The sequence below is a fragment of the Trachinotus anak genome, unplaced genomic scaffold, assembly GCF_046630095.1.
Source record: "Trachinotus anak isolate AG129_WGS33_773 ecotype Australia unplaced genomic scaffold, CSIRO_AGI_Tana_v1 ptg000013l, whole genome shotgun sequence".
Taxonomy (NCBI): Eukaryota; Metazoa; Chordata; class Actinopteri; order Carangiformes; family Carangidae; genus Trachinotus; species Trachinotus anak.
This window is the reverse complement of record NW_027273864.1, coordinates 20,478,459-20,590,596: the sequence shown is the minus strand read 5'-3', so window position 1 is coordinate 20,590,596 and position 112,138 is coordinate 20,478,459. Positions and strand designations below refer to the sequence as shown.

Genomic DNA, 112,138 nt, shown 5'->3' with positions numbered 1-112,138 from the left:
CAACAACAACAACAAAATAAAACCACGTTTCATCATGTTACATTGTCGTTGCGGGCTCTCCGCCCCGCTCCTGACACTTTCTGCCCTAATCCCAAACTCAGCACACACAAACTGTTTTCCATGCACGGTGCACCGTGCACGGCTCAACATGCACAGCCCCATAGCAACAGCGCCAAGTAGCGAATAGAAAGCTCAAATACTGTCTCTAGGACCCGGGTTAAAGCGCTGCAGGAAGCACCGCGAACACGTCACGACTTGAGTGGCTGTTGCTGAGTAGTTCAGCACACTTTCTCTACACCCCTCCCTCCCTCCCTCCCCCACCCCCCCACCCCTCTCCACCCCTGCCGTCTGTTTATTTTGTCAGTCCCGTCGTCTGTGTTGTATTCATTATAAAACACTGTTTACAATCCCGGATCTAGGTTGCCGCTTTATTAGGTTTTTCAGAATAGTGTAATGATGATGATGATGGTCCCTGTTTTCCAATTGATTGTCGTTTCAGTTGAGACCTTTTATAATGAAAAAAGTAAAAAAAAAAAAACAATTAAATTAAAAAAATATATATATATTTATAGATCGCATATACGTGTTGTTTGTCCTTTATTTTGTTATTAACCTGCTGTCTTGAGTTATTTTGGATGACACTTGCCAAGCTGACTTCAGAGTGTAAACAAGCCTCCAGACTGTGGACTGTGTGCTCATGTGGATCAGCTTTTAAGTGAGATTTAGTCATTACTAATGGTTGTATTTGGAGATTTAAGTTGCCATGGTGTTGCTGTAATGTTTTCCTTGCTTCTAGCCTGATCTCATGAAATACATTTTTGTCTGCCTAGTCATAAAAAACAAGAAAATTCTTTATTTAATTGATTTACAGACCTACACAATCACTACACAACTGTGTCATATATTACATCATATATTGATATCATGCAACCAAAACAAAACAAGAAACAGTCCAGTCCCGCCCACATAACTTTACCAGACTCTAATAACAGAACAATATCTTTATATCTACAGATACAGATATATAGATACATGATTTTTTTTTTAAAATAACACAATACACTCTTATGATGAGAATCACTATGAAAAATTAATTTTATTCTAAAATGGTATGTTCTTTATTGTGATGTTGAAATTTAACCAACAATCAACAATTGAAAAAAAAGAAAAAGGCTTGAGAGTGGTAATTATTAATGTTTTGAGTTATTATCCTCCCAAAATCAAATCTTGGCTGCTGTTTTCTTTTGTTTTTACAGACAGAAAGAGTCTGGGGAATTTCCAGCCACCACACCACACTCCCGTCTTTCTGTCCTGTGCCCTTGGTCAAGGCTCCACACCCAGCTCCCCCCGATACACACACACACACACACACCAGCTGTCGGAAATCTTTCCCTCTCTGAACTGAGACCAACTGATACAGCTGTTAACATGTAGTGGTGATACAGTAAATCCTTTTTTCTCTCTTGGCTTGTCTCCCTCATTGTGAGTTTCAGCCCTTTTTCTGGGTCTCTGACAAAGACCTCCTTACCTTTATCGGAAATTCTGGCCTATTGGTGAGATCTGGGAAAGAAATATTCTAAAACCTTTGAAATCTCTGGTTGTGTGTTTTAGGGGAAGTGTTATTTCAAAGTTCACAGTGGCAGTGATACGTGGATGAGATTTGTAGGCAATATAAATGGGGCTTTTTGCCAACAATTATGACAAACAGTACTTTGTCTTCAAGCTTTAGGTCCCTGTTGTTACTACATTCATCTCTTTTGCCAATGCCCATTGCAGCTGAGGCCAATATTGCAATTCTCTATTGTCTAATGATGCTCAAGAGGTTCCCCATCGATCATTTCCTTTACAATAACACACCCAGCATTCGGACAAAGCAGCAAACTATCTTAATGTCTGTGAAGTGAGAAATTATTTCAGGTTTATTTTTGAGAGTCAACAAGCTGTCTACTCATTCCCATCTCCTCCCCATCCTGATTTAACAGCCAAATGTCACATCCACTTGTTGAGATTTCTGTGTTTGGGGCTTTAGGACGTCTTTGCAGACAATCTTGTTACGTATGTTAAACCCCATTCACCTCTGAGTGTCACCTATCTTTACCCGATCATCTCCGTCTTCCTCTTTTGTCATTCGCTACGAGCCTCATTCTGCCCCACAACGGCATTCACCCTGTTTTACTCCGCTTGCCTCCACCCACTTCTCCTGTCCTCCTCTCTGCTTCACCACAGGCTCTTCACCTGTCCAGACTCATTCAGGAAAATCTGACAAACTGATGTAGAGGCCCTTATATGATTTGCTCTCTCTACCTTTGATTTCTGATGTCAGTTGTTCTTTTTCTGCCTCTAGTTTTCAGCCTTATTAGAAATGTTTCTATTGTTTGCTGAACTAGAGGTTATATTTGTGCTGTAAATGAAATTGGAACGTTGTTAAATGTTTAATCACATGACATTTTAATGACCGTTTCCCTCAAGTTATTTTCATGATTTGGTTACACTATCTTGTGTTATTATCATTATCTGAAATTCCTATCAGAGCCTTGATTTCTTTATTTTTTGGCAGCGACATGTGTCAAAGCAGTTAAAATGTAAGGGAAAAAAAGTAAAGGGAAAAAAAACAAAACAAGCCCAACAACGATTTGTAGGACATTACACATTAAAAGCCTTTTTGAACAGGTGGGTTTACTGGCAGCAAAAAAGACACACACCAGGCTCTTACTCCATCCTTCTCTTCCTCTCCCTTTAGTTTTCCAGAAACAGATTTTGGAGCAATTGGTGCTCCCTACAGCCTCGCTGTTCAGCTGCTCTGTGCTGCCTGAGGACTTAAATATTTACTTTGCCCAGTGGACTAAAGGTTGGTGGAAGCTGATGATTTGTATTTATATTACTAAAAGCCCTGTAAGAATTTTTTTTATATATATACCCAACTTTTATTTACACCCAACTGTTAAAATCAGCTTTTTTTCAATAGGACTAATGTCTTTCTTTCTCATTCATTCACTAACCTTTTATCCTCGTTCGTATTCAGGGCCACAGGAAGAGCGTCAGTCTGACATAAAATTGTAATACTTAACGCCATTGTTAACAACATTTTGAGCTGAACCCTGGTAAATCCTCAGTTGCTTACTGAAGGAATTGTGTCCTAACAGATGGGGCTGGGCTGACCCAATCTCATACACCCAAAATAGAAGGACAAATGCAGTACAACATGATATACAGTACACGGTATGTCTCTGTGCTCATCTGGGGCATTCCCTTCTAAGTTGGAGCTCTGGATCTAATTCCCTGTGAGCCACACTTGATATGTCCTATCTGAGCAGGCCAGTCTTCAGCTCTCCCACAAGAAACGGAAAATGGAAAGAAAGCTGGGGTCCATGCTCAGCCCTTGATCCCCTCTGAAATAAAAGAAAGATGCGATACAGGCAATAAGATGCAGCTACAGCACAATTCTTAGCTAAAGTGAAGGAGAAATCAATGGCAGCGGTTTATCATGTGTTATCTAATTCAGAGCTAAATTATCCTGTGGGAGACATGATCAAACATGTTTCTATCCAGCTAAAGGAGACATTGTCGTAATCCATGTTAACTATCATGAAGCCAATAGTATGACTGTGTGTTTCTTTTGGCAACTCTCTGCATCCCAGTAAACTATTAATCCACTGGTGGCGGAGAGGCAGTCACTTATCTCAGGAGCTGCTGTGTGTGGATGACTCATCAGAAGCACCTGATCCTTACCCTACTGTATGCTGTCTGTCGGCCTTTGACACTAATACCATCACCTGACATCAAACATCAGTCAGCTTTTTGTTTTAATGCTTTCCGTAAACCTACTAATCTCTGATGGATTTGAGGTTGACCTCACAGAGTAATTCACTGAGTTCCTTCTGTTAATTCACACTGAACGTCAGACTATATCCTGATACATTTAAAAAAAAACACCAATTTGATGTTTCTGACTTGGATGCTTTATTGTTTCCTCCACATTTTCTTTGTGTCTTGAATTCACTCTCCTGCATGTCTTCATTCAGAGTCAAGTACAACTGTGGGCGTGTTCACAGTAGGAATATAAGTCTTGCATTTCAGTTCTTTAGAGCAATGGTCCAATCAAGTTTTAAGAAACTTTTTGAAACAGATAATTATTAATGTGACATTTTTTAATCGCTTTATTAAAGAGCTGACAGTAGGGAGATAGGGAATCACATGCAACAAAGGTCCCTAGCCAGAAAAGATCTTGGGCATCTCAAGTTTTTAAATACCTTAAGTTGTTAAATGTAGTTTTCCGTGGCATCATATACACTAAAATTAACATTTTCTATCTACATCAACTGTCAAGTTGCTATTCTTTTAGAGATAATAACTGTAAATACAAACTGGATTGTTAGGAAATTAACATTTTAAGGGTTAGTTATTTCTACAGGGAGTTGGTGGGACATTAAATGTAAAGAAGTAGTTTGCATTAATATCTTTGAAAGCTGAATTAGTGTACATTGTGTTTGGCCTTTTTTATTGCATGCTGTGCTGCCACCTGTTGTTCATAAAGGGCATAACAGGTCTTTTATAATAAAGAAACCACATAGCACACAGGAGTCTAGTTTTTTAGGATTTTGAGCACTTGTTTGCGCAACAGACCAGAATTTAATGAAGTAAATATGATTTTCAAATTTGTAACTCTAAAGTGTTTTCCATGACAAAGGGTCACAGCTATATTTCACAATACCAACAGCTTATGAGTCATTATCAGGAATTTGTTTTTGTGCTCATACCTCCTCTCAAGAAGGTAGTATGTAACCTTGCATCAGCCCTACGTTGATCTGGTATTTTTCCAACTGTCGAGGCATTTGGCTGAAAATATGTCCACATGCTCTATAAAAGGGGAACAAAAGAACACACTAAATTGTTTAAGTACATTCAGCAAAGTTAAGACAATAATTATAGAATTTCAAGTTTTATACTTTCCATCCAGCTGATACAAGAATGGAGTCTGCAGTTATGCCTATGATTATGTGATTATTAAAAAAAACAAAAAAACAAGCCAAACTTATCGCACTTTGTTTTATTTATTGATCAGTTTTCATCACCACAGATGAACAATACAGTTGACTTGTAGGCAATGACAAAGCAGATTAAAAGTTTGTCTGTGGCGTCCGGTCTCAGTCATAATAATATAGTTACAAGCGACTGAGCGTGAAGAAACAATAAGGTACACAGGCATATTTACAAGCTTTCCTTCCGTCACTTGGCCCTGACACTCGCACAAACGTGCTCCTGCTACAACACTATGACAATAAATCTTGATTTTTAATTTTTCTTTACACAGCTGACATCTTAAATGTGTCATCTATCAACCCAACATTACTGTGATCCATTTCATTTGACCAAAGTATACAGTACAAATCTAGCAATAGTGTGAGGTTCCAAAGGAATGGAGGAATTTCTTATGTTTAATACTAATAATTATAAAAACAATCCAGTCTAAAACTTAACAAGCTCAACAGGGGACTGCAATCAGTGGCATGTATAGAGTGGAGAAAAGTGTTTTCAGTTGATATCAATTTGATGCAAGGAAAGGAGGAGGAGAGGAGGGTGGACAAGAACATTTGGTCTCCTTTTTTTTTTCTGTCATTCCATCTTTTCCAACTTTCTAACATTCCACTTTGTGAAAAAAAGGCAGAGGCAGGAGTAGAGAGCAAGAGAGGGATAGCCAGAAAGGAAAGCCTCAAATCCCATTCCCCTCTCTGTGCTCTCTAGCCAACTCTTATTTGTCCATGTTCTACACTCTCCTGGACCGGCCCGAACTCTGCCATCGTTTATTTAGAGAGCTTCTTCATCCGCTGGTCTAGTGCAGCAAAGTTCTCCTCTATAGCCACCAGGTTTTCCTTCATTGTCTGCTGGACCTGGGAAAAGAGGAGGGGGGGGGGGGGGAGTTAGGTACAAAGTGACAGAGATGACAAGAGAAGGAATCAGAGTTGGGAGGGAAAGGTGTATATAAAAGTGTGCAAGACATATCTATGAAGCAGAGGGGAGAGAAGTGGCAGGAAAAAAGCTGCGGTGGAGATAAGCAGTGATGATGAACAGGGGATGAGATTAGAGATGAAAAATTGGCTATCTATCAAAAAAATATTTAGCAGGTTAACTGATAATAAAAATAATCAATGGAAATATTTTACATAAGTCTTGCTTGCATATTCAAACTAAATTTCACAAGGAGTCGAAACACACAAATAATGAGTGAAATTGATATTCAAAGACATCATTATAACGCAGTGATGATCCAGGAGGCTACAAAAAAAACTGGGCTTGCTAAATAAGAAATGCTGTTTTCTGTGAGAGCATGTCAATGTCAGATTCAATAACTTTAAAGCTTTGGGCCATTTCAGAAAGTAAGATTATTAAAGTAAGAGCAGAACTTTTCTAACTTCAAAAGATTTTAAGTTTCAACAAACATCATCAAAAAAATAAAGGTTTTATTTGACAAGGCACGGCCCTGTCCGTCTAGCCAGAAACCCTCAACTGTAAAAGCACAGACTGATTATTGACTCCTGGGGAGGCTGTGAAGAGCCTCTGTCCTAATAGGTCACTGCACTTAGTTACTTTTGGCCTTGAAAACTGCCTGAAGTATAATGGAGGAAACCTCTGACACTAATTTATTCCAAATACAAAAACGGTTATTTCTGATTGGCTGAGATTTGTAACATATTCTTATGAATTCTTAACATTTTTTATCCTTTTATGAGAAACCTTCTGCAAACAAGAAGCAAGATCAAGGATCATCAAGATGTTCAGCATAAAAGACGGAGTTAAGACACTTAACTATATGTAAAGATTAGTTCCTGTAACATGAGAGCAGTAAATCCTGATTGTCAAAAACTGTTTGCTATTTTTTTCATGGACTATCAATGCCGCGGGTCTAATATGATAGTTATACTCAGTCAATGGTCCCATGGTTGTTGTAGCTCACACATGAGGTGAAGATATAAGTGGCCAAAATAAAGTTCCACACTCTAATAGCATTCTAAAATATTTATCTTGTCTCACTAGTTCAATAGAGCTTGAACTTCCCACCTGTGTTAGCAGGGTGTTATTGTCCTTCAGAGAGTTGTTGATCATCTGCTGAGTGGTGTCCAGGTGGGTCAGCAGCTGGCCAAACTGCATGGCTATGAGACAAGGGAGGGGTGGGGGGTGGGGAGAGTAAGTGAAATGAAAAGGTGGAAGAAGAGAGACAGGGAGAAAAATTTTAGAACCAACACTGTCTTACTCATTTTAACAATCTTAATTGTGGTTAAAAAAATGAAACTTTTTTTTTTCTCTCAGTCAAAGTGAAAGGGAGTAGAGACACGTGCAATTTTAATCTGAAACTGATGAGTGACTGCTTGAAAAATTAAAGCATTTGGTTTTGCTTGTTTGCATTCATCAGGAGAGAAAAAAGAAATCACTGCAGCTAAACCTTATTGAGCGAGGACGACTTCAGCTGCAGACTGTGACAGATCGGTGCAAAGAGAGGCTGGATGATAGATGACCTCTTTCAGCTCTCAGAAATGAATTATCAATATAATCTATTAATGCCAAGGTTCTGCTTTCATGTGCTAAATAATAAAAAGATGATAATGTGATATATAATATCATGCATCTCTTTCTCCCCAAGGGGGTGTTTAACAGTACTGCAAGATTTAGTCTAATTCTATTACCATTTTGAGTCTCCCTTTCAGTGATTTTTTGCCCTTTGTTATAATAGAATAGCATGGTTTAGGCTAATTCCATTATCCGTTTGAATCCCATTTGCGCTTAGTTTTCATCTTTTGTCTCACACACACAGACGTCCCCATTGCGGATGCAAATCTTCAGGCCAAGTATTACTTTCCAGCATGAATGCTGTTGGAAACATGATCCGGGTTCACACCCTGTTATGTTCAGTTTCTACATCCTACATATTTTGAATCTTTAATGCCACTCCCAACCCCCACTAACCTACATACATCCTCTCCTTGAACTCTCATGGGTGTCATTTCAAGGTTCTTCTCCCCTCACATAAAAGAGTACAACATAAATTATCCAAGTTTTCATTGTTATTATCCTTACTGGGGTGAAATCTGCCCCTGGAGCAATATTATTACAATATTTGTAATATGAACTAATTACTCAATACCAGTGCATTCATTTAATGTCATGGAGTGAAGTGATATGACAGTAAACTCCTCCACTTCCAAACACCTCAACAACTAATATTGTGTCAGGATTTAACCTCTACAACCTTATAAACCAGTTTCAGTTCCTGTGAGTTACCTTGCTCATGCAGCTCCTTGACAGCGACAAGCCTCTGCACCACCTGAGGTGTAGAAGTGGACATGGCATCCCACTTCTGCACCACGTCATAAAGCTGCGACACCTGAGAGGAAAAAGACACACACACACAGGCAATTCAATACCAAGAAAAAGGCATCCATCTAATTAGAACATATTCATTTTACAAAAGGCCACACACTTGCCATAGAGTACAGTGATATAATAATCAATGTACTGAAAAGATATAATGTACAGTGATGAATAAATTCATACAATCAGTATATAATCAATACAGTGTTACTGTGACAATTCTGCCATGTAGTCTATGTCTCAACATTGTTGTGACTGCCCACCTGCGTTTCTTATTATTATTAACATCAACGCCTACATACAAACCCGACTCCACGATGCTGAGGTACCGAATAGTAGAAATACTGCTCGTGCTACTCGAGGCCTGCCCTCATTAGAACTTTTTTCAGACCATCTGTTCACTCAGTTTACATACCAATACACTGGAAAGTGCTGATGTTCCAAACAGCCATCAAATTGTGGTTTGCCAATTCCACTTGTATTTAATGGCTTAAGACATGAGCCTGGTTACTGTGGGTTCAATGACATTATACTTAATCTCACATTACAGCATGTGTTTGTACTATTCTAAATCTTTTTAAAAGTAATGATATAGGTTACAACCTATTAGTAAATTGTAATTATAGTATTTTCTCAAAGCATATAACAACTACGTACAATAACCTTAGAATCTATTAAAATGAAACCACTTTATCATTCACAATAATGACGATAATAATAATAAAATTAACATGACCTGCCCTCTGCTGGCCTATTAAGGGTAAAACACTTTACAACAGTTAATGCCAAATAGACACACGAACACATTACCCTGGACATCATGCAGACTTCACTGATAGAAAAAAAAAAATCGGTATGGCTTGACTTTGTAAATTCTCAGTGGTGGTTTTCCAAATTAATACCATGCCACTAAAAGAGAGCTGGCAAAATTAATGGATATATTAAACAACTTCTGACAAAGAACATCTCATCTCTATGGAAGTTTTGAGTTTCCATTCACACATGCATCTGAGATGATAACAGCACTTAGTTTGCATGGATGTACAGGAATTACCAACCTTGTTTTGTGTCTCAGCATCCTCAATCGCTGCCTTGTGTTTTGCAATCTCGTTCATCTTACCAAGGACACTCTAATGGGAGAGGACCAAAAAAGTAATTTATTCCGATTTTGCAAAAAATGTCACTTATGGCATTGAGATAGATTTTTAAAAAAAAACAAAAAAAAATATTGATGAGGGAACTGTCAATACTGTGGTAAACTGACAGTGTTTCACAGCTGCACCACAGGAAACCCAATGGTGACGTGACATATTTAAAAGTTAAGAAATTTATCAGTATTTCTTTAAATCCCAAATAATTCAGTATTCCTTCAAAACAAAAGGCTTCTATGGTAGAGATACGGTACACATCAGAACGTAATCAAATTTTAATTGATCAGTTTTTTAACACCCAAAGCCTCCTTTCTCCCCCAACCCTGCTGCACACTGTCCACAAATGACTTACCTGCAGTCTTGCCTCCACTTGATCCAGAGTAGCAGAGTCCAGTGCGCTGACCCTCGCCTGCAGGAGCTCTATGGTGTCCTGAAAAAAAAAACAAGCACGCACACAAGTTACTATTGGCACAAGAACAATAAACAAACTTGCAGGAAGCTGGAACTGATGTCATCTTTGAAGTATGACCCAGTTCTCTGGCTGCACATCAGACATACAGATATGAATACAGACAAACTCCACACAGTGTGTTCCCAAGAAAGTGGTCAACTTCTTACCATCAAACTAGCTCCTTGTGCGCCAGCACTCAGAGGTCCCTGCAACAAAAAAACAAAGAGGAAAAGTACATTTTAACACAAGGCATTGAAGCTATAATTTACAAACACCAAGTGGAAGATTTTATTTCAATGTCACTTTGTCAATGGCTACACGGCAAAAGAAGCATGAAAATTCTGCTGGTGTGACAGTGAAAGAGAAAAGGAGGTAAACAGAATTAGTGTGAAGGAGACAGAAAAGCATTAAAGAGGACGTGTGTGTGGAAAGACTGTGTACCTGCTTGTCTGATCCTGAGCCAACAGCGATCTCCAGCTCAGCTAGACGCTTCTCCAATTCCGCCATCTACAGGGATGGAACAAGGCAACACATGGCTGGCAATGACAACAGCATCCCAAAAGACACACACAAACACGCACAAACACCCACACACGTACCTCTCTGCCTTTTGTCCTGTTTATTACCATCAAATATTCTCACATTGCTCTCATGAGAATGAAAACAAAAACACGTCGAGGAGATCATACCGCTCAAACACTTGTTCATTTTGTGAGTGCATTCATCCCAGACACTTGACTCTGCTGCCTCCATCTCCCTTTCCACTTTACCTTGGCAGACTCGTTGAATTTTTCCTGCTCTGGTCTGCTGTGTAGCTCATAGAGTACCACTCCATCTGGGCCCTTGGCTGATGCCGTCGGCTTGCTGTCTCCTGCAGAGCCAGCACGGCTGCCCTTGGCTGCCTCCAGCTGGGTGAGCAGACGCCTGCGGGACGGAAGGAAAGGGAGACACAAAAGGATTATATGTTCAATATTGTTATCAGCCCCATGTGCTGCTTTATCCATGTTCCTCCCCCGTCTCTTGCTTCCAGTCTTTACAGACTCCATAGTAAACGTCAAGGTCAATGTGAGCTTTGATCTTTTTAGAACAGTTTCCTTTCTTTCACTTGTGTCACAGCCCCTTTCCCTTTCTATCCTCAACTCCCCTCCCTCACGCTCAGTTGGGTGCCGACATGTCTCTATCCCTTCTCTCACTTAATCTTTCACCTTCTCTAGTTTTTATTTCCCAGTCCATCAGTTCTTGTGCTCCCCTGGTAGTGCTACACTGAGATTGGCAGGGTTAATGTGGACAGTTGATACCAGCTGTACTGCCTTTTCCTTATCGCTCTCTCTCTCCCTCCCTCCTTATATAAGGGTTATAGTCCATAGCTTGGTGAGATGAATTCCCCTGCTCCCCTCTCTCTCTCTCTCTGATGATCTCTTGCTGAATCCTTCTGTTTTGTCAGACTTCCCTTTTTCCTCTACCTCTCTCCATCCATTCCCTGCCTAGTAGCTCATCACTGTGTCAGGATCTGATAAGTTGTAGCATCAGATTTCATATTCCAGCTCACCTCGCCAGCGCTCCATCTGGATCGGCCAGGTTGATGTGTGCCTGTGGTCCCAGCAGCGAGTCGAGATGGGCAGAAACCAGCTGCTGTTTGAGCTGGGCTGCCTGCTGGGCAAGTACCACTGGGGTCAGGCGCTCCTCTGCATTGCTTTCCTTTGTGGCAGCCTGCAAGAAAAAGGACATCAAGGTAACTAGACAGCAGTGACAGTTGTATTTGTTTTTCTTTTATTTGGAACAGAAATGCAGTGGCTGATGAAAACAAGGACTAGAAATCTGTCTGGGTCAACCAGATAAGTTATTTACTGAGAACATATGTTCCATGCCAAATAAAAAAAAAAAAAAACGGAAAACGTAAACGCATTCTTGCACTAGTCATGTAAATAGCACCTTGTGACATTATGTTTCAGATGGAACAGAATTCAGTGGGAATTCCAGTATTTTTAACAAGGATCTGGATTAGCTATTGTAGCTAACTGCAAAAGGTCTACTTGCTGGCTAACCAAACATAATAACTAATCCAGCTAATTTCTCTGTTTACTTCTGTTTGGACTTGGAGACAAGCATTTGACTACAGATTACTCATGGATCAGAATGTCACCATGTTGACAGGTGTCACAGCTGATGTGATTTGGGAAGATGAGGATCTCTAGGTCTCTTAAAGTCTTAGTGAACAGGAATGATTGAGGGATACAGTGATCCATGGCTTAAAACGAATGTGAGCCAGGGGCACAAGGCGGGCGCCTGATGGCCCCTTCCATGCTTCCAGCCCCGTTGCCCAACTACACACCTGTAAAGTTTCCTGACTGTATCTCACACAGTTGTGGTGCTATCGCATTGACAAAAACCTGTCCACAGACATATAAATACCTGTCAAAGTATGCACAAGTTCCTGCTACAGTAGCTTTCCCAGAGACCACATTTTGGTATGAAGACGCAGAGACACACACAGACACACACAGACACACACACACACACACACACAGAATAATGAATTTACTGTATGTAGCAGTAGTGACAGTGCTACAGATCCTGCAGATGCACCTACTGATGCAGCTGACTGAAACAGCCTCCTGCATGAACAATCCACAGTCATAGCATTCCTTATGTTAGTTATAGGTGTGTAACTTAATTTAGCCCACAATCACATACAAATACATTCCTGCCTGCGACAAGAAAGAGAAATATATTTAACACTTTTGTAAATGCAATTTAAGACTTTTTAAGACCTTCTAAGGCCTTTTTGAGTAAACTGCATTCCATGCTTTGTAAAACATTTTGAGACCTGCAGATACCCCACATAAAAGCTTTAGGAGGTTTGCAGTGCTTTCCCCAGGAAGTGCAAGTGGCAAGTGCAAAGTTATTTTGACCAGTCAGAACAGCCACAATTACAAAGAATAACAACCATGTTGAAAAATGCCAGAACTTTCCTCTAACACTTGCAATGACAAAGCATATTTCATGAAGTAATGTTATACTGTTGTCAGACACAATGCTCAGATTTCTGGTGTGATGCCTGCATGAAAAGTTAACTGAAACTATGCCATTCCATCTAAGTCATGTTGCCTGTGTAAGCGAATTAAAGTATGTTCTCACCCAAGCCCGCAGTCTTTGACTCTTACATTTAAAACACATCACTTGGAGCATGTCAACTGCCACAAGGAGGTCTTTCATAAGTCTAAATTTAGAGACTGTGGCAGAAAAACAGCTTGTTCCCCAGTAAGGCTGCATATTCTGTCAGTATGACCTGCATGAGCTCTAAACCAACAGCTGCTGTCACTGAAACTGCCAATTCATGGGTTGAATTGGAATTTGGTGCTGGACTCATACGGCAACAGACCCAGCTCTGTGTGCATGCAAGTTAATGACACTCAAGCTTTAATTAGTGTCTGGGTTGTGGGGTCTTTGTAAGTCTGAAATGCAATTCCCTACACTGGTTTTAATCAAAACTCATTCTCAGGGTGAATTTAAAGCTTCAGTGAACGCACCATACTGAGCTTTGGATCCGTTTCTCAGTAAGAACTGTGCAACAGTAAGAACCAGACATAAATATTACACCTCTGAAATTGTTCTAACTAAGAGGCGCAGACAGCAAGACAAAGGCTGGATAATCAGTGTGCACCATCACTTGCCAAGTCTTACAGACAAAGGAGAAGTGTGCTTGAGTACGTGTGTGCGTCGTGCTGTCAGTTCACCTGGATGGCATCCACCTCCTGAGTGAGTTCCTGGATCTCGTTCACCAGGCGCTGGTACTTCTGCTGGGGCGTCTCCTTCACTCCACAGCCCTCTCCAAGCTTAACAAAGAGGAGAGTGGAAGAAAAAAAATGTATGAATATTACACGACAAGAAAATGGGTCTAGCAGAGAGAAAGTCAACACCATCTCAGAGTCTGATTTTATCATAAAACACATGTAGCGTGTGAAATAAAAATCATAATGGTGGTGTTATCCTCAAAATGAAATGCCTTCTAAAAGAATAAAAAGTGAAGTGATGCATTTCTGTTGAACAGAAGGTACTCACAATTTCAAACTCTCCTGACTCATAGCCCACTCTTCTGCTTCTACTGATTCTGTCTGAGAAGTCTGTGAAAAGGAAACAAATGAGTTGTAAGAAAAATCAAGACACAGACACAAAAAAGCAGACTGGAGTCAGTGTGAAGTTCAGACTCAGCCAGAACAAGATTTGGGGTTTTAAATCACCAAAGTTATGGACCAGTTTTGTTATAGCCAAAATGGAAGGGCAACATTTTGAAGCAATAGCAGCTGTTTGTGAGTCTTACATTTTGCAAAAGGGTACTGTGTGTAATGTTGAATGTTTTGTATTTACTTATAGTCACTTATAATTCTCTATATTTCTTTCTCCAGTAAGATTAAATACTGTATTTTGTAAAAAAATATATTATAAAAAGATGATAGTAATGTTGTTTTGTGTACTATTCCTTACTAACAGCAATGCTGCCATATAACTGCATAACTTCTGTATAAGGCTGGTGGTATGCTTTAGTTTTGTCTCCAGTTATTGTCAACAAATCCCATAAATAGACAAAAACCAACAGTATGTTTGTCTTGACTTCCTGTCTGTTGCTCTGAGCCCAATACCCTTTCTCCCTACTAAAGATGTAAATCTTTAATAACAGTATATACATTTTCATTTTTAACAACTATAAAACTCTTTAGCAATTGTTTCCTGTAGTTATTAGAAAATATTACTCAAAGAGGAGTAATTTGTGTGTTTGTTGGGGACTATTTTTCAGCTGCAGATTCAGCGCTTTGGTTTGTGGGGTCAACTCAAAATAAACCAGAGCGCCTATGTTCATCTTCATGGAGGACTGTCTCTCCCAGTGCAACAGTTTAGCTCATTGATGTGTTTTTAATAGTTAGTGTACAATAATGGAGGTTGATGGCACAGAGAAATAAGTTATATCAGGCTTTAGAGACACAGACAACACTTGTTAACATTCATAGATAAGTTCATAGATAAATTTGTTCATTCATTCATTCATTACAAACTGACCAAGTCCCTTGGTGCTGACATGCTTGTCTTTGAATTTGTCATAGGCTGCGTTGGGGTTGACCACAATCCTCTCTACGCTGTCACTGCAGAGCTCCTCCTGTCATTGGAAACACCAGGAAATAAAGTCAGATAAACATGAACAAAATCATAGAGTGCATGTAAGACTATAGAGAAAGCAAACACTTCAAATGAGCCTTGGTTTACTGAGTCAGTGAGCAAAAAGGCTCAAAGCCCAAGGCAGACGTGAAGCATGTTGGCAGGTTGGTAAGATCTGAGAGGAAATCCTACACTTGATCATTGCTCCAGAAATATGATTTCAAAGATACTGAATTATGTGTTTGAGCCCACGGGTGCACAATCACTCACCAAGGTCAGATACCCTAACAAATTGTAGCCATGAATCATGAAATTCTGCAGAAGCTTTGCAGCCATTACTTGGAGTTAACCAGATGATTTCAACATAATTTAGAATAGCAGGCAAGAGTCCATTGAACAATTAGATATCACAGCCATGTTGAGGCCTGATTGTGTCATCTGATGAGTAATACCTTCAAAAGATTTCTCATTGTAAAAATATATAACTCATCACAAAAATATATACCTAGTGTGACATAGATCTACTCAGTTAACATGGATGAAAAAGGCAAAACTAAAGCTAGAAGACACTACATTCACATTTCTAAATGATGGTTCTTTGATTAGTGATTTTACAAAAGACTGTCATTTGATCAACACCTCCTTGTGATCAATATTGATGAACTAGAGTTTATGAGTGGGATTAAAACACCACAGACACATACAGATAGATGACATGAGTCCGGGCTCACACACAGGTTCGGATAAAAAGACAGACCAACAAAACACACAGAACACAAGACAGTTACACAGATATCGGGAGGGAGGAGGAAGAGGAGGGCGTGGGGTAAGAGGAGGAGAGTTAGTCAGGCTCTTACCAGCTCCTTGGGTTTCCAAAGAGAGTTAGAGAAAGTAACGGAAGAACAGAGGGAGAGAAAAAAGTAGGGGGGAGAGAAAGAGAGAGAGAGAGACAACACAGATTAATATGGTTATCACATGCCATGCACACAACAGGAACAGTCGGCCAGGGTCGGGGAAAGATAAGAAAGAAAGCAGTGTTCTGAGAGTTGCTGCTAAAAACCCCGGAGACACTTTGTTCAGAGAGCTTGTGATGTCTCCAGTTCTTTCTCTTTTCCCCGAATCAGGGTGGTATGATGGTCCATTAAAACCACCAAGTTACTTTCTCTTTGAGATGCTATGTTGTACTTTATAATGCAGTGTGACCATATGCTCTCATGGAGGGCAATGTAGGTCTCACAACATTATGTTATGGATGTAAGGGAGTGGTGTTAAAAAAAAAAATTAAAAAAATCATGAGTCAGAATGAAGGGTAACTGGTGGTTTAAGGGTTCCTAAAATGAGTCAAGACATTTAAAAGGCATTGTGTTACAGAAATTGATATCTATCATAAATCATTCTTAATAACATAGTTATCCTAAATGAATCTGTCAGACTTAACTAAAGCAGTTAATGAAGTATATTGTTATACAATAGCTAAGGCCCCTGTACACAGTGTGATTTTGGGCTGTCCCAGACAAACGTAGTGATATCTTTGATCATCCTGGATCCTAAGTCACACAGAGAGACATGTCCATCAATCTGATTTAGAGCTTTGATGACCAAAGGATTCTTGTGTCAAAAGATCTGACAGTGTTAGAAATTTAGGACGAAATTTTCAACACCATTGCTGCTATGACCACCATTTACAAACCAATCATCAGAATATGGTATGAAAATAGGGACATACCAATCCAACTTCTTTTTCCTATAAAGTAACATGAGGGTAGGAATAGCTATGGCACTAGAAAGTGAGTCTGCAGCACACTGTGATTGAATGGACATAAGTTATAGCAGAAAAACAAAAATTTGGAACGACACAGAAACTGTCATCTCAACGTGGACTGATCACATCTGGCCAATACCTGATCCACTTAATAACATCAGTTCTGGTGCAGACACCTATCTGTACATCCCTACATAAAATGATGCAGTATACACTGAGTAATGCAACAATGTATACTGAAGGTTCAGTGCGTACTACATTTTTGAATAAAGTAATAATAGGCATAAAACAAAAATATAAATGAATTTGTGCCACTCAGGCAAAGAAGAAAATCTTGTGGGAAGTAGAAATACCATGACCAAGACCAAAGATGAATTTGCGTCTGATTGCATTTTCGAAATACGAAAGTGAAGTTGATGGCTTGCTTCTGCTTGCATTTTTTTTCCTATTTACATCATGACGCTATGATTTACCTGACATTCGTCAAACAATCTGACATGTCTCAAAATTAATAACTAACAGTCTAACTCAGGTAGTGACTCAGATTTTATTATGTATTATATCCATTTCTTATGTCCATCTGATATGCGATGAACCTCCATGATGTTATCACACAGTGTAAAGGGGCCTTTAACATGTCTAGTTAGTGAGAATAAAGTGGTTAGCCAGGAAGCAATTGTTAGAGCATGATGACAGGTTAACAAGGGAAATCTCTAAAACAAATAAACACTTCTCTTTCTCCTGTCAGAGCCTCACACTCACACAGACACACAGTCGAGCCTTCGCTGCTTTGTCAAAGCATGGCTGAGTGAAAGAGTGAATTTAGGTGCTACTGAAGGGCCATCAACATCATTATTACCTTGAAAAGTTTAAATGAGCAACACAAACAGGAGGAAAATAATCAATCTCTTGCACTTCAAAACAATCAAAAATTTATGAATTACAGAGGACAAAGGGGTCACTCCATTAATCTATTCCTCATTTCATCCCAATCAATAAAGGTAGGAAAAGTGGACATGAGATTTTAAAACAACGTGCATAAAAAGCATGGCATTAAACTCGCTGAGAGTAAAACGGAGCCAGTCTTACTTGTACAAACTAGGGTTCCAGGAAGGGTGGGGAAGAGTCAAAACAAGGGCAAGGGTATGGGAAGAACGAATGTGGACACATGGAAGGGAAAATGCCAATTAGGATTCACTCAACTGGTCAGTAAAAGCCCAAACATTTTAAAGCAAAGTCAATCCAGCAGCTCTTGACTGTTTTACAAAGCAAATCTCAACAGCACAGTTAAGGAAAACTGAACTATAGCAATGCCACCACTAAATTCAGATGACAGTTTAGTGTTAAAGTCCATGTGTAAACAAGCAGATTACTGACACGCATGACATATGGAAGATATGTTAAATAGTAATTTGAAAAGTGCTGCCTGGTATCTGCAATGATATACGAACTAAATATACTCCGAAATATTTTTTTGGAAACTTCAGCTTTTCTTAATTATTCATTCAGCATCATGAAGTCAAGCGTTGTTTATATGCTTACTTGTGGGTTTATAAGAAACACCCAGCTAAAACTAACAAAATTTAATACAATACTGAACATTAAAACCTTCATGAAGGTGGGACTGATTGAATGAATGCATGTATTTTAGCTGAGTGTACTTAATAAACTGTGTAACAATGAGTGTATAGCCACCTCTTGACTTCATGATGCTTACTGAATTAGTGTAGATGTCCTCTTACAACCTTTGATAGATGACAAAGAGCATTTTCAGATTTGTCCAACAGAGTTAGTAAAGGCAACATGAATGCAGACTAACTGTGACTGCTGAACTTAAATATAACTTATAACGACTCAGTAATTAACATTAGGTGACATCAGATTACTTGAATGTATTAATATAGTACTGCTGACCTACAATCAGTTTTTTTGCCATGTAGGCAGTGTAATAACAAGGCAGGTGATTACATGAGTAAGTATTTATTCGTGGTAGGCGTAATGCACATTGGAAAAAATGAAGAAATCGGTAGTTAGACAGGATATATTAAGTATTAACATTGGTTAGCTAGTTAGATTAGCTTACTGTGCAGCAAATTAGCCAAGTAACAGTCTGCAACCTGACAAATCCCGTCAATACAACACGTCCACTTACCGACTCAAACTGAGCCTGGTCATCTTCAGGAAGGTCGCCGGTCTCATAGACGTCTGGCTCGTTAAAGGCCTATTGAAACAAATAGGTAAACAATGTATGACACGAACAGATATCCCGTTTATTGTCGTTAGCCTGGCCAACGCCCCGGCCCATTCAACAACACGCATACAACAAGCCACCGTTGCTTTTGTATCGCACCACACCATGTTACCGGAAAATCTAGCAACTAAGGAATGTGCAGTTATTAGTTGTATAGTTACTGCAGACAATAAAAAGACAACTGAGTCAACAGCAGGCATGTTGGTGAAGTTGGCTGTCACAGCTAGGAGCTAGCGTTGACATATAGCAATATAGCTAATCTGTCTGCTAGTATTAGCCACTTACAATTCCCGGCAAGTTTGCGTATTTAGGATCAGCCATTGTCAGCGGGAAGGAGAGACGAGAGCAACAAATCACGACAGGATATGATTGCAGTTCTCAAAACGTGTAAATTATCGATGAACCGTGTCGAACTGCAACAAAAGCTAGCGACAGATGAGCCAGCAGTCTCTCAGCCGGCGGACGTTTCCAAGCTGATGTGGTCACTAGCTTGATTTGACAGCGTGTACGTTGGGTTTCTCGCAAGCTCAGGCGAGTGGGCGGTGCTATGTTCGCTTAAATCATTGTGGAAGAGTCGACGGCCTACCAATGGCAACAAAACGAACATCCCCAATAAAGTGGAGCGTCTTTTACGCATGCGTTCAATTTGACCAATACAATTCTTTGATTTCACAGACCTCTCGCTGTTGTGTAGCATCTTTTTATTTGTTTTTTTTCTTCCTATATAATATATGCTGTTGCACTCATGATATAGATAACAACTAATTGCCTCAACAACAAAAATTAGTTCGTGTTTATTTTCAACAGTTACATGGTTGAACTTTAACAAAGTCATCACATGGTGGCGCTAAAGGCCCGTGCAAACAGCCTTTTTATGTACAGTGTACGCAAACAACTCAATCAATGGACCAAAGATGGTCGATGAGAAGATCATTCACTCTGTTGGGAAAAAAATATCCACCTTTCCTAAAGTGGCTGTTAGGTATCACAAAGCACTGTTTTATGTTTCTTGTTTCACTTAGCTTATCATTTATGTTACAATGTTCGTCAATATTTTACCTACTTTCTATTTATTTCCATAACCTGGTTGCCACATTGGAGGAGAACCAGTAAATAATATATTAATAAAAAAAGATAATAATAATAATAATGTTTTACTATGCTATTTTAACCCCTATGCCTAGTTTCATGCCATTAAAACATATTTTATAGTAATATGAATTACATGTCTTAGATTCATTATTAAATTACTGCAAGCAAAATGCATGCACAGTGTAGGAATAATTTTCTTGTATGAACATATGTAAGATACTGCACATTACATTTTATTATGTCTAACATACATACAATGAAAGTAGCATCAGAAGTGTCATACATTAACTGCTAACTTGGTAGCAGTCTTTCATACGCTATTAGAAAACTTGTGTTTGACCAGCTGTCATAGATTTATGGACAAATGAAAATGTGTTTTGACAAAGATGTTCCTCTTCTTTCTATTGACAGCCAATGATTTTACTAGGGACTACAAGTCAGAATATCTTTGACTTAGATTTTTGTTATCTGTCTTGCAGGTTCCCTAATTTTATGGCAGTGCAGTGCTACATCAATAGAGACCTTTAAATCTCTGACCAAACATGATGGAGCCTTTGGTTCCCACATGACAATCCAGTCATGCAACACTGCATTACCATGGCGACCAGTCTGGTGCATAACTGAAAAGAAGAGATGCTCCCCTCAACTCTTACAACTAGTCTACTGTGCACAGGAAACATCTCACCAGATACCGGCAATAATTTCAGCTTTTGCGCAAGTTGCCGACATTTGGTTAAAACTAAGGGTCTCACAACTTCTACGTCGAAGCCAGTATAACTGTGGTAGCAGGAATAACAGACAGAGTTGGAGCTCTTCTCCCTGCTCCTCGGCCCCTCTGCTCAGTGATGCTGATGAGAGAGGATTTGAGTCGCTACTTTACCACGCCCCGCCCCCAGCGAGAGAGCAGGGATGACAGTGATGCAAGGCATGCTCCTGAGGAGCCTGCAGCCTCTCCAGACACTGCCGACCGGACCAGTGTGGACTGTACTCCCCATTCACAACTCTCCATTTGTTGCCCACAGCTCAACCGCACCTGAGTTTGGGGTTGAGGATATTTTGAACAAGAAACACTCTCAAAGTGGCTTTCTTTTCTTTTCGTTTTAGATTTCTTTAATGAATTTGGCTTTAGTCCTTCCCAAAACTCGTAGTAGTCCATTCTTCCATATGCCTCGCCTGCCAGCCTCGCTTTGCATGTGGGTATAGCCGATGGTTTCAGCCTGCGTCCAGGTGGTTTGCGGGAAAAGATTGCACAGGGATTTTATTTTTGAATAAGCTTTTATAAATTCCTCTTTCTCTTCTGGGAGCGCGTAGACGATTTTTATTTTTTTGCACAATGGCTGATGATGCAGAATGCAATATCAAGGTGTTGTGTCGATTTCGTCCACTGAACAAATCCGAAATTATCCGCGGAGATAAGTTCATCCCAATATTTCAGGGAGAGGACACAGTCATCCTCGGGGTAAGTTATTTCTAAAGATCCCTTCTTTTTATTTTGTCACCTCTCCGTGCAGCCCATGAACGCTAACGCTGGGGGTTACACTTTCCATCTCGCACACACATCAAATGCACTGGCCAGACAAGACTGGAGGCGTCAAGGCTTCTGACTGGCATCAAACTAAGTATAGCCCCTATCAATATTCTCATCAGCATGTTGCATCATTCAGGTGTGTGATGCTGCCACTAAAAGGCACCAAGCCCAAAATCTCTCATTTAGGGTAAGCCTTGCAGAAAATTCAGGGTAGATCAAAATGATGAGCAGACACTCATATCATGTTTTTGGATAATTTGCCAGCATCATCTATTTGTTTTTGAAATTCAGCCCAAGATCAATGAATTCCACAAGCCAACATGGTGATAAAATAAAAAAGAACTCTTAAGAATGCATCTTGACTCCACCTTTGTGATCCCACACTGTGCCTTATCATTTATTTCTTCTGGGGTATCGATCTGCTGGATTTTGGTGTGCTTCCTGCCTCAGATAATCATACAGGATTGACTGATGTTGCTGATAGTTCTTGAAGAAAACCTTTAATGCGCCAGTGAATTATCAGGTGCTGCAGATCTAATATGACAGATAATTATGCTCTGTGGGTTGTTTCTCACTAGTAAATGGATTTTGGCTTTGTCTCAGCGCAAACTAATGATTTGTGCTGATGATTACTGTCACTACAATGAATATGAACCAAACTATAAAATGTTTATCAGAGTGATGAATACATGCCAGAGGCTGAGGTTAACAGTGTGATTGTAATCCCCTCACCATTTACATTTTTAGCTAAATTAGTGGCCTGCAGGAGGAAGATTAGAGCAGTCTATGCAAATGTTCTCATTGTTTAGATGTAAAGCACACCAGGGCCAAGGCTAACACCTCCACACACACCCCTACATACACAAGCCTGCATACAGAAATATACATGCATGCATGTACAGAAACATGCACGTATGTGAGTTACACACACATAACAAACACACTCACTGACACACACACAGACAGACAGAGAGAGAGAGAGAGAAATCCACACCCATTTGGCCTGAGGGTTGACTTCAAGCGATGATGAAGACAGCAGAAAATCCCCATCAGCTTACTCTGTTGTCACACACCTGCATACACGCACTTACGCACGCACATTGAAATGCAAGACGCTGGGGCAGATGTCCCTGCGTGACTGCCGTGTATATCCTGGCTGTAGCAGCAGGATGTCTTCAACAAGCAGAACGGTGGCTCATTATCACATTATTTTGATGCTCTTTGAGGATGGCAGGGTGGTATTACAACAGCTTGAAATGATACATTCTTGCATCAATCTTGGCAACTGTGAAAATGTACTCTGGGTATTTTTAAAGACAGGAGTGTAAAGAAAAAAAAACATTTAAGTGGTGTTTTGAACTATTGCATCTTAGTTTATCTCAGAATATTTTGAATCACGTTCTTAAATCACTTGCTTAAATATTAAAATTTGATGCCATTGCTTCTGTTTCATTCGGGCTATAATGTGTCAGACAGGAAATGCATACTTCATATTATCTTACAGATGACGAGAGGCTGAAACTGTGGGTGCGGAAATGAACTGAAATTATATTACGCAGTTAAGGGAACTGTGATCTATCACTATGACAAAAAAAACATACACACTGCACTGTTATTGTTCCCTGCCAACATGTCTGTGTGGCAGCTGGAGCATTCAAAACTGATAATGTCTGGAAAACACATATTTCCAGTCATTTCATGCACTAACTGCCCCTCAATTTCCTTCCATTCAGATGACTTTAATCACAAAAGCATGTGCGCGGTTTCCATCTTTGTGAATGTAATTACTTTGGAGGCCTGTAGGATGAGAGCGGGTTTTAAGCATGCAAATGTCTTCAGAGTGTCTGTGTGTTTTGCTTCTCTTGTAGCTCTGGAACACTCTCAGATGAAGTTGAAAAAGAAAAAGATGTCTCCTGAGAGTTGAAATGCTGCAGCCGTCAGATTTGATCAGGATTTAAAATATCAGGCCGGCAGGCAAACAGGCATGCTGCAGCGACCCTGTAGAAGCAGCTAAGCACTCGCATTCTGACGGTTGATAAATACAATTCGTATCTGGGCAGCGCTGATGGCCCCACATTTGTCTGCTCGAAGAAGGCCCCTTCCAGAACTTGTTAACTGACAGAGGCAATGATTTGAGTTGTTGAGTGATGGCCTGGCTGCACCTGGGTGGCAGGCAGGAGGAAACTTGGAGAGATTAAAGATCAGGGAAGATGGCCTGTCGGTGTGCTCTGAATTCATGATCGAGCGTCTCTGGGGTCCCAAAACATTGTAAACAGGTGAAATCTGACTGGGAAAATATGTGTGCAGGCCAGACTCAAACACAGAAGACTTTAAATCAACTTGGCGGTGAGTTTTGCATTTGAAGCTGACACATCAACTTTAACATTAGCTATGCATCCTTGTAATTGTCAACTTAATTTTCAATATGAGCGTCTCCCAATATAAAGGCACCTTAGAAAACAAGTAAGATGATGTAACATTTGCTGAGGTGTGACCATTGTTGCCACAAATGGCAATGACAGGATAATGGGACTTCCCTTTATTTGCCAAGTTTATTCAGTCAGCAACTGAACAGATATTTTTGTTGTCAGGCTGAAACACAGTGTAACAGTAACACAAGTAAATAAGTAACATGAAGATAGCAAACAAGCAGCAGAAACACTGAATGTATAGAACAAGGTTGCATTATATATCTTAGGAATTCAACTTTTCATTTGTAAGAGAAAGCTTGTGTTATGTCTTCCTTCAAAAGTTACATGGCTTTGCTTAAAAAAACAGCATGAATTGATTTTTCCTTTGACATATCATAATTTTATAAAGTGGCTAGTCAGCAAACAGTTGCCAGTTTATATCGAGCAGACACAGAGAAACACTCTGCCTCCTTTAGGAGTTTCTTGCTACTTGGATGTTTTCCTCTTCATCCAACTCCTGTGGGAAATATCTATTTAGCTGCTGCTCCTTCACTGTGTTCACCAGCTAGTTACACAATTTGTCTGCCTACCCTTTGTAGCTGGGCCAGTAGCATGCAGTGGGTTTGTCAGAGCATTTTCTTAGCTGCCTGCTGTGGCAGGAAATGAGGCAGATGAGAGCATTGAGAATGAATCAAAACAATAAAGCAGTGGCCCATAGAACCACAACAATGAGCTGGAACATGCTAAACTGTCCATAGAGCCAAGGAGAGCTACAGAGTTGGCTGATAATTCTATGGGATCAATTGCTAATATGAAATTATTGATTAGTTTTCAAACTCAAGAACTCAACTCAATTTGACTTGATGTGACTTGAATGTGGGACTTACAGTTCATACTGGTGACTGAAGAATCGACTTCAACCTGAGGTTTGGTGACTTCGCTGCTGTAATAGAAGGAATCAATGCCATATCTGCAGCAGCAGTGCAACAGTAGTGCTACAAGCAAGCAGTAGCAGCAGCACTAACTCACCGAGTACTGAGCAGAATCACTCGATCAACCCCGAACCCTGTAATGCAGCAAAGGTTTCATCATCAGAGAAACGCATTTGTGTTGGCATAAAACACAGATAAACAGGAAATGCCTCTGCTCTACATCCACAAGTGAGACAGACTCCTTGAAGCACTTTGAGACGTTGACACAATATTTTTCCCGTGAGTAATTTTAATGGCAGCTGCAATATGTTATATCCTCTACCTGTGTGACACAAAAATGAATGTGTTTACTATTATTAGTTTCTTTCTCTTGTGCCTTTTCACGTCACATGCTAGGCCACCTGTGGAGCCCTGCAGCGTTCTGTGGTTATATGTGACAGCGATAACCATATTCACCCTGCACGGCCTCAAGGCGCAGCCTTTGTGTCTTCAGTATCAGCTGTCTCTAGTATTTCACTGTCTGGAATAACATCGCGTCACAGGGGCCAGATTGTCCCTCCAAATCTTCTGGCAGGCGAAAAAGACTGCCATGATGAATCACGCTTTGGATTCAGTTCTATGAATAAATAAATGGATCATGGCTGACTCAGAGGCAGCAAGAGATGGAATTTTTTCTTTCTTGCTTGCAGGCGATGACATATAGATGCCCGCGCAAGTGCCATATGAACTGTACACGGGCTAGGCTGATTAAAAATAGATTGTATGATTATATGCATCATACCTGTGGCAGCGTATGATGATGAGATATGAGTTAGGTGTCCTATGAATAAAAAAAAAAACCTGTGCTTTTGCCTCTATGATTGTAGCTGTTTTAAGCTGCAAAAGCCTCACTGGTGCTCCAGAGGATGAACAGCATCGTTTTTATTCCCTTTGTCCAAAATGAAATAATTTTATGCTTCATTTGGTTGCCATTGTTGTAAACCCTTGTGCGTATTTTTAGCTGCACGCTTGGGCTGAGTTTAACTTAAGGGGGTAAGGGAGTATGACACAACTTGTTAACAAAGATCCCACTGCATTTCTAAGCATAACTGTTTTTGAGTGAGCTGTAAATCTCCACAGTGGATTTGCTCCACAGTGTCTCTTAAACTATAGGTCATTGTGTCACTGAAACTGTGGGATCCTCTTATCATGGACCATTACTTTCCAGTATTAGAGGTACATTTTAATGAGCCTGCATCCCAGAGATTTAGTTTTTGTCCGAAAGATAAAAACAAAAAGTTTCTTCTTCATGTTTGTTACCCAAACTGTCAGCAATTATCCTGTCAGACTCAGCCTCAGGGTATGAGTGTGTGTATGTGTGTGTGTGTGTGTGTGTGTATGCTGAGTGGTTGTGTTGACTGTAGTTTGTAAAACTCATTACATCATGTCCTTAACCTCTACATTGACCTCCCTGCCATGGTCATATGGAACCTTCTTGATTTTTATTTGCTTTGGTTGACCGTGATAGATAGCAAGGAGGGTCAACTTGTTCCTGATGAAATGGGTCCCTCCACCGACATTAGTGTACTCAATTGAAATGTGCGCATTAGAGCACTATTGATTCTCTATTTTCTGCACACCATTTATAATTCTATGGATTTCTCCCTGGCTGCCGCTCCCTTGAGTGCTTACAAGTCTTCTATAGAAACTCTGTAGTGGTAAAGGCTGCTGTATTTACGGCTGTGAAACACATCCACCTTGTTTACTTTTGTGGAAAGAATAGAGGATTAGAACAGTCTTGTCAAAAGGTTCACAGAGATGGAGTATACACTGCCTGAAGCTCACAATTCTCATTTTGGCTTTGCTCTTTCTGCAAGATGGCGCTTAGTTTCTCATTCTGAGATTAATGAAAATGAACTAAGATCATAAGGTGTGCTACTCTTGCAGAAAATAGGTATGCAATATGATTAAGAATTAACCAATTATTCATCAGCAGCCACTAGATTTCAAAGCATTCTGATTTCCAATGGGGCTGCGGCTCTTCTCCCATCATGCACATTCTCTTTTCTTCTCTTATCCCTTCCTTGATTAGGCACCAAGGTAGAAAATAGGAGAAGAAAACAGCTGCTGCTGGAACAAGCTGTTGCCAGTCCATGTCAGGCGCAGTGTAGAGTCTACCTGTCTCGTACCGTTTGTTATTTATAGTTCTGCTGGAGATGTGTCTCCTCAAGAATATTTCTTTGCAACAGCTCTAACCGTCTGCAAACCAAACAGAATCAGAAATGGAGGTCCAAAGGGCTCCCCTGCTCCTCCACTTTACTGCTCTAATTCTATCACTGCAGTGCACACACCCTATCCAATTAGGCAGTGTAATGGGATTGCTGTGTAGGGTCAGGATCTGCACTCATTTCTCCCGTTGGCCACTTCCATCAGAACGGCTACCACTTGGGATCAGACCTCATCCTCTCTCTCTCTCTCTCTCTCTCTCTCTCTCTCTTTCTCTGCCTTTCTGCCTTTCTGCCTCTCTCTTCCTCAATACAAGCCTCACTATATTTTTCTCTGTCTGGCTGTATTTCATGGTGTAATGATTCCGCTGCTCATTTCCTCATGACTCAGCAGTAGTTTTGGGAAGATGTGAGAGGAGAAGTTCAGTGAAGGGGGGGGGGGGGGGGGGCTCCTGTCAATCAGGAATCTGAACATCAAGTGCCAAACTGCCCGTGAGAAGTGAGGGTCTACAAAATGAGAAACAGACTTGCTGAGATTAATTTTGCTTTCTTTCAAGAGCAAAATTGATATTCTAATCACCACTGCTTTAAGGCTAACTTGTCCTGCTTTAAACTGTGGAGAACCCAATCTAGCTACCAGCAACCCCATACCAATATGGGCAGCCAGCTCCCCCTCTCATCTTTTCCCTAATATTAATATTATACTGGCACCAATTTAGGCAGCAGCCACACTCAACAGGATATTAGCTGCCACTTCCTTCAGTTCATCTTCATTTTTACTCAGCGTGCACACGTGCCAGGGTTAGATAAGCTTCTGCCATTTCGTCAGTACCTTTCTTGCCCATTTCTTCCCCTTTCCGACCGAAGTGGGCTGTGACTACCAGGCTTTTAGCTCCAGGGAGCGTTAATGGAGCATCCTATCCTCATTAGGCACGGCCCTGCCCAGGATGCTGCCTGGTCCCCAAGTCTGCCGTCGGCGTCTGTGGGCAGCACATCATAACCAACCGCACATGCTCACACACGTGTGTGCATATGCCAAGACCCTGAGCAGTTGGTGCTATATTGGCCTGCTAATATAGCACAGGAAGGAAATCCCTAGGAGTGGAAAGGAGCTTCCCTGCCCTCTGCATGCCCAGGAACTATGCTTCCTTCAGTTAATCACAGTTCAGTTTATCGAAGTGACAGTTGAGAACATGACATCTACTCTAGGCCACTGCTTTTTTTTCTCCTTTCTCAGGGGAGTCATGCTTTAAAGCACATTTTCCTTTACTGTTTTTGATCTAGGTTAATCTAATTTGCCCTGATTTTAGGATTTTATTCAAACTACATTACATCAGAGAGACTTGAAAAATCTTGGCAAACATCAGTTTCAAGCTTATTTTAATCTTTCCATGGCCCAGGATTGGTCCCAACCCAGATTTAAAAAAAACACTTCTTTAGGCTACCGCGCCACGATGGCGTGTCTTTGTGGCTCCCAGTCGGCACATCGGTAATCACAACACACTGAATTTTTTTCCTCTTTTATTTCACCTTTTCCTCTCTTTCTCTCTCTGAGTTTCTAATTAATTCAGTTTTATGCAAAGTTTTTTTCCTTTGGCCTTTTATTATCCACACGGCTCTGTCATGAATTGCAGCTGAATTACAATGAGAATCTCAATAACCATGTTGTTGATTTTTACAGCAAATTTAAATCATTAGTTCTTGGATTGCTTCATTTTCCACCCTTCTATTCCCCTAGCTTCACTGGGTGTAATAATTGCTGGCAGCGTACAAAAGTTGATAGAAATGTATGCTATATTTCTACAGCTCCTTCCCTCCTGCACTTGTAAGGTCTAATTTATTATTCATTCTCTGCCACATGTGGTCATTAACAGGGCTCATACTAATGGTGCAACATTGCTCACTGGCAAAGATGGTGGACTACTGCATGTCTCTTCCTCTGGCACTTGCGCTTTTGAGGATCAGTCACAGTGTTGAGGCTCTGGATTCAGATTTAATTGAAACTGTGGACCAGCACCACAAAAAATCTCTATTTCAATTTGGCACAGAGCTTGAGATGTCTGCGGCTGTTGCATTATATGTTGCCTGCATTATCATTTCATCGCCGCATTACTTCTTGGCTAAATTCAGTCAGCGCAGTTGGCTCACGGGCTTATGCACTAATTGAATTATTGGTAGAGAGGAATTGATGGCTCGGTAAGGAGCTCTCTTTCTTAACATGGCCTCACTCTCAAAATGAGTGGGGGAACAGTATGCCTCCTTTGTTTAAATAAGAAAGCGTGTAGATAAAATTATACTTGTGATAAATTGATGCATTGCCTATTCTTCAAGTGTTAGTAAATGTTAAGTGGATTACTTTACACTTTCAGAGCTATATTAGCACGGTGTTTTGAGGTAAGCTTGCTGCCTGAAAAACAGTTGTGCAGGAGCAATGCAGACAGAGACAAAGCTGCTGTCACAAGTAATCTTGTGTCCTGTGTGAATTAATTTTGACTGGATTTGCTTACACACAGGTTGAACTGAAAGCAGATAGCTGTTGGCTGCAATGGAGATGGCAACTGCGAATCCCCAAGGCCTCAGATATCTCCTTTGACATCAAATATTCCCTTTGAGATAAAGGACAGCTAATAGCTGGGCTCTCAGACTGTCTCAGGTTCTGATCGAAGCCCTTTGCTCCAGGCTGAGGTCACTGATCCCAATTCATGTCAGACAACTCTGAGTCTCTCTCAAGGTGTGTTTCTGTTTTTTTCTTCTTTTTTGTGGGATTTCTATAAATCTATAACATAAATAACTGGAAGGCATGTGATGGCTGGAAGCGCCAATCAAATGTGACATTGCGGGCAAGCACTGGAACCTTCAAAGTGTCATTTGATGATGATGAGTCCCGTTTTTCTCGCTTCCTCTTGCTCTTTCACTGCCTCTCTTTTTTTTCCCCCTCTGTGTCTCTGCGGTGCATTACCAGTCTATTTGAACTGGGTATAACTTTCTGTGTGCTTTGCTGTTAGAGGATTTTCTGACCTCTCCTGGGAGAATATGTGTTTAACTCTTGTCTGTTCAAGGAAGACAGTAGAGCTGAATATTATTTGATACTTTGGGATCCTAGGGTCAAACCTAGTGTCAGTATGGTCTCAGTTTTGTTAAGAGCTTTCTTGCCAAGAGTTAGCTGAGAATACCAATACTACTCTCATGCATGTGGGATAAATATGAACCCAGCAGCTGGCTAGTGTAGCTTAGCACAAAGACTGGAAACAGGGACCTGCTAGTTTGGCAGACTCACGGTGACGACAAGACTCCAGGAGGTCACTGCTCTCGACCAAGAAAGAGTGAACCCTGGTAAAACCACAGTCCCTTGTTTCAACATAACGTGTTAAATGGTGAGCTTTGGCGGCGACTTTCTGCAGACAAAACCAGGCAAGCTGTTTTCTCTTGTTTCCAATTTTTGTGCTATGAAATTAGATAATTGTATCTCCCCATAATGTCAAGCTATTTATTTAAGGAAATGGGCCCTGAGGTGAGAGTGTTTGTCAGTCAGTAATTACCTGATACAAGATGAACAAAGTAAACAAGACAAGGCATTTAACAGCAGCTTTCAGTGGAAGATGGTTTCTGAATTTCACTACTACAAACACATTTCGAACTGTACAGAAGAAGCACTGAGGTTTAATACCGCGCCCTAAAAAAAAAGGCAGGTCGAGCTGCTGTGTCACTTCTGGAGTGGAGTCATTTTTCCAAATGCGCTTAAGAGACTAAGAATATTTTTCAGGATGTTTATTGTTTTCTCCATCTGTGTCTGTTATTTCTGTAATTCCCTGGCTGTCATCTCAGTTCATCTGTCATGATTTACGTTCAGTCACTGTCTTCTACTGTCTTCCACTGTCTCTCTCTTCGTTGTCCGCGTCGATGTGGCTCTGAAGCTCCATTTTTCTCACTCTCCTGTTGTCCGTAGGGAGGCTGGTGTTGGCTCCTATTTTCTGGTCGGAAACTCAGTGAACAAAACCCAATCTTCCCTACCCTCAGCTCTCCACTCCTCTGTTTCCCCTCCCCCCTCTCTCATACCCTGATGAATTATGCAGAGTATTTCACTTTGATGGGGGGACTAATTGCTCCATTTCTACATGTGGATCTATGATAAACAACTCGACGCAGGAAAATAAGTGAAATTATTAGCTCGGTGTTAACAATGTAATGTTGGGTGGTAAATTTAGACTTCCTAAGCTAGTGATTAAGCAAAATGGCTACAAAAATGGCTGTGCTAAGTACAAGATAGCTGCAAGACAACTTGAAAAATAAACCACCACCACTGGATCTCGGCATTCAATCTTCACTGCTGTATATCTGAGGCAGTGAGAGCCGCTTTGCCCTCGAGGCACTGTGCCAGTCCACTCTGCTTAGACTTGTCTGTGGAGTGAATTAGGAGATACAGTAACGTTTGGTAATATTGTGTGACTGGAGCTTTTGCAGTTGTGAGGGGCTTTCTGTTGTCGAGAGAACCGCTAATGATGCTGTTATCTGGGGCTTGAAGCCTGATTAGCTTGACGGATGGAGCAGACGTTGGCAGCCTGAACTCCTCTTTCCTGTCAGTCTCTCACTGTGCTCGTATGTGAAATTGTGTGAGTGAGGAGAGAGAGGAGAGTTGATGAGTTTGTGAGGGGGAGACAGACACAGAGGCTGACGCACACACTCACACTCTCACACACTAGACTCTGATAAGACAAAAATGGGACCCCTCCTCCTCTTCCTCCCTTGAATCAGTCGGGCTTACACACCAACACCAAACCGCTACAAACGAGCCATGGAGCAAAAAGTGAGCAGCCGCCTGCCTGCCTGCTTGACAGTCAGCCCACCAATGTGTAGGAGGAGGAGGAACACATGCCTAATCGTCTTATCTCCAGCTCTGCCTTTAACACATTTACAGTAGATATATGTCTCCTGGTTGGTGGGAGGGCCGCTTTGGTTTGAAACTAGATGGAGAGGAAGGATGTGACAAGCATTAAAATTCCCTGAATGGAAGCTAAATGTGCATGTGTATGTTTGTGTGTTGGAAAGTATTGTTCCCTCTCAGCAAGTATTGGCAGTCAACAAAAATTCACCATATGCAGAGGGTGTCCTCTCCGTTAGCATTTTCTTGCGGATATTGTTACAGCGCCTTTGAGATTGTCCTTTTCAAAAAATGAAGACATTGGTCAATTGCGCAGACACTTAAAACAAGCTATTCTTACAGTTTCCTGACAAGTGACCTTTTGTAGCCAGTGAATAATGCCTGTTTTCGGTCAGAAGCAGAGGTGGATGTAGCATGAGGTAATTATAGTGTTGTAGAACCTCACAGGGAGGAGGCTGTAAATAACGTGTGACTTTGGCATGGATGACCCCTGTCAGTGTTGGTTTTATAACCTTGACTGATTTGTTTTAGCCATAACTATGATCTCTCCTTAACCTTAGAGATGCCAAGGAAAGTTTTCTTGTAAACAAAAGATGATTAACTGTTTCTCAACAAAAGCATCATGTGCATCTTTGCTGTTCATGGTCCAAAAATAAATAAATACATAAACATTGCTCTGTAGCACTACTATGGGTCAAAAACTGAACAGGGTGCCTTTGAATAAGTTGTTTTAGTTGCCAAAACCTAACCAGACCTCAAGTGGCAAATGAGATATTGCTCATACTAATCATTTTTTAGCCATGCTAAAAGATGGCTGTATGTCAGTTATTCTGTCTAGCAACTACTTTTATGTATCCCAACAGCTATTGGATACAGTGGCGGGCCAGCAGCAGTAACTGTCCAGTTAGAGCTGAAAATAGACGATACCAAAGTAGAAGCTACATCTCTCCTTATATGTGATCAGCGCTCTATCCCATAAAGGATTTGACACCTGTTTGCATTCATCTTGTAATTTACTGCCTACCTGTGGTGGTGGCAGGTCTACCAACCGTTGGACCATTTCTATCATTTTCGTGGGTGTGATCATGTCCTGTTGACAAAGGCTTTTCAACACTCCACTCCTCCAAACAAAGAAGACAACAGTCTTCCCTGGAGGTTTGTGCATGTGCATTGAGGATAATCCTGGGCTCTTTGACGAGCGAGAAGCGATGGCCAATGTGTGCTACCCTTGACTCAGCTGCCGTTCTGAGATCAGTCATGATATTTCATGTGTTATGCGCAGATATGCGTGGAAATTAAACTTGCGCAGTAAGTGCTAAGAGCATGGATGTATTATGTATGTATATTATTTGAAAACATCCATGGCTAAGAGACAGCAGTAGCAAGTATACAAGCAATTTATACTGATTTATCATCTCTGTGTAAGATCTGCAGTAAGTTGGAGAAGTTTGAGAGCGAATACTGTTAAAGAAGTAGAGCAGCTCCTTTCAGGAATAGCTTCGCACATAGGTTGTGTTCCTAGCAGGTGAGAGAGAAAGAAAGAGAGAGGGAGAGAGAGAGAGCAGTGAGACTGGAGATAGGAGCAGAGAGTTAGCAACTTAGAAGTTAGCAGTATAGCTGTGAACCTACAGTGCAACATATGTGCACTTTAGGCTGTCTGTCAGCAAATATTCTGCAACTCCTCAAGACCTAAGTTCCCTGGTCTCCCCTGTGCTTCCCAACTACAGTCCAGATGATGAGCCAGGAAGATTTACAACACTGAGCCAGGTAAATATATTCACTGGAGTGTGGTAAATATGTCGAAGATTACCACAGAAGTGAGATTTTCCTCCATTCTGCACATTTGGTACGTCAACTGTCAGTTCAGAAAAATATCCTAAAACTTATTCAGACAGGAAAGTGAAAGGTGAAGGTGAAAGGAAATATGTGCAGGCAGAGAGGAGGAGATGCAGGAGAGAGACTTTGAGCACAGGAAAGGCAGGCAGCATAAAATCATGAGACAGACCGGGAAGTTATGAGAGATTTGCTACTGTCATGAAGTTAAGTTAAGTTTGGTCCATATGATTTTTGACTGACTTTTTCACTAGCACTGCCAGCAGGTTGACATTTTTGGTTTTTATACTTTTAACAATTCAAGGTTTGTCATCATGGTTTTGAGTGAAATGTCTTAAGAGCATATATATATATATATACACACACACACACACACACACACACACAGACACACACATTCATGTCCCCTGAACGATGAATTGAATCACTTTGGTGATCCCTTAACTCATCTAGATCCATCATCAGGCCAAATACCTGTAAAACTAATAACATCCCTGCTAGCACTGCTGTAGACTCCTGATCTTGTTTTACCATCATATGAATTTTGGACTGCACTGACAAACTAAATTGGCATTTAGCTCAAAAGACTTAGTTGGTGTCTTCATGGCAAGTTATTGTTTTCCTAAGGACATAAGTACAAGATTTAAATGTGTCTGTACACTGTATTTACCATGTGTCTGTGTGTCTCTCTCTGGTCTGAAACCCTACTTGCAGACTCCTATCTAAATTCAACAGCTGGTGCATCCCTTCATCTCGCTCTTTTTTTCCCCCCCTGCTCGTTAATTCATCATCAAAAGATCAATTTCCTTTGCCGGCACTCGACTGTCTCTCTTGTTATGTGTTGTCCACTTCCCTCACTTGTCATTCTTCAGTTTTGATTATATTTTGCTCTCTCTCTCTTCATTTTTGCTGCTGTTTATATAGACTATAGGTGAACTGACTCTCATCACTTCTCCTCACTGTTGTTCTTTGCTTGTATCAGTCTTGTTTTTCAGCTGTTCCTTCTCCACCGCCAATGATTCTCATGGTTTCTGTTTATTATTGCAGTTTTTAATTCTCTCTCTCTCTCTCTCCAACTGCCTATTTATCTCCTGGCAGACAGTAGCAGATTGCAGGCTGGACATGGGATGTGGGTGTTTGACATCGCACACAAAGCTGAGGGCCATGAACAATGTCTGCATGTACAAACATAATTGGTTATATTATTTGCACACATGCACAGATGTACATACACATACACACACACACACACACACACACACACACACACCACACAGACACACACACACACACACACACACTGTGCACACACTTTGCTTCCCATTTCAGCTATCTACATCAACGTGCATGCACATAATTGAAAAGACCTGCCTTAAATTATACAAACAGACAAACCACTAAGTGTTTCTGTACCTGGATGTACTGACAGGCCTGACAGAGATGGACATGTAGCTAGAGAGCTTACAGAATCTCTGATACATGTATGCTTTTATCATATTTATGCAGCACAAGAGCAGATTTGTACTTTAACGGTGGAGCCAGTGGACCAAATGATTGGCAAAGGGCTGTTTTTCATCCAGCTTACATAACTGACTCATTTTATTCATGTCGATCACAATTCCCCTCTTTATCTCTCTCTTATTTAGTGCATTTTGCATTTGCGCACTGTGTAGCATTACAAATGGCTCATTGGGAATAGAGTCAGCCCTAATCAGTTCTGATGGGAAACATGTTTGTACCTGCAGCTGTGATTACTGCACTTGAAAACAACAGCTAAACAGTTCAGTTTATTAAGAAATAGAGGAGACATACACAAAATTGAAGCTTGGGCTCTGCCAAACTGTCTCCACCCTCTGTCACAAACAAATTATTTTATGCAAAGCTGGAACAGTGAAGTGGGTGGTCACTGTGGAAATGTTCCCACTCGGTGATTTACTCTGCAGTGATACAACCTGATTTTCAGCTACAGCTCTTGGGAGTGGCACATAATTGCATTTTTCTTCCTCCTTAGTGGCGGCTTTTCTTTACAAAGTAGGTTCATATGGAAGCACTGAGTGGCAAGAGAAAAACATCTTGGTTCTCTTGGCTGACCAAGAAAAAACATGTCATACAAATATTATAAATATATCATCTTATTATATTGGTCTCAAAATATTTATATATGAAAGGGCAGACAAAACACCACAAGGTTGGACTTTTCTGTTCTGACAGTTCCTTAAACACTCTTTGTCTTGATGCGTGTGCTAGTGTACCAGGCAGCATCTTAAACCATGGCAACAGTGAAAGAGATCTCGAGCTGCTGTGTTTAACAGCAAATGTATCTTGTGTCCAACTTTAAAAAACAGTAAAAAATGCATAGAAATTGAAAAGTGACTTCAAAAATTGAATAAAAACAGTATGTTGCCGTATAGAGTATAGGGTATACAGCATACTTCAGTGTGCAGTATATTTGGTTAAAACCTGAATCAGACAACCAGTATTTGACATATGTTTTACAATTGTTATTTCATTACAATTTTTATATTTTTATTGTTTGTTATTTAATTGTACATTCTTTTTGGACTATCTGTTCATCAATTTCTTTTACATTCAGATCTCTTGAAAATCAGATTTAAATCTCAATGGGATTCATCTGAATAAATGAAATAAATGAAATAAAAATATGCCAAAGAAATGTGTAATTTTTGAAAAAACAACTTGTAAATATCCACTTCTGGCCTTAGCTAAAGCTAATTTAGCCCCTCTGTCATACCTGTTTTCTATAATTGAAAACACTATTTTGACAACATCTTAGTAACTGAGTCTGTTATACCACATAAACAAGACACAACCCCTGAATCTAATAACAGCAGAGAAAAACAGGTCACAGCAGATAAACAAGTCCTGCTAAATCTAACTAGCCTAGAAGAGCAGCAGGTTCAGCAGACTGGCAGTAAATCTACTCCAGTGGAATTTGTGTGATTTGGTGTGTCGAACTACGCATGAATCACATACAGCTCTTTGTCTATGTAAAATCTTGGTGCCTTTATAAAATTTAAGTTTTCATCATTCATTAGTTCCCATAAATGATTATTGATCATGCAAACAATAAAATCTGTTATGTGGCAATTGTGGAAACTCTTGTGCACAAATTGACAAATCAATGTAAATGTTAAATTGAATGTAACATGCAAACCAACATAATAAATGTGACTTCAACCTGAAAAGGAAACATGACAAATTGTGAATTATACCACAAAGTCATCCATCCTTGAAAGTGTGGCACATAATTTGTTATTCAAGCCAGTGACAAATATGTGTACTGAGGGATTTTGTGTCTAGCTTGTTGTTGACTGTGTCTTTTAAAAGGTTGAGAAGCAGGCTCCATATGTAATACTGTGAGGTGCGGGGGGAGGATTATTGGTGTATTTTATTCAAGACTGCTGGTGCAGAGATAATCACTGTTTAGAGCTAGCTCCCGTGTTGTATGGCTTTTATGTAAAGGACACAAACGTGTTGGCTAAAATGTCATTTTCTTTATGACTGATTATGTAACAATGAAAAGAAAACTAAGCATAGCAATTGGTAAGACCAATCAAAATTAATAACATGCAAGATAGTTTGCAGTGTGTGGCAGCTTTTTAGAGCAGCTCTCCCCTTCTCTCTGTTTTAATTCCTAAATTTGTTTTTTTTTCTTTAATCCCCTGAAGGATCAATAAAGTTTATTTTCAAACATTAATAATGTGTTACCCCCACTGGAAAGTTATCTTTTCTTTCCTTGCACAGGAACAGGAATAGAACAAGACACATGGAGCCAGTATGGATTCAATGCCTTGCTTATGTAACGTGGCTCTCCCACTTGCACTCACTATACAGCCCTCACGACAGTAAGGATAGGATATAAAGCTGTTGGTCTGTGTCCATTACACAGTTCATCCAGATTACATAAGAAACCTTTATTGTCAGCCATGAAATGTAATACCCTTCAGGCAGGCTGCAGCCTTTCTGCAGGCATAGCTGAGTCACTTTTCTATGATTAATGATGGTTCAAGACCCCAAAATGAGTCCCATGTCTAGTAGGTGTTAGTGTTATCTAGTGTTTGGTCCACACACCTTTAATAAATCTGAACAGTAATAATGTAATTTGATGCCATGCACATTACACACATTAAATAAATGAACTGGGGTGTGCAGGTGGTCGAGCAATTTAAGATAAGGATTCCTGGTTTGGAGTCCACCTGGAAATACTTGCGGCATGTCATTACCTAATCTCACCTTGTTTTGTGAATCAGAAAGACAAAAATGTGATAAAAAAAAAGAAAGAAAAGACTTAAATCCAGGTCACTAACACGCATGAAGAAGTTTAGAAATCTTGTGTGGAAATGTTATACCATCACACCACACACATACACATGTACGCACTGTGCATAACGAGAGGCCTATTAGCAGTGAAGCATGTTTCATTAAGGAAACTTGACTTGTCTCACTCACTATCTTCATCACAACAACTTGGCTGATGTCTGACTAAATATGTCTGTGTGGTTGACTGAGTATCCGAGTAAACTTGCTTCTCAGCTGAATGATGCTAGCTGGCTAATTAATTGGCTGACTGTCAACCCAAGCCTCTGTGTTAAATTAGCATATCTCTGGTTGGCTGTGTGACTTGTTTAATGGCTGATAGTCAGCTGGTTGGCTGACTTGTTTGGTCCCTCAATGACGAACAGGCTGTTTTTGCTGTCTGGCAGCCTGGATAACTGACATTCGACCGAGTTTCTTTATTCTCTTTCCTTCTCGACTTGTGTGGGTTTTTCTCTCTCATGCTGTCTTTCTCACATGCAGACATCGGTTTCAGGTCATCCACTTTCCTCTGCCCTCTTTGCATTTCCACTTCTCTGCTCTACTTCTCCACTCCATTTTTCTCTCCACTCCATCACATCAAGTCTTCAGGTCCTTGAATGCTGCCTCTAATGGCTTCACCTCAGATGTGATCTCTCTCTCCTGCTCTCTCTCTTTGGGTCACGCAGTCTTTTGCCCAAAGTTGCATGCTGCACTGCGCTCATTCAAAACACCCATTGCCTCTCAATAGCACAAAATGCAGGATGCGACTGTACTGCTCAAAAGGAGACAGATGGGCCTCTTAATGTGATATATGCACTGCTATTCTGGCCTAATACAAACAGATGGACACAGCGTCTATAAAGCATGTTCACTGTGCTTAAAGGAAATATTGATGTCGCACTTTTTTATAGGGGCAATATGGCTTTACATAATGTTTTAGTGATAAACCTGATGTGTGAGTGAAATCACACTCTCTCTCTCTCTCTCTCTCTCTCTCTCTCTCTCTCTGACACACACACACACACACACACACACACACATACAGTATAGACACCGCTGTGCTCCGCTTCCCAGGGCGGATTTTACATCAAGTCACAGGGGTGGCTGAGGTGTTGACAGTAATCTAAAGTACTCTCTAAAATATCTGTGCTGTGTAGCTGACTGTGTTTGTGTTGGCCTTCACAGGGGAGGTCGTATGTATTTGACCAGGTGTTCCCCACCAACACCACCCAGGAGCAGGTCTACAACACCTGTGCCAAGCAGATTGTCCGAGGTGAGTCACATCCAACAGCTTGCTTCGATTGTCAGAAAAGCCGAGCTGATTCAACTTGAATCACCATGTTCTTGGGATCTCCACATCAGCTTTGTCAGTTTACACTCCATTCATTAATCGCTCCTTACAGGCTGTGAAAAAAACAATTTCCATGGCGTGATGTAGTCACACGACCTACAGGTATGAGCATCAAAATGCGCTAATGCGTGCTTATATCATGGCACAGCACAGCAGGACTGAAGAATCCAGAAGGCCCTAGATCAAAGGAAACCAACCCCCTGGAGAGTCAAATCTTCTTTCCTTCGCCCCGCCCTCTGTCTGCATCCTTCTACACGTCTGCCTCTTTTTCTCCCCCTGTTAGGGTCTCATTTTTCTACCATCTTCAAAGTGCCAGTGGAACTCCATTGAACTAGTTCTAGATGGAACATGAAAAAGAGATTGATTTGGTGGGTGAAATAACTTATGGAGTGTGAGATTACAATGTAGGCTGAGGAAAGAAGCAATGAAAGGGCACGATCAATCGCACGGCGCAGGGCAGGAAAGATGCATGGTTAGGGATTTAAGAAAACGAAGGGATGAGATGAGAAGTGAGATTTGAAATGTGTCCTGAGAAAAGGGTAATGGAGAGGGCAAGCCCGGCTTGAGAAGGCTGGTTTAGAGAGACATATCCATATTTTTGCTTTCTTTCTTTTTTTTTTGTTGCTCTGGCTGTCTGCTTCTCTCTTTTTCACTGTCTCTTTCTTTTGCCTTCCTCTTGCACTCATGCTGTCTTTCTTCTCTGTCTCCTCTCCTCTGTTGTCTAGCGACCTCGTCTCCTGCTGTCCTTATTTCCTTTCAGAAACTCAGAGAATCTTTATTCATTGTTCGCTTATGTGTGGGCGTCTCACTATGACCAGCGTGAGGAAGCATAGGAGGACATGTTGCTGAGCGGAGGGCTGTTAGAGTAAGGGGGGGTGAGAGGGAAAGGGTGCTGCATGGCGTCAGCTGAAAGCCTTTGTGATTAGTTTGTGGTCAGCTAACCTGTGGCAGCCAGCCTTTCACGGCAATATGTTTTTCTTCATGCATGTTTGGCTTTTACCACAGGGGTTTATTAGACTGTGTCAGCAATATGACATTCAGCAGTGTGCTGCTTTATAACCCCAGCTGGTGAGGCGGCGTTGCTTTCACTGCAGCTCCTACCAGATGAATGGAGAGGCTAATATATCTTTACTGGGCTGGTCCTTCACTAAGTGACTTTAAGTCTGCAGGTGTGTGTTGTTTATCGTGTGCAGCCGCAAAGGTCAGGCAGCTTCTGACCAAGCTTAAACACCATGTACTCCTCAGTGCACACAGTCTTTGTGAAGCACAGTTTGATCTGTCTTTGGAGCAAAGGTCAGAGATATTTGTCTTTGTCTGGGTGCTCGTCTGCCTTCCTGTCTTATTGTTGATGCAGTTGTCTGGATAAAACCTGTAATTCTGTCACATCTTCTTCTTGAAGGGCACTCTCACTATTGTTTTCTTTGTTTAATTTCTGTCTTTATTTAACATGCTTTATATTTCTTCATTTCAGATGTACTGGGTGGATACAATGGGACTATCTTTGCCTATGGGCAGACTTCCTCTGGAAAGACACACACCATGGAGGTACAGTGTTGCTAAATAATTCAAAATCTTGCTGTGGCACACACACACACATAGACACACACACGCTCACACATTTTTCTTCTTTATTTTTTTATAGCATACCCCCCTCCTCGGCTCTCCCTGACATTACATCTCCCTCCATCACTGTCATTGCTCTCTATCTCACTCTTCCAGCCTTCTGTGGGAACTAACCTCCTTTACAACTCTCTCTGGGAAACACCCTTTTTTCCTTTTCAAGTCAAAGGCCGATCACTTCTCCTTTCTTTTACTATACTCTCTACTTAATTCATCCCATGTATCCCACTCTCACTTGCATGTTCTTATCTCGAGTCTTTCTTCTCGTAGGGGAACCTTCATGATCCCCAGGGAATGGGAATCATCCCCCGGATTGCTGAGGATATTTTCGAACATATATTTGCAATGGATGAGAACCTAGAATTCCATATAAAGGTTGGTGTGAATTTCAAATTGTGTCTGCTCATGCGTGCAGTTGTGTAGTTGTCACACACACAGGCATGTGCATGTTCAATTTCTTGCTCTTACACACTATGATACATTCAGTGGGAATTCGGCTTGAACCTCTGAGGTAATCCTCACATGGATGGGCTGAGTGGAATATGCCAAGCATCAATAAATGATGATATATAAACCATGATAATCCTGCAATATTTGTTGTGCTTTTTTCCCTTTTACATCACCATTTTATAATGGAGGATAATACCTCGCCAGGGACACAGGAGGAGAGAATACTGCAACATCATTTTGCATATTTATACAATGAGCATTCATCATATTCCCTTCATTTATCTGTATCAGTTTCTCCTTCCATCTCTTCCATGTTGTTTATATATATATATATATATATTTATTTTTTATTTTTATTTTTATTTTTTATGCAGGTATCCTACTTTGAGATCTACATGGATAAAATCCGGGACCTGCTGGATGGTGTGTCTATGCACTGACAATGTGAAAACACAACTCAAATCTGTTAATAATGTGCAGCTCTCTTGCAGTACACAGTTGGAAATTCAAACCCTTATAGCTACACCACGTATGTGCATAAGGATAAACTGTAATAATGTCATCTAGGGTCTTATATCTACTGAACATGGTTGGGTGAAGGGGGGGCAAGCCTCCCTCACAAAATCCTATTTTTACAACTTGAGAGGAAGCATGCAGACATAACTCCGGGCTGAAAAAAGAACTAAAACTGTGTCTGCATCTTTTTTGGGTAAAACAATCTATTTTATTTACAGCTAAGTCAATGCATGAAAGTAAGCTAGAGTTGAACATCCTTAAAAAGTAGATATATGAACTGCAGAGGTCTTTGTAGGAAAAACACTTAGTATTATGTCTCCATCAAGGTAACTAAACATGCTTTAAAGTAGCATGAGTGCATTAACAATAGTTAGGCTGTATAATGCCTTCCTTTATACCTTTGCTTATCTGCTTCAGACAATAAAACTTAGTGGTTTTTACGCATTGCACACACTGAAGCACCACAACATTGCAGTTCGTAGTCTTATCACTGAGATATATAACCAGTACAAAATGATGGAGAGGCCTGAACAGAGAGCTGTAGGCAGCATCCCAGTGATTACATCTTAAATGGAGCCAGAGACAGTGGTGAAAGCCCCCATCTGTATGCAGGGGAGCTCTCAGCGGCTGAGGAACATTTAAGCTATAGACCAAAAAAAAAAAAAGAGTCAACAGCAGGTGAGACGAATTGATGCAGCACAGAGAACAGCCTGTGTAGGTATTTGCAAAGAGAAAAAGTGACTGCAGAGTGATAAAACACGCAAACTAAGACACACACCTGCACACAAAAATGCACACAGTCTCCAAGGAGAAAACAGTGCCACAAATTGAAATTGAATTACCATCGACAAGATAGGACATTCAAATGTGAAATGACTAATGCCGGAATTTCGGCCAATAAAGTGGCTTTGCCAAAAATTTGTATTTTGTTCGTTGACACAAGCAGAGACTCATGCTTAACCTCTCTGTGACTTTGGCAAAAAAATAGTTCAGTTCCATTAAAAGCATGGAGCCTCAAATATTTTCTCACACCGCATTAGGTGAGTGTGACTCACAAACATGAGGGAACATAGTCAGGTCTGATTATAGTTGTGCTGAGTGTAAAAACACATTCACATGCCAGAGCTCATTTACACACACACGCACGCACGCACACACACACACACACACACACACACACACACACACACACACACACACACACACAATGCTTTGGGTAAAACAGTGACCTCTCTCCTTATTGTCCCTCACCCCCCAGTGACAAAAACCAACCTTTCAGTGCATGAAGACAAAAACAGAGTTCCTTATGTGAAGGTGAGTCATCTCGCTGTTCAGCAAAGATTCATTGTGTCAGCAAACGCTCATTCATCTCTATTATGTAGATGTTGTTTGTGTCATGGATGCACAGTGTATGTTAAAAGTGTATGTTAAAAGAATTGTTTCTAAAGCTCAGTAATTAACACATTATATCTTGTTTGTTTTGGGAGGTGTTTATAAGTTTTGCTATTGCTACATAGCCAGCATAAGTATTACCAGCTGTTTACTTACTAATCTAGAAGAAACGCTTCAAGTTCAGCATCGAACTTCATTCCTTTCCTTAAACATATAGGGAGTTAGGATAGGATATGCTGTAACCTTTCCCTGTTTCCAGTCCTCATGCTATGCCATACGTTGGCTTTATGGGTCTTCCCATTAAGCTACCAAGCTAATGTAACACTGGAGGGAAAATAAGCTTATTTCCCAAAATGTCAAAGTTTTGCTTTAAAGTTTGGAGATGCTGCAGTAAAGGGAAATGCAAACTTTTGTATTTGCACAGACTTAAATATATGTCTGCATTTCTATGTGCAGCTTAAAAATGAGTGCATGTATGGGAGCATTTATTTGCATTACGAACAATAGAGTATGTATGTGACAAAACATCTATGTTTGTTTGTGCATGTACTGTATGTGTAGATGTAGATGTTGTGTATGTTTTATTTCTCACTGCACAAATGAATGTGTGCATGTATGTTTCTTTCACTAAGGGCTGCACTGAGCGCTTTGTCACAAGTCCTGAGGAAGTGATGGATGTGATAGATGAAGGGAAGGCCAGCCGTCACGTTGCTGTCACCAGTGAGTCACGCTGTTGATCTTCCTGATGCTCTGACACTCGCACTGTCAGATGTGTCATGTCAGACATTTTTCACAGTTAAAGTAAAACCATAATAAGGTGCAAAGATGAGAAATGCATGATGTGCTGCAAAGAGAATATCTTGCTTAACAACTCTGTCTTTTAGAAAAAAAAAGAATGACATTTTAGATAAGGAGTCTGAATTAGTCTCACCTCTCCTCTCCTGTCCTGTCCTCTCCTCTCCTCTCCTCATCCTATCATTACTTTGTTCTTTAGACATGAATGAGCACAGTTCCCGCAGTCATAGCATCTTCCTGATAAACATCAAACAAGAAAACGTGGAGACGGAGCAGAAGCTGAGCGGGAAGCTGTACCTGGTCGACCTAGCTGGTAGTGAGAAGGTAGGGTGAAATGGGGAATTTTCTGTAAAATTAAGAGTAGGGCTTTGCAGTGCTATTAAATCACAATATTCACTGTCAGCAGGATTTTGTAACAAAGGGCACTGGATGTCTTTTCTCAGAAACAGGGTTTTCAAATATCAAAGAAGCAGATAAACAATGTATTAAAGCTCTGAAGTCCAACCTCAAAGCCTGGCACTGCACTGAATTTTTAGTAAATATCACATTATAACGAATCTGTCTCAGAGACTGTGGACTTGTTTGTATTTTGTCTTAGCTTAGTCTTTCGCTGATGCAATATCAGGGTCGGTGTTTACTCATTTTGAGGAATGTAATCGGTTCCACTGATAGAGACAAAAAAAATCATTTTCTCTTTCTCCTTTTTTCAGTATAGATAAGGTTTAAAGGAGGTTTCAGCCCAGAGAGAGGTCACATTGAAGGGAGGACCACAAACAATTAATTGTGTCCCCTGTCTCAAGGCCTTTAAGGTGAAATCTGAGTCAGCTCACCTCATCACACTTTTTAGAAAACAATTTATATCCAGGACATATGTTGCACTCTGGAAAACATATTAGACAGAAAATACATTAGAGACACAGCAGAACATAACCCTTGGCTCCTGGTGTTCATAGTATTGATGCCAAATATAGAATAGTGTGTGCTTAAAGTAGCAGATGGCCATGTAGTCTGGAGAGATGCTCATTTGTAGCTAATACGTGCTGATGCTGCATCTGCAAGTTGTCGTGGTCATCCCTGGGGGTGAAGGAAGAAAATGGTTCTGCTCCAGCAACTTTGTAGTCGTTGAAACAAAATATTATGACTGAACAGGAAGCTGGTGCATGCTCCATTAAAAGGCTTTGATGGGACAACTTGCTCTCCTCTATAATTAAGCTTGTCATTATCTCGCTGTAAATAATTGTATCCCATGACGATTATGACACAAAATGATGTGCCTTTCCTTCCGATGTAAATGCAGAAACCTTCTCAGACATCTGTTTGTAAAAACGTATGTTTTATTATTATATTTTATTTATTTAATTTTAAATTTCCTGGGAATAACAATGTTAATGGCACTTATTATCGGGGAACTAGAGTTTGTCTCTATACAAGTTCAACATTTTTGCACGTTCAACTGACCTACTGGCTGTGCGCTGATAAAAAGACTCTTGGTTAAGCTAGCAATTAATTAGCGTTGATTAATTAGATGTCTTCCAACTGAACACTGTCAGCATTTTCTCATATAATTAGAACAGAATTACACTTTCATTTCCAGGAGCCTTTTTTTTTTTTTTTTTTTTAATCAGTCCACTCCTAGGAAATTATAAGAAACCTGTAAAACAAAGCATCACAGGAAAATAAAAATTTTTACTTCTGACATTTTTTGAACTGAGCTTTACAGACTAATTTCTTCTGTGTGTGTGTGTGTGTGTATCTGTGTCAGGTCAGTAAGACGGGTGCAGAGGGAGCAGTGCTGGATGAGGCCAAGAACATCAACAAGTCTCTGTCTGCCCTGGGGAACGTCATCTCGGCCTTGGCTGAGGGAACGGTATGGTGCAGAAATCTCTGCAGTCTGTCTCCTCCATCAGGAGTTTGCATGCCTATGGCTCTTCCTTTCACTTGTTTGTTTTTGACAGTTACTAAATGCTTGTTGCCATAACAATGCGTTTTCCAAAATTGAGTCCAGGCTGCAGTGAATTAGCTGAAATAATTAGATTAGAACAACTTAAATGTCCTGAGTGAGGGGATTTGTTTCGTGCCTAATGACACCAATAGTCAGTCAAAGCCAAATCACAGAGTTCAGTGAACAAGCTCAGAATTATATCCATAATGCTAAACCCAACCCTACCTTAAAGGAATTGGTCATTTAGACATCTTGGTAAAATGTGATTTTTTGCTTTCCTACCAATATGAGGATGAGGATTGAAACCAGTCACATATCTATAAGGAAAATGTTGAGCTTCCACCTTAGTTTAGCATACAGAGTGGGAACAGGAGGAAATAGCAACTCTGGCTGGGGTAAGGTAAGGTAACAAAGTCAGTTGTCGCTGAACTAGATCTGGGGTTTTGCAGAATCCTCTCATATTGACATTTCTGTGTCGTGGCATTGGATGAATGCTACAGTGACATGTGAGCTAGTTTTCTGTCCCCTCATCCATAATCCCCAATGCTGCCAAAGCTGGTAACTTATTTCCATAAGTCACCAAATTCAACCAGCAAATTCACCCACCCGATGTATTCTACCCACTCTGTAGTCCGTCCATGCTTCATCATTGTAATTAACTCACCCTCTGTTATTATAGAACTCTTAAGGCTTAGAGAACTCTCCACAAACCTAATGGAAAGGCTCACAGACTGTAAATGCCTCACAAATCTTTCATGAATCTACTGGCATTCATTCTTTATTCATTGAGCAAGGACAGAGTCTTTTTGAAGACTTACCAAAGGTTAAAATGGTAAAACTGTGAATGATGCAGCGGATGGAGATAAACCTCTTCTTTCTTTTGTTCTCTGCTGATGCTCACAACACATTATTTTTAGTTAGAAGAAAAGGAAAGGATTACGCATGCTGGTGCAGCAATTCAGAATGTGCTCCACAGATTTTTTTTAATCTTTGCCTTTCTGTCTTTTTTATGCCTTTCTCACCATCTCTGATTCCCTTTCATCCTTCCTTTCTTTATCTCTTCATAGAAATCCCATGTGCCGTACCGTGACAGCAAAATGACTCGTATCCTACAGGACTCGCTGGGCGGGAACTGTCGCACCACCATGTTCATCTGTTGCTCTCCTTCTAGCTATAACGATGCAGAGACCAAATCCACCTTGATGTTTGGCCAACGGTAACATGCTTCCATGCTAAGTAGCCATGGGCTGCTGCACTGTGCAGCACAACACACATTGCTGTCTCGCTCAGCTGCAGCTGGTGGGATGTTTTTCTGCTCAAATGTGTTTTCAAGTCAGACATGCTGTTCACATATTACTGCCTCCAACTTTGCTTTTGACGGCCCACACATGGCTTTAGAGGCAGGGCATTTGGGTTTCTGATGGTGCTGGGACTGCATAAAGAGCATCTTTTCTAATCTTAAGGGTAAGCTGTAGTCATAGAGGCAGAGATTTGGCTTGTTTGCCAGATTTCCACTCCTATTGCTCACTGTCAAAAAAAAACAAACAAAAAAAAAACTCACAGATGGAAAAAAACGATTCTGAAAAAAAAAAAAAAAAAAAACTCCCTATCCATCTCCAGCCCTTTTCCTCTAATGATGAACTCCTTGAATAGAGATTGACACGATAGTGTTGGTTGAAATAAATAATGTATGACTGAACTAAGGGAGTGACAGACTCCACAGCAGGTATTAGAATTTTACTGAACAGAAAATTTGGTCTCTTATCTCCCTCTGTCAGCCTCAGCAGCTGTTGAACACCACAAATAATCTGTTGGGTTTTTTTTTTACTTTCACAGTATAATGTCAACAACACTTTGACACAATATTAAACACTGTCACACTTTATCTGGATAGTTCAGTGTCATCAACAAATCAAGTAACTATAACTTGACAATAAGTATACAGTGTTTCAGTTAATATTATTAATAGAGAATCTGTGGTTTGGCTCAGGGTTTGGTTTATAGTGTAAAGACATAGAACATAACAAAGCCGTTAACACTTGGTTCAACATTAACTTTTTGTCGCCTGATGTTTCATTATCAACATTTCATTATCCACATAAAGCATTAGTCGGATCCTGATGGGATGAGACCAAATTTAGGTAGGGCTGTGAGTCGCGCTAATATCAGGGAATAAATGAATAAGGACAACAGTGTTTTCTCACTGGAGTGTGAAATTATGTGAAAGCCACTGATGTGAATGTCACAATCAGGGCTGAGTGCTGTGGCTGTAACATCACAAATGTTTCAACTGTTGTGCCACTTATTTGAGTTATAATTGAGAAATAATTTATGGTCACATACATACTCTGAACTACATGAAAGCTGTATTTTTAAATGCGTGAATATATTTGAAAAGGTCTGAAGCATTTGCACATTTTACATTTTTGCATTCGTATACCTCCCTCTCCCTACATGCACCATCAAACACATTTGGTAGAAACACAATTTGCATAACAATTAATGAGATGCAAGCCAATTTTCATTGAGCAGCCAGAGCTGAAATACCCTTGTTGACAGTTCCTCTATTCTCTGCTGTTCACTCACACTTTTTTTTTCTCTCCTTTCTACATCTTTTACTCTCACCTTCCTATCCTCATACTGTTTCCTTCCTTTTCTGTCTTTCGGATTCACACTGCATCCATCAAATTAGAGCCAAGACCATTAGAAATACTGTGTCAGTCAACCTGGAGCTCACAGCAGAGCAGTGGAAGAGGAAGTATGAAAAGGAAAAGGAGAAGAACAGATCAATGAAGGAGACCATCCAGAGGCTTGAGGCTGAGCTGAACCACTGGAGGAAGGGTAATACTCTTACAGCTCACAAAAACACTCTTCTCTGGAAAAGCTGTGGAAATTGTTGCCCAGACACTTTGATGTTATCAGTACTTTCAGTACAGTATTTAATGGCAAAATAATGATAAATTTAGCCACAGAAGTGGTTGTTACTCGTTAGTTGGTCTACCATTTTAACTGACTGAAATTGTTAGTAGTGGACGATTTACCATGAAAGTTTGTACAGACATTCATGATCCTCAGAGAATGAATTGTACTGATTATGGTGATTCCCTGACTTTATGTCTAGCACCACCGTGAGGTTCACATATGTGTTTTTGAGTGCAATGTCTCAAGATTAGCCACACAAGTGTATAACTATCAGTATGATTGCAATGAAATTTGTTGCAGAGATTTCATATTCCCCTCAAGATGAATGCTATTGACATTGATAATCCTATGACTTTTCATTTAGGGTCATCATCAGGAACCACACACACACTATACACCACACATTCCTCCTGTCAGAACAAAGCATGCTTACATCACCTACAGTGCATCTCGACCCCCAACAGGTCAGTTGGAGGTTTGGGTTCGTTATGCTAGTTGCGGCTAATGTAGCCTGAAGCTGCAGAGAGCCCACAGAGCTACTCACATGGCTGTGACTAGTAGTCTTGACAAATTGTTGTTAAGCAAAACAGCTGTAAACCTTGGTGAAAAAGATCACCTGCTAATCTGCCACTGAAAAAGTAAGAGGAGGTTTTTGCTGAAAAGCGCAGGCAGTCAAGTCCAGAGAACACAGCCTCTAGACGGCCCCCTATAGAAAAATCACTTCACTTCATGTCACTCTCCCTTATAGTCTCTCTTCATGCATGGCAGAGTGCTCACTAACTGGACTGAAAATTTCACCAGCCTGCTAGCCTGCAGACATTAGTTTTCAGTCAACGTAAGTGCAGATTTAACCTCATTTGATATCTGAACATATGCCCTATGGAGATATAGGGGGAGAGCAGCCAGACTTTCTGGACCTGTGCCTAAAACACTTAAAAATCCCTTTCGGGCTGTTTCTACTTCATAATATTCAGACTTTTACACTTTGTAGAACTGTATTCCCCTCACATTGTGCTGGAGGGAAGAAACGCTTGGAGCTTTATGTTTTATGAATCCTTATGTATTAGTAATCCTCACAGCGACAAAGGTTAATCACATCTAAAGGAAAGTCATAACTTACACTTGTCCTCCTCCCACACATCCCTGTGTCAGTGCACGCATAAGAACATGGAGCACTACACACGCATATTCCCTCATAATTACACACGCGCATAAACACACACACACACACACACACTCACACACATCTCTCCTCTCCTGCTGGACTTCAGGTCGATTCAAATGTCAGTGCTCTCAATGGTCTTGATCGGTTGACATTTAAGCTGTGTAATGAATCCTCTCCGGTGTTTTCCTGAACATCATTCCCACCCCGCTTGACCTGAATTTTAAAAATGCTGTAACACATCTTTATTGAACAGCTATCATCGAAAATGATTCCTTTTATTGCCTCATCCCACTCAGCTTCTCTGATTCCCCCACCCCACATACACACACACACACACAATCTCCCCCTCGACTCTCCTCCTCTCTGTCTCTCTAACAGTTTAGCACTTTTAATTTCCTAATGGATCATTTTGACAACATCGTTGCCCCCATTCCCCCCTCACTGCTCCTTATATTGTTGCCCACCTCAGGCCAGGAACTCCCTGAGACGGATGCTGTTGACCTCCATCTTGCACCACATTAGCCGACTCTTTACTCAAGGGTGTCCCAAAGACAGGAAGAGCTGTCTCACACAGAAAATTCCATCCAGTATAGAGCGGGAATCTCCTTTGTTACACTTAACCTGGCAGGGGTTTCTACTGATTATCACACTTTCAACTAGACAGGAAGATCTAATCTGTGAAAGGTGTCACCTGCAGTAGGTGTATTGTCTTAAGTATGGATTACTTTGACCTTGTCTTGAAGGGGGAAAGTACTCAATTTCCACACGGATCCTCTTCTTTTCCAGTCACAGTAGATTAACTCAGTCAAATGAGTGACACTAAAACAGAGGTAGAAGTAGTTTCCAGACACAAAGAAAGACAGATGCAGAAAAGTGACAACACTTAATGTCCTAGTGTTGCACACAAATACAGGCACTGAAAGAAGCTTAGTCCCTTCAGGTAGCATTAAGCTGTTCATGCTGATGTGTCTTGAGAATTGCGGAAAAAGCAGAAGGTGATATGATAAATATGTCATGGCATAAGAATGTAAATACAACACATACGATTTTATAATCTTCTCATATAACGTATTTATTATCTTTAGTAAGGAAAAACATCCTGAAACACATCATTTTTTTGACCGGACTGCAACAGTGGGGCCAGCCCCATTATCCCAAATGTCCCTGACTGACTGACTGACTGACTGAGTGATCGTTGGTCAGCTGAATGCCACATGACTGCAAACAGTTTCTATTAGCGGGGCGTTTACAGCCTGCAGCGTTGCCAACATAGCACATTTGGAGCAAATGGTCCTTGTTCGGTTTGCTTCAAGTCCACATTGTGGTTCGCTTAACCACAGCATTGTGAACACAAAGTGCTCCAGGTTTGTTTCGCCTTTTGCTATTATATTTTATTCTTGCCATAGAAAGATGACATGCTATTGCACTGGGATGCTTGAAAGAACATAAAGATGGAGCCATGGCCGCTGATAATAGCAAATTGTTTATTTGTTAAATATGTCATTATCGGAGGGGATCATATACTCTTTACCATTTGTGTAAGAGTCCCACTTTTGTATTGTTCTGTGTTTGTGTTACAACATATTTCTCAGTGCACTTCATGGCTTTGCCGATTTCTAGAGACACATCAGCAGAAATCTCTTGATGCTGGCTGACGAAGAGCATCAAGCTTGAAATGCTTTACAATCCGGAGCAGCTGTCAGTCCAAGCTTTTGTCTGTGATTTTCATGCCATTAATTGCCTGTTGTTGTGTGGAAGCATATTGATTTTTTTTTCACTTTTCTGTATCCACTGGCTCCTCTCCTTTCGTTTTGTGAGGGCCTGCAAGAATCTCAGCCAAGGCCAGAGACAAGAAAATTCTAATATTTCATCCTTGAGTGCATGAAGAAACGCTCATTTATAGCACTGAAATACCTCATACCTGAGATATAAATGCATTCAGGAGTAAAGAATGGACATGTGTTTGAGATTAACCCACTAAGGCATTTAGGCATTAATCTGTGGGGGTAAGATTTGCCAAAGATTTAATTCACATTTACAAAAAAGCATCCTATATTCTTTGCCTTTTCTTCAGTTGAGGATGATGGTGTCCTGGGGCAGCGTGAAGGATCGGAGGAGGTTCCCCTTGTGGCTCCAAAATCTGAGGAGCCCGTTCTCGACATCTGCAGTCCCTGCAGCCCCTGCAGCCCCTGCTCCATTGCGTCTTCCATTGTGGTTCATATTTCTGAGGAGGAGCGGCAGAAGTATGAGGAGGAGATCCGCAAGCTGTACAAACAGCTGGACAATAAGGTGATGAATGGGTGCCACAAGAGGACAATTTGTGAGCATGAATGTAAAGCCGATTACACATTATGGCGGATTTTTGTAATGGTATGCACACATGAATATAAATAGTGTATCATACATGTATTATTCATGTTAATGAATTCAGGATCAGACACGTAGTAGTACCTAATATGGCAACTCTTAGGAATAGATGTCATTGGGGAAATGGTAATGTTCTACATTGAAAAGCATAAAGGCTTCAATGTATTCAACACATCCTATTGTCTATGCACATGTCTACTGTACTCCACAGCACTGTAATGTGTAATTTTGTGTGCGTGTGAATTTCATTACATTTGCAGAGCTAGTAGTGTGTCAGTTGTGTGGTTGCACATACTGTACAGGACAATCCACGGGGATGCATATGTTTTATTTTTTTTCTCTACGCTATGCATGTAGTACACTAGCTATAGCAGACCTGGACACATCTGGAAATTTTTTCCTATTGAATGCAGTGTTTCTGGTTGAAGGTAGTTTAGTTTACTAGAAGGATCTTGCATTTCCCACTGTAATTTGTATGATCTGTTCACCATAGACTAACAAATGAATGAATTTTGAACATTAATTAGACTTTTTCTTATTAATACCATTTCTTTTCTTTATGGTTAGACTGTATTATTTTTTTCTTGAATATCATTGAAACTAATGCATTTTTCTCATTTGTCCAGTTAAGTGCAAGCTAAAGGTGTAGTTGTGATTGGACATGGAACCCAAAGTATAAAAGATGGCAGTGTACAAAGTATCTGTATGGTGCCAGTATATATGATCCATAACAGTGTAAATGAAGTGTATCTATTCCACACGTGTCTTAACCACTAAAGGATGATGAGATCAACCACCAGAGCCAGATGGTGGAGAAGCTGAAGGAGCAGATGCTTGACCAGGAGGAGGTAAAAGACCATGGTTTTACATCCTTTCATCAGTTTGGTTAAATGGTCCACAGTAGGCTGCGCATCTTCAAATGTGGCAGAAATTGAATAGAATTCAGTCAGTGAGAGGTTCATTATCCTGTCCTTGAGATGGGTGAGAAAGAAAAAAACTCTTTCAGGTGCCAGAAAGCACTTGAAGAACACAAAGTGTCATTGTTTCATCATGAGTGTTATTTCTGTGTTGACAACAGCGTAAAATAGAAGATTGGATTTCAGTGGCTGCTCAGGCACAAGTTATTGAAGGAAGGATCAATAGAAAGATTGATTAAGGGATGATGCATGATGTGCAATTCATGTGGTATTTGTTCATTTTGGTACACATGTGAGAAGGGAAAGGCCCGTGTTGCCTGTTTTAGCTGAGATTGCTAGCATTGTGGCTGATAAACAAACAAGCAGACGCTTACTAAAGACCTGATATGTGATCTGATATGTTGTGGATGAGCAGGATTTTTGTGAATTTAGTGACTGTTTATAGCACAATATGATTCACATCCCTTTATCGTATAAGTTTGTGCAGTAAACAGACATGTCAGTCTGTATATGCTACTTGTGGGGGGAACAGCACTTAAAGTCTCCACTATAATGTAATTATAAACAGTATTTACAGCATGTATTCATAACAGTGGCTAAACCAGTGGGTTAATAAGCTGAAACAGGCTTTGGTGTATACTCCATAGCCAAGTCATTTGCAAAATTACTTCATTCATATTCCAAAATGGTCCTGCTGAGGGTTGAGCTGACATGATGGTAACTACCTAACCTTAGTCTGTGTACAGTGACGTGAATTTACATCCATTTGGCCAAACATAAGCTGTATGCTGCAGTTCAAACATGCAGGCACCCTGGGTAGAGCAATATCTACATTTAATGACATCCATTCAGTGAAATGGCCCACAGTGGGCTGCAGCAGAGTACAAGCAAACACCATACTGGCAAAATAATGTCAACTCAAGTGGTATTCTCAGATCAATATTTAAAATGTGTTTCATCTGTTGAATTACATCTGTATTGTGTAACAGGGTTTGTACACATGCTTATTTCCTGTTACCAAGAGATCAACATAAACCTCACAATTAATGTTTTATTAAAGCCAAGCTGCTCTGAAATGTGAATAATGACGCAGAAGCAGCCTGTGTATATAATGCTTATGTAACTTTGAATTTCTTTATGCATTTTTAAATTTGCTGTTTATATTTAACTGGTAAACTCTGTGGCCCTCAGCTTCTAGCGTCATCCAGGGGTGACAGTGAGAAGGTTCAGTCGGAGCTCGGCAGGCTGCAGACAGAGAATGAATCTGCTAAGGCGGAGGTGAAGGAGGTCCTCCAGGCCCTGGAGGAGCTGGCAGTCAACTACGACCAGAAGAGCCTAGAGGTGGAGGAGAAGAGCGTGCAGAACAAGCTCCTGGCTGAAGAGCTCGCAAAGAAAATGGTGGGTTTCTTGTTAATATTTCATACCAAAAAGATGGCTGAAAATGGTGGAAAGAAGGGAAAAGAGAAAAACGAAATGAAGAGAAAATTTAAATCAAAGAGGCAGAGACCACAGAGGATTTGGAAATGATTATCCTAGCTTTTATTGATTAAAGGAGGGATATACAATTGATGTGCTGTGGTATATATTGTGGAAAAGTACATTCAGGAAAGAAAACAGAGAAAAGAAACATTCAGGTATAAAATAATCGGTCCATATCTCAAATTAAGCCCCTATCTTACAAGAGTATGTACAACTAGTGGTTCAAAATGCAATTAGGGAGATAATGAGTAAAATTACAGAGCTACATGGAAAGAAAGATAAGAGAGAAAATTCTGATAATTGGGCAGCCTGCAGTGTTGAACAGATACATATAAGAAAGATAAGAACATATTAGGAAACATTCAAAATAGGATGGGAAAAATGAACAAGAATTAAAGCAACCAATCTTTTGGTTAAGGCATTGAATATAACCAAAGTGAAGGCCTGTTGTGTAACAATCACTCCAGATAATATTCAACAGCATGACACAAAGCCACAAGATTTCTGCAGTGCAGCAGAATATTTATTTGTGTTGAATATCAGATAGATCCTGGAAAAGTGTAAATCACACTGAATCTAAAAATATGTTAATTAATCTTGGCGTAGAGTTTCAGGTGTTTTTCAGCTGTGATGAAAGATGACAGTTTTGAAATAGTACAGTTCTGCTTACGTATCGATCATTTTAAGGGTTTGATGTGAGTGGACCTTTGTGCATTTTAGTAGATGGGAAAGTACTTAGTAAATAAGGAGAAAACGTTAAGAGATAGAGAGCGAGACAGAACTAAAAGAGAGGCTATTGGCAGAACTGGTCAGTTCTCCATAAGGTTATTGTGACTGGCTCAGTGGACTGAGTGGACCATTATTCACCTTCTTTAAACCTCTTTAATATTTCATGCACCGTTTTACAATCTACCACCACGTCCTCCCCTCCCTCTCTATCTTTCTCAGAAGCTGGTCCAGACATTGATGAACGGAGCTGACAATGTAGCTACTGAGTGCACATTTTAGTCTGCTAAATGCAGCTTAAACCCCTCTTTCTCCTCCATCATATCACTTAGCACGTCTCCTCTACAGCTTCTTCAGTCTGGTCTGCTCTGACCTCTCACCTGGCACAGCTCCCTCTCAGGGACCCCACCTTGCAGTCTGAGAGGATGTGAAACTGAGTACAGGAAACCATCTGAGGGAAATCCCATCCTCTCAAGGCTCTTCCCAGCGTCACCTCCACCACCCACCCACCCCTGACTTTTTAGGGACTCTGGGATGCAGAGATTGGCTCCCATAATGTGCAGTGTTGCAGGTTTTTGAATTTTTCCATATCTATAGTTGAAATGGGGCGGCACTGACCTAAAAGTTTTTTGCAATGGAGTACATTCATCACTGTCTTCTCACCCCACCGTCTCCTCAGCTGCCTGCTTTGCTGCTTTCAGTGGAAACTGCACTCTTCTTCTGCAGGAGGCCATACATCGCTCACTGTTACTGCCATTCATTTGCTCCTCTAAGCACCGTCTTTCATCCATCTGTCCACTTAAGCCCCTTTCTATCATCATGATTAACTCCATTCATCATTCACCCAACCAGCTCTTCTCTGTGATATCCATAGATGATATCACTTCATAAATCTTTCTTCAACTATACCGAATATTTTTCATTAACCTCTCTTCTCCTCTCCTTTTTACTTATTCACAAATGAATTGATTTCAGTTAATTATTTACCATCATTTATTCTATGTAAATGTTTTGACGCGGGAAGTGACCTGGAAAATGATCACAGGGCTTGAAGTTAATGAAGGAGATGAAGATGGAGAGGTTGATAAAGGAATTAACGTGACTGTATTTAAGAAGGTGGTTAATGGTGCTTTCAGTTGACTTAATGATTCATGGGGGCAATAACCTAAAATACGCTATTAAAAAAAGAGCTTAAGAACATTATTTCTCTGATAATAGATGATTCACTTATAAATTATTATTATTATTATAAAATGAAACACCTTCAATGCCTTTTGTCGACAAGAGTCAAAACTGTATATAATAATAGAAGTAAAATTTTCACTGGGGAATTTGGGCTCAGGGCTGCTAAAATTCTGGCTATGACCCTGACCGACAGCAAAAATTGTCTTGGTCTCATTCATTTTGTTAGACCTGTTGTGCATCGATTGATACCAAATTGTTTCATTGTGTTGAAGCCATTGGGGCGACACCATTGTTTAGAAGCTGCCCGCTGTACAAACTGGAGAGGGATAAAGTAAGCTCCATCATTCGCTCTCCCAGATCCTTTTATCCAGTGCTACTGCCATCAACACCTATCTCAAAGTTTATTGATTTGTAATTTAGCAGCCATTAGGTTTTGCTACTTGGGTTTCTTGGGTCAGGGCATTAGGTATTGTGTTGCTGTAATGCACTGGAATACTGGAGCAGTCTGCTGGTTCCCTGTGTTTTCACCACTACACCACCCCCTCCGTACTACCATCACAGCCCACCAACCATCAGTAGATACCACAGAGAGCTTCCTTATTTCCGTGTATTTCCATGACATTTTCTAACCAGTTAATTTGGAAGGGGAATAAAATAACTAGAGCTTTTCTTTAGGCAGCCCAAAAAAATAGTGTGACAACTAGAAAACAGTCATTGTCATTTTTTCCCCTACTCAGTATCTACAAAGAGCAAAATCAGGTAATGGATAGCAATCCAAAGATAGTGGCTGTTTGTTATGGCCATGATGATACAACTGACCAACAGACTGGAGGCCCCACATTAAGAATAATACCAACAATACCTTCAATTTTATCTCAGTCCAAGTTTATATTGTCTGATTTCCAAGAGCATCAGTCCCAATTTTATCCACTAGGCAGGTACTGAAGTAGTGCGAAATGCCCCACTACATACTGTAGAATATCACATTGTGGAATATCCAGTTTTTAATGACTGCCGATCCACAAGTAATGCATCCATAAAAAATAGCTGATCTAATCATTGCTCTATAAATCATCATCATTAACTCTCTGTCAGCCCACCAGTCAGAACCTGCCACACATCTAAGAACATTTATTTTTTTCAATCTTTAGTAAAACCTTCTCTATGAGTACTTCCCATATCATCTTTTTTCTAACCACATTCTGAAAAACTTAAAAGTTATTGACATCCCTCCCTCCCTCGCTTCCAGATCCCCATCTCCCATCATCTGCAAATAATGAGAGAACACGTTCTCTTCCCACTCTACTAAATATTCCATTGATTAAAATGTTAAAAAGGGAAGTGATAATAACACTGCCCTATGGGGTACCATTCTCCACCTCAAGTTACTCACATAGCTCACTTCCAACCCTCACCCGTATTGACCCTGTAAAATAAATTCTGCTTGAATATTAAGAGTTGCTAGTTCTCTGAAGAATTACAGGCTAGATGTAAGGAATCAAATCTCTATAATTCATGCCAAATGGAGAGAAGACCTTAGCGTGGCTGTTCTCTGAAAGCACTTTTGGAACATGTTGCTTTGAGTGCATTGTTTTGAAGGCCATGTAAAGAAAGTTGTTCAGTCATGTTGTTATCATGTTGTTATCAAATGCAGCTAAGGTTAAGTCTTTTATTTCAGCCATAGATCTGGAGAAACTCATCCATGCTTTTATTTCCTCCCACCTCAACTACTGCAGCTCCCTGTATACATGTACCAGGAGACAGAGCGTTAGCTGTCAGTGAAAAACTAAAAGTTTTCCTTCTTGTCTACAAGTTACTAAATGGTCTGGGCCATAAATATATTTCTGAAATGTTAGATATATATAAGCCCAATAGGTCTCTAAGATGTGCAGGAGCTGGTCAGCAAGTAGTGCCTGGAGTTAAAACTAATTAGGTTGAAATGGCTTTCAGCCATTCTCCTCTCCACTGCTGGAACCAGCTCCCACTGGAGATCAAATCTGCCCAAACTGTCACTTGTTTTAAAAAGAAGCTAAAAACTGAGCTGTTCTCCACTGTCTTCATTTAATCTTGAACTTTAACTGGATAGTACCTTTATATAATCTGGAGTCTTATACTGTTTTCATATCATGCTTTTTTACTTCTATTGTGCTTTTTATTTCTGTTAAGCACATTGAATGTGCTGTGTATGATATTAATGATGATGTCTGATGCTATACAGATAAATTTGCCTTAGCCAAATGAGTTGCAACATGATGAAGTCAGTCTAACATTTGATCGTGAGGTCAGTCATAGTTGACTGATGTATGTAAACCTGCCACCATAAGAACAGTGGCTAGATAAAATTTAAAAAAGGTGCGCTCTGGTACTTAAACAAATAGCACTACACCCCTGGACGGAGGTTAAAATGTGTCTTGCAGCTGTGTGTGCTCTCAGGTTAATGGACTCTGATTACCCTTTCCTCTCACTCCATCCCCACACAATATTCTCTCCCGTTATTATTCCCTCGTACCTTCCAATCTCTTCTGGGTTTTCTCTCTCCCTTGTTTGTTTCTCCCTTCTCACACCTCTGTCTCTGCTCCCTTGTCTCATTCCTCTCCTCTGACAGGGTCACCTGATGGCTTTAGAGGCGGAGCTGTCCCGTATCCAAGAAGTGAGCACCCACCAGAGGAAACGCATTGCTGAGATTCTCAACGGGCTCATGAGGGAGCTGAGTGAGTTCAGCACCATCGTTGGAAACAAGGACATCAAGCTGGTGAGTGGAGCCGAGGCTGCGGGTTTGGAGACCCTGTCTTCACTTAGCAAAGATGTTGCCAAGGAACAGTGCAAAAACAGGAAGCACTGAAATAAAATATTGATGTCTGCCACTGAGGATGAGAAATTTGATAACATGGATGCAGTTTTAAGTACCTTTCTGAATTTATTTTATTTTGAATTGGAATGCCTAGTATCAAAACAAACAAAAAAAAATTTAAATATTTGGGTCCAATTGATGCAATTTGCACAAAAAAGCGTAAAATCATATCAAAAAGGTACCCCTTTTGACCTCTGATCTTGCCTCATAATACTCAAATTTCAATCAAAAACATTTTCTTCTATTGATTCTCCAAAATGTAAATTATTAGGTGAAAACAAAATCAGGGTTAGTTTATAGCACACAGCTAACTTCTGAGCAACAGTCTAGGGTTCAAAAGTTCAGTACACTGTACAGCAATAGCATATTTATTAGTACTATATATTCTGTGCCTGCTTGTTCCAAAGCAGCACTAAAGCTGTATCACACTTACACTGAGTGAAATATAAAACCTGAGACACAGTGAAAAATTTTCAGTGTCTTGCACATCATTTTATATACATTTCTCTCTAATTTAGCTTGACATATCTAAATGGCCATACGTGAAACATTACAGTCAACATGCACCATGTATTGCCCTTAACCATGAAGTTTTCTGTTTAAGACCTGAGGACAGTTTATAGGCACATTCACTGTCATCTGTAATGTTCGGATTGATTTTGAAGTTCATTTCAGAGCCTCTGAATCACAGCACATGCTAAATGATGCCGTTAACCTAATGGATGTGCGTACGAAATGCCAGAAAGCCTTCCTCCCTCCCTCTTCAACCTTCCAGCTGCATTTAAATCATCTCTACTCAATCTTAACCAAACATCTCCACTTCTCTTTGAACTGTCTCCCCTCCTCTCCTCCCACCTCATTCATCTCCAGCCCATGGAGATCACCGGTGCGATCGAGGAGGAGTTCACTGTGGCTCGCCTCTACATCAGTAAGATAAAGTCGGAGGTGAAGTCCATGGTGAAGCGCTGCCGCCACCTGGAGAACCTTCAGATGGAGTGTCACCGCAAGATGGAGGAGACGGGGAGAGAGCTGTCCTCATGTCACCTCCTCATTTCACAGGTGAGGGACTGGTGGAAAAGAAAAATGTTCGTCTGTTACTCCAGAGGCAAATTTTTTCTGTTGACAAGGAAAAATCTGGATGCTGCAACTTACAACACTGCAAAATATTAATTATCACCACAAACAACTGAATGAAGTTTCCAGTTCACTCCTCTCATTCAATTAACAGTCTAATTAACATTGCACATTGCTACGTAGGCCTTTGTGTAACATTAATTACTCTGATGAAGAGCTGTGGGCTCAAAACATCACTCAACGGTTTGTGGAAACAGCAGATTTTTCGCATCAGAAGCTTTCAGTGTGCAAACTGTCCTGATTCTTAAAGCATTGTGTGTTTTCTGGTCTATGTGCTGGTGTGGTTGCCAGAAGCCATTATGGTGTAAATTTTACTATCTTTGGTATTTAAATTGAATTCCCTAATGAGAGAGAGAGATCATAAATATTCAGTGTAAACCATATTAATTCAACAATGAGTAAAAAGTACATTTTATCCTCGGTATCCCCTCTTGGATTAGAGGTTCTTTACTCATCAGTATACCGTGCTCCGACTTTCAGCATGGGGCAAAAATCCGCTCTCTAACGGAGTACATGCAGAATGTGGAGCTGAAGAAGAGACAGCTGGAGGACAGCTACGACTCTCTGAATGAGGAGCTGGCCAAACTCAAAGCTCAAGGTAGAGTAACACATATGGTCACTGTAAAAACAGAAGTACAATAGCAACTCCATCAATATGTGAATCCAGTCAAACACCACAACATACAGTACATGACCAGTGAACCGACTAAGACTGTGAGGCTGTACTCAAGCACAACGAAGCTTTGAAGTAAATGCTACATCATCAGGGAGCCATGAATTTCCGTACAATTTCTTTTTTTCTCAGTTGTTTAAATATTTCACAGAATAAGTGAAGCAAATACCTCAACTTGCGATTGGCACTCGAGGAAAAGTCAGAGGAGCATCATTACACCAACAGGTGGAAGGTCACTAGGATTCATCCTCTAGGCGCCATAAATGTCTTCAATATTTAATGACAATCCATCTAAAAGTCGTTAAGATATTTCCGAGTGGTGGACCACCACCACTTCACAGAACCATGCCACCACTGAGACTAAAAAGACAAAAAAGCAACGGATGTATAATCTCAGCGAACTACTTAAAAATGCACAGCCAGCACCTTTGCAAGTGAACATGAATCAAGGTTTTTGATGTGAAATCTAACCAAACCTGAAGTGCAAGGATCAATAGTGCACAAGCACAGTCAGTTCAGTACATATAAAATATGCAAGCTTAACCTCAGGATAAGGTTGAGATAATTTACCTGCAGACTACCAAACCAGGAGCAAGAGAGAAGACTCTACAGTGAAGGAGGAAAGTATCTATATGGTTGGATAAGCATAACGACATATTTATGGTTGATTAGTCAGGCAAAATACAAGGCTTCAGGAGGAAATCCAATCAAAATTAAAACAATCAGCAAAACAGGTCTTTGCTGAGTATAAAATCAAGTAAAGTAGAAGTTTGAAGAAGCAAATTCTTTCAACTGAACCACCTTCAGGACAATGTCATCTTAAAATGATGACATTGTGCTGAAGAGATTCAAATTACGATTGATAATCTGATAATCACTGTGACATTTTTACTCACTGCACAGTGAAGGACAATATTTAGACTGATGAATCTTGCTGAATTGCTTGACTTGAAATGCCAAAGTCAAATTCAAGGTTAATGTTCTGGCACAACGAAACAAAATCTCGCCTGTACAGATGTAGAAAGACAACAAACCTGTCACTGTGTCTCAGCTCCACCCAGCTGGAACTGGAGGGAACTTCCCCCCTGCTTAAAAACCACTTTACTGGCTTCAGTAGAGTGTTTTAACTTCTGCCAGAGGCCTCTCTATCCTGTCAAGAGAAAGAAAAACAAGGGTAAATGCTGATGAACAGCTTTGGCTCCAAAACATTTCACAGCACTAGATTAATGGTACATTTGAAATTTGTGCCATGTCCAGCTAAGTGCAGTTATTCCCTGGACACTGACACAATTCACAAATCAGGCCAAAGGCAATGTGTTTCTGAGGAGTCCCACAGAACTGCATTAAATAACTTCTGGATTTAAGGGCAGGTAAATCAATTTTGGCTACTCCACACCTGAGCCAGGCAACCCTGGAGTCATTACAGAAGTAGATAAATACAAAGTGCTGCAGGTCATGTTGATCACACAGCCTGGTGTGAGGTAGAGAGCTCCTAATTTCATCATCAGACATGAGGAACAGCAGTGAGTCAACAACAGATCAGATCAGTGTCACACAATAGCTGTCATTTGCAATAATAGATATTATCACACCTAAGGCATGACTCGGATCACACTGACCCCCGCTGTCAACATCATGTTTTGGTACCGCTGTGCTGTCAAAGTCAGGTCACTGTCACCTCTTTCATCTACAACAGCGTATTATCTGTAGTATTATCTGAGTGCTTTTCTCTTCCTCTTTTTCCTCCTTTTCTCTCTCTCTGTCTTGGTTTCTCTTACCATCAATCTCTCACTGTCTTTTCCTAAGTGTGTGTGCGTGTGTGTGTGTGTGTTTCAGAGAGCTTGTCACACATGACCATGGGGGAGAATCACACGTCTGCACAGGATTGCTGTGATATTAAGGTAGTCATGACTACAGTGAGAGCAACTAAATGTAATGACCTTTTATCACACCGCCTCAGCACTCAGCTTACTGCAGGTTTGCATGTGTGGATGTGATGTGGGTGTGTGTTTCTCTGCGACAGCATTCATTTTTCACATGTCAGTGTGCTGCGTCTGTGCTGGTACATGAGCCCATGAGTGTTTCTGCATGTAATCTACTGCAGGCCTGCAACGAACAGATAAATATTTTGACACTTTATTAAACTTAATCACTTTTTTCCCCCTATAGTAAGATCCATTCCACTCTCATGTCAGTGTGATGAATATGAAGCTACAGCCAGCAGCCAGTGGCGTGAAGCTTTTTCCCACACACAATCAATGGAAAAGGAGCAGCTGTAAAAGGGTGAATAAGAGAGTGTCACAACTTCATGAAAAGACTTTTTACTATAAGAATTTGATTCATTTGATCCAATAAAATTAGGAAAGTTTAAAAGAGCCATATAATTAAAGTACTTCATCCGATTCATGTGTGCGGGAACCAAAAGACACACCTCAACTGGAAAAGAACTCTACTATACTCTCTGGGTCCAAAAACGCTACAATTTTATGTGGGTTAAACAAACAAGTGTTAATTAATGAGCTTTAGAGCTTCTGGTAGGCAAATTTTGTTACCTTTGCACAGAGCCAGGCTAGCTGCTTCCAGTCTTTCTGTTAAGCGAAGCTAACTAGATGCTGGCTCCACCTACATATTTATCATACAGACACGAAAGTGGCATCAATCTGCAAGAGAACAAATAAGAATATTTCCAAAAAAAACTATTCCTTTAATGTCAGAAAATAGTGAATAGAGCTGAATGTGGTTTCTGCAATAGCGTACACTTAATGAACAAAAAACAGAGGTGTTCAGTTTACAATTAAAGGCAGAAAATCCTCACATTTAAGATGCTGGAAATGGAAAAAGTCTTTGGTGACTGTTGATTTTTGTCAGATTTTCTGTTGATTGACTTATCAGTTAAATGACAAATCATTTCAACACTGACATGCTCAGATTAACCTGTTTTTACTTGTCATTAATGCCTCTGTTTATGTTACTTCCAAGTTTGCATGACATACAGTGCACGCAGCACAGTATAGGCAGCAGCTTCATTATATTTTTTGCACAGAAATCCTGAAACCAACCAGTGTGCTGGAATACGGCCAGGCCTTAGGTTTTCTGTATGTCAGTCAGTTTGCAGTCATCTGGAGAAACAACTTTACTTCAGAAAATGCACCGTGCAAACATGATGTAACCTAAAGTAATAAAGGAAGTAGCTTTTGATGCAAGATCAAGCCCCTTTTACAGGCCGAGTCATCAGATTAAGTAATAATGCAGAACCCAGCTCATATTGTACCTTAAAGGTGCAAATTCCAAATGACCAAAAATCAAATGACACATAGTGAATCAAGGGTTTTGTTCTTAGGCCCCTAGAGGTCCCAAAGGTTGCCTGCTTTGCCTCATTGGTAATACATTATTAAAGTAAGCATGCAACACATGCAGTTTTCTGCTGCTAAACACTTCTGTACAGCTGGCAGTGTTTGTTGTTTTTCATTATCTGCTTGTATTTGTGCACATGTTCACAAGTGTGTTTTTTTTGCATGTCAGAGTGTGTGTATTTGGGTGTGGAACGCTCCAGTTTCATTAGCAGATGTCACTTCATTCGCAATGGCAGTGTTTGACACAGTCTATTGTGCTTGTGCGTGTGTGTGTGTGTGTGTGTGTTCAATGCCCATGTGGCAGTGCATGTCCACATGTGCACCGGTGTGTGTAATTTTCTCCTCTCTCCTCTAGTTATTTTGTTTTCCTTTTGTTCCCACCTCTGGGTACTCGCTCTCTTTCTCATTATATACCCTGTGTATGTCTCTCACCCCCTCTTGTTGCTCATACCTCAGAGGGCTCTGGAGCAGCAGATGGAGTCACACCGTGAGGTGCACAGCAAACAGCTTGGCCGCCTACGAGACGAGATCAATGAGAAGCAGAAGATCATCGACAATTTAACTGAGTCAGTACTTCACGATACAATTTCTTAACATGCATAGAAGGGTTAAATGAAACGTACAGGAGTATTTTAAAGCAGAGATGTCAAAGCATAAAAATCATAAAACATCATGGAAGAAGCATATGTACTTCCATATTTGAGACTAGACTCAGGCAATATCTAATGTAGCTCATACATGTTTCCAGAGGCAGACAACTTACCCATGCTGTCAGCTGCCTGTGGGCTCGAATCTGAAATTCAGTTCTACCCATAAGCAGTGTGAAAATGCCTAAATTAGGGATACATGGTGACAGTGGTGGAGTTCTCAAAAAGTATAAGCCCTGCTTTAGCTGCAAGAGGGGCTGAAATCAATATGTGTGGATGGTTTACATGATGAGGAAGCTGCAGTGTGGGAGGACCTTAACACCAGGCTGCTGCTGCTCAACCTCAGTGTGAGGAGCCACTGGGATGGCTTTGGATTTTTTGAAAAGAGGCCCCTTCAGGTGCCTTGTTTTGAATACATTCTGTACCAGGCATGACCATCTGGGAGGAGACTGCAGGGCATATCCTCTTGAGGGACTTAAGTACATTTCCCAGCTGGCCTGGGAGTGTCTGTAACAGCCAAGGAGCAGCTGCAGATCATTTCTGAAAGAAAAGCCATTTGGAGCTGCTCTGCTTGTCCTGCTAGCACAGCCTGATTTGGATAAGCAGCTTGAAAATGGATGGATGGATGGATGAATGTCAGTGATGTAGAAAGCATCTTAAATAGGAGCAGGGTGGCCCTTTAGATCCTTTAACACGACAGAAAAAGCCTGTATACTGATTTTTTTTTCAACCTGAAAACCTTTAATAAACCTCTCTGATGACCTCCTGTGATGTTTCTTCTAAATAGGTAAATAAAATACAAAGTGATTAAATTGTGTCATGGGTATGAAGTTACAGTAAGTTAAATAGAAGGGTGCTGACTTTCATTTCCAGATGGTATTGCAGATTCTATTTCTCATAGAGTGAATCCTTGAGTGAGTCAATTTTCACTTTTTTAGCTGTAACCAGAAGCAGCAGCTGGAGTTGGAGCAACTGCACGATGACTTTGAACGTCTCCGGAGCCAAGAGCATCACAAGAGCCGGCAGCTGGAGGAACTGACGTGAGTCTCTTCTTTACTGTCTTGGCCAGCTTTCAAACACTTCACCATATGGAGGCCTGGGGGGCGAGCTGCCCCTTTTGATTCACATCTTCCATGTCTCTCTGTCATTTGTCTTCCTTTTGTCTATTTATTTTCCTCTCGCTCTGCAGCTCTGACTGTCATTCTATTTACACTGTGCGTCTGTGGCTGTGGAGTAATACGGTCCTACAGACTGTGGCTAAAATTAGCTGGAGGCTAGTCCTTTTAACCCTCTCTTTGCCTATTTCTCTTTGTCTTTCTCCTGCTGTCTTACTCTCTTTGCATCTCCATTATGGAGTTTTGGAACAAGGTAGCAGCTGGCTGCTAATAGGCTTCGTTCTGGACTGACCTTTGCAGTATATTGCATCAGATGGCAGCTGGATAACAGCCCGCGAATGGGGGCGCTGGTGCATGCTGCGTTTGTTCTCCATTTATGAATTATTCTGGCAAGAATGTAGTAATCACTTCTAACTATCTGTCTGCTTATAGTTTTCTCCATGAGCGACATGAGCAGTCAAAGCAGGACCTCAAAGGGCTTGAGGAGACTGTTGTAAGTCATTATTTGCTCATTCACTTGGCTCCATCAGAGGCCAGTCGTCCACTAAATACACTCTAACTGCTTTAACTGCACCACTTCCTCTCTCCTCCTACTGTAGGCTCGTGAGCTCCACACCCTGCACAACCTCCGCAAGCTCTTCGTTCAAGACCTCACGACTCGAGTTAGAAAAGTGAGCCAGACATTATCAAGTTACACAACACATCTCAAAGCTTTCATTTTCCACATATATCTGTCTGCAAATTACTTTTTTTTTTTTTTTTTTTTTTTTTTACACAACTGTAAAAGATCCCTTCTGTTTCTGTTGCCAGAGCGCAGAGATGGAGCCTGATGATACTGGGGGATATATCACCCAGAAACAGAAGATTTCCTTTCTTGAAAACAACCTGGACCAGCTTACAAAAGTTCACAAACAGGTAACAGCAAGCAGCAGATATTAAACTTTAAATTTTTGTGACAGTACAGATAATAACAGTTTACCTGTCCACCACCTCTTTGAATATTAGGAAAAATCATCCGGTTTAGCTGAGCCTGGAAGCTTCATTCTCACGGTGCCATGGCACAGTAGTAAGGAAGAAATGTCTTGCCTAGATAGAATATGAGAGAGGACAAAAAGAGCGAACCAAATTATAATACAGAGCAGGGCGCACTGGTTGTCATTGCTCTTTTATGGGCAAAAGTAACAGTAGCACCATCAATCATCTTACTACAGTAACTTCACATGAAAGTCTCCTTGAAAACAGAGCAGCAGGAGGTGTTAAACCATGCTGCCTTCAGGGAAAGGAAGCCACACACCATAAAACTGTTACTCAGATATACACAAATGAATTCATCCTCATGCAGGTTCACACGAGCACTCCTAGTCTTTCTCCTCTCTCTAGCTGACACACACAAACTCTCAAAAGCAACCTTGTGCTCAAAAAGATTAGACAAAGATACACACACTTTGCATCTTTATTTCAAGTCTCTAAATGGACTACAGCAGTGGACTAAATGTTGATGTGCAAAATGTTCTGTAGAATGGCACATATAGTCAGGCTGACAGGCTGGCGAGAGCTGCACTGCAGCAGTTTGTCAGGCAGAAACCAATCCCAAAGTGGGTGCTGGGAGACCCCTATCCCATCCACCACCTGCTGATATTGTGGGAATAGAAGACGAAAGTCATGGCCATAAATCAGAAAACTCCCACTGGAAAGTGATAAGACTCCCGAAGACAGACAGTAGACAGTGTACCAGGACTACATATGAGTTTCTCTAACCCTGCAAAGATATAATAATGTCTGTCTGTCTATCCATGTATCTGCACAAAAACAACAGCCATGATTTCTCTGATAACATCACTTAACTCCTGTGGGAGTCTTACCTCTATTTTCTATTTTTTCTTTTAAAGTCACTCACCACAAAACAATGATCTAGCACCGCCAAACCTCAGGAGTATTGATTGAATTCCTGAGTACTTTGCCTGCTTTGCCTGTTAGATAACTTTTGCAGCTTACTAAGCCTCTCAGGTCTTGTACTCAGTATCTCTGCAGGGTATGGATTAGTTTGCATGGTCACGTAGCAGCAGACTCTCTGTGTTTAAGGTACTCTGTCATGGATTTCTCACGTCTCCCCTTCCCTCTTACAGGGAACGTGATGTGTGCAGCGATGTACATGGTACATGGTTCGACCATATAGTAGCCAAAACGTGTTTGTCCTTTGAGGAGATTAGACTATTATATAGTCAATACTATAACTCAGAAACAGATACATACATTAACAGAAGAAAATCATTTTATTAGTTCAATTTAGTCTTAATCGTCCCAGAATATAGATACCAATCATTTCTTGCTCTCACTGTTGTAGTCATATGAGCAGGAGTGGCTGTTTATGTAGCTGTTTCCTTAGTGTTCTGTCTGTGTTCTTGTGTGTGTTACAGCTGGTGCGTGACAATGCAGACCTTCGCTGTGAGCTTCCAAAACTGGAGAAGCGTCTTCGGTCTACAGCTGAGCGAGTTAAGGCTCTGGAGGGTGCACTGAAGGAGGCGAAGGAAGGAGCCATGAAGGACCGCCACCGCTACCAGCAGGAGGTGGAGCGAATCAAAGATGTGATGAGGACCCGCAATCCCTTCCGCCGGCCTCATGCTGCACAGATAGGTAACACATACGCCACACTCACAGATTACAGTAAAAACGACTGAAAAGTGATCTGTTGCATCCATCCATAACAGCCCGATCTGTGGATATTGCCGTCCGTTATTCAAGTATTATGACTAAACTGCTGTTTAGGACATTATTTGCTTTCCTATTCCTGCAATTCGGTCTGCAATCAGAGCATACACACATCTGTTTCCATGTCTACAACCCCTTCCATTTAATTTTGTGTAGAGTGAAATTACAGTTTTTCTCATTTGCTTAAGTACTTTTCAAAACAATGAGTGCAACTCACACTGTGCTGCACTACACCCTCAAAAAGCTCTGACTCATGCATCAAAATTAAGTAAATTCATTAACCAGTGCATATCACCTTCCCTTCCTCATTTCTTAAATCAAGGCTGTACATGTCGAAGGAATTGTGTTGATTGGATCGAGTCCACTGAAAATAATGTTACTTTATTTTGCTTCAACTAATTTCATTTTACATTACCCAGTCGTACAGTCTAATTTCCCCTGCAGTGAACTGATTTCCATCAAAACAAACAACAAAGCATATTTCTTTAAAGTGTTACAGCTACAGTGCAAGAGCAATGTAAAACCCAAACAAATAAAGACAAATGTTTACTGTAGTGCAAGATTAAGATCAGTTGTTGTAGGAACAGTTTTGGAATAGAAATTTGAAAATCTAAATGTAAATTCTCTCACCACAATCCCGAAGTGTTGGGTTCCACATGTAAACAGTCAAGCGTATCTGGCTTCCCATCTGATATTTGCCCTTGCAATGCACTGTAAGAAAAAGCTTTTGGTGTGGAAAAAACAACCTTCCATTCCTTTGTTGTGATTCCTCACAGGCAAAATCCATCATTTGATTTGCCTCCCCTCACTGCTCTGAGATTTCCCTCCTTCCCCTCACCACATTGCCATCAGTTCATACACCTCTACGAGCGAGCTGCTGTCCATCTCCTTCAGAGTTTTCTGTACTTTATCTTGTTTCATATTCAGCACCTGAAGCAATACCAGAAACTCAGGTTCACCCCTGCGGAACAACAAATATGCCTGAGTACTGATAAAAGCTAAATTAATGTAGGTTGCCAAAAATGAAAGAATATTTATCATCATACCAACATGCTAAAATTTATGAAACACAATAATAATGCTCTTCTGAGAGAACTACAATTGATTAGAAAAGCGGTGATATCCATTTTAATCATTAACTCACTTCATCACTGGTTCAGCTGAGGACAATTGCTCTTATACATTTTGAATTCTGTGGGAAATGATTGAGATACGCATATGCTGTTGAGAGAAAATGAGCTATTGATTAGACACTATTTTTAGAATAGTTGAGGATTATACCCTAGCAACTGTGATATTATTCTGTCTATTAATATATTCTCAGTAATCCAGTCACATTAAAAACCTCGTATTATTTTGTGCCACAGTGGACTGTGAAGCACTAACCCTTTAAATAAACAAATATGTGTTTGTCTTTTCCGGATGAATGGATCAATCAATAGATCAATCCTCTGTTATCTCTCTCAGCCAAGCCTGTGCGTCCTGGCCACTACCCAGCCTGCTCTCCCACCAACCCCTTCTTCATCCGAGGCTACAGCGATCACCCCGTTGCCCTCTGCAACACTGTTTTCCACAACAGCAACAGCCAACAAGCAGCTGCTCCTGCTGCTTCCGCTGCTCCTGCAACTCCAGAGAATGAGCCCCGGCTACCTGAGGCCAACTCCAACCAGAACAGCCCCGTCAAACACCCGGACTCCCAAAACAACGACACACACGACAACAACACTCATAACAACATGTAAGTAAACACACCTACATGTGGCCAATCACTGAGTAATACACTGCTGGTCATTATGACACCATGTCTTGGTTTGAACTAATCTTAACTCCAGGTCCTTTTACTAGCTTTTTCCCTCATGCTTTAAACCACGTTTCACTTCCTTTACTTTGGACGTACAGGTAGTAGTTTAAATAAATTATCTTAACTCAAGGTCTACTTACTAGCTTGTCCCTGGAGCTTTCAATCTGCTCTCACCAACTTGACTTTGGACATAGCATCTTGTTACTAGCTTTTTTCTGGTGCTTTCAACCACATCACAGGCCCTGTTTAGACCTGGCATTAAATTCCCGAGACATTAGTATCATGACAAAATAATCTCCTCACACTAGTGTTTTCTGATGCTTTCAGCCACATCCCACCATCTTCACCTTGGACATAGTTGTTTGACAAAATCAATATTAGTTACAATTTGTTTTTCTTTTAATTCAAAAAGATCCAGATTTTGAAACAGAACTGCGGTAGCTACACTGACATGAACGTCTCTCTCTGCTGTTTGCAGGCTTCCAGCTGAACCAGCAAGCCAAGCAGACAAAAATACTGCAGAGATGCTCGATTCAGAAAACGGTGAGCCAGCCTGATAAAATAATGAGAAATGTTATGATCACGACCAGCAGGGGTAAATTCACTTATTTTTATGACCTTTTTTTAGTGATTGCAATTTTGCCATCATAGCAGCCATTATGTTTGAATGTGGTTTTATACTCACACTGAGTGTTAGTTGTTAAACTAGTTTACAGTGGTTACCCTGCTGCTATGATGATGAACAATTCTGCCTGCTGATTTTTCTTTTTTTGGTCGTTTGTTTTTTACCTCTTGTCATCATAGGATTTAACTGTAATTCTGAGCCTCTGATGAGTGAGTAGGAGGGTTTCAATCTTGGCCAATGGTCTTTGGATAAAATGTCCCAGGATTAATTGGATACATACTGTCATGTATCAAAATTCACGAAGAAAAAAAACACAGTTCATTATGGGATACTGCTGCTGCTTGAGGATTTTGTGCACCTTCAAATATGTGTTTGAGTGTGTGTGTCTGCACCCATCAGCAACAGACTCTGGAGGAGATAGATTAGGCTTGTCAGTGTCATTACTCAGCCAGACAGATAGCCAGCCAGACAGGCTGAGTGCCCACCTCAGCCTCTGACCCAATGATGGCAGTTGTGTAACACCGCCACACCTCTTTTGACTCTCCAGGAATATCAATAAAAATCAGAAACAGTGTTAGAGCCAATATGTCAGCCTGCTGCCACAGTTCCTGCCTTTTATTAAATATTAGATATCACTGAAGTTGTCCACAGTGATCCCTTAAATTTAATCGGGCTGGATTTAATGCTTATATACTGAAATCTTCTTTTTCTGTTAAGGTGTAAGCTTGTAAGCTTTTTTTTTTGTTTTTTTTAGGAGAGGTTAAGATTATTATTAACTGTCACAGTATTTTTTTCTACTTTAGAGATTAAACTCATCAGCCTTACCATCCAGTCAAACACGAGGTCCCTTGATAGTGGCCAACTCGTCAAACTGCACACAAATTATGTAAACTTGCCTCCATGAATATCAATGAATAAATTCACACTGACTTAACATTTGCTGTAGATTGGAAGCCAACAGAAACTTCTTTATGTCAGGGTGTCAGTATGCTGTGTCACGTTAAAAAGCCAAGTGAAGTTTTTGTGAAATGGATCGATGTCAGGATAGTTCAGGGGGAGCACGGGCCTCTAAGGATTGTAGAAATGCACTAGTTGCTTGAGGCAGGAAGACTTCTGACACAGCACAAAACACTGGAGAATTCATTCAGTTCATTAGGCTCCACAGACTGTAACTATGTACTCTACAAACGGAGCCATCCTGGAGACCCCATTCTCCATGTAAGTGCTGTTCTGCTGCAGTACTGTAGTGACAGTTGTTAAGAGGCTTTGCAAGGAAGCTCTATGGATAGGAGCATTTAACACTTGTGATACTTTGTTATTTTTATTATTAGGTGTAACAGCAATAGTAGTGAGTAGTAGAAGTGAGATTATCCCCAGCAGAGAAATGACGGCATTTATCAGTTGTTCAAACAGTGTAAAATGACCCATGTTTACAAACAACCTGTTGGAGTTGTAGAAATAATGTCCTCTCTGTGACAGCATTGATCATTTGTTCAACTAGCGAGAAATGAGCTGCGTATGTTTATTTCCAGTAGAAAATATTCTTATACCGCTGGAGGAGGTGGTGGTGGATGGTTACAAAAGGTACAAAGACTCCAACCAACCATCAACAGTGGTTTCTCTTACCTATTACGATCTTCTACTCACCTTAGACGTGCAGTTGTAGTTGCCTTAGCTTGAAGAGGACGTGCTGCGGCTGTGTCCTTGCCTCACTCAATAGATCACTAAAATGCTCATATGGGTTGTTTTTAAATGCACTGACAAGCACCCTATTTAGTCATTTGTGTGTGAGGACTTGAGGACACGTTATGCAGCTGCTTGTTCCAAAGTCATCCGTCTTCAATGGCTTTGGGCTGTTTCAATTAAACCCATATGTGTCTGTGACAAACCCACTGCTTCCCTAATTTACGCGACACCAACCCCACTGACTGTGCACCTCACTGAGCACCTGCCTGCCTCCTTATGCACCTCTTTCTGTCCACAGGAAACACCACAGATATCAATGACAACAGGTAAGAGTGGTCCACTCTGTTTGGTTGCTGCACAACACCTGCTGCTATTTGTTGCTGTCTTAGCACAGACTTTTGCCACATCAGTGTCAGGCAGGAAGCTCTTAAGTGTAACTTGTGTAGGATTTTGTAGAAAGAACAAAGGTTTCTGCTTCAACTGAAGGTCCTGAAGGTTTTTTTAAGTTACAGATGATCAGCTGTAGATTAATGTCAGAGCTTGAAGCAATTAACTTAATTCAGTTTCCTTGATGATTGTCAGTTATGGACAAAGAACATGATTAAATACGTTCACCTTGCATGCACTGATCCCCGTTGTGTTTTAGAACCAGTTACTGTAACTTCACTGATTTGCCTCCCTCACTGCTGTGTCTGTCTGCTCTATCGCTGCCCCCTTGTTGCTGTCACTGCTACTGCTGCTCCTGCTGGTGATGATGCTGCTGCTGCCACTGCTGGTGATGATGATGATGCTGCGGCCACGTGTGTTTCTGGTGCGTTTGGTAGCATGTGTCTGAATGTGAATTCTGTGTCCAGAACTGATGTCTGTGACAATCAGGGCCCAGCCAAACTCTACAGCCTGCAGCCGGAGGCCTCGGCCAGCTAATAGTCCTGAGCAGGTAAGGAGGCAGAGAAACACAGAAACACCCCCAGTGAGTGTGTGATTTATTTGCTACAGAACACAATCGCATGATTCACAGGCCAAGAATGAGGCGATAAACCAATGTCACTCTTAACCAATGAACAGTCAAAGCCTTGCTCCCCTGAATTTATTCACAGTAGTTCTGTAATATTACCTGAAAAAACAAGTATTGTGCTTTATGGGAAACATATCCTATAGGACAAATGGATTCTTGGAAAACCCAGTCTCCATAAATTGTTAGTTTGTAGTTGTCATTCTTTTTGTAGTAGACACTGAGTCCTAAAAATATATCAATGACCACAAAACCCTGAGTCCACTTCACAAAAGCAATATGAGACCCCCCCTTACATGCTAACGATGTCAACATCAAATCTCACATGATTGTGGCTTGCAGATTGCAGAACTTTGTGTGAGACCTACAGGGCTCTTACATGCTAATGTATTGGTCAAAGTAATATATGGCATTTGCTTAGATACGGATATGTGTTAAAGTTAACAGGAGAGGAAATTGAGTTCTGCGACCCTCAAAAGCAATATAGCTAATGGGTGGATGGATGGAAATTAATTTTGCAAACTGCAACTTGCATGTTGAAATAGGCCCCTGGGCATTAAAACATTATTTCAGGTATATTTTGGTCTATACCAAGCTCAATGTTCACATAACCTTGACAAATTATACATTGCTTGAAAGCTTTAATTCTCCCATCCACATCCCCATATCATTAATACAGTTGTTGATACACAGTTGGTTCAGGGTTGTGGCTCTGGCTCAAAAGTATTTCCCAGTACTGCCACTACAGGCCTTAGAAATAGGTGAGAGAAAATAAACTTACATTTCTGCCATGTTTGTGCTATTATATCTTTGGTTCAGTATCTCTTATAGTCATTCTCACTCTTTGGATGTAAACTTTAAGGAGTTACATTTCCAAGGAGACCACGGTTATGACTGTAATCAAAAGGACTGAAGAACTGTAACCTTTTTATTTTGGGTGCATTATTTCCAGGCTTGTACACCCTGCCTTATGAAACATCACTATGACTTTAGAGGCTGTCGGGCTCAGCTCTCTGGTGCTCTAGGACTTTACAGCTGTAAGCCTGCCAGGGTGAAAGACATTTTTTTCTGGGGCCTTCCACTGTAAAAATACCAACAGTCACTGTGAGACATTTTGCACAAAAATACCAAACAAACGGCATCTGTCTCAGATCAGCACTTTTTTTTTGGGGTGGGGGGGATTATATCATAAATCCCAGCCGAGAGTTAAAGATTATGCAATTTTACAAATACTGCCTCTGGAAAGACCCATTTGAGAAAGGGGAATTAAATGATCTCCTCTTTTGGGTTTTACTTCAGCCCAGTACTTTTGCTGTCAAAAGGGTTTCGTTGGGTTGTCGTTTTTTGTGTGTTCCTGTTAAAACATACTTTATTCATGACACTTGCTACAGGACCACAGGGTGAATTAACCTCTTTTGGAAACTCCAGTCTTAATTTGCAGAATTAAAATTGCTTCAAAATGTAATCATTGACTAGTTTAGGTAAAACTAGTATATTCAGTATCCTGACATTATAACATTTAATCTGGATTGCAGGCTGAGGACCACATTGTAACTTTTATACGCGAAAGTATAAAAAATAAATCTCACTTCTCAGGCTGTATAACACGTTATAAAGTTTTCTGCAGAGTAAATATATGTTTGGCGCAGTGCTGCTGAGTTTTACATCCTATGAAGTCTAAATTTGGGCCCAGAGTGCAGTTCTCAAACACAACTAACCCTCAGTGTAGACACCAGAAATAAAATGACTTGTGACGTGTTCCTTCTGGCAATGTTAACATGACTCACTGGCTGCGGCCGCTTCTTGTCTGCCATCTTTGGCTTCCTCTGTATCTCTCAAATGTGTCTGACTGTCGCTCTTACTTTCTGTTTCCCTGTGTCCCTTTCTCTCTTTTTCCAGGCAGACGTTTTTTCTGAGGCCTCCTCTGTAAATCTGCATGCAACCGATCACAGCCCTCCCAGACTCCCCTGCCTCTCCCATCCCCACCTGCTGTAAACAGACCTCGATCTCCTGTGTCCCTGCTTGCTCCTCTGCCACCCATTCTCCTTCTTGTACTATGATGTGTGGGGGTGTATGTGTTATCAGTTTGGCAAGCATTGCATCTCGAATACCTGACCTGGCAGCTTACACCTTGCACAGCCTCCCTCTCGACTTGGAATACAAAGGGGCCACAAATAGAAAGTTGGGGAAGAGGGGGTGTAGTGCTGTAGGTAACCACTAGGTTGTGCTGTTTGTCTCAGTGATGGAATCACAGTGGACATATCACCAGTGCATCAAACAGTAAACTGAATTTAATCTTCATCAGTTTGGATCAGAAAACTCCCACTCACTTTACTGAGATCTGTACTGTAACTGTGCATGTTGATTTTCCATGTTGATCTTCAGCTTTTCTTGGAAAATACACCAAAGAAGAAGAAAGCAAGTGAGGCAACATTGTCATGAAATGTTGCAGTCTAGACACCAGTACAGAGGAGTCTCTGGAGTGAGTTAGTGCAAATGGAATATAAACTCTTAAAAAATGAGTTGTGTTTAAAGAATATGACTCTTCTGTATGTTTGTTATTGCCAACAAAAGATTCCATGAAAAGAGCAAAATCCGACAAAACATTAGTCTGTCTCAGTATCCTTTGAGGTCCCCAACCTGACTGCTGCTCTCAGCCCTGAGCCTGTTTGTTCCTACCAACAACATAAATCTTTTAAAAACAGGCCAAGAATATATTGTTTAATTTTTCAAAAAAGGATGAGGACTGTAGTTTTTTAGCAAATGTTACTCAAACTGCAGTAAATAGTGCATTTGTAAGGGACTATTTTCAGCCAGGGATTAATACACGTTTGGTGCTCAAGTGAGCATTCACAGCAGCACCATGGTGTATGTGGCACTGACTCAAAATAAACTGCAGTGCCAATGTTTATTGTAATAAAGAGACATGTTATTCAGTGCAACGATGTGCAGTCACCATAATGTGCACAATGTAACAGTTTTGTATTTTGGTATACCTTGCAGGATGTATTTCAGATACCTAGATTCCATATCATGTTTCTGTTCATTAGATTAGAAGAGGAATAGTGAACAAAAAAAAAAACTCTCATATACAGATAGCGACCTCTAGCAAGTTTTAGATCACAGTTTTCATGAAGACCTTTTGAATCTTGATGCTTCACCTAGTTCTGATCCTGGCACTGTCACTCCAAGCTCAGGATGAAGCATAGTGCTGATGAAGAAGTTGGTCAGAGCATCGCTTAAAATAAAACACATTCAAATATTCAGCAGTTGCCATGGCATGTCTCCCTTTTTTACACATCACTTGTTTTAACCAATGTGAAGAGCAGCTTAATCTAAACCATAAGTGACATGAACCCTGACTGTTTTTAAGAGATTGATTGTGTGGTAGTGAAGAGACTTCTTCGCGGTAAATTATCCCTAAAAAAAAACAACTGCCTGACAGGGATCATCTGTGAGATATTCAGTCATTGTCATGTCATCCAAGAGCATGGCAGAGAAAAAAACAAAAAACTGTAGCAACTATTTTTATACTGCTAGTCCTAGTTTGAAAGAAATATATATTATTTATCATTGCTCTATTTTAAATGTTATTTATTGATTACTGATTACTCTTAATTCATAGCAGTTATGTATTATTGTGACATGTATTTCCTATACTGCAGAATGTTGTAAGGATTTCAGATTTCCAGTGTGATTCATTGAATGAAAACTGGTGAATGTGTGCAGCTGTCGTTACAAAATGAATTGGTTTAGGAGATGACTAATCCGGTTCTTTATGAACCACCGCAGACTGAAACCAAAGCTCTGATCGTAGTGAGACATTGAAGGAGGATCTTGCTCTATAGTAGCCCATATATAAGCTCTGCTGGAGACATGAACCAAGGGTTACGGTAGGTTATCAAGAGCTGATAACAGCTTTGTCTTATTACTCTGACACACACACTCAGATGTAGTGCCTCATCAGCCAATGAGTTGTCTGACCTTTGACCCCAAAATGCAGATAAATGACATATCCTGTATTTACTTGGTTACGGTCTGAGTTATCTGAGCAGATAAGTTGATTGACTGACTGCGTACTGTCGCACTGATGGTAAGTCTCTCCACGCTGCCTGTCACACCCTCTCTGTTGACCTCCTGATCAACCAGTCAGGATGAGAGAGTCAAGGGTGACAGTGGAGAGACTGTGTCTTTGCGTGTACTTGCACAGATGTGTGTGTGTGTGTATTTTTCGGAGAGAAGAGAAGCTGTCTTTGCTGTCTTTGACTTTCAGCAATCCTTTTAATAAAACACACCAGTAATGCTCCAGATCACAGTTTGCAAATTACTTATTAAATATTTACTGGGTATCCACTGAGTACAGGGAAGAAGTACATAAAATTGTGTTGGGAAACCTAAAAATACATTACTGTGCAAGTGCTTTTTTTAATGACTTGGTACAAACAATACATGTAGTAAATAATAAAGGACATACAGGGAACCAACAAGTGTAGCCTAAATGTCCGTTTACAACAGCTATGTCATGAAATCATAGAAAACAAAACCTTACTATAAACTTTAATATAAGATATCATGTAAAGACGTTGGATGTTGTCCAATTAAACTCACAATTAAGTTAAGTTCTATAATCTTTAGTGATGACGACTTGACAGAACATAAAAGCTGTTCTAGGTTCTCCTCTAAATCAGTTTGATTGTCTCGTAGATCTTTCGTTTGCCCCCAAAACTTCATCACTATTCCCAAGTTTAAATTTTAAAAACCTATACAAGTACTGTTCCTATTTTGTCTCCACTGTTTCTTAGTAATAACATTAATAAGCCTTTAATTCTGAAATAGAAAGTTAGTATTTTCTAACTCCCGCTTAAATGCAAAATTCTTATCTCCTTATACTGTTACATAAACTGTATCTACCCTGGTATTTGATTGGTAAATACAAAATTATTACACTGCAAAGTGTGGGCGGAAATCTAAAGCATTACAAACAGACTCTCTGTTTTCTGTCTTATAATAATAATATAATAATAATTATTATTATTATTATAAATGCATGGAGCATTTAATAATATAATTTTCTTAATTCTTTCCTTTTTTGTTCCTCTTCACCACTTTTTACTCTGAGTATCTAATACTGTAGCTGTTTCACTTTCTCCAAAGGGTAAAAAAAGGTCATTGAACTCAAAAGGCTTTACATTATCTATGAAGTTGAGTGTGTTTACATAACCTATAGAAACCGTGAGTTGAATGTGAATGGCACTTTTTTTGTCCATCTGCTGTTAATCAGTGAAAACCACAAGGAAAATAACTATTCTTCTGACATGAACTGCTGAGCTGTCAATGTTTGGATGACTGGAGTGTGGAATTTATTTTCGGTCTTATTGTTCTGTTCGTCTGACAGTAATGGTAACAAATCTGAAAATATTCTGGCAAGGTCAAAAATGTGTGATACTGTAGCTTAAATATGCAGAAATAGAAGACGAGACTGGTAGAGTGGTTAAAAAAAAAAAGACAGAGGCAAAATTTCTGTGTTGTTTGTACAAATGTGTGTTGACTGGTTTGTTTATAGCGTGTGATTTAGTGCATGCAGTACTCTACTGTAGCTGCTGAGAAACAGTACTGTTATCTCATAAAAAACTTCTTTCAATAAAGATGAACCTGTGTACATATCATTATTACACGGCCTTGTCATTACTTTAAAACCATTTTAATGGGCACATGAAACTGATTTTTTCATCCCTATGTGAAAAAGGAGAAAGACACATCCAGATTGAATATTGTCAATAAATCCAGATACGTGTACTCCTACTACTATAGCTGTATGATCAACCTTGACTCCCGATTAAGTCCTTAGAGACAGTGCAAGGTAAAAGGCAAAGTAAGTTGAACAACTCTATCTCTTTGGTAACTTATGTCAGAGGCCTGGGAGCACTGCTCCCTCTGGGTCCTGGGCTGCTCTACCTATTGATTTGTTTTGGTTGAATGTCACTGTCTCACTGTTGGCTGATGTGTGTTTTTCTCCATCTCACAGTAATTCAAATTAATGTCACCACAGAAGAACACAACAGCACCTGTCTAGTTTTTTCTGAGAATATCCTCATTGTATATAAATACTAAAATAGATATTCTACTTTGATTTTGTAAATGAATACACAATCCATATAGCTTTATATCGTTTTTTGCTAATTACATGGTGATGCATTTTCAGTTTGAGTGGACCACTCATTTAAATTCTTGTGTCCACATAAAATGTACATTAAGGAGCTTCAGAGTCTTTTAGTTATTTTAATTCTCACACTGAAACTCACTTCAAATCCAAATGTTATGTTACAGCTTGATGTAAGATTTGAGGAATGTTTTTCAAGCACTTTGTACAAAGTTTAATTTTTGAAACCGTGTTTGCTTAAAATTAAGATAGTTTGTTCAAATTGCTGTCCAACACATTTTATTTGTTTGGGATGTGTTGCTAAAAGCAAATATATTTTTGGTTTACCAGGGCACCTGGTATGGTTTCAAGGAGTACAGTGTATCTAAATGTGTCAAATATTGTGTATTGTGACCTTTGCTATCATTGAGTTCAGTACATACACTATTCAACATCTGTATCAGCCTGAAATCATACATTTCAGGCATGTTTCCATAAAGAACAAATACATAAATAGTTTTATTTTGACTGAAATGTCACATCTAAAAGTCCCATCTGGACATGTTTTAAGACACAAAGAAAGTCTGAACAAAAAAACAAATACCTAATAAATTCTCAGAAGTACGTCTATTGCTTCAGAATCTATAAATATGCATTATATTGTCCATTTCAAAACTTTAACTGCTGGACATGAGATGTCTCTCACAGAACTTGACTGAAAAGTGCCTTCTCTGTGCACTAGAGGTTTCAAGTTCAAGATCACATTTGTGTAATATACTGGATCGTGATAGGTTTTCTATCTAGTCATCACGTCGAGCTTTTAACAAATATATATTTTTAAGTGCTAGATAAGCAAAGTGTGGTTGGACAGCTGAGGACCGGGCTTGCCCAGGGCCAGGAGCCAAAAGGACAAAGTGCAAAAGAGCAGCTGGGGAGAGGACACCAATCACAAGAACTGTGACACAGACTTACTTAAACACACTCCAGCAGCTCTCTCAGCGGGAATCATTGACTGAATCAGTGCCTCTCACCCTGTGGACCACTGACTGAGCCCAAGGCGAGAAGACTGTGAGTACAAAACTGACACATTGACAAAATGTTTCTCATGGACGTCACGTCTGCCTGACACATCTGTGCCTGACACATCTGTCACTTTTAGGATCTCAGCTCCGCAGGCCCTGCTATCTGCAGATTTGTACAAGTTGTAGTTTTAAAAATGACAAAAATCCAGCACAGAGCGAACTGAATGTGTCTGATGGAAGTTCTTGGTAAAATGTCTCAATTTGTTCTGTACAGTAAGTTCTGTAAGTAACTAAAAGGCAAACAGGAAGCAATAAAACAAAAGCTGACGCACAGCAGTACTGATCAGATAAAGAGCAGGACCACATTTTCTGATTTTCTGATCACTTTAAAAGTGTGTTCTGATTGAAAGTTTTGATTTAATCAAATGGCGTTTGTCAGTACAAACTACAGTGTGTCAATACAAGACTGACTTTGTTCCTCTGTTAGAGCTAAAAAATGATCAGTGAGAAATCTGAGAGGTTTCTCTTGAAATGTGACCTCAAATATTTGTTTCATTCCACTTTACAATAAACCATGAAGAAGTTTTTATCAGTCAATCATCAGTTTAAATCAAGATGAGAGATTTTTAATGATAACTTTAGTCAACCTTTGTCACGAGGTCGGCATGGTTGATTTGTCCTTTCTTTGATCATCTTTCCGACAAGATTAGTTTGGAGCTTTACACTTTACTTTTCATTTCTCTGGTCATGCACCTGAAATATTAACGCTGGTCATCACCAACGAAATGATAGTTTAACAAGGTGTGGAACTTCTGAAGACTATCAGTGATCTAGATCTAATACAAAATACTTCAGTTTTAAACCTGCATTAATTTCCATGGAATATCGAAGATTTCAGTTTCTGGTGATGTTACATGAAAATGCAGGTGTACTGTATCTACACACTTGCATGTAAGAATTGATTCATAATAACTTTTCTATTCTATCAGCTGGTAGTTTGGTGGAATTATTACCATTTACTCTCGAAATCAGCAGATCAATTAGGATTCTCTTTACAGACAACAACTACACATTATTTAAAAGTTGCATTTTGCTACTTTCAGGAGTGTTGGCACGTCAAGTTAGACAGAGTGCAAGTAAAAAAAAAAAGCCAATACGTTTGTTTTTTTAAACATCACCAAGCTTGATGCCTCACCCTCAACTGACTCTAAACATTAAAGATTTGTTACATTAAGGTTGATCTGTTCCAAAACATGTTTTTCTTCATCTCTTTCTCTTCAATCACACCAGCCATATAATGCATAATCTGTATATCTAAGCAAAGCTTATCTGCTATATTGACACATCTCCTGAGGAGTGATCAAAACAGCATGGATTAGAAAATGAGGTCACTCGGTGTCTTTTAACCCCCCCCCCCCCCCCCCCCCCCCCCCCCCGTCTGTGCAGCAGACCCTCCATCAGTCTTCTGTGTATCTTATCTATAGTGTGCAAGCTTCAACTGAGGACAGGTACGCCAGCTGCTGTTTACATTCTTTAGCTTGAGCTACGGTGACTGCTGATAACACAGGGGGTAACCAGCGTTCAAACCCCCTGACATATATGTTTGCAGGAGTTTGTGCACTCCTGCAGTTTGGGAATGAGCTCACCTCCTTTGCATGGAGGCCCGTCAGGAATTTTTTTTTTTTTTTTTTTTTAGCATGAGGCAATCTGCCAGCAATTGGGCTGTAACCTCAGTTTTATAGCTGGAGATCCTCAGTTTCCAAACATAAACAGAGGATAAATTTGCAGTGAATCACATGGGGTAAAAGACTGTTGCTGCACTGCTCTCTACAAGTTGAATCAAATTTCCATCTAAAAACATTTGATTTGACATCAGTTATTTGTATCTCAAACTGCATCAGCGGATTTCTGTTCAGAGTGATGCAGTATGGATTTAGCTCAGTTTATAACCAGGACCCGAGCTGCATGTGTGGATCCCAGTTGTTGTGAGCAAGGTCAAAGGATTCAGCTACTGCTCTGAGGTTTTTCCCATCCTTAATGAACCAACAAACAGCAGGGGAAATGGAAGGAACAGAAATCAGTCGTGTGCTCATCAGGCTTCAGCTGACATCAAAAACGGAGCCCTCAGTGTTTAGTTTGTTTGAGACCAACCTGCAACTTTGATATGCACAGGATCCTCCACGTGAGTCCCAGTGGATAGTGCTGTGTGTTGCAGCCCTCTCCAGTGGTAACCATGACAACTGAAGAGTCACCTAATGGACCGAGGCACCGAAACATCAAGGCCCCTCAGTCAGATGAGCTCTCCAGTCCTGGTATGGTAATGTAATAATAATAATATTTTGTCATCTTTTTTTGAAAATGTAATTTATTATAGACTGAAATAAATTTCAAACTCAATATATACTGTGTGTATTTTGAAAAGGTGATATCAAGAAAAACAAAAGCATTTACAAACCCAGCAGTGCTGAAGGATCGCATACTTTTTAGTGGATTTTGAAGATAATTCAACATTCATAGCGCACAAACTAAATTTCATGGTGGCCAAGTTGAAAATGTGTTTACTTGTTGCAGAAATATGAGCAGAGATCTGGATTCCCAATAATCATAGTTGTTTTTCTCTCTAGTTTTGCAGTTCAGATATGTACAGTATACTGGTGCTGGCTGATGAGCAATTGAAGCAACTTGTGTTCTCCTCTCTGCAGCTGGGAGCCATGATAACGTGCAGGAGGATAATCTGAGACAGTGGCAGAAGCATGCACAGGTATCCCATATTTCCAAGTCGATCTCTTAACTTGGTCAACAGTCCCCCAGCCACACATCTCCACATCTGTCATTCATTCGCAAAGACAAAATACAGATGTTAAGGCTGCACGGAGCAAACTGAATACAGCATAATGTGCAAAGCATAGGATGCCACATAAAAGGGGCTTCGTGTGTTGGTTGAAGTAGACAAACAGAAATTTCTCCTGTGTGTCCTCCTGTAGAAGGTGAAGGTAAAAGTCCTGGAGCAGGTCAAGGAACAGCTTAGTGATATTCTAGACAATGCTTTGACTGAGTCCGTCCAGCCCTTCACCCACATCCTAAACGGAAAGATGACAAGAAAGCCCTCATCCAGGTGAGAGGGAGGAGGCAACTTTGAGCAGTGCACATGTGATTCCTTATTGATCTGGTAGATATATTCTATACACCATCTCATTGGCTGTAATATGTTCATGCAAGTCAGTTTTTCTTTCCTGTTTTGTTCCAGAGCTCAGAAAATGGATAATGGCAAAGTGTTTATGGCCAGAGCATCACTGTTGGAGTAAGTCGGAAAGACTGACAGTTTATTTCCTATTTGGTGAACACAAACACAGTGAGGTGCAGACCAACGTGAGCTTCACTTCAGGGCTGCAACTAACAATGATTATAGATATATATGTCAGTTGTTTTCTTGATTAATTGGTTCATCCAGAAAATTGATGCACTGTTTCAGCCCTACTTCAATACAAGTCCATCACAATTTAATATCTTTTCCCCATCAAAGATTTTTGACTTACTTTGCATTCATATTTCAGTTTTTTGTTATGTAGACTATTTACTGTTATTCAGATTTTTCTTTTAAAGTCACATGAATAAATAACAGATTGACCATAAAGGAACTGTAAACAGCCTCATATATCATCCTGATGAGGGCAAGACGGCAGAAAATGTTTTTTAAACAAGTGTCAAGTCATACAAGATCACTCAGACGTCACTGACATCTGTGAAGGCTGTATCTGAGCATTTTAATAACCCTGTGCAGCACAACCTTTATGCACATTAATACACTGAGATTATTTTATATTAACGTCTGTGTGTGTGTGTGTGTGTGTGTGTGTGTGTGTGTGTGTGTGTGTGTCCTCCTCTTCATCAGTGAACTGTTTGAGATCAGTCACATCAGAACCATCTACCACATGTTCATAGCCGTGCTCCTCATCTTCTTCCTGAGCACGCTGGCTGTCGACTACATCGACCAGGGCAGGTATGTGGCGTATTCATTACATATCTTTGTGTGTGTGGATGGATGTTTATGATGCTGGCATGTCTGAAATTTTGTGACCCTGAACCAAATCTGATGGAGGCTCTGTTAACCCTGAAGCTTTCCAAAACTTCACACTCACTTCTTATCTTCTTTTTCTCCTCATTGTGTTCCTCCTGTCTTCTCTCCCTGCCCCGCTGCTCGTCTGGCAGTAGAAAGATAACGCAATCAATTCCTTTGGCTATTCCCGCTGTTGCTTTGGGCTGCACAGTAATGATTTGGTTGCTGTTTGCAGACACAGGATTGTGAGTTTAATTCTTATGTCCCTCACTGGAACAAGTGCCAGCGGGCAGCTCCACTGTGCACAAATTATTCGATACATTCACCCTCAGTTAACATTGATTTTAATATGAGTAAATTGATGAAATAAAAACATAATAATATCGCCCTTACAAGTTAATGATGAATTTCAAACAAATCCTGTGACATGCTGCAGTGAGTGGGTATTTTCAATCTATTATTATCATCACCGGGGGGGTCTTTTCAGATGGGAGAAAATCATGGGAAATATTCAATGCATTTAATGGTGCCTGCATGTGTATTAAAGGCATTCATGCTTAAATGTAATTAAAATGGTAAGTCAAGACCCTGTTTGAAACTAAAACTAAATATTTTCCTGAACATTAAGAAATGCCTTAGGAATTAAATCCGTATCAGTATTTAAACATCATACTCTAATAATCACTTGCTTGTTTTTAATGCAATGCTCCAACTCACCTCCCTCATTTTTCTCATAATTCTCAGGTTGGTCTTGGAGTTTGATTTGCTTTTCTTCGCCTTTGGGAAGCTGGGGACAGTCACCTGGGCCTGGGGTGTGATGTTCGTCTACACCTTGTTTATTCCCTACTACACCCTGGCGTTCTGGGGTTCCCTGTACCACACCTTCTCATCCAAGACGGGGCTGTCTCTGGGGACAGGGTTGATCTTGTCTGCCATACAGATGTGTGTTCTGGGACTGTTCCCGATCTACGTGGTCGTACACAACCAGCTGCCACCAGCTTCACGGTTCATTGTAATACTGGAGCAGGTCAGTGTGTGTGCGTGCGTGTGTTTCAGGAATAAATCTTGTCAGGTACATGGGTATAAAAATTTGACTCGTGTTCCAGCAAATGAATGATGAGCTCCTCACACCAGTTTTTGCTGTCACATTTGTAGAGAACAGGGGACAAAAATTCAGGCAATCATCTGTACAAATGCCAGCTACAATACAGCTTTACTTATCACGCATACTGTATAATGTATCGGGATATACTGTATGTTGGCTGATAAGACAACAGGAAATTGCAGAGCATTTGTCAGAGAGCACTGAAAGTCTATTTTTTTAACTGTAAAGAAGCTGAGGACACAGCTTCCCAATTTGAAGGACTTTTTTTTTTTTTTTACTTTCCAATACTGGAAATGGCCTTCAATCAATCCACACCAAAAACAGGGACTATGCACAGGTGACTTACTGTACCTAGTAATCTGTGGATGTGTGTGTGTGTGTCAATGAATAGAATAAAAGACATGGACAGGGCATGAAGAGGCACTGAGACAACATAAGAAGCTCAAAGAACCTAAACAGAACAGGAAACATGAAAAAAGACAAAACTAGTTGGCACCTGCCATTTATGAGACTCTTGGAAAACAGTAGAGGTATTAATTTAATTTTCCGTGACTCATGGATATAGACAACACCTATTCCTGTAGGAGAGAAGTGTTTTTGAGTGGTGTTGCGCAGCAACTGGCAAGATGATTAACCTGACTACAGAGCAACAAGCTTAAAATTCTCTCTCAAAATATAAAAACATGATGTGTTACTGAGATGCATTAAACCAGTGGGACAGTATTTATTGTATATACTTGATGTAGTGAAGCCTGTGAGCCAGTGCAGGCAGCCCTGCCCAAGCAGCATAATGCACATCCACTCGCCTGAAAGCTATGCAGCTGTTTGCTGCTATGTCTTCCACCGCTGCTGCCGTTGACATAGCATTTCAAAAACCCACACGAGCACTGACCTGTATGCCATGAGTCCGCCTTCACCCTGGGGGGGAAATTATTAGTGTTGCACCCTTTACTGCCTGCTGCGCTGAGGTCGGTGCTTCCTCCTGGAAAATTTGCTCCAAACTAAAAAGATTTAATGGTTGTTTAGTGTTAAATTTCATTTGTTAACTCCTGCAGTATGATTAAATTTATTTTATTGCAATGTGAACTGCTACTCAGCATAGAAATCCAATAGAATGAAACGCAGGCATATACTGTAAATTCTTATTAGGAATTGCCTGGGCTAGAAAAACCAACTAGATAATAGTATATTCTGCAGATAACATTATATTAATTGGTAATCCAAATTATAAACACAGCCCTGCCATCAGCAGGAATATTGCGATAAGGAAAGAAAAGCCAGAGGAGGAAGCCTTCCAACTGGAAAGCCACTGAACGAGACTGCACGCAGATCTCAGCGGTGCCAACGTTTGAACATCACAGGCCCATACTGTAATACCTCCTCATCCTCTTTATTACACCAGCTCTGGTTCTCCCAAAACCGCCTTAGCACTAAGATCATTTTAGCTCCATTCGATGGAGTGAGATAATCCCATGTGCTTAGATGCTTTTGGGAAACGCAGTCCTGATCCTCATCTGACCTGGGTCCAGGCTGTCTATTTGCCACTCTGAGGCCATGAAAGCTGGCCGTTTTGATGCATAAACAAATCATTTTAATTCACTAAAATGCCCAGAAAGAAAAAGTGGTTCCCTGATGTTTGCAGATTGATGACACACACAGTTTATGAGAGGCTAACGTGATAAATGAGTTCTCCAGCTATAGAGGAAGTCAGCATTCAAATGAATTTTATGTCATTTGCTCAATGTGTACAAAATCAGAAAGAAGAGAGTGACACCAAAGAGATGTATGTTGTTCCCTTCAGACATCATGTCCATACATGCAATAGAGTTACTGATACATTATGTCTCACCTCACATTACACCCATATCAATTCCCTGCAGATTCGATTCCTGATGAAGAGCTACTCCTTCATGAGAGAAACTGCTCCTGTTATAATGAGGAATACACCAAAGGAAGGTACTGTATGGATGTCAGGTGTATTTACTCCTGAGGCAGTATCATTACTCACAGTGACACTACCAGACACGGTAGAAAAATGACTAAAACAGAGCTCAGCAGGATGCCACCCAATGATTCATGTTGAAGTTAAAACTAACAATAAACAACCTCGAGCACGTGTGGCCCCATGAGAGTCTGTTGTAAAAGTCTGTTAATGGGAGATAAAGCTGAGAAACAATTGTATAGTCCACAGTCTTAGTCTGAGGGAGGTTAGGAATGAAATTGAAAAATAAGCTCTTTGTTCACCGCAGATATATGATGTTCATATGTGATGAAAACAGCAATCTTGTACAAGCTTTAAATGTCATCAGTATTACCGAGAGGCTAAAACTCAGACATGCTGAAAGAAATCCTGAAAAGATATCACAGACTTTTAGGCAGATAATTTGGCATAATGGGGTAACGATTTTGCAATAAGCCCACGGTCATTTCATTTCAAAGACAGCCATTTGTTAGCAGATGCCTACATTAAGGCACAAAGCTTTAGCAATCACAAATATTTAGTTTGATATCTGGTATTATGCCAAACAATGTGAAAGAAGAAGAATGAAATAAGAAGCTTACATCTGAACCTCAGATCTTAAATCAGCTCTTTTTAGCCCTTCTTTTAAATAATGCATGACAACTTGTTATTTCACTGCCAGATTTTAAGACTCAAAAATAGACCCCTTCAAGTTTGACTTCACTTATTTAACTGTTGTTGCTTTTCAGGAAAAAGTCCCAGATTTCCAACATTTTCCAGCTACTTGTACTTCCTCTTCTGTCCAACTCTCATCTACAGGGAATCATACCCCCGGTAAGACATACGGTATTGTCCCCTTGCCTCAGATCACAAGTGCTTTTCCTGTTGTTCTTATGTTTAGTGGAATCAAATGCTGGAAATCAAATCTAAGAAGTGGTCAGGATTTCTTATTCACTCTGCATTGATATAACACACTACCTCACAAGCTATCTTAAAAAATGAAAACATACAGCAAGGAGGCTTTGGACCATTTCTGCTTTTAAAGGTTCCTCACCTCAAGTTTCATTTATAATACAACATTTCTACATTTCTAATCCCTAATTTGGGCTAAAAAACCTCTTAAAAACCCATGTGGACGAACGCAGCCGCTGTCATAACAAACGATACTCTGAGACGTGAATACACAGTATCACACTAGCAACTCTAAAGTAGTGACATCCTGTCTTTTCTTCACAGAAACACCCACATTAGATGGAAGTATGTTGGCGTTACTCTTGGCATGGTAAGACTAAACTCTGTGACTGTGTTCAGTGCGTCTCTTGTGTTGGGATATTTTCTTTTTCATACGTAGTTGGATGACACAACACAACTTACTAAGAAGGCCTTTGTGGGGTTAATGACCTCGGGAAGATGAGGTTGCTCACAGCACTGGAGGGTGGTGTAATAATGTGAAGTAATCTTACACTACAAGTATTTGATACCGTAGCTTTAATCTTTCATCTCTTCAGATGAGTTAGAGTTTAAATTTTCTAGTTCTAAATTGTGCTCTGTTTTGTATTTCAGGTATCACTAACTCTTTTATAACATTAGAATTGTCTCTTTGTAGATCTTGGGCTGCCTGTTTTATGGCTACTTTGTTCTGGTTCGCCTCTGTGTGCCCGTCTTCAGACTCGAGACCAGCCAGCCGTTTAGTAAAAGGACAATGGTTCTAGCTGTGTTCCACTCAATATTACCAGGTACTGTACTTTCTATCAGCCCAAAAATGGCATGAGCTGGACACACACACACACACACACACACACACACACACAGACACTCACACATACACTGGAACATTTTCCAGGTAAAATCAGAGGGAATTCAGGTGCAAAACAAACATTTAAATTAAAGTTCAAATGTGACTTCATCTCTAACTTGACTTCTCCAACCTGTAGTATCTCTCACATGTATGAGTCAGCACTGGTTAATAAATTACTTAAAGTGCAAGTGGAGGACAGGAGTCTGTGGTGTTTGTAAGAGAGTGATAAGATTAAAGATGCTATTATGCAAGCAGATAAAGACAGGCACGTTTATTACTCCCTTGAAGTCTTTCTGAGTAAGTGCTGATAATAAAAGGCATCAGTGTCAAGTTACAATTCTTAGGAGAAAGCTGGGAGCAATGCCTTGAATAAAAGTGTTCCTCATAACCCCCTCCTGCCTTTCTGTGTCTCTGTTTCTCAGGTATAATGCTCCTTCTGTTGTGTTTCTTCGCCTTCCTGCACTGCTGGCTCAACCTCTTCGGGGAGCTGCTGTGCTTTGCTGACAGGATGTTCTACAAGGTGTGTGTGTGGTATGCTTGATTTTCTGTGGCATCACCTCTCCTGTGAACACATCCTTTTTCAACAGCGCTTGCTTTTCCAGATGGGAGCTATTTGATTAATGACAAGTAAAAGCAGCAGGGTGGCTTGATGGTCCCAAAAAAGTTTAACTTTTCCATCATTTTAAATTCTGCTGATACAGCCTGCTCTCGAACAAGAGACTTAACTGTGATTTAGGCTGCGTCTGAAAATGCCTGCGAGCTTTTATTGACCACTTCCTCTTGAGTTTTGTCCTCATGTGACTCTCTGCTATGTCAGGGGTGTATTTCTGCAAGTCTGAAGGTCTGATCATGGGACACCATATAGACAGTGAACAGAAAAACTGATGTTCATCAAGAAATAGAAGAAAATTTGTCACAAATTGTTGCTTTCATATTGTTTGTGTACAGGTTTAGGAAAAGCAATATAACATGTTCATTATTGAGCTTTAGAGCTACTGGTACTGTAGATGGATTTTCTCAACTTTGGCTAGAGCCAGGCTACCTGTTTCCCCCTGCTTCCATTCTCTATGCTAAGCTAAGCTAATCACTCAGTTAACACACAGACATACTGCTATCAGTCTTCTCATCTCACTCTGACAGAAAGCACATATTTATTTCTCTGTGATAATCATGTTGTCACACCGTTTTTCTTGTTCACCTGCTCTTGAATACAGCAAAAGAAAACTGGCGTCATTTCATTTCAGGCAATAAAATTATACAGGTTTGGCTTTACATGAGTTTAACTAATGAAGGAGTTGATTGCAGTCATCTCGGTGTTTTTAAAGCCCCCAAATAAAGTGATTTTACAATACTCTGTTTTTATCTTGAGCCACACACACACACACACACACACACACACACACACACACTGATTTAATTATCTTTCATTTTCCAGGACTGGTGGAACTCGACATCCTTTGCCAACTATTACCGTACCTGGAATGTAGTGGTTCATGACTGGTTGTATTACTACGGATACAGAGACTTCCTCTGGGTGGGTACCATTACAGAAAACCTAAACTCAAACACACTTACAGTCAACAAATAAATAATAATAATAAACTTTAATGTCATATCGCAGTGGGCTTTTTATCTATATTTCCAAAGTGGCATGTCCCATCATGAAGCGTGTATAGTAGTTTAACACTCATCCTGTAATTCTAGTGACACAAAATCCACGCTGAACCAGCCTGACCTCTGAACTCTGAGTCCCTCTCTCTGTTCTTCCTCTGATCCCTGCAGCTGTCGAAAGGGAAATTCCGAGCAGCTGCCATGCTCTCCGTGTTCATCGTCTCCGCTGTCGTCCATGAGTACGCCCTGACCATTGGCTTCGGCTTCTTCTACCCCGTCATGTTCTGCCTCTTTGCAGTCTTAGGAGGTGAAGGATATGCTCATTATACTGTGAACACTTTCTCTGACCAGGCTGCTGAAAAGAAAATGATAACCTCAGTGAAAGAAAATAAGAACAAAAGAAAAAGTTTCATGTCTAGAAGAGAGCTCTGGCTGTACTTAAAACACTGTCAGTCACTGGTTAAAAATATGTAAATGTGCCCTTCTACATCCTGAACTGTGCTTTAAAGCCTTCAGAGTTAAAATCTGTAATTATTCACTCCAATAGACACTGAGTAGCTGTTTTCAGAGGACGACTTTCATCATATTTAAAGAAAAAGTACACTGATACATTTTTGTGGGACTCAAAAGGTAATCATCTGACTTTTTTATGTTTTATGTGCTCACTGTTTGCCCCGGTTATCACTCAGATCTCACAGCCTAAACACAAATAAGAAGTTAAGTTTAACTACAGACTTGCCTTCGGCATCAACAACAACATTCCCTCATGTCTTTTTTTTTTTCCAGTGGTCTTCAATTTTACCATGAACGACAAGCGGCAGAACCCTGCGTTCAACGTCATCATGTGGGCGTGTCTCTTCCTCGGCCAGGGCGTCCAGGTGTGTCTGTACTGCCAGGAGTGGTACGCCCAAATACACTGTCCACGGAAAGAGGTACATACTCCGCTTAAAGCACGTGTGCTGCTTGTACTGGAAAGGCAATGCCATGGGACTTATTCTTCTTTAATTATTTTCTTCATATGAATGTTGGACAGCTTCCCTTCCTATGACAGCAGACCTTATCGAAAGGTTGTCTCACATAATTTAATGTAGAATAAAGCTGAGCACAACCTGATGAAAAGCTTGAGAAACATGCACGTCTTCTGCAGCTTCTTTGCAGGCTTACACACATCCAGTGGGTCAATCACTCAGGCCTTCAAAAAGCTTGACAAGACTGAAATCGCTAGATTTTATAGCAACAAAAAAATGGGTCATAAACCGTGCTTTCTGCCAGGTTTTATTAAACTTTAGTTTTCTTGGTTACATCTGTGACGGATGAATCAATAAAACCTGACAGAAAGTGAGATTTGTGACCCTTCTTTTTAGCAGAACATATGAAGATGTGTTTTCATACTGAAATTTATTATGGTGTTTGAGTCACAAACAACCTCCCCACTGGACTGTTTTCAAGCTCAGTGAGAAGCTGCGACACAGAGGTGACTCATGTGACTGCATGTTGTAGATTTTAAATGAAACAGCAAGCTGTTTGTTTGTGGTACTCTGCCCTAAAGTGATGTCATTACACAGTATTTTGAACCCAGTTTCTGAGCTACTTAAATGGAAAATAGGCCAACAGGTGAATAACACTGAAATACAAATGGCATTAAGGCTAGACTAAAGCACTGAACATGCTGTTATATAACACAAGACTAGATTACATGACTACGACTTGAGTAGTTTGGGTGTTGGACGTCACACAGACGCCACTAACCAGATGAATCTGACTGACCCCTTTCACCATTTCATCTGACTTTGTCTTCGGTCTCTTCTTATCTGCACTCATTCATGAGCATCTGTTACTACACAGGCTGCGTGCATAAGTGTAGACACGCATAGAAAGCGCACAAAATTGTTTGTAGAGAATTAACACACCCAACTGACACACATAAGCCCATGTAGGAGAGCCACTTGTGCCGAGTAACTGACGTTTGTAAAACTCTGACATGTTTAAAAAAAAACAAAACAAAAACAACTCCAGGCGTTTGATGAAGTCGCAGATGTGAAGGATTTGCATGACAGATGGGCACAGATGTACTTAACATACTTACTCCACTATGAACTACTGCATCTCTGTGTAGCCACAGCTAAGGCCTCCTCTACAGCCAGTGGTGTCATTCACACACACAATGGCTTAACACAGATAACTGCTGTCTAGAAATAGAAGTGATGTCTGTAATATGAGGTCATTAAGTAATAATAAATGGGTGTTAAATCATACAGATACAGATAAATGTATAAAAAGATTACAGATTATGTTACTAGAAGGAGGAGGAGGAGGAGGAGGAGGAGGAGGAGCAGCAGCACTGTATGAGTATTTAGACTAATCCTTCTGCTCTTTCTCATCAGAATAGTTTCTGGGAGCTGGTGACGCCTCGTTCCTGGTCCTGCAGCTACCAGAGATGAAGTTGCCTTTCTCCTGGGCTGGAAGGATAAATGATGAAAAGATGGAGGTCTGAAAATCATGATAGATGAAAATCATGATAGGCGAAAGCACAGAAGGAAAACTTGATAGACATGTAAATATAAAAGGTTTTCTGTTTTTAGTGTCTAAAGATTTTTCTGTTTTTAGGGTCAAGATGTGACTATCACTGTTGTTTTTATGTAACGTTATCAATATCTAGCTGTTTCCCCCTGTGTTCAGTCTTTGTGCTAAGCTAAGCTAACCACCTCCCAGTTCCATCTCCATGTTCAATGCACAGTCTTATACACAATAATGCACAGGAGTTGAAATGTGTGTGGTTTACGTTTTATACAAGTTGTAATGTAATTCTTTAAATTATGAAATATATTTAAATGTTTTAACAAGAAGCCCTCAAGGACCCAGACCAAAGAAAAATGTATTATAGACTACATTAATTAATTAAGTCATTAATTTTCATTTCTGCTGCATTTGTATTAAAGCTAAACAAGGTTACAGCCTCGTGTCTTTGATTGACCTTTTGTAGGATGTACAAAACATTTCACTTAAAACAGGTCAAATCAGTGACATCGGGCTTTCCTGCAGTGAGGGCACCTGCGTGTGCTGCACGTTTTAGTCCTGCCTTGGTCGACGTTCAGATGGCAGCGATTGGTTGGGAGAGCAGGTACGTTAACCAACCACAGGAAGCACAGCGTCTTATCAGTCTGCCACAAAGCCTCTGTTTGTCTGCCTGCCACGTCCCTCTGAAGTCATACAGGAAGAAGAGGATTAACATTGGTACACTGTTTGCATCGGTGATGTAATGCTCTGTAAACTGATACACCGTAATACCATAAGAGCTCGGAGTGGTTATAGAGGCATCATCAGTAGTAGAACTGAATATATTTGCATCTACCATTTACATGGTTCAAGTTTCACGCTTGAAAATAAAATCCATTTGTCTTTTTTAATTGAATATTTTAGTTTGACATCTTCTTTTATCTCCGGCTTTCTTTTAACTTGTGCATTAAGGGGGCTGTGACATGCGTTATTTCTCTGGTGGATGCAGTTGTCAGCGTCAGTCATTAACGAGCCAGAGCCTCTACCCCGTGAACATCATTGATCCAGTTTGAAACGTCATCTTTGCCGGATGAATACAAAGGAGGGAAGGGAAAATTGACAAAAGACACCCGGCTGATGAGAGCGATGAGACGGAACCAAAACAGAAAGATATGGACTGTAAAACCAAAACAAGCTTAAAGACTCTAAAACACCCTGCAGAGCCGAGGTGATCTGCAGAGACAGATGATAATTATCTGTGGATTTGTCACTATGAGTCGCTCTACACAGTCACTTGATCCACTGTTAATATAAAACATTGATTATTGCAGTTTTAATTTAGCTTCGCAAGTGTTTTATTGATGAGCCTTCGTATGGGTGGATTTCAGCTACAGAATGAAATGAAACTGAATCATCCAACAACAGATTTAAAAATGGCTGGTGGATTAACTAATGGAAGAAAGGGTGTTTTCAATCATTTGTTAATTGAGTCTGCATCTGTGTTGCAGTCTAAATGACTTGATAAATGGACCAATTACACAATAAATGAATGCAATGAAAGCTGTCATGAGATACTGAGTAGGAGATGCTGCCTGTGCAACACTCCCTGACACATGAAAGTGCAGTTTAAACCAGTGTTTCTGTTCTGGATGAGATCTTTTTTTTGTTTTGTTTTGTTTTATGTCATCAGGAATTTCTCAACTCAGCATGAGCCATGTAAAATATATTCATTAAATATTGATCAATAAATATAATAGTTTTTAAATTGTCAAAGAAACGTAAACCTTACTCTGTAACCACATGAGACAAAATGTTTCATGTTGTCTGCATCACAAAGTGCTGAGAGTCAGTTTGAGCTGAAATACAAGCCTCTGCTTGGCTGCTCCTGACTTGGGGATTGCAGCAACCACAAGAAATATTTAGGCTTTTTCATTCAATATAGATGGAAAATATGCTCAACTAGCACATGAACACTTCTTCAGACAGATTGGATTATTTTCCTCCCCGCAGAATGTCCTGCAATACCTCGAAATGTCTCCAGTGGCTTCTGACATGAACATTTTCAGATTGAAGGAACAAATAAAACTAGAGTGACATTATAAATCCAGAGTGGTTTATTGGTTTTATCAACTGGCAGGTTTACCAAAGCACCATAAGAAACAAACTGAGCAATGACCCGCCTTTATACATTTCAGCGGCAGCAAAATGCATTCAGGAGCAGTGGTATTTGAGCATGAGTAAACGATCCAAACAAAACATAACACCTTCAAGAGAGGGTTTAACACATCTTTAAACAAAAGCACAACTTAGACAGTTTTGGAACTTTGCATGCTATGTGTTACGCTTCTTACAACTGGCTGTAATTCGCAGGGAACAGAGCCACGCCGACTCTGACAGACACACTGAGAGAGGGGGAAGGGCAGCAGGACACACTGCAGCCATAAACAGGGATTAGAGAAGAACACGCAGATACTCATTCACTTTCATCTGAAATGCCAGGCAGCCAGGACTGTCCTGCTGCTGCTGCTGAGAGCACGTGCATCTGTGTGTGCGTGTGTAATCATGTAGAGGGGTGGGTATGTTGGGGAGAAGAGAAAAATAAAAAATCAGCTTTGAGTAGTTGATCTGGAACAAAGTGGCTCAGGAAGCAAGCAGAGCTGTGATTTTATTCCCTAATGTTAGTGAACAACATTTATAATCAGGGTTTAGGGCGCACAGGTTAGAGAGGACAGGGCAGATTTACAGGGACTCTCACATCGAAAACCAACCAGGAGACAGAGACAGACAGTAAAGAGACACTGAGACGGCGAAGTAAAGCTCAGTGCAAAAAAAAAAAAAAAAAAGGACCTGAAATTATTTCAACAAGAGAGCCGCAAGCTGGATAACAACAAATTTTACTTTCCTCCTCCTTTCCACGAACATGTATCTAACCTTAAATCACACAATTTGGCCACACTTGCATGACCAAACTTTACTTAAGTGTTACTTTCAACAGGAAGAGGAGGATAGATTTCACTCATTTTAAGTGCGCAGACACAGTAAATCTGTCCAACAGATTTCTGCGGGCTAGCAGCAGGGGCTACAGTCATAATAGGCCTTGGCAGCAGAAATGTGTGGCCTGAACCACATGATCGCTACGATGACGACTATAGTGAGACTTCACTTAACTATCTGGTCATATGACTGCTGTGCTTAAGAAATTTTCACTTCAGGGTGAAAGTTTCCTAAGCAGCGTGAAACACAACAGTTTTCCTGTCACTCCGTTACAAACGAGGAATTCTTTTTCACAGTACTGTTTTTGTATCTCAGTCACCTGACAAGAGCAGAGGAACCAATAATTTGCACAAAAAGAAAGCAGAGAGAACACTCAAAAGTACAGCAAAGAAATGACTTTTCAGCTGGAAGAAAATCAAGTGAAAGAAGGATACCGAGGGGCTTTGGTCCCAGTCCCATTTTAGTCCCAAGTGCTTCAAAAGAGCAGACTGCTGCAGAATGTTAAACACAGGTGCTTTGTCAAAGACAAACATGGCGCTACAGCATACTCTTACTTACATTAAGAAAAATAAAACAGCTAAACTCCATAGAGTATTTACATATTTCAGTCAGTGCATAATGGACATCTCTTCCACCTCTCTTTGTCAAATCTATACAAGTCCGTATAGAAAACTCACCACAGCGTGATGCCTCGCAGGCGAGGAATGCCTGTGTTTAGAATTGGTACTCAATTGGTCTTGGCATCAGACAGTCTCCGGCCAGCGCCTTCCTTATTAAGTAACAGACAGAGACTTTGTTTACATGCAGACTGGTGCTGGACTGCAGGCAGTGGAAGGTCCCTGCTCTTATTGAGTTTCTGGAGGCTGAACTGCTCCCATCATCATTCATGTGACTGGCTGTCAGTGGCAGTGCTAGAGGCTCAACCATGCATGTATATTTAGACATTGTTGGTTTTTGTATTAAAAGGAAAAACATGCAGTTTCAGGAAGTAACAGCCGGAACTGTATCGACAGTTTGTGGAAATAGAATTTTCTTTGTTTTGTATGAAACTAGTACCATTATCTGAGTAGCATTCGGTAGCATCGTACTGTGACAATCAACCCCCAACGTCTGAGTGAGACTCAAAACAAACCCGCAGTGTCTTCTTTACTTTTGAACATGTCACAAAACATATTGCCTCTGGTTTTTGACCCTTTTTCCAGTTAAAAACAGAAAGATAAGATGGGATCATTCAAAAGCTAGGTAAGACTAACATGGAAACATATTTCAAAACATTTTAGGTCTTCGCCCACTCGCCGAATGGAGAGTTGTGGCTTTGGTGATGCCTCCAAAAATCTGGGATATTACACTTACTGGTGTGTGATGCAGCAATCACTAAAATATACTGTTTTTCAGAGAAGGTTTGGCTATAAAAATACAAGAGAATACAAAACAGACTCTTTTGGCATTGATTGTTAAACAGGTAGGTCAGAACACACACAATCAACTTAACAAGGTGGCAATGTCTTTTTTTCAAGTTGTTTCTTGGCCTTTTCTTTAATAATGTTCTGAGCATCGTCTCTCTGTGCCTCTTCATGACCAATCAGATTTGGGACAGACAGTAACAGCAGATGCCTATTTTCGAGCACGCTGCCTCGCCAGGCGCCTCATGAAGCAGCAGGTCACCGCTCCGATGATGACAATGCCTACGAACAACGCAGAGGAGACTCCGATAACCAAAGGGATGAGGAGGAGGTCAGCAGCTGGGGGAATAAGAGGAGGTAAAGACAGCAGAACAACTGCTAATTACTATTATTTTCCTTTAAATGAGGAAAATGCAACAGGAGAAGTTAAAATTTTGATTTAATAGACCTGCACGACCCTGCACTCATAATATAATTTCAGATGAGTAAAGGTCAAAAATGTTGCCCTCAGGTAAATTGATTAGTTTGGTTGAAATTAATACAGACAGCACACACACACACTCACACACACACACACACACACACACTCACACACACACACACACACACACACACACTAATGACCATCAAGTTAATGGACTGTGCTGTTGGATAAAGGCACAGTTTGCCCCAGTGATTCAGTTATCTAGAGCAGTCCATTTAGCCTCTGTCTGGGATCCAGACCCGTGGACTCTATGTTTGAGCAGCAAAAAGGTCGACAACTAACTTTTGACAAATATTTCATGCATATTTGGATATTTAAACTGCAGTGGCATTTTCATGAAAATAAGAATGTACCTTAGATGCACTGAAGATCATTTCACCCAAACCACCTCCAGATGTAGCAGATACACATGTGGCCAGATTAATGTATAATCTCCTCTAGCAGCAAAACACAACTTCCATTCTTGTCCACACAAGCTCCATTCAAGATGTTATCTAGCCACATATTCATACCGATATAAGCTGACGATAAAAACCTCAAAGACATGAACTCTCAAGTGGAGCTGAATCAATCAAATGGATGAATCATTTCAGTCATTTTTCAAAGTCAAGCCAAAGTTACTCAGGAGAGGAACAAGTGAGATGACGTACATATCTAAATATTTGAAATGCTAATCTAGAGGAACTATGATCTGCAATCTGCAAGTGAAGGAGAAGAATCAATCTGCTTAAAATGCGCAGACACCATTCAAGGTCAAGAGTGAATGCTGGGAATTTTCGAGTGATATTTACTGACCAAAGGTTTCCAGCGTGACCCCCCTGTTCGATCTGCCAGCTCGATCCCCAAACAGTCAATGAACGCTTTAATAAATAAGGTCTTTTTGTAGCCGCTCACTTTTTTACCCTAAATCTATGATTATTACAAAAAAACAAAAAAAAAAACAAACCCAGTGGGACACACTTACCTCTGGCGTACAGGTAAACGGTCACTGCATTCGACTCTGCTTTGACCCCCGTGTTGTACCAGCCTCCATGCGGGTCCTGACCCCATGCCTCGGCATGACACGCATACATGCCCTGATCATCCATAGTTGCGGTGTGGACCCTCAGTCTGTAGCTGACAGCTGACAGGCGGTCGATGCTAAGCTCGCTACTGTTGATGTAGATATTTGCAACGCCGTTGTACATGAGAGCAGCTATCAGTGTGGGCTTGACTACAGCAGGGGGATCTAGAGGAGAGACATCAGATGCTGGACTCTCTCCCTTCTTGTTAACCGGTTCAGGGATTGGCCACCGCAGCCAGTGCACCTGAGCCTGGGCGGGGCCTGTAGTTGTCACGGTGGCGTTGCAGAGGAGGGTGATGGTGCTGCCTCTTTTTAACAGGGGTCCTCGAGGGAGCTGAGCCACAGCTGAAACCAGCACATCTGAGAAAGGAAGAGGTTTATAGAGGGTCATATAGATGCAAATATTTGTCAGTTTAAGAGCAAAACAGAAATGTGTGATTTTCATCATTGGTAACACAGATGTTTTACATTCATAGCAATTATCTTAATAAGGTGATCAGAGTTAAGTTTCGCAAACATTCATTTCTGTGGAATTTGAAAAGAATCAAACCACAGTTTCAAGTTTTGGTCGTCTACGCTCCAGCTAAACAATCACAACACTAACACATAACTAACCCATTGTTCATACAATATAAAGTAGAACAAGTCATACAATGAAGATTTTTGGGGGCAGCTACGAATGTTTTACAATTTCTTTTAAAACAAATTTATAAGAGACTAGGAGACAGATCGGTTTTGGAGGTCCTGTTGCAGACTTGAAACCAGCACATTGCAGCCAAGTGGCCCAAAGCCCAGATCCCTAAGCCACCAAAACACTCAGTGAATCCAAAATTTTAAATCCTTTCTCAGAATTTAACAATACAGCAGTGCCTGAACAGAAAACGCAATCAGCAGTGGAAAGAAAACACTTGAAGCGTGAGATCCAAGAACTGTAGTTTGCAGTTTTCCTTTTTTTTTTTTTTTCAAGTACAAATACTTGTTGGCCTGTTAAAACTACATGTACAGTCACAGATAGAAATGAAGCCTGTGTGAATGAGAACATGAGGAGCGCCTCTCACCTTTGGTCTTCAGGTTGACGGTGACTCCCTCTGACCTCTGGGTGAGTGTTGCAGGCGTAGACGGGACAGGGTTTGTCCTTCCAGCGTACACACTCACCACACACCGATACACCCCTGTGTCAGAGGGCCGGGCCGAGAACAGCTTCAGAGAGTACCTCCCCTGTGCCACTTTCTCCATTGAGCCTCCACTAGCTCTGCTGAGGTCGTCCCCCCAGCTCACAACACCCTCTGTGCTCATCCGTGCCACCTCCACCTTAACATAAAATAAAAGTGTAACAAATAAATAAAACATTATTATTATAAGTGTCTTAGATAGGATAGATAGGATTCCTACAGAGATAGACATTGTTGTTCCAATAATGAGATTTGTTTTGTTAAACCAGAGATATAACAGCTGTTAATATCGCTCTGTACAAAACCACCAGACTCCACTGACAAAAACAGTAATTTTACCTGACAGAACACAGGAGTTGCTGGTGTACTGTTGCTTATTTTGTTTGTGTTATTGTGACTTCTAGTGGTGGAAGGAGTATTCAGACCCTTTACTTAAGTAAAAGTACCACACAATGGATTACTGATGGATTACTGATGGATTACCTATCTGTGGCTGCAATTACCAATCACATTCAGTGTCGATTTCTATCTATTATTTCTCTATAAATCATATTAAGTTTCATGCCCCTGCAAGATGATTCTCGGATTGCACTGATAAATACAGAGAACAAACATGAAAAACTAACATGTAACATGATGATGTTTTAAGACAAATGTACTGTATGTCTACCTCAGATGCGTACATTCATATTCCACTAACAGTGTGCAGGCGCAAAACAAACATCTCCACGTTTTTCTATTTTGTGCAGACTCTTGAAAGGTAAACTGACTGATTGACTGTACCTCCACTCCCCCGGTACCAACTTCATTACTGCTTACGGATCCCCTCTTCATCCACTGAACCAGCAGGCCCGAGTTTACTTCAGACTGCAGCCCCAATACCTCACAGGTCAGGATGAGAGGGGAACCCACCTGCAGGGTCACCTCTCCTTTGGGTGAGGAAGTTACACTGAGAGACTCCGCTGGGGAGAGGAAGAGATGGAGGGAGAGAGCTTAATAAAAGTGTAAGTACCAGAAATCCTCCTTGGTGAAAAGCCTCAAACCAGCACTTAGACCATGACGGTACAAATCTTTACAGGATGTGGTTTACAGCACTGTGAGTATCATTTCTGTGGCCAGGATACAATGGATTACCACCTCCTCTGAGCAAAAAAGCCTGAAACATCAGACATTTCCACTTCCTTCTACATAAAAGAGGAAGTTCCTGTGTTGTATTCAGACATATAAATTAAGTATAACAGTAGAACAACACAGATCCAATGAGTATGTGCAACTCTTTTAAATGAATTGAAAATGTTATTAATACCCTGGTATAATTACAAGATATATATCAACACTGATCCATTGTGTGTGCAAAGCCTCATTTAACCACAACACTTCTCTAAACTCAGATCTGCTAAATAATAGACACATTATGTATGTAAACAAAAGCAGACATGTCAGACCATTGCATTAGTCAGACAACAGAAAATACAGAACTAAGTAGTGTTTGTCAGTGGGTGTTTGTGGGAAACAATGCAAGCATTGATGAGCCCTAATCCTTCAACTTCAGCTTCCATTTAATTGCTGAAGAGAAAAAAAATGACCAGTATGTTTTTTTTTTAATTGAAAAAGGATTTATATTATAACTTACATTAATCAATAAGTAAGAAAATATCCCGCACAAGGATGAAACTGGGAAGAAACAAGATTAACAGCACTTCCTCTGAGCAAACATCAATAAAGCACAGTGTGTATGTACAGGGTTAACTTCCCTTTCCAGTAGGCGTCTGAGGGAGAACTGCTGAACACTACAGTGCTGTTCTTTTAGTGATGGACACGTCTGTCTGACAAAGATAGTCATCGTCTTTGAGGCCAAGGTGGGAGGAATGATTACCTAATCTTTAGATCTGTGCAAGCGCTTTAGAATTTAAACTGAGCCAAAGCAACAGACAGTTATCCAGCTGCCCGGCCAGCCAGCTATCGACCTATTAAATCCAGCTTGATAATCAACAAGAGAGCTGAGCGTTTAGCTTGTCAGTCATGTAGCCAGGCAGCAGGCAGAGCTGCAGGTAGAGCCACAATTACCCAGCTGACATTAAACTAACTGGTACCTGGTTTAAGTCATTTTTCAAGCAAAACCTTTCATACTTCCAGATTCTCAAATAGGAAAATTTGCTACTCTTCTGTTTTTGTTCTTCTGTTTATAGGATTTATTGATTAATTGAGAAAATAACTGGCACATTAACTGATATCGCAAGTAATATTTAGCTGCATCTCATAGTAAGATGTCCATCCAGCCTTCCATGCAGCTAATCAGAAACCCCAGCACTTTCTATATCCAAGCAGCCGACAAACAAGGTAACAAGTTAAATACTGATGTGTGTCCGGTTATTTAATCAGCTGCCTATCCGTCCAGTCAGTAAACTGCTGAGTCAGCCCGCCAGCAAGCTAGACATTCAGTTAAGCTCTAAGGAATACAAACATCTGAAAACTGGAAGGAGTCCAACACACTCAACAGGACTACAAGTGCAGGCAGACTTCCTTGGGTACCACAGAGAAAGAATCAAGAGCCTTGAACTGACAAGTAGAAACCAAACTGGAGATGTTTTAGTTTTATTGTCTAAGATGTACTCTGTAACTAGAGCAGCCAACTTTATTACACAAAGTCCTCTCTGCTCGCTGTGGGTGACTGTGTCACCAACTGCCTGCAATAAGATTTTATCACAACAATAATCACAGCACAGACTAATCAGCTATTGTGCAATGTGCTTGTGACAGTATGACCTCCGCACTCGCTACACGCTACCATAGTTTTAGCAAATGCCAACTCAAACACTGGCACGGGTTCTACGTCACACTGACCTAGTTGCTTAACAGTCAAGTTGCCAATATCCAGTGTCCTCTGTGCAATCTTCTGCCACGATCGATCGGGGTCCAGAATCCACTGCGAGGCCTCACAGAAATATGAGCCGGTGTCGTCTGGCTGCACCGCCTTCATCTTCATCAAGTACACGCCCTGGCCGGCCTCCCCGTTCCTCTTCTCCAGCGTGATTTCTCCATCATCGTACCGCTTCTTGTACGACCGTCCGGGGACGACCCCGAGCAGCTTGTCGATGGAGATTATCTCTCGAACGGTGCTGACCTCCCCTCCAGTCCCACTCGCCGAACCCTCTCCGCCACCGCGCTTCCCAAACGTGATGGACAGATGTGTGAGCTGCTCCGACTGGATGCTGGCTGAGCAGGTGAGTGTTAATTCGGCTCCCTCTGGCACCGGCTGGCCAGTGAGTGAGCGGGAGTAGCTGATCTGGAGTGTGTCAGGGATCACTGCGGTTGTACAAAGAAGACACAGTCAGACAATTATATTACATCAAGCCGCTGTGGGGGGCAGATGGGAGGAAAAAGGGCCAAATTTAATTTCTATTGCCTGTGTGCTGTTTAGACTTTTCTATGTTTAGAACACAAAACTGAATCATGAAATAAGGTCGCTGAGAGTGACTCCGAGCCTTTTACCACCCTTTGTTTTGGGCACTAAAGAAAGGCGGATTAGCAAGCTGTTATGAAGATAACACACTCTTTGACATCCAGCTAATATAGTAGTTTTACACAAACAACATGGTGAGTAGAGAATCTGGTAACCATATGGATGGTGTAAAATTGCCTGAATATTTTGGACAGTCTGAGCAAATGGATCTTAGAGTAAGTGTAACAAGTTTGTAGCGAGAAAGAGAAACAGAAAGAGGAGAAGAAGAGTACAAACTCCAGATGGCCACTATAAATAATAGCAGAGGAATGTCGTTATGTACCAAGTTAAACACACAGTGCAGTTAATCATCTGGCTGACATAGTGCAAAGGTGCTGATAAAAACGTCCCCCCATGACAGAACTTGAACACATCACAACTAAACTATGATGATGTCATCTAGTTGCAATAATGGCTGGGAATCGTTTGAAATTTTGTGATAGTCGTTGGTGCTATAATGCAAGCGATTTGTTACTTAAACCAAAACTATTTTTTTTCCGATGCCTTTAAGAAACATGATCAGGTTTTCTATAACATCACTGAAGCCGCTGATCTCGAGTGTAAGATATGTAAACACAAGCAGCTGTGAAAAAACTCTGCTTACATAACATATTGTATGTTACATTAGTGCATTTTTTAAAATTTAAATCTGATGAAAGAACAAGTAAACTATATTTTGAATCTGACAAGATACCTGACATGTTTTAATACTCTGTGCTTGCAGCACATTTCCGTCTGTACCAAAAAAAAATGAAGGTTTGATACCCAACCGTAGGTGCTAAAAAAAAGCTTTTTAAAACTATGCTTTAAATGGAGGTCAGCTGATCATCTGGACAGTCTGTTGATACTGAGCCGGTCTCACTAACAAGTATGATGTTTCTTATTACTCTGTGCCATAGTTTCCTCTGCTGCCTAAAAAATAACATCCACCAGCCACACTGTTGCACTGGGTGACACTGCATTCCTCCTTTATAAAAATCATGTGCACTGACCCAGTGGGCCTGACGCCGAGAGCCACAGATGGGTTTAAGTACTGTCATGGACCAACACAAGTTCTATATATAGCTTACCTTTGACAGATACTGTGCCACTGTAGTTCCCCTGGTAGGTGCTGTCTGTGCTGGGTGTGTAGCACTCGTATTTTCCCTGGTCTTCAGCCCGGAGTCTCTGGATCACCAGCCGGACCATGTCCCCAGAGTCCCTCTCTACCCTCACCTCCCCGTTCCTCACCCGGGCCTGGAACGGAGCATAGGGGAAACCCTTGTCCCTGGTGGACACTACTCCCATCTGCCTTCCACCAGCATCGTCCCTGTACAGGAACCACTCAAAGTCCTGAGTGCGTGGGCCTTCGTATCCTGATACGGCACAGGGCAGAGAGAGGGGGAACCCTGCCACACGGTAGAGGGGTCCAGTGGGAAGAGTTACGTCGCGACACACAGCATACTGGAGCACTGTGAAAGGAAAATATAGAGAGACAAGAGCATGAGAGACGTGCCATGCAGGAAAGATTGTGGATGGTAACAATGTGAGTTTGTGTGGGTCACAGCCTTGCAGCATGTTTGGTGCATGGACTCACCGATCAATATCCTGAGCTGATGACTGGCTAACAGGGAATCAATACAGTAAATAGCTGTGCAGAAAAACACTAGGGCTGGAGGTGAGCCAGCTTCCTCTGAATACGATGACATGTTTAATGACTGAAATACAATCATCTCAGTGGACTTGTTCGCTCTGTCTCTCATTATTTCTGTCAGGGCAGGGATTTGAAGGAGCAGTCCACAGAAAAACAACAAAACTACTTTGTCATCTGACTAAGTGTTACAGTTACACTAATATTTGCTGATACTGGCTGTATTTCACATGAAGCCTTCAATCAAGGATTATTTTTCTCAATATAGTGTTTTGTCTATAAAAATGTCATAAATAAATAGTTTTCAAAAAGTCCATTATTATTTTCCAAAGCCTAAGGTGATATCTTCATACATTTACAATGTCCAGTCCAGCCATCAGTCTAAAACCGAAGCATTTACAGATTACGATCACATAAGACAAAGAAAAGCAGCAAAATGTCCATAATTCAGAAAATGAAACCTGGTCATGTTTGGCTTTTTTTTCTTAAATTGTTGCAGCTTTTTTTTTTCTGACGATCAACCAATCAATTAATCAACTAATCGCACGTACATATCCCTGAATATATATCTGAACAACTCAACAGCAGCATCTCTTTCACAAATGTAGCAACAGAGATATTATTATATTAGAGATGTATTATTAGTTATTAGGACAAACTTGTGAACAGTTTCAACCTTCTGCAAATAACAGTTTGCCCATGTCACACTTCTCCATGAAACTGTTCACAGTTAGGTTTATGGTTTACTGTGTGCAGCTGTGTTATTACATTAAGATGTTGCTGTTGAGTAATACAAACACAGAAAACTAAAGGTCATTGAATGGGTCATATTGGAATGAGCTGAAGCTGATATCTTCAAACTGCAAAATCACACTGTAACTGAGGGAAAAGACTTCACTCAAGCCAAAATGGGAAACTGAAATGTATTTTATCCCTGTCATTTTACAGTTTAATGGAAGACTGGTAACATGGCAAAGATTCAGTGTGCTGGTTATGGGCAAAAAATATTCAGTGCGAGTGCCTCAGGGCTGAGACCAGCCAGCATTCACTTTCAAGCATCAGTGTATTCCACTGAGCCTCATTGTCTGCCGTCAAAACCCACTTACCCTTGAATTTCTCTGAAATGGACATGTGATCAGACCAACCTGGGGTATTTCCACACTGAAACCTCCTTTCAAAGCCCCAGGCACTGAAACCTTTCATGCCATTACTGTTCCTCTTGTGATAAGGTATTTGCCCAAAATATTCACATGCTGATACTGAGTCAGTCAAAGGTAAATGACCGCATTTAGAAAGGTAACAGGACAGTGTGAAGTAAATAATTTCCTCCTTTTTCAAAGTGGTAAATCCAATCTGAGATGACATAAATTCTACAGAAAGAAACAGAGCTAAATAATTATCATCCTCTTATGCCCAAACTAGTGTCACTTCCCACTGCACAAACTTTATAATATATCTATTTGAAGTCTGGTGATGGGGTTCTTGCAGTTTTTTGGAAAAGCACTAAGATGAGAAAAGTATTCTGCAAATGTTAGCTGCAGCAAGAAAATAGCTTTTTCTGGTGTTATGTTTAGTAATTGATAACCAAACCACACTTTTATCAGAGAAGGCCAATGGAAATGTCAGGAATAAACATTCTGACAAAGGTCTGATGCTTAAGTTTTGTACGTTAAAAACTGCGGTTTAACTGGAACTTAATTAAATAAAACACATTTCCCCAGTGAGGGGTAAAGAGAGCCAATCTCCTAAATAAACTTATTGCATCTTTTCATGTTTTACATGATATTTAGGCCATAACAACATTTGGTTAAAGATTAGAAGATATATATATATATATATATATATATATATATATATATATATATATGACTTAAGTCTGCAGGCAGTGCCAAAAACTGAGGGATAACCTCATCAGCCTCTTCATCTCCAAATGCAAATGACATGTGAGTATCCTGACGTAAGGTTCAACAAACACACCCACAAACTGACACTGAACATACATGTGCACCAACTACCACACCCATTTACTTCACCCAAAACTGGTAAATACCTGAACAACTAGAAATACTAGACGGGTGTGTTTTGGCACTCCTTGGCTGTGTGTGTGTGTGTGTCAGACCTAAAAACAACTGGAGTTTTCCCACAGGCCGAGCAACGGGCCGATAGCAACACACCCATAATGACATGGGAGACTAGTGGGAGACTTAAGCGGATCAAGTCCTAATTAACGTCGGGCTCGGACTGATAGGGCTGGGGGACACCACAGCTTGTCACAATGCTCAATAGTGTCTGGATTATATACTGTGCAACAAAGGGGGGGGGCACAAATAGATACATGATGGTGGACCACCATACAATTCTGTCTCAAAGAAGCCTGTCTGCTTGGTTATTAGATATGATTCATATGTGAGGGGATTAGAAACTCCGTCATTCAACAACATACATCCTCTGTCTGTCCAAACTGTTAAACTATACCTCTGAAATATAAGTTAAAGAATGTGGAGTCAAGTCACTATCAAAGCTCAGTTTTACAGATCAGCTTCCATGTCTTTTAACGAGGTTGTGTGTCCTGTATTTACCCTGAAAAAAAAAAAAAAACGCTTACTGTAATCTTTGAAGCACCTTGGATTAGTTCGGTTATTTTACGACAACGCCCCACCTTTCTGGCAGGTGATGCACTATTTCCTTTTTTCTAATCAATTTCACTCTATTTCAGTACTCAGGATTCAAAACTTTATTTCTATTTCATCAGTAGTTGATAGGAATTTGCTATGAAACATGAAACAATTCCTACACAGTATGACCACACTGAGAAAATAAAAGAAGTGGTAAAAGCATAAAAAACGACCAGAGTCAAGAGGCAATAAAATAAACTTGGTATCACTAGCAAATGATTACAATAACGTAAATACCATTACAGTGCCCTGTTGGTAAAACTTTTGGGACTTCCTGAATGCCACACTAGGAACTCCCTTTATTGGCAAACACCTGTTTCTTTAACACAACTGGCTCAGCATCCATCAAACTGCATGTTTTTGGTTTGATGGTGAACCAGCCTGTCAGTCACTCCTGCTCTTGGGATTGTGGTTCTAAGACTTGCAGGCCACAGGGATGTGACAGATGCTGATAAGGGCCCCAATGGATGAGCACAGAACTGCACACTGGCTGAAATAAAACAGTGTGTGTTGTGTAAATAGCGAAAAAAATAATAAATCTACATGCTGCAAATGAATGACCGGCAGACATGAAGAAACAATCAGGCAAATGCATGCGACAGATGGGGAGGCGGTTTGTTTTTTCTTCTTCTTCTTCTATAATCATTGTCTGCAGAACAAACAGGTACAACACAGACGCGGCTGCAACTCACCCGAGTGTAGAAATACGAATAATGTCGTTTTCATCGAAGCCATCATGGTCCTCATCTTCGCCCCCGATGTCCAGATGGATTATTATGTTGAGTCAGATTTCTCTCTCCGTGTTCCTCTGCTCGTTTGCCGACGATCATAGTTCACGCCGCCGTGGAGAGCGACCGTCTTCAAAGGAAACAAAAAAGATATTTTATATAAATATATATATGTGCATCAATGTAGCAGCGATCACACAGAGGAGAGTTAGCGCCATGGGCTAACTGCGAAGCGAGTCGATGTCAGTGCGAAGGAGAGATGCAAATGCAGAGCTGCATATTTAATCACCTTTGTTTCATGCGCCGTCGCATCTCAGTCAACACATCGACCGCTTCATAATATCTGTGGTTGTTTTTTTTTTTTTTTTAGATTACACCGCCTCGACAGACATGCCGTCCAGGTCCAGTCACGGAGCGGCTGGCATCACAGGGGGTTAGGGTATGGGTGTGTGTGTGTGTGTGTGTGTGTGTGAGGAGGAGGAGTGGCTGGGAACAAAAAAGGGAGGAGCATGCATGTAAAAAAAAAAAAAAGGGGCTCTGAGAAAAAAAAAAAGAAGTGGTCATGGGAGGCCATTGGTCAGGGAGGCGACGGTGGCATTTTAAACCAATGACAATGGAGAGAGTTGAAAAGAGGGTCAAACAACGTCACACCGGGAGGGGGCGCCACAGCAAAACACATGCGGTCCGCCCTGCAGAGAGGACCCTGCCGGGGGGGGGGGGGGCTGATGATTGAGGTAGTTTGATATAAGCGGTGGTGGAAGAAGTAGAGGTAACACAACTATCTAAAAGTATTCCATTAATACAGGAGGCTCACAAATGACACCCTCATGGGAACTGGAGCTAAATATCACTACATAAGATAATATATGGGAAGGCTTGTGTGCTAATTGTCATAAAGGAATCAATAGCTCTCTCTCTCTCTCTGGACTACTTTATGCCTTTAACTTTGTATTTTTCTTTCTCTCCCCCGTAGATTGTGCTTCTCCTCTCTCTCTCTCTCTCTCTCTCTCTCTCTCTCTCTCTCTTTCTTCGTTCTCATTCTGCAGGTCTCTCTGCCTCTGGAGCAGCGGGATCCAGATCTACCACAACTCATCATTACTATGTTATTAGTACATTACACTGTTATCTGTCATTATTATTGATAACACCATTACCTATACAGCTGTTCCCGGTCTCTCTCTCTCTCCTCTCTCCTCCCCCCACCCGCCCTTTCTCCTCCTAAACCCAACCGGTCGAGGCAGACGGCCGCCCGCCCTGAGCCCGGTTCTGTTGGAGGTTTCTTCCTGTTTAAAGGGAGTTTTTCCTCCCCCCTGTCGCCAAGGGCTTTCTCTTTGTGGGAACTGTTGGGTTTTTCTCTATAACAAAGTAAAGTCTCGACCTGACATATTATGATTTGGCGCTATACAAATAAAACTGAATTGAATTGAATAGCCAATGATGGAAGGAGTTTGAAGGGAAATCAATAACCAGGTAATCTAACACAACTCTTAGCATTTCTTCATAAGTGACAGAACGTTTTGTGGAGAAAATGTGGATAAAT

At 40.6% G+C, this 112,138-nt stretch overlaps 4 protein-coding genes across 6 annotated transcripts; 2 read left to right on the top strand and 2 right to left on the bottom strand.

Annotated features, from left to right (window-relative positions):
• Nucleotides 1-5,032: 5,032 nt before the first annotated feature.
• On the bottom strand, nucleotides 5,033-19,622 carry dctn2 (dynactin 2 (p50)). Of its 2 annotated transcripts, none has more exons than XM_071494360.1 (14): nucleotides 19,416-19,622; nucleotides 19,032-19,100; nucleotides 15,022-15,118; nucleotides 14,029-14,090; nucleotides 13,704-13,802; nucleotides 11,516-11,676; nucleotides 10,737-10,890; nucleotides 10,408-10,473; nucleotides 10,134-10,172; nucleotides 9,868-9,945; nucleotides 9,423-9,494; nucleotides 8,275-8,377; nucleotides 7,057-7,148; nucleotides 5,033-5,888 (listed from the first exon to the last, which is right to left on the bottom strand). In XM_071494360.1, exons 1-14 carry the CDS (start codon nucleotides 19,449-19,451, stop codon nucleotides 5,802-5,804), a joined length of 1,215 nt encoding a protein of 404 aa, XP_071350461.1. In that variant the 5' UTR covers nucleotides 19,452-19,622; the 3' UTR covers nucleotides 5,033-5,801. The 2 variants fall into 2 exon arrangements, with proteins under 2 accessions (XP_071350461.1, XP_071350460.1); XM_071494359.1 differs by having other exon boundaries at nucleotides 15,022-15,112; nucleotides 19,020-19,100; nucleotides 19,416-19,589.
• A 1,037-nt stretch (nucleotides 19,623-20,659) lies between these two features.
• Nucleotides 20,660-80,425, top strand: kif5ab (kinesin family member 5A, b). Of its 2 annotated transcripts, none has more exons than XM_071494807.1 (29): nucleotides 20,660-21,681; nucleotides 39,512-39,599; nucleotides 41,149-41,222; nucleotides 41,568-41,672; nucleotides 42,122-42,170; nucleotides 43,522-43,577; nucleotides 44,288-44,375; nucleotides 44,650-44,774; nucleotides 46,213-46,317; nucleotides 47,460-47,608; nucleotides 49,085-49,233; nucleotides 52,554-52,768; nucleotides 53,626-53,694; nucleotides 54,955-55,161; nucleotides 59,759-59,905; nucleotides 60,875-61,063; nucleotides 61,619-61,736; nucleotides 63,648-63,712; nucleotides 65,621-65,730; nucleotides 66,750-66,851; nucleotides 67,359-67,419; nucleotides 67,526-67,597; nucleotides 67,737-67,841; nucleotides 69,344-69,560; nucleotides 71,103-71,373; nucleotides 71,915-71,979; nucleotides 74,046-74,073; nucleotides 74,602-74,684; nucleotides 76,659-80,425. In XM_071494807.1, the coding sequence occupies exons 1-28, from the start codon at nucleotides 21,556-21,558 to the stop codon at nucleotides 74,669-74,671; spliced, it is 3,225 nt and encodes a 1,074-aa protein (XP_071350908.1). In that variant the 5' UTR covers nucleotides 20,660-21,555; the 3' UTR covers nucleotides 74,672-74,684; nucleotides 76,659-80,425. The 2 variants fall into 2 exon arrangements, with proteins under 2 accessions (XP_071350908.1, XP_071350907.1); XM_071494806.1 differs by having other exon boundaries at nucleotides 74,572-74,684.
• Nucleotides 80,426-81,830: 1,405 nt separating this feature from the next.
• On the top strand, nucleotides 81,831-95,405 carry soat2 (sterol O-acyltransferase 2). Its single transcript, XM_071493762.1, has 16 exons — nucleotides 81,831-81,966; nucleotides 84,093-84,232; nucleotides 84,623-84,681; nucleotides 84,905-85,035; nucleotides 85,168-85,221; nucleotides 85,813-85,920; nucleotides 86,722-87,004; nucleotides 88,963-89,038; nucleotides 89,792-89,876; nucleotides 90,279-90,324; nucleotides 90,649-90,778; nucleotides 91,263-91,360; nucleotides 92,276-92,374; nucleotides 92,623-92,758; nucleotides 93,238-93,383; nucleotides 94,836-95,405. Exons 2-16 carry the CDS (start codon nucleotides 84,154-84,156, stop codon nucleotides 94,890-94,892), a joined length of 1,587 nt encoding a protein of 528 aa, XP_071349863.1. The 5' UTR covers nucleotides 81,831-81,966; nucleotides 84,093-84,153; the 3' UTR covers nucleotides 94,893-95,405.
• Nucleotides 95,406-97,038: 1,633 nt separating this feature from the next.
• igsf8 (immunoglobulin superfamily, member 8) lies at nucleotides 97,039-111,051 on the bottom strand. Its single transcript, XM_071493760.1, has 8 exons — nucleotides 110,888-111,051; nucleotides 110,563-110,728; nucleotides 106,636-107,016; nucleotides 104,908-105,369; nucleotides 102,847-103,025; nucleotides 101,950-102,202; nucleotides 100,793-101,251; nucleotides 97,039-99,683 (listed from the first exon to the last, which is right to left on the bottom strand). Exons 2-8 carry the CDS (start codon nucleotides 110,615-110,617, stop codon nucleotides 99,556-99,558), a joined length of 1,917 nt encoding a protein of 638 aa, XP_071349861.1. The 5' UTR covers nucleotides 110,618-110,728; nucleotides 110,888-111,051; the 3' UTR covers nucleotides 97,039-99,555.
• Nucleotides 111,052-112,138: the final 1,087 nt, after the last annotated feature.

Coding starts and splice junctions, on each gene's coding strand:
- dctn2 (XM_071494359.1), bottom strand. CDS start 19,451: ATGGCTGATCCTAAATACGCAAACTTGCCGGGAATT. Junction 15,113..19,019: donor TTGAGTCGGTAAGTGGACGT/GTTGTATTGACG, acceptor TGACAGGAGGAG/CTCTGCAGTGACAGCGTAGA. Junction 13,803..14,028: donor AGTCAGGAGAGTTTGAAATT/GTGAGTACCTTC, acceptor CTCTTTGTTAAG/CTTGGAGAGGGCTGTGGAGT.
- kif5ab (XM_071494806.1), top strand. CDS start 21,556: ATGGCTGATGATGCAGAATGCAATATCAAGGTGTTGTGTCGATTTCGT. Junction 41,223..41,567: donor GAAAGACACACACCATGGAG/GTACAGTGTTGC, acceptor TTCTTCTCGTAG/GGGAACCTTCATGATCCCCA. Junction 74,074..74,571: donor ACAGATATCAATGACAACAG/GTAAGAGTGGTC, acceptor TGCGTTTGGTAG/CATGTGTCTGAATGTGAATT.
- soat2 (XM_071493762.1), top strand. CDS start 84,154: ATGACAACTGAAGAGTCACCTAATGGACCGAGGCACCGAAACATCAAG. Junction 85,921..86,721: donor GACTACATCGACCAGGGCAG/GTATGTGGCGTA, acceptor CATAATTCTCAG/GTTGGTCTTGGAGTTTGATT. Junction 90,325..90,648: donor TTGGCGTTACTCTTGGCATG/GTAAGACTAAAC, acceptor GTCTCTTTGTAG/ATCTTGGGCTGCCTGTTTTA.
- igsf8 (XM_071493760.1), bottom strand. CDS start 110,617: ATGAGGACCATGATGGCTTCGATGAAAACGACATTATTCGTATTTCTA. Junction 107,017..110,562: donor ATTCGTATTTCTACACTCGG/GTGAGTTGCAGC, acceptor TTCCTTTCACAG/TGCTCCAGTATGCTGTGTGT. Junction 105,370..106,635: donor TGGCACAGTATCTGTCAAAG/GTAAGCTATATA, acceptor GTACAACCGCAG/TGATCCCTGACACACTCCAG.